Raw genomic sequence first — 144,179 nt, forward strand, 5'->3', positions numbered from 1 at the left:
TTTCGTGAGAAAAAAATTTACCTAGTTATGATACTGCTATATAAATATTAATAACGTGCTTAAAAAAATATAAAGGTATATCAAACCTCCCTTATATTATAAAAAAGAACATATAAAAACATTTTTTTCTTAAACACGGACTTCCATAACTAGAAAATATACAAAGTATATCTTTAGGCGTTTGCAAGAAACTTAAAAATTGTAATTTTTTTCTGGAATTATTTAAAATTATGATCATTTGATAAAGAAAAGTAATATTGATAAAACTATTTTTATATAGCATATAGGCCTAAATATTGTAATCAAGAAAATTTATGGGGTTCAAAAATGACATTTTTGCAATGAAATCTTGCGAAAATATGTATTGTATATGTTTACACAAAGAAGATATAAATAAATGATCTTAACGTAAAAAAAAATAAATTATTGCACGAAGGAAGTGTTTTTTGCCTAAAAATGCCTAGGTTACAAAAATACTTGAATAATTTTAAGTATTTACTATTTTTAGGACACATTTTAAATATATTTAAGTGTATGCAGTTATAAAAGTATACATACATATAGAAGTTTTGGAAGCTGGACATCATGATAATTTTTTCTTAAATCATACATTTTGTACAAATTCAGTCTTTTTTTATGCATTTTATCGATAGAAAAAAAATCTTTTTCTATTTTGAAAATTTTAATAACTGGTATTTCATTCTATTTGTGCTTGCGACGTATTGTAGCGCACTTTCATAAAAAAAAATTGAATGATAAATTTATAGGTTATACTTATTAAATTATGCGAACGCATTTCGAAATTATAAAAGTAATTTTATATAAAATGATACTGCCTCTTAGGCTTATGCATTTATACGGCATAATGAACGATTTATCATGATAAAAAAATATCGATATCCCTAATGGTTTTTTTGAATAAAATATATATAATTACCTATATAAATCAATGGAATCTAGAAACATGAAAATTGGCATACGCTTTAATCTAAATCACATTTTTAACGCGATGATGAAACGTTTACTGTGAAATTATCATATTTAATGACATTTTTTGTGTTTTTGGTTTTTTGCATTATTATAATGAATTTGAAGCCTTTTATGAACAAAATTGTATTATAAGCACAATTATATTAATATTTAATGGGTCTAAAAAATATTCATGATAAGTAATATATCCCTAGTCTGGGAAAATATTATAAATTCTGTCTATAAGAATTAAAGTCTAGTATAAATAATATCTGCAAAATTTGGTCAAAAAATTGTAAGTCGCTGTGTTTGTTTGTATTCATAGTGTAATATCTACAAATGTAATTGAAAAAAAAACTCATATTATTTTTATATTTAAAACGCTTTCTAAAGCCAGTAACTGTTTATTATGTATATGGTATCATCAAAAAATATAACCTCGATAAATACCTCAACGAGAGTTTAATGTATACGATAAATAAAAAAATATTATCGATTTAATATTTTCTTTTTACTTTGATAAAAATAAATGCTAAATCTCGTTATTATATGCTTTATGTATAAATTTTATACATAAACAATTAATATTTTATTACTTTATATACACAGCAAAGATTATTTTTGATTCTTATGGTAAAGACTCCATCAACACACAAATTTGTGCCGGACTATATTTTGCGTATACATCGTGTCTTTATTTTTCCGGTGACTATTTTTTAATTTGTTGGTGCATTATACAATGTATATAATCGCGATCATAATATACAATGCATAAATTTTCATAATTTTGTTTATAATTTTGTGATATTTTTTAGGCTGCAATTTAAATTCAAATTTACTGGTATAGCTAATCAAGAAGAAATATTTTTTTATAGTTATCCTTTATGTTTTCATTCAAAAATAAATAAAAAAATGATGCACGCCATTAAACAATAACTGTGAAAGCATAAAAGTTACGACAGATGTTAAAAAATTATAAAATAAATGACTCGTATATTTTCATCTTTTACCACCTTTATAGTTTTACTCTGCTATTTATTTGGAACTTAGTACTGATCAGAAATAATATTTCTATTTTCTTCAAGATCTATGTGTTTGCAGAGTTTACTCCGTATACAATTTAAACAATAATATCAGACATAAATATTTTTTCGTACGGGATTATTATTAAAATTTTTCTTTAAAATTTATCTATTTATACAGAGTATTTTCAGCAGTAGTACTTTTTATTTACAATGCTTCATGACTTTTTTTACAATTTCAAGAACATCTTTAGCTGAAAAATCTTTTTTTATACAAAGCCTTATTGCTGGAATCGGGTTTTCGATAACACCAACTCTTACTCCTTCCTTTTCAAGTGAGCGTTTGATCTTTCTTATGTTCACTATTTCAACTAATTGTTCTTCTAAAATAGATTCCGTCTCGCACATACACATTTTGCTTGCTATAACTATCATTGGTGAATCGCTATGTGACGTAATTATATAATTTTTAGATTCAAATTTTTCGATGAAAATAGTAGCTAACCGCGTTATATCTTCCATGTTTATGTCTATACTCAAATTACACATAGCATTTTTGGCCAAGTATCCAGGCATGGAGGCTGAAAAACAATAACTCGGTGCGGAAAGTCTTTGGTAGTCCGTTGTAAAAACCGTTCCTGCTGCAAATCCTCCGCTACCACTATATAAATGGAAAAGAGATCCGATAATTACATCAATTTCGTACACTGATGTTTTGAAATATTCAGATATCCCACCTCTTCCTAGCATTGGTATGCTTAATGATTCATCAACAATTAACCTTAGCTTATATTTGTTCTTCAATGAAATTAATTTCGGTAGGTCTATTATATCTCCTGTATTTTTGAATAGACCTTCAGTAATTATAAAATTTCTTTTGCCTTTTTCATAAAAACGATTTATTTTGGCTTCGAGATCTTCTAAATTTGTCCACGAAATAGATGATCCTTTTGTAATTCCCACAGCTCTAAGAATTGCTTCATTGCAAAATTGATTATAAAAAACAATATCATAATGCTTACAAAAACACGTGATTACAGAATTAATACATGTGAAGTTGTTGGAATACAATATAGAGCTTTCGACACCAATAACATCCGCAATCGTTCTTTCGAGTTCAAGATAAAGATCTAAAGTTCCATAAAACCCAGGTGGTCCAAAAGTTCCTATTCCATATTTTTTTATTACATCAACTATTTCATCTTTGTTTTTAAAACGTAGATCAAATAAATCATAATCTGCACACTCAAATTTAATAGTATATTTTCTTCTTTTTTCGGATTCATATGCTGATGTAAAGAAACAAGGCATGGTTTGCAAATTTTCGATTGGAAATTTTTCATCAACAATATCCTCTGGCCTGAAATCCTCAATGAGCTGATCTTTTGTTTTTTCGTCTAGAAAAATTTCGTACCGCCTTGATTTATATCCATATTTGAACAATATATATAATATTAGTGCTTCTGCTACGTATCTAGTTATGGGAATTAAGAGATCTTTGTTTTCTATAATTGTATATAGCATACTTCATTTTTTAGCAAAAAATGTTTTGTGTCAAAGATGTTCTAAGAACAATAAATCGTATTATTACATAAGTATAAAAATGAATACACAGAAACAAAAAGTGAAAATATTATAGAATTAATAAATATATAGTTTTCTTTGAAATCACAAAAAAATAATAAGAAATAGAAAAACAAATTATGAATTTTAATCATAAAGACCTATTTATTATCGTTAAATTTGTAATTTTTTTATATACACACTGCAAGAGATAAGCTTATCTGTATAGTTGTGATGTAACAGCATAAATTACACATGAAAATTGTCGAAAATAAGCCTTGAACAATAATCTTATGCCACAATCAAAACAGTATAGACTGAATAAATTTTATAAATCTCATTCAAGATTAAAAATGTAAATAAATTTATAATTCACACTGTAAATACAATCCCAAAATAATATCTCTTAATTGATAAAATGTCTATTGTTCAAGCTAGTGAAAAAAAAATACATTTTAAATATAACAAACATTGATTTTATTGGTTTAAAAATATGTTAAAGGATAGAAAAATATTGTGATTAATAATTAAAAATCAAAAACCGATATTATTTTTTATCATTTAACATAAAAAACACTTCTCGTATGTAAATCATTTATTAAAGATGTACATAATATGCGATATATTGATCATTTTATCTGCAAAACTATATTTTTTTGTGTTAGTTTTCTTGTTTTTTGTGTATATCTAAATTTAGATGGGAGTAAATATATATGTATCATGGTTTATGTTTTTGTGCATATTAAATGCATATTATAATAATTTTTTTCATTCTCTATGAAAATTTTAGACCAATTGTATCATTTATTCCCATAATTCGTCCATTTCAAACAATTTTTTTATATAAATTATCAGGAAAACGTATATGCTTGACTTGATTGTTTTCATCTAAAGCTATGACATTTGCTTCATAGAAAGGACTTTTCAGCAGATAGTTTATTAGATTCAAACATAATATCTAAATTATAATATAATCACAATAATCAAAATTCTAATGAACCTAAATAGCTCTTAATATCGTGAAAAATGTATTTTATTATGATTTTTTTATTTGACTAATAATAATCTAAAAAGAATCCTAAGAAACAAATAAATTATTTTAATATCGCTTCTAAAAAACTTACAAGCTTATATTTCATTTATAATTGCTAAATTTTTGCATAAGATAAGCAGACTTTCGTTTTATTTGCAAATTAAAGATTAAAATAATTTTATTGATTATAAAAATTCACAGTTTAACGTTGATTTAATTCTATCAAATGCAATATTAAGTAAATTAAAAAATAAACGGACAAGAATTAGAAGATGTTTAAAATTTACATTAGGTTATAGCTAGCAGTAATGATTAATTGTCTTAAAAAGATACACATAACATTACTTTATTATAAAAAATATATTATAACATGCAAAAAAACTGTATAAAAGTACCTTTTCGTGTTTATTGTAATATCGATTTATTAATAAAAAATTATTTTTTATAATCATAGAATTGTATATATAAGGATGATCTCTTTTAAAGGCTTATAAGTCGCAATGTATCATCATTGTATTATTGTCCCAAAAATAGATTTTAATTATGCATAGAAATAAAAAAAGCTCTTAAACATTTTGGATATCAATCATTATGAAATTTATGTTTTATATTTCTTGATTTATGTGATTATTTTATCAAAAGGATTTTTTCATTTAATAAAAAAAAAGAGATTTCATGCTATGAAAAACATACTGAACTACCTTGTTAGTTTATTTCTAGTTTTTTACTTGCAGCTTGCCTTTTTATATAATTTTTAGTCAGAAAAAGTGATGGCAAGACATGAAGAACATAATAGATAAACATTAAGACATAAACCGCGTAAGAAAAAAATGATTTTATATGGTTTTTTTGCTTCTCATGTATTTATACAATCTTGCAAAAAATATCAGATGTAGAAGGATGAATTTTTTTCAAGTGGGTGAGTTTCAATTGAGAAATAAATATACATTTCCAAATAATAAGGGTTTTTTTTATTTTACTATCAAATGTTCTAATAAATATTATGCTTAATAATCAGTAAACTTGATATTTGAATCTAGCAATCTTATGAATAAAAAGCCATATTAAAAAAATTAGATTGAATGTGTGAAAATAGTTGTTACATTGGATAATAATAAAAAATTAATTTGAACATTTTTTACATTGATTTTCATAAAGATTTAATATTTCCCCCTAAGTGAAAATTCGATGTTTCCACACCCTCCGAGATTAAAACCAAAAAAATTAATGGCATAAAATTAATGCTAAATTTATAAATGTCTATAAATTGACCGTAATTAGAGCTAAATATACAGCGACTGTATATAATATAAACAGATTTTGATCACAATATTAATATTTTGAATTATAAAATTTGATTAAAATATAGGTTCAATGTAGCGATATTAATCAATAGATGTCTATATATGAATATATATATCACTAGAATATATATTTAGAACCTAAAGATTTATTTTTAAAAAAGAAATACGCATGAGTTTATTACATAAATTAGGCGTGATAATGATTTATGCTGTGTTTAAAACCTCGTTACTCGATAAATGAAGTAACTCAGATCCGTTAAAATGCGATTCGAAGGTTATTGTTTTCTTATTATAACTAAGTACAAGAAAAATTTTATAAAAATTATTTATGTAAATTAGGATAAATGATTAGTTCTAATTCAATTTTACTTAATCTTAATTACACATAAGGTCTTGAAAAATACCTAGAAAATGGGACTAATATAATTGTATCGTAGAAATGCGTGGCACATTACCAATTTTTTCACAAAAAGCAACAACCATAGTATAATTGCGTGCTCGTAAGTTATGTCATATATAATTATGATTTACATAGATTACACTATTTATTAAAAATATTATATTATAATCATATAACTGTATGTCATAAAATCATCTTGGTATCTGGGCTAGCAATAATAATTAAACAGGCTTTTTTAATCTTAAAAACTAATTAAAGCGCAGATAGAATAAAAATATAAATAAGGAGATGTTCTTTCTTATATATTTGGTTTTTACAATAATAAACGTCATAATATACTATTACGCTATCTTTATTAGCTTAAAATGTTGAAATATTTTATTTTGTTAATAATTTAAGTGAATTTACTAAATTTTGAATAAAAAAAATCGTTTATTCACATTTATTTGTTTTTGTGTGATTTTTAGAAGAAATTTTTTTTTGCGGTCAAGATATAGAACAAAGGTAATATAACGTATCTTTTTTTCAAAAATATATCTTGGTTAGACTGTGTACACGTTATGAGATTATGTTAAAATGATTTAAACTCTCTATTTCAACGGTGAAGTCGTCTAAAATGTAACTGGCGTGCTCACTGCCTCTATTTAATGCAATTATGTGCGGCATGAAATATTACTAGTCAAAAGATAATGGGTTATTCAAGATTAGATTATATTTTATTTAAGCAATTATTTGTTAAAATATTTGAAGTTGAACTAGATGACTAGTTATAAATAATAAAATAGTATTGTACTAATTTTATATTTATTTTTTGTGTGTTATGGGGTTTTTATAGTTATTATGTGGATTTGTCAACTAATATAAATTATTTTAAGAATTTTCGAAATGAATTTAAGCATAGATCTTACATCCAAAAGGTATTTTTATCCAATATCAATGTAAAAACAGCCAGAAAGTCGTTCCTTTTATTTATAAATTTCTTTATTATAAATATCAAAAATTCCAAAAAAGTGTTCAAAAGAAAACAGAAACAAGATTTGCTTTACATTTAATAAATTTGTTCGACTTTGAACTTTTTACTTTCACTGTAGTAAATTCATAATATCTTAATTGACTTATAAATGACAAAAGCATGTTTTTGTTTTTAAGATGATAAAATTTTTGTTTTTTTCATTTAAAATATGCAAAGATGTACTAATTATGTATTTAAGCTAATATCATATTTTAATTTCATATAAAATTTGCGGTATTTTGACTGTAAAAAATTATGAGCATAAATTCTAATTTATCTATAACTTATTTTTTAATATATAATATATTAGTATTTATAGCTTTTTTTCTACTTTTATTCTATAAATAAGCCATTGTGAAAATTTTTTATTTATGATAAATCTTTTTTATACAATACTGAATCATATGATGGTCAAACATGGGATTTAAACATGAATATCCCAGGAAAGCATTTTTTTTTACATTTGCATGCAATAAAAAGGTTTTAATTTCTAGAAAATATTTTTTATGCGTTTCTATTATATTCATCTAAGACAAATTCTTGTGCATTTTATAGGAATTTTTAGGATTTTTGCGGCTGATTTGAATTCTATGCTTTTATTTATATTTAGATACTTTAGTATTTATATTTTAATAGGAATTATAAATATAAATTTGCAAGGCCACGGGTAATGGCCTTATTCCGAAATTTTAAGGCTGCTACAAATTTCGATAAAAACTGCTTAAACTATAATCGATCTAAACGAAATAGAAAGAATTTACAAAAATTATTTGTAAAAAATATTTTTAATGACAAAATCACGTAAATGCGATGCTTTTTCGTGTAGTTTATGAAATTTATCACAAATTGATCTTAAAATGTCATTATAAGAACCTATATATACTCTAAATAACATCCTATGTTTTCATCAAAAAGAAAAAATGATTTACTGTGCATTAACCCATGATGTTCGATATAAAATATATTTTGTCAATATTATTTTATGTGAAATAACAAAAACATTTTTTCAATCTATAGTCGTGCTTTGTCAAAAAAAAAGACTCTATCGAATAGATTGTACATTGCCATCAATAAAACGCATAAAGAAAGTAAATTTCATGGAATTGGTAGATCTTAATTAAAATAAAAGGCAAAACAAAACTATGTTTTATCTTAGCACCATTGTTTACATAGTTAAAGAATATTAATCCGATTTTTGTACTGGAAACATAGTTTGTGTTTTACCATAAAATGGCACAGCAAAAATAACTCAATACCATATTAAAATGCCAAATTTTCTAGGAAATTGCACAAAAAGTAACATAAACGACATTTAATGCGTTATTTATACTTAATGACTGATGTTTCGTGTGGTTAGTCTATTTGATAACTGCCCTATATTTTAATTAGGATGTAAAAACCATTTATTTATATATATGGTGCCATGAGCATTTCAATAAAAAAGCAAAATGAAATTACATATTCTAGATCAAATGTATAATGAATATTTTTATTTTTGCTGTTTTATTCGAATTTGAATATTGTAATTATAATAGTATCTCGTGTCGTGAACTTTAATCCTAATCTCTGTCTTATATATATTATCAAAAAACATAAGCCTTTTTTATATTTATTGTATATGCTAAATTGTTTCGAAGCAGGACTATCGATAGTGCTTTTGTCTGTGTGACTAATTTATGACAAAAATATGTATTAATTTTAAATATAAAATAATAGAAATATAAAACTCCAAAACATTCGCCAAAAATGTACTTGATATTATGAATAAAGGCTAATTTATCGTTTTATTTTTTCCTTCTTAAAATTAAAAAAGCAATCCTATATGGAATATTTAAAATCAAAAAATTAAATTTTTGTATTATCTTTTTTGAGATTAAAATAAAATATTCAAACTATAATATGGATTTTATATTTCTTTTATTTTATTCTTTTATAAATACTGACAAAAAATCCCATAATATCAATAAATAAAATATGGTAAACGAATCTTAGATTTTGAATCATACAAATATCAAAGATAATCTTAAACAGATTAAATCAAGTCCTATAATCTATTAAAAAATTCCTTTAACATATCAAACATCTATACTTCTGGCAATTGGGGGAAACCCCATACTTTTAAACGTCTAGAACATTTTAACAGCAGAATTTAAAGTTATTTTAGTTTACTTTGCAATGATTAAGAATTTCTTTATTTTTTGGTTTAAAATATAAAAACTTTTATGTGACATAACTTTTTTAAATAAAATTTAGTTGTAGATAACTCTTTACAAAGCAAAAAAAACTTAGACTTCTACATCACTAACTTCAAAAGAAATATTTTGAAAACCTTTATTTTTTTGTTTATTTTTTTTTATTTATTTACTAAGACATATTAATGCATCTTTTTGCAACAATTTTATGTTATTTATATTTCTCATGTTATAATTATTATCAGCTTAGGCTAAATCCATTTACTTTTTATCATTTCCGACTTCCGATTTTTGTGCAAGTTAATAAACAAAAAAAGCCCTATTCTTATTTTGTTGATAATTTAGTAATAATCTTTATTTATTTTAAGTTGGAAAATAAAAAAATATGTTTGATAAGACTATGAGGAACTAATAAGAATAACGAGTTTAGGTACAATTGAGTTGCTGGAAGTGTGTTCGCATTTGAATTATATAGCATGCTTCAAGAATACCGGATATTTATATAAAAAATATTGTATAATGCGCACGATTTTTTTTTATGTTTTTGGATTACATAACCCAAGACTGGTTTTTTTATTGTATCACATAATGTTCTAAGTTGTTCTTTAATCGTAAAATATACGTATTATTGTATAAAATGTTATTGTAAACTACTTTACCCCTACATTCTAAATTATTCATTGCCTTTTTAGTTTTAATTTGCCTTTTTCATTGTATAATTGATTTTTTTGTCAATTATACCAGTTTGCGAATAATGTAGCTTGTGAATTATCATGAAAATAATAGCGATTATATGATCTTAAAAGTAAAATTGAATCATAAAGAAACATTCATTTTTGTTTGTTTGCTGATTGAGAAATTTTATATAATTTTTAAAGTTATAATTATTTTCGCATAAAAAATCAATTATACATAAATACCAAAAGAATCAGCTAAAGAAACCTACAAAGAAGTTTTATTAAAATATTTCTTTGCACTCAAATGTGTGAATATTAATAAAATATCTTATTTTAATGCAATAAATCTAATACTATATTTTTGGAAAGCTAACTAAATATCTAAATAATAAACAAATTGAATGTTCTATATTTCCTCTATTTTATAGCTAGATAATTTGAACTGTATATTTCATATTTAATATTGGTTGTTAATAATGATGCTCTGTGCAAATTTCTGTTTATATAACATAATTATTTGTAGTTACTACATATGTAAATGCTATACTAGATCTATATCTTAAATAGATATCAAGTCTTATAAATTTCGGATTTAAAGAAATAATTCATAGACATTGAAAATTAAAGACGTTTACTTACTCAATAAACAATTATAAATCGTCTATATGAATTTTTCTTTTATGATTTTTATTATATGATTATAATCAATATTTCTAAAAGTTAGGTCATTGTTAATGAAGATAATTTAATTTTCATAGTAAATTATTTTTAAAAAACAAAATTACCAATAATGAGTAAAAAATTACCAAAACCGAGTAAATTATATAAGCATTTTATATAATATAAAATTTATCGGTTATTTTGAGCTATTAAACTATCGAAGGAAGGTATTTGTTAATCTTTCGAGAAAAAATAAATTTCAAGATTCATATCTTAAAAAGATTATCAATCACAAAAACTGTCGAAAAAATATATTTATTCAGAAATATATAAATTCTGTTATCATATTTGCCTCTTTTCTTAAGAATGCTGCCAACATTTCCCTTTTTTTTTTAATTCACGCAAATTCATTGATAAAGCCACATATTCATTATTTTAGATAGGCTATTTTAAATGACTGGATTTTGGAATTCGGGTATGATTTTTCTATTTTGTTGGGTTTTTTTTTCATTGTTCGTTTTAGAAATCATTAGTGTGATTTCAACCCGATAAATATCGAGAATTTTAATAAAGCGCCTGAACATAAATATAAAGCACATATTTTGAAATTTTCAGGATTTATTTATACATTGTATATTTTTTGTGTATAATACTTATTTTTTAGAATAGCTCTATCAAGCATTTTTGTTAATTTTATAATACATGTTTTTTAATACACTGAATTCTTGTGAAATAATTAAATAAAAATCTATATTTGTTTTTATCATCTTAACTCTGTATATATCTGTTTCATGAATCTTAAAAACCAGAGAATGGCGACCTATATTTGGTAGTTTAGTTTATTGTGGCTAATTTAACAATATAACTTTGATTTTCGTTCAACTATTTCTATATATGTTCATATCGGTCACTAGGTATCTGAAATGTGCAAAGCTTACCACCGTATAAATAATATTTTTACAATTTGTTGTTAGAATCTTAGGTAATTCAGATATGATATCACGTATGTTGCTTGATTTTTATTGGTTATTGTATCTAAAGTTTATGACACTCGACTTACATCTATTTGTCCCCGTTAAAAGCCATATTTATTTTTTTAATTTTATGTATTATATCTCAATTGATAAATCCTTCTTTTTTAGGTTAGAACTTTGCTTATGCTGATATTTTAGGTCGATCTTTGATCTTAAAACGGGATTTTCTTACTCAAAACATGAACAATATCAGAAGAAAAAATTTATAAAAATATTTTGTTTATTTTTTACCTTATTCACATCAATCGAACAATAAATATTCACTAAGCACGATATTTTAAGTTTTTAAATAAAAAAAGCTAAGAAATAAATATAAATTGTACATATTCCATGAATTTTGAACTTAAGGCTCGGAACTAAAAATAGTGGATCCAAAATAAAGACCGGTATTTTAGAAATATCTTGGAGATTTTTATAATAATGTGACTGTATAAAGAATTACATTTTGAATAATTCAAATTTCATACATAATATTGCAATACATTATCTGGTTAGTACTACAAGAAAAAGCTAAAATAATAAATAAAATGTATTTTTTATTATTATAAAAATGTGTTTATTTGTATATAATATGAAATACAATGTTTATTTATATTTTACATATCGAAATATGCAGTCAGAAATTACAGAATCAAATCTAGAAACAGCATTTAAAGAAAAATTTATTTGAAAATACACAAAAAAAAGCTAATAAATGTATGTAAAGTATCATGAAAAAAGAAATCAAAATGTTGATTGATCATAGTTATATTTTTTTTTGTAATTATCATTTTTAATTTATGAAAAAACTAAATATCTAAAAGACACCTTTTTTAAAAGAATCATTTTTTTTTATTTTTAGCGAATACAAAGCAAGTTTCAAGGTATCATAGAACACCTTCCTGTATGTATTTATAAATTATCTTCATATATTTCTAACGCTTGCTCTTTTTAAATCAAATAGAGTCGCATTCAGAAATCTATCAAGAAGCTTAAAGAAGACATAAATTTTATAAACAATATTTTTGACATTTTATATCCCGAAATGATTCTAAAGGTCGGAATTTAATCTATATGCTTTTTAAAATATCAGACCTAGATAAAATAACTTGTGGCACGATTTTCATTGATAAAATTGTGTTCATAAACAATACCATTCTTATATACATGTTGCAATAAAAAAACTTAATTTTTAACAAAAATTTTATTCAACACATTTAATGAAATCGAGCATTTTGAAAATAAAAAAAAAGTAGTAAAATATATTTACTAGATTTTGATTTTTGTAACCCATTAGGGATGAATTATACATAGAAGAATCTTGATCTGTATTTTTGACGTAAAAAACTTCGAAATACTAAGTTTAAAAAAAAAATCGAAAATCTGAAATATCATATACATGCTTTTGAAAGATAAAACCACTTATTTATAATTAAAAAATATATAAATTTAAGTATGCTGTAATTTAAGTGCAAATATTTTTTTAATAATTCAAAAATTTAAATAATAAGAGAAATCCGTTCCTAGTCTCTTGTATTTTTTAGTTTCAATCATAAATTATGCAAAAACTGATTTTTATTTTGTGTTGTAAAATTAGAAAAATATAAAGAATTTACAAATAAAACTTTAGTAGACCCCTTATTTGCGATGAATGACTTTTTTTCGTTTTTGTGGTCTATCGTGGATATTTATTTATTTTTTATTTAATATAAATTTACCTATTCAGTTCATAATTTTGAATACGGAATAATCCGAATAAATTGGTTAATGATCGACAATTTATCAGCCATAAATACTTTGTTAATTTTCTTTTCGCGTACAGATTAATATAATTTGATCTTATGAAAATTTGTCTCCTTTTACTGCTTTAAAACAAGTTATGACTGATTTTTTGTTCTTGGATGAATCACGTTGTTCAATAGATATTTTTACATTTCATAAACGAAAACATGATAAAAAAAATTGTCAAATTTTTTTAAATGAATTTTAAACTTTGTTCTTAAATTTTAAAAATTTTGCATAAAATAATTAATTATGAAATAAAACATCCATTGCATGCAACAATAATTTACAAATAAAGTAAATAAAGTCTAATTTGAAATATTTAACAAGTATATAAACATTTGTGAAATCATATTCCATGAAGAATCAATTTAATTTGAAAAAAGTCTTGATCGTAATATGTTCTTTGCTCGCTATACTACTGCTTTTTTGTATAGCAATATATAAATACAGAAATTTTTGCAGTTTTGCAATCAAAGAGAAGAACGAAAGTATTGAGCTTTATTTAATGGCTAAGGAGTTGGATGAAAGAATTAAAAAAATAGAAAAAATAACAGATGAGAATATAAAAAGTACAAAACTTAATAACCTCTTATTAATTCAAACCAAATTACCAGAATTGACCAACATGTATGCAATAGGTGATCTATTCGGTATGATATTGACACACCGAGCAGACTTCCTTATTTTATTAAGAGTTGAAACGACAGATAAGAGCATATTGTTCTTAAAAGAATTAATCAGTCATCTTGTACTTCTTGGAAAAAATAAGATATCTTTGATTGAATATGATGATTTTTTATACGAGAATTTGCTTCTTGAAGAGTTGTCATCGACTCTAAAGAACAAACATGAAAATCAATTCAAGATATCCAATATTGTATGTCATCATTTCATAAATTCTATAGTGGGATTACGATACTATGATGAATCTTCAGGTTTCATTGCAGATATTAACGATATAGTCCGGGAAATCAGCATCAAAAATGAGAAAGAGCAGAAGAAGAAGGATGATATTACGGGTTATATAGACAAAGCGAATAAGGCTGAATCAGAACTCGCTGATTTAAAGAATTCTAACAAGGCATACGAATTAGAAATAAATAATATGAAGCAATCGCAATCTATTGCCGAATCCAGCATCAAAGATCTCCAAGGGGCTTTAAAAAAGGCGCAAGAAGAGAAAGAGAAACTAGAATCCAGTAAAAATACTCAAGATGAAATTGATGCATTAATCAAAGAGAACGGAAATATCGATGTTGAGATAGCAAAAATGGAAACGGTTGTAAAAAAAGCCGAATTAGATCTAGCAACTTTGGCAGATGCAACAAAAAAAGCAGAGGATATTTTAGAAGCTTCAATTGTCAAAAAAAAACTCGCAGAGACAGATCTTACAAATATTACAGTCGATTATGATCAAAAAAAGATAGATCTAGAAAATAAAAAAATAGAAAATGCCATAACAGAAGCAGATTTTCAAGACGCAACTAATAGTCGATCGAACGTCATTAGGGATCCCCAGTCGACTCAAAATGCAAAAGATAATTCTGATTCAATTCTAAAGGCTATTAAACAATCTAAGGAGAAATCTGCAGCAGAACTTAAAATAGTAGAAGAGGAGTTTATAAAAGCAGAAGATGAACAAAAAAAGGCAATACAAATTCAAAAAAATTCAGAAAATGATTTTTTGGATTTTAAGAAAATTAAAGAAACAGAAGAAGCTAAAGAAAATGCCGGTAAAGAGGCCTTAAAAACCGCAGAAGATACGTTAAAAATGTTAAAAACCAAAAAAGAAGAAATGGAAGATAAACTAAAAAGTGCGAATGCAGTTATAGAGAACGTAAATAATGCACTTAAATTGGCCGAGGTTGAAAAGAATACCATGGAAAAGGAATTAAAAACTGCAAACGATGCAATGAAAGAATTAGAAGAGAGATTGAAAAAATCCACTCAAGACAATATAGAAGACAAAAGAATAGCACAGGAAGCACAAGCACAAATGGTTCGATTACAAGATGAAATGAAAGATTCCAATGGTACTCAAGAAGAGGAACTTGTAAAAGCACAAGAAAAAATAGGTCGATTAGAAAAAGAAATGATAGATTCCAAGGGAACTAAAGAAGAGGAACTAAAAATAGCACAAGAACAAATTGTTCGATTACAAGATGAAATGAAAGCTTCCAAGGGTATTCAAGAAGAGGAACTAAAAAAAGCACAAGAACAAATTGTTCGATTACAAGATGAAATGAAAGATTCCAAGGGTACTCAAGAAGAGGAATATATAAAGGCACAAGAACTGATAGGTCGATTAGAAAAAGAAATGACAGCTTCCAAGGGTATTCAAGAAGAGGAACTAAAAAAAGCACAAGAACAAATTGTTCGATTACAAGATGAAATGAAAGCTTCCAATGCAACTAAAGAAAAGGAAATAAAAAAAGCACAAGAGCAAATAGTTCGATTACAAGATGAAATGAAAGCTTCCAATTCAACTAAAGTAGATGAACCAAAAAAGGTACAAGAACAAAACCCCCGAATAGAAGAAAAAGCAAAAAGCCCATGGGATTGGTGGATCTGGGAATAAATAAAAGCATATAGTGTTCTTTTTCATTATGGTAGCATTATTAAATACGAAAGAGTTAATATGGCTTATATAATTTTGCAATAATATTATGTCATATGAATTTGAATTGCTTAGAGCATGACCACAAAAGCAAAAGAGAGGCTGTTAGAAATCAATATAAATCTTAAAATTCGAACAAATTTTACAGGTCAAGCAATCAATATATAAAAAGGCGATTGTTGACGCCGATATATAAGAAGAGGCAAAAAACTACGTAAGAGACGTCAGTAGTACAACTAAAACACATTATAAGGGGGATAATTTCACCTAAAGAGAAATCTCAAATCACTCAGGCTGGTGCAACTTTATGCGAAAATCCTTTATTAACTAAACAAAAAGAATTATAAATCTTTTTAGACTACAAAGATATACAGAAGCTGCCGCTGCATATATAAAAATCATAAGAGAAAAAAAAAATTTATCTAGAAAAGATTTTTTAGAAAGAAAGTAAACTAAACTATCAATAGGCAAAAAAACACTAAAAGGTAATATGGATAACGTTTAAGTCAAGTAAAAAAATTCAAATTTAAGGCAATCAATTTAAACACCAAAATAAAACGTAGGGTTGAAAATACAGCTACGGTTAGTGAAAAACAAAATAAAAGATAAAAGTAAAAAAAAACATTTTAATCATTAGAATTTCTTAAACTTGATATCAGATGGCATTGATTGTATTTACTATAACCTGTTTTAGTTTCACATTTTTACCGCGGAAAAATTTATTTTTGTAACATTGTATAGTGCATATGACATTAAATATTTTTGTCGGCATAATAACTTACAATTCTTAATTTTGACTATAAAATAAAATGAGCTAATATATAATCATTTTAAAAATATTGCCCTATTTCTTGTGATCGTTTTAAATTTAAAATTTTTGTACGATTTATAAACGACTTCAATGCATCTATTTCAATAAAAAAAATTTCAAGTGCTAGTAATTTAAACCTGACACTATTTTATTGTATTTTTCTAGGTTTTGATGCTTCATTTGGGGGTTTAATTTGGGACTTACATAAATAAAACAGTAATAATTTGTCACCATCAAAACAAAAGTTTAAAATATATTAAAAATGTTGAAATATATAAAAAGGGATGAAAACTTGTGGCAGAATATAATCATTACATATTTAATAATAATATTTATAAAATAGTTTTTTGATAAAAATCAAATGTATGAACAAGAATAAACTATATAAAGACATATTCGTTCAAGATCTTATGTTGAAAAAATTATAAATATATATAAAAGCATATATCGACTTTGTACGAGCGCTAAAATAAAAATCTATAGAAAAAATATAAATTTTTCGCTATTTTGTATATTTGAATTTTTCTTCTTCTTACTTTGAGTTACTCTTCTTCTATATTTTTATATATATTGTATCAAAGTAATAACAATTGTCATACCAAATACTCAATCCCGCACGGAATATTATGAAGTTTGAATGCTTAATCTGTTTTCTTGTTGTATAAGAAAATATACAAAACGGTATCAAAAGGTTTTTTTGGTTTTCTATTAAATAGAAAGTGAAGTTTCTATATTGAAATGACGCGTTTAGATATGAATTATAATTTTATACGATAGAGTTCATGACTTAAACATGAAAAATATTTCTACTCATATAAATACGTGTTTTAAGTACTAATTCTGACATGAAAACATTTTTATCGTGAAACACGTATTTTTACTGTTATACAACTGTAATGTATTTATGCTCAAGTATATATAAGAAATACATTTGAATTTTGATTGTATGAACATTATATCATTGGTTAATTCTATTAAAAAAATATGAAATTATATTTTAATCAGAAATCATAAAAGATTCTCTGTAGCAAATTTATAATAGAATGCAATTATCAGTGTGTCTAAATATTACATTAAAGTTCCAATTAAAAGACATCACCGATTAGAAATCATTATCTATAATATTTTCATAAAATTGAAATAAAATTTACATGGTTTCTGCAAATAGCAGTTGCAAATAAATACTCAATGCAAATATTACATTGAGAATTCTCTAATCGAAAAAAATGTCACTATATCAAACATGTAAACTAAATTATGTTTTTGATTGTTTTGTAAATTTTATTTTAGACTCTTTATTAAAGTTTACATATGCGAGATGAAAAAGGTTTTGAATATATAATTGTATTTTTTTATACATAGAATTTTTATAGTTTTGGTTTTCAAAGATTTTTTATTTTACGTTTTTGCACATAGTTGTAATTCTTATGTACAAATCATTAACTTTAATTTTAATAAAAAAATATTTCTTTTGCATTTCCGCATAAAGCATTAAAAAAATATAAAAGTAAATTAGACTTACTGCTTAAACACGATTGTGCAAATATTGTGCCCAAGTAATGACTAAATATATATACCCAACCGATTTTAAATTTTCTTTTATTGATTGATTCATCTAAAAAAAATTATAATATCTTTTTAGATTTATGCATAGATGTTGTTTTCTATAGTAGTTTATCTACTAAATATTTTTATCACATCTAACGAATAATTTACCTTATATTTGATGATCCATAATGCCACAATATAATTGCCATTTTCATATTGTATCTAAATTATGTAATTTTATCATATTATTTTCTGATCTAATAATTGTGTGTTTAAATTTTATTTTAAAGTGATGTTTAAAATAATAACCCTATTTAAAAAAATCATATTAATGAAATTATATTTACTCAAATTTTAAGATTAGTTTGACACTTTGATAGAAAATAAATATTAATCATACTTCTTTCAGTAAATTTAAAATAAATACACCAAATTTTTTACTTATATAAATCTAAACTAAAGTTCGAAGCTTAAGTTATTTGAAAAATGTGTAAACTCTAAAAACCATCATTCTGTCGAAATCTTTTTTAAAACAGTTGAATATAATTTTTCTATTATACACAAGAATATAAATGTGTAAAAACCAATTTTTTCGATAACTATTAAAAATTACAATTTTTGTCTATAGATTAGCATTAAAGGTAAAATGAAGCCGTATGTGTGATTAAAAATATCTGATTCATAATTATAAACCGTATAATCAATATTCATTAGAAATTTTTTCACATAGCATGTAAAAATATTTCACTTAAAGATTGCTTGCCTATTTAAGTATATAAATATAAACCGTATAATAAAATTATACTACACTCGTAGATTTACAGTAACTAAAACCGAGTTTAGTGAATTGTTAAAATGATAATATATGTGAAAAAATTGAGATTATATCATGTATAGCTTTAAATTTGTTTATAATGATTTCCAAATTCATCAAAAATAAATAAAAAAAATTTATATAATTTTTAAATTAAAAATAATCTTTTTGATGTATATTTTCTTTATAATTACAAAACTATAATAAAAATTCCGACTTTTTTCGAATTTCAAATTTCGATAGATTAAATTTTTAACGCTAAGTATATTTTTGTTATGGGTGAAGGAAGTGTAAAACACTATCTATATTACTACAAAAACTCTTCTTAATTTGGAATACAGGAATTTTTATACATAATTATTGTGTCAGACTTATTTATATATACTTATTTTATTTTTTTCTCCATAGTTCATAGTTCATTATTCAAAAAACAATAAAGTTCGATTTTTATTGTAGTACACCAGGAAAGTCAAACCATATACGCATATATTCCAGAGTTCATATTAATTCACATATAAAGCACAATGAACAAATGTATTTTTTTATGCTATAAAATAATAAATATACTAAGAAAGTTTACTATTATTGCAAAAAAAAAATTTGATAGCGAAAGCGTTACATTACCAGGATAAACAGTTTTTTATTTATAGATTTATAGATGGTTTTACAATTCTTTCGTAATAAAATAAGAAACTACCCCGAAATGTTTGATTTTTTTTCTTCTATTTTTACATTATTAGAAACATATAACTTTTAGTTATATAATTAACCTTTGTTTAAACTTTGCATCTTAAAATACCTTAAATGCCATTTATATACTCGTTTTTTTAGTTGGTATATTTTTTAAAACACTTTTATCCTATTATATCTTGTTTCACTTTTATTTAATTACCCATGCATCAAAATAAATATATGGGTTGTATCTACTTTTCACATATATTAAAATTAAAAAAGATATTCTATAATATAGAATTTCCTTTTTCTTAGTATTTTAAGATTGATTAATCAATAAATTTGGGTTTAAATATATTGTGCTGTTTTTATATTTACAATTTTCTTTTGAATTTTTTTAAGAGAGTTACAGTTCATGCGGTTTAGTTCATACGCTTTCTTAGATATATTTTGGCTGATTGATCCTAGATTGTGTTATTTTAATTTTGTTGTATTAAAATTTAGGGACTTTTCTACAGTTTTTCGTGTTTCACTATTAAAGCTGGTCCTTTGTATAATAAAATCTAAAAATTTATTTATTTCAGACATTTATAAGCTTTAATCAATTATTTATATTAAATATAAGGCTAATCTATATACTAATGAATTTCATTAAAAAACCATATTCCATAAGTGGAAGTTTTCGAATACCCTTCAAATATCGCAATCAATAAAATATATATCTTTGCACGGCTTTTTTATGCCTTCGTTATTCCTAGGTTGCGCATTTATCAAATAAAATTATACTAATGATAAATAGATTGTAATACGACTGCGTTTTTTTTATTTGTTTAGTTGCAGCGATAATATAAATTTAGTTAATGCTTTTTTCAGAGGAAATATCACATAAGATGATCAGTTAAATTTTACTGTTATTTTTTTCAAAATTCATGACGTCTATTATATATTTTTATAATACTACAGATCTACATAATCTTGATGCATAATTAACCTTTTTATATAATATTAATATAAAAAGTGTATAAACATGCATTATTTTATTTTTTGTATGCCCATATTGAATAATATGGATTATAAGAATGACATACGTAGATTATTTTACTTCAGGCTATCATACATAATTATAATGTGTTTAGTTTGACTTTTTTTGTAATATGTGTGATAGTTTAAATTTTTATTTGATCCAAATCAAGTTTTACCCCGTAGTAAAGAACTACTGATTTCTTGTAACACTCTTACATAGGGGAATATATTTCTTAAAAGATAAATTTATAAAAAAAACATTCTAGAATACTCTAACAATAGCTTTAAATATGTGCCAAACACTTGTATAATTATTTTTGATCAATATGTCTAACATCAAAGCCACGTAATTTTAATATCAATATTAAGTTAGACCTAGTGCCCGACATGACAGATTTCATAAAAATATTTTAATCTGTCTTTTCACAATTTTTTTCAAAGATTCCATTTGGTTCAAAAAAATGGTTATTATGTTTAATTAATTACTCGATCAAAAAATATTTCCTATGTATAGTGTAAATATACAATTTAGGTTTATATGCAATATAATTTCTAAGAATTATGTCTGTATCTCTGAAAAGATCTATCAGAGGGTTTATACATTAAAATTTAGGAGAAAGAAAAAATTCACATAACGCAGTGTACATTTATCTTTACCTATACAAAAACGTTTAAAGAGGTAAGTATCTATAATTTCTATATCATTTAATTTATAATTGGCTATTAAATGGTATAATGTCCCAATAAAAATCCAATATAGGCTTTGGTTCTGGTAGATCACTGCTTTTATAGTATACCGAATATAAAATTGTGCTCGCTAAAATATCTTCTGATATTATCTATGTTTAGATATAGATTTCGACACGAAATTATTTATATATATACATAGTGAAAAGTTTCCAAGATGGCATCGCAGAAAATTTATGTTTTATATTTAATTACAATAATCAAATTACAAAAAAAAAGCTAAAAAGTGCAATTTAGGTGTTTCTATGTTTTGTATCTGGCTTTTAAGAAGAAGATCTATAACAATATAAAAAAAAGGATAATGTATTGGATTCGATGAGTTTTATCTTTTATTTTATATAATTACAAAATATGTGTCTACCTCTGCCACCAAAAAGATTGCTATTTATATCTAAAACACGTATGAACATATTTACCAATATAAGTTAATATATATCATCACAATGTGTTCATATGCACAATATTTCAAAGTAAACATCTTATAATGAAATGAAAATGCATATTTGTATTATCTAACCGCTTTTAGTATAAAATCAGCAAAAAAAGCTCAAGCAAATCGACATTAAAGATATTTAAAAAAAAAGCGCAATCTAAAGAAAAAAAGCAATAGCACTTTTTTTGTAATATTTTTTAATAGAAGTAATTTATAACAGCTTACATTCTATATATTTAATTTTATCAAGTTTTACGATGATATTATTTACACCTCAACACTACGCTACAGTGTAATATCAAAATTGATTTTGTTTTAAAATTGTATCTGCGTTGTCTTTCTTATATATGAATTTTTATGCATTTGAAAAATTGATACTCAATTTTTTCTAATGGCAATCTAGTTGTTTTATATTTTTTTTGAACTCTTCCACTGTTTATAAAAGCGATAATATTTTGGATGTGCAATGAATGATAGGTATACAAATTCAATATAATCGATATGAACAATCAAAATTTATAACAAATTTATTTTTAAAAGTTATATGTAAAAATTCGATTTAAATAAAATTTTTCAAAATTATATATAAAAGAAACTTTGTCATATATATTTTTATGCTTCTAATATATAGATTAGAGTTTTCACACATAATATTATATTGTCTTTAAGGCTTAAAAATCTGTAATCTCACTAGCGTTTTGTCGAAAATCCGATTATGAGAGTTAATTTGTTTTAAGTTTTTTTTTGCTGCTTACAACTGTTTTGTTCTTATCGCCACGTTGTCAAAGTATTCAACAGCATTCTTAGATTCAATATTTTAAATGTCGACTGACAGAGTCTTATATCAAATTTGAAACTTATATTTATAAAATCATGTTTTCTCATTTCTGTTATGAATCACGCTTATATTTTCTTTATATTCTCTTAATTTTAGAATAACATTTTATATATTTATAATATTCTATCGTTTTTAATTCGTATCCTATAATCGTAGAACTTATCATGTATTTGCCATATGTTATATCGTCTTTGCATTACCCCCCAGATAACTTTGCCTCTTCTATACCGTATTTGCTAGCTTCTTATGTATATTATTGTAAAATATAGTCTTTCAGATTAAGCTGACTCTTCTTTCTACTTAAAAGAGCAGAATTAGAACTTAAGTGTTGTTAAACGGGTCAAATGCATTGTTTCTTACATACACACTAGCTACCCATATATTTTTCTCATTTGTATTTAGACTATAATTGATTTTTTTCTTATCAATAGTATCAGAATTTAAATCTTAATAAAACACAAATCTTAAAGAAATTTGCATAAACATCATAGAAGTGCCGTTTTAATATGATCTGCATTATTTTTTATCAAAAAGACCTTCGCCATCAAAAATTTTATATCTTATAATTTCGTCTGGTATTTTTGTTTTTTTATTTCGGAAGGTTATGTGAACATACAATTACGCAACCTAAATCGAAGCTCTTTTTAAATGTTTTTTTGTTCCAGGCTTTTTATCATTTATTTTTTGCTTTATAGGTCTCAAAGTCGGTACTTTGTTCTGATTTCATTTTACCTGGGTAAATTAAAATCATTTTTATGGATTTAGGCAAAAGGGTGCGGGTCTTTGTAAATGGCACTGTAGTATGTGGCCTAAGCCTCAAAAAAAACGCAGCATCATTTTGTATGAATTTACTCAAATTATAAATGCCCGCATTTAGGCGGTCTGTTGAAACTTAAATTTTAAACTTTACTAATACTTACAAGCTAGGAATAAAAAGGAGTCTGGAGGTATGGTGCAAAAAAATGACTCGTATATTACCTAAACTTACGCCGTTTGGCATGGATATCTAAGAGTGTATATTTTTTATTGGTAGGATATTTAACCTGCAACAAAAGGTGACAGTTTTGGTCCTCTTATATGATCATAAAGTCTTGTAAAACATGTTTCTTCTATAATAATCTATTGGCTACAGTAAATTCATAGTATCTAATTATAACTTATGCTAATAATCATAAAATGGCTTCCTAAAAAGATAATAATTGTAAAATATATATAAATTATAAATATAGTCCAGAACTCTTAGATTAAGCAGAAACTATGATAAAATAATTTTTCGAAATGCAGATTCCGAATGTTTTATTGTCTTTGAATGTTCACCTATCTAATTATATAACCAAAAACAATTTTTTAGTCTTACTAACTTATTTAAAAGCGTTTTTTTAGTCTTTTATGATATTAAATTGTTTTGTCATTAATAAAAATGTTTTAGTTCGCTTCACATAGAGTTCTTTATATCATTAGATGATTTTTTGTTTTGAAATTGTCAAAAGATATATTATAATAATTTTTATTTGCCTGCTATTTGCGCCTGCAATCTTAAAAAAAGTTATGCAGATAATATAAATTCATACACAAATGACAAATATGAATTTTTCTGGGTTTAGATACTTTTCAAAAAGCACTATTTTGCTTATAAAAATTTGCATATATCAAACAAGTGATGTATGCGAACATAAAAAACATATTTTTCACGCTAGTAAAATAAAATCAATTTTTTAAAAAAATCAGACTGTAATAAATGTTCTTGTTAAAATTTAGTACCGGAGCACTAAAATGGCAAATGATGCACTAATACGACTTAATACAACAAAAAATAATTCGGATGATCTATACAACAACACTCCGCGCATCCACTAAGATGTCAAGCTTTCAATTAATATAGATATCGACAAAAAAATAGAAAAAAGCTTACAAATGTGATACTATATTTGAGAAACGCATATAGTATGTTCTAAGCCTGGGATTGGAATAAAAAAATAGAAAAAAGATCTTAGTGTAACTTATTCCTGATCTTCTCAGAAAAAAGGCGATAGAATATCATTCGTCAAAGTATATAAAATTTGTAAAGGCCTAATCTGTCAAAAATCGTATGAAAAAAATATTGTGCCAACCTAAAATGTGATTTATTTTTAAAATGGTTTTGACTTTGCAGAGGTTTATTAATAATTTTTGTAGTGTCTGTATATTAGAAACCATCAGTTTAGAAGAGAAATATTTTTTTATCAGCATGCTAATATTTGAAAATTATTAAAGCAAATAAATGAAAAATAAATTACTTGATGTAATTACATAGATAAATCCTATGCTAAGGTGTTGCATATTATATTGATTACAATTTAAAAAAGCTATAAAAAGGTCAGAAAACAATTTTATATATATTTCAATTTAAATTGATATACAGAGGTTCTAAAAAAGATGTAATTTCTCTTAAATTAATGTAAACAAATTCTTACAGGTCGAATAAAAATAAAATAAGTGACGAAATAATGAGAATGGGTATAAACTTGGGCAGTAGAGATTAGAATTATAAAACTGAAAAATTAAATGCCATAATAAATCCGAATAATGGTAAAAATTGAACATAATATAAAAAGAAAAGATTTTTAATAAAAATAATATACGTTTATATTTTCATTTTAGAAATATATATAAGTCAAATTTAAACAAAATGTTATAATAAAGGTAATGAATATACAATTATAACGTTTATTATTATTATTAAAATACGGCATTGTAAATTATCAAGAATATAATATATTTTCAAACTTCTATTTTTATATAAACACAAGCTAAATTATCATAAAACAGGCATTTATACAGCATTTTATTGCGCTAAAAGATGCCAGTATATACGAATTCATTATTGATTGATAAAATAGAATGTGTCTGATTTGATTTTTATTTACCTCGACTAGAAGCTTTATGGTAACCCCTATAAATACTTTGTTTCTATTTTCCCTCTGTTTATCGCATGTAAGAGTAAATTAATTCACATTAGTTATTCTTTGATTTCAAGTTAGAATACATAAAACAGCAAATAAATAGCATAAAGGTTTTTTGAAACGACCGAAATAATTTTTACTGCTGTTACTGAATGCAAAATCGCATAATTTTTTTATATTACAAAGTATATATAAATGCAATAGTAGTTTTATAAAACAGATTTTGAATTAGATACTACGAATTTTGACCGTAGAACCTCGTTGCATGTTTATATTTGTATAAAATTATATTAGATTATAAGAAAGTAATCTTTTTATTATTGCACTAGGGAAAATAGCTAAAACTAAACACACAAGTTTCTTTTTTGCTCTAAGTTTTTTTTCTTTTGCGGATGATAAATAGCTCGTCTTAAAGAATCAAAAAAGAACGAATACATTAAAACAAATCTTTTAGAACTATTAAATGATTTTGTGTTCATAAAAAAGGAATTATAGAATTCTTAGAGATGGCTGTTCAATCATTCATCAAAAGTTGTATATATCTTGAGCACATTAGATACGCATTTTCATGATTGTGCAATTTGTTTTTTATTTTTCAATTTAATTTTTTTTTCGAATCTAAATATAATATAATAATTCTGAATTTATCATATCTATTTTACAACCAATTGAATCTTATAACACGTTTACATAAAATTTAAAATAACTAGAAAGTTACTGTTTTATATATCTATTTATATTATTTGTACTAGTACCTCACCTATTTCTACATGTTTATAATAGAGCAAACAAAATCCGAGACTTTGAAAATGAACTTTCCACTAATATAAAGATATATTCTGCATAAATTCGTCGGATTTCATAAAAATTTCCCCGTATATGCTATTAATAAATATGCGAGAAATCTGATTCCGTAAATCAAAAACTAACTTTTTTGCTTTGGTTTATAGCATCATCTAATAAAATATGTATGTCATACATGATTTTACACTAAAATACTCTACCTTAGAATATTTATTACGTACTTAAACTTTGTTAGATTAATTCCGATTCCGTATTTAATTGGAATCAACTCACAACTACACATGTATTTAATATCATGATTTTTGGATTTTATTTTACATGTATTTATGTTTTGATATATATTTTATCTATTTAGACATATTCAGTCTATTGGGAATATTGCACAAATATTTAGTGCATCTTTTGGTACCTTCCCTTGTTTATCTTCAATCACTACTCTAATTTCTCAAATGAGATAAATTCAAGGGTTTTTCGAAGTGTGAGAGCTTGCATGTATGCTTCTACTTTGTCCGGGATTTATAGCCTCTTAACAAATTGTTTATTAATTTTTTCAACAAATCATCCCAAGTCATTACATATATTATTATTAGTTTACATATGAAATATAACCAAGTTCATATGCCAAGATGCCATACTTCCTATATTTTTCATTCTCAACTTCAGTTAAGGTGTCGAAGCTAGTTTTATCTATTTCAATCAACGTAATAATTTTTCTTATTTATCGTATAGAAATAGCAGGTATATTTTACTTATTAAAATATGTGTTATGATTCTAATATCAACCTTTGTATGTATATTTTCGGCTTCGCAAATCTCTTGTACTGAGTGAGTTCTGATCTTTTCTATTTTCTCATAGTTTTATCGTCTTGATAGGAGGAAATGAAGACATCTATATATTTCGTTGTACCTTCAAGTTCAATCATCCCCGGACATTTTCTCGAATTTCGTTGCAAGGTGTTCGATTGTTTTCATGGATTCGTTAAAATATGGGCATTCATATCTCTCACCTAAAAACAATTCTGTCTTGAAAAAACAGGATTTTCCTTCTTCACATGGCTTAATGTTGCCGTATTTTATTCATCTTGACGATCTAACAATAATAACCATATCATTATTCTCGGCTCCAAAAGGTTTTTAATTTAATGATTTTATATTTATTTTACAACACATACTTTCTATCTGCTTTTTCTCTAGTGGTTCGGAATCGGTATCCTACAAAAAGTTTCAAACTGTATTATTTATGTGTCTTCTCTTTTATACAAAAACAACTTCACGATTAGAAATTACTGATTCATAATGCATCAAGTAAAGTTCTTTTGTGCAATATTTTTTTAAGGTATTTTTCTGTTATATTTATTTCTTTTTTGTGATTTACTATATCCTTTTAAAATAATATTAAATAAAATCAACTGTATAATTTAATTAAAATCACAAATATGGGGCATTAAATTTGTAACATACATATGAATAAAAGATCTGATGTTTTTCAAATTTATATTGTGCATCATTGTTAGCATATTCGACTGTTTCGCGCTATTTCTTGTGTATTATATACTGCTAGAGGACTTTCTCAACTTTTCCTTTTTTTTACATAAAAATAATATAAGAAATTTAATTACTTTTATCGAAATTTTCTTATTTACATATATATAAACTCTATATTCAAACAGTTTACCACATGTTTTTTTTTCGATAATTTGAGTAATTTTACACTCTTATTTCTTTATATCGTCAGATGCATATGTTCAACTTTTATTTCGACAAAATTAAAATATATCTGCATCTTATCATTTTATATTTTTGAAGATCATAAACCTCAATAATTTTGAAAGATAGAAGCTAAGAAAATATGATTTAATAAAAAATTAACTATCTTTAATTTATAAAGCAAGATATATATTATACCATATGTCAAAAAATGGTATCTTATAGTGGCGAAATGTCAAGATAAGTTCATAATAGATTTATAAATAGTATCTGAAAGCGTACGAACAAACAAATAATGGTATTGCGAAATACACTTGAATAATTAAGTCTTGAAAGGAGTAGATACACTGAGGAAGATTGTGTACATGTTGTGACTAAAAGAGACATTCAGCAATTTTTTTTTATGCAGAGAAATATAAAGTTTTGCTTGAACAAATTTGAATCGCTATATATTCAAAACATAAATGTTGAAATTGAAAAATTTTTATTTTTAGAGGGGGCAATTATAAATCTAGTATTTACGGTGGAAAGTAACTATTTGATGTTTAAAATGAATGGAACTAAGGTATAAAACCCGTAAAGATTAAAATTTTCATTATAAAACATCTAAAGTTTAATGATTATTTTGTATTGTTTAGAAAGTTTTTATAAAATGATTATAGGGCCAAAAAGCAAATATAGGCATAGAATTTTCAACTTAAAAACCTTCCAAGGTTTATTAACCTAAAATAAGTTTGGGCATAAATTTTAGATGATATATATGTTTTCACATCTGAATGAAGAATCGAAATTATATTTAATGGGATAATTTTAAATATAAATATCTTCTAATTTATATTCAGTTGTGGATTACAATTAGGGGTATTGTATATTCAAATAATAATAATAAATATGATTAAAGCCTACGAAAAGGTGATACGGGCATCTAAATTCTTACGATTTTAATCAATAACCCTTCAACCGAATTTTTAGTGCCAAAGTATACTATAGTTACAAACTCCTAGCAAAACACATCCTCTAGACATAAGTATATTATCTTATGGTATATTTTTGTGATTTTACATTTTTCCTATTTTTTAAACATGTAAAAGGTTTTTTATTAATATAAATTCCTTTTGCAAAATTAGTTAGCTCATCATGGATATGTGCTAACTTTCATACTCAGAATTTGACATCTTCCGTCGATTATTTAATTTCGAATCCTTTTTTGAAAGTGTCTTGCGCCGTGAGAAGCTTGCATATATGTCTCTATTACAACAGGAATTTAAAACACCTGTAAATATTTATGGTAATATCAAGTAAGCAAAAAAAAATGCCAATTTATTACATAAGAATTATTAATGGGTATACTATCATCCCAGTATGCCTAAAAAGATTTATATTTCAATTCTGTTAACAAAATTATTTAGTATATCAGATCAAAAATACAAAAAAAAACATCGGTAAATAATAAATCAACAAGAAATAATATGTATGAAATTTATTACTGTATTATTTTTATGTATTTTGCATGTTTATTTATTTTCACAAAATTTTAAAATAATTCGATATATTATATCGAAAACAAAAATAAAATTTGGCTAAAATACAAAAATATAATTAAAGAAATAATTTTATGGATTAAAAATTTTATATAATCTTTAGCAACTTTTGTTACCAGATTTTCAGAGACCATTAATTATTTACGATCTAAATTAAAATCTAATCATGATTTATTTTTAAAATCAAAATATTAAAGATGCCAATTTTTAATTAATATGTGGTTATATCAATTTATTTTGCTTTGCCGATCTAGTAAATCTATATTTGATAATGATCTTCTAAAAGAAACGAAAAGATAAAAAAAACGAATTATCTCGCTTTTTTATTATAAATAAGCTGAATTAAAAAGATGCTTTAATAACTATTTACATTGATAAGATTTGCTGTTGTGTTTTTTTTAAATAATAATTTAAAAACCGGTCATAGAATTCAGAAAAACTCACAAACTGTTAAGTCGCGAAAAAAAGATAGGATAAAGATGAAAATATAGCAGAGAATACAATAGAAAGTATCGATGAGGTTTACTTCAAGGATTGTATTATAATGTATGTTTGTGTACTATAAAAGCCAAATTAAAAATGTACCGTCTAAGAATATAATAATTACCCTTTAATTTATTTTATAGAAAAAATATATTTTTATCAATTATATCTATTTAGAAGTGGTCAGCCCATTGGAAACTTTGCACAACTCCTTGATGTATCTTTTGGCACACTCCCTGATATATCTTTATCAAATGCTCTTGTTCCCTCAAATGAGATGAGTTCAGTAAATTTCGAAGAATGAGCATTCATGTATGCTTCTACTTCGTCAAGGACTTATAAATCGATAAATTACAGCTTAAAAATGTTATTTTATACAAGCTCTTTATAGAATAAAAATGCAAGAAAAATGACATTTTGTTTTCTTACTATGAAAAACAATACTTATTTGTCCTTGATAAATATGCATAGAATATAAAACTTCTAATAGGAATCACCAGATTAGAAAGAATACAAGTCTGATGCTTTATTTAATTTATTTTCGTATAAAGGTCTGCTTTCTATTTTTTTTTATAATATAATTTGGTTAGTAAAATTATTAAATTGTAACAACGCGTCATTATATCTAAAAATTTTGGCACAATTGGAACATTTAATCTTATAAAGAATGCCAGTCTTAAAAAAATATACGTTTTATAATTTAAAAATGCATGGAAAATTTAGATCGCGCTCACGGCCAGTTGTAACATATATATAGAAAATCTGAGCTTTTGTAATTAATCGTTTGATTTTGATGCGCCATACGATAATATATTACTTTTGCTGTTAGAGAAATGTTTAATGCGTATTTTTTACCAGAAACGTCTTTTTATTTTTAAAGACAGTTTATTTCCTCATATGAACTTCAGTATCTAATATGGAATTTATGTAAAATATATATAATGTTTTTATTGTCGAAGTCATGAACGATCTACCTCCATCATTTATCGAAGCCACAAGAAAAATACCTGGGCAATCGCAACCCACATTTAAATTGTCTTAACATCAATCCTAGCAGTAGTGTATCAATAGTTTCAAACTTCCCTATTGCAGAACCCGTAGTTAATCCACCATCGTTATTCACATTTGATCAACGCACACACTGCTTTGTGGTTACAGCTCAAAAGAGATGCTCAACAGTTTATGTGTTTTTTGTACTCACGGGCATTTTTATTGGACTCTTCTACCTTTTCACTGTATTTTCTTTTGTTGTTTACTATAAGAAAAATTGTTATTATATGCTTTTTGTGGGTCGAAATAAAGCATTTTCATTCTGTTATTATATTTTAACAATCTTAATTGGATGTCTATTGTCTTCTCTCATGATTTTCTGGTCTCTTAGAATGTACGCTCGTTTGAAAATCCATTTAAACATCTTTGTGGGCCTTTTTTGGATATTTTGCGCTTATGGCTACACATCTCTAGTTAAAATATGCGTTGATTTTAAATTCGAAAATCACTAACTGATTTATGTTAAATAAATGACATTTTGATGCTTACTTATATAGTGCAAAAAATCATTGCTCTTTTATCTTCTAAAAAAATATTTCATATCGATATACTTAGTTTGTCATCGAAAACAAAATTTAGATTTGTAAATTTTGCAAAAAAAACCTGGTTCGGTGTATAATTGTTTAAAAAAACAAGGCTGGATTTATATTTTTTCAAATCCTTAATACTCTATTGTAAAACTTCTTCCTCATATTTTATACCAGCTTGAACTTAAATCGAACTTTATTTTTTCAATATTGGAATTTTAAGGCCTTTTTTTCATTTATAATAAAATAAAACATAATGAATAGCCCCGACTTATTTGCAAATCATAACAATAGATAAATCATGATTTTAACCAGTAAAAAATTTGTATATCTACAACTTGTGAATACAGTCAATGGTTTTTCTTTTGATATAATCACTTCCATGCTGGTAATTTTTATAATTTTTATAACTATATAAATATTAAACATCGTAAGATACATAACTCAATTTATAAGAACTAGTTTTTCCAGTTTATGTATATTTTTTTGTATAAACTTTTGATGCGGAAATCGACTTTCTATCAAAAATAATTTTAGTTCATCTAAATCATGAATCGGCTATATATAGCGGTTTTTTTGCTTTCATTTCTATTTAATATAGCAAAAATATCTATTTTAGAAAAATAATCATAATTTTGTTCTTCTTACTCATATTATCGATAATTGCTGTCGTATTTAAATATAGTATCCACCCGCGAGATCACGGACCAATCTATTAAACAGTATCTAAATGACAATCATGACTTAAATTATTCAAATGTATAACAAATCGGTTCTATATTCAAAATAGCTCGCAAAATATTAAATAGTATTTTAATTTTATAAACACATAAACATTCACTCTTTATAATTAAATTCAACATGGTAAATGTTCAGAAATTTTTAAATTAAATATTGAGTATATTTAACATGATCTATAACTTGTGCAGAAATAAAGATTTAGTTTGTCAATATAAGAATAAAATACGTATAACTCGTATAGGAATATATTCAGTTATACTAAATGATCTTCAATAGGGTATGTGTTCAAAGTGTACAATTATCGTTCTAGTATCCTTTTTGCATAATTAATTTGCAATTGTAGACCAATAAAATAATCCGTATATAAATTTTTTCACATATACCACAATGAAAAATATAGCCATTTCTACCAGTTTCATTTATAAATCAGTAAAGAAATTACTCCACAATTTAATTTTTAAGTACCTTTTTTCGGTTGAACTGAAACGATTTTTTCTGTTATAGTTGCTAAAAATTTAAAAAATGAAAAGGTTGTGTTATGATTCCATATCAGATGTCTTGCTTTTTTATTTAAGAATCCGCATTCGATAAATTAACGAAAATATAGCCAGTAATAAAAATTTAATCTTCTGCTATATAATAAATTTTGCATGTAAATTCTAAAATAAATATGTTTAAATACATTTCAATGTACATAAGCACAAAATACATAATATATAATGTACAAAAAATAAAAAGTTATATAAGATAAGAATCTAGTTAATAGTATAAATATTTCCATTAATGCATTCTTGCTGTTTGTGTTAATTATACAATAAGGGTATACGTAATTTGTTTTCTTGCTTCAAAATTAGATATTTTTATTCAAGTATAAGTTTATGCTGTAAAGTTAGCTTTCTATGTGTATATGGTTATTCGATGTCGTATTTTTGACTTTTAACTTTTACAAAAGTAAATGCGGTTTTAAGCTAATAAATTCATTTAGAGGTTTTTGTGTAAAAAAAAAAATATATCATATCTGTTTTATATGATATTAAAAAATATGTCTACTTATATACATGCTATGCGAGTTTAATTGCGGTAAAAAACATTATAAAACAAAAAAGACCAAGAACATACGCGGAAAATAAAAAAAAATCATCTTTTAGCTTATTAAGTTCATACTTTTTATTCATATTTCTTTTTTCGTATTTTTTTTAATTTTTTACTATTTAATCAATTGGTTTTATACTTTATCTTAAAAACATATTTTTTTAGAAACTAATACCGCCTCTCAATATAATCATAATTTTAAAACCCAAAAATAAGTAATATTGCTTATAAAACAGTTGTTAGAAGTATTCTAGGCATAAAGAAAGAATGACAGACTGGAGGAGAAATCGTAAAGGGATAATGAAATGGCTTGGTAAACGAATCAAGTTATGCTTTAAGATGTTAACGTATATTAAAGTGCAGAAAAAACGTAAACTTTGTATAAATACGTCCATTTCCTATTAATCATATGATTGAAAAATTAAATTATTGGCTTTAAATTAAAAGAATATAAAAAAATGGATTTTATATGACTATTTGGATTTGAATATTTAGAACATGCGCTGTTATGCATAACATGCAATTAATTTTCCAGAACTACAAATATATTACTTATGTTAGAAAACTTTTTTAAATCTTTCGGAATTTTAGATGCTTGTTTGAGTGTACAATTATCTTTCGAGGCGAGTTTTTAAATAAATTATAAGTAATATAGTAATCCGAGCATATGAGAATTTCTTTTAGAAATATTTGCACTAGATGCATTTTCAGTTCAAATTCGCGCTTACTTCAAAAACATTTGATCTCAATTAAACAGCGATAATATGTATCCCAAACATTAAAAAAGGTAAGTACATATTTATTAAATTGAAAGAAGTGGCTTTGAATCAACTTTTTCTCATACTATGAATATTTTCTATTAGAATAGTTAATTTTTTTACGAAATTTACGCATTGGGGTTCCTCTTATCCGTTAAAACGTGTAAAATAAAAATCACCCTACTTCTTTTTAAGAGCCAATTTAGGTACACATTTGTATTATAGACTTATATGTCAGAATCCATGCATTTAAAACAGCAGGAATAGAATATAATGCATTTCGGTTTTTTATATAGTGGAACTCATGTTGAAAAGATCTGTAAGTTATTTTATAATATATAAAAATTAGCGAATCAATAAAATTTGGTTTTTACCAAAAAAAAATGAGATACAGCTATTTCTTTTGTAATTCGGTATAAATGTGGGCATATTACACGGCTGGATCAACAATATGCACCATTTTATAAAATTGGTATTTCGCGATGCCCTTAGTAAGATTATACACCAATGTCAGTAATTAAATTCATTTGATACACAATAGATTTTTTTTTATTTTAAAAGAAGCCGGAATTTCTAGATTAATTTATTTACTAAATAAGAGAAATAACAACGGAAACTAATTTGTTTTCTGAATTTTTAAAATATCAAAAATTCTAAATCGTTATGTTTATTAGTGTTCATCAAATATTATTCAATACCCTTTATAAATCATACAAAGCTATTTTAAAAATGGTAATTTATGTCCACCCGTGTTTTTTCTATAAAAAAAATAGTGATTAATAAATAAATTCAAATAAAATGGGTCAAAAAAGGTGAAATCAATTGCTTAAATTTATTTTTTGTGCATTACAACAGTAAATGTCGAAAAAAAATGTTTTTTCTTCTTTCGGTCATGTGTTTATTTTAGAATTTCTTATTCAGTTTATATTTAAAAATTAGTATTAATTAGTTTTAATCATGTATGCTTGAAAATTTTGTTTTTTCTTGATGCATGCATTTGTGTTATATATATTAATCGCTCTTTATACTATATTTTAGAATAAAATTAACTGAAAATATTTTTTATATATGGATTAGTTTCTTTAAATGAATTTCATCTATTAAGACGTAGTCAGCCTTTAAGGGACTGATGTACAATTTCTTAATAAATCTTTTGACATCTTACCTCTTCAATCTTCATCTACTGCTCTTCTTATCTAAAACGAGATGATTTCAGTGTCTTAAAATTTACGGAAAATTTTTAATTGTTCAAAAAATTTAGTGCATGGTAAATTATACAATGGAATTTTATCATGTAAAGCGCAAATTAAAAATCCTTATATATGAATGCACTATAATGTATAGGTAAAGTATTTAAAGAAATTTTATGCCTAAAAATAAGAAAATTTATTCATTTTATTCTTTGAATTGTGTAAAAAATTGATATAATTTACTTTTTTGATAATTTTTTTTATGGTTTTTATTACTTAGAGTTTATTTATTTTCATCGTGCATATATATTGCTATATTTTATGTAAATAGTGATATAAGACTATTTTATAGGTAAATATTTATATCTTATATTAGAATAGCTAAGATATTAAAAACAAAATAAATATAAAAAAAACGTATTGCTTGATTTTACAATATGTAATCGCACATTTATTGTTATTCTAAAGCCGCGATGGAAATTATTCATAAAGTTTTAGGCATGGAAAAGAAATTAATGTGTTTAAAAAGCCCAGATACATATGTTAAAATAGGAAAAAGCCCAATACTGGAGAACATATCACAATAGATTATAATCAATCATATAAAATTGAATATATTGGTTTCGAATACATTACGTATATAAGAGTATATAAGGCATATAATAGTATACCGTTAACTCGGTTAAAAAATTAATTACCAAAATAAAATTTTCAAGTATAAATTTTTATACTTAAAAAAATCTATCGAAAAAGCCTAAAATTATTTATAACTCAGATTTTATTGCAATGAAAGGCCAAAATTATGTTTAAATATAATGTTAGAATAAGAAAAATAACAAGATCAAGCCATAATTCTATGATTTCGATCATTATATTAAAAATTAAAACTCATTGCGCTGATTGTCTCAAAATATAATACCAAATTACGTGCTTGCTACTTTGTAAATATAATTACGTGTGCATGAGGCTAACTGGAAAAGATTTTACTGCGCCTTTGGGTAACTAGTTCAGGAAATCATACGCATTCTATCAATTTTTTTTGTTAATATATTTGAATAGGTTAATCGTGTAGAGTTACAACAAAACCACATTTAATTGTATTTTACAATCTCATGGTAGGTTAAAAATATCCATAGGTTTTTTACCATGTTTTTAACAGTTTCATGTCATTCATCTATAGTTTTATATTTGAATACTGCCATCATATGTCGATAAAAAATGCCTTCAATCATTTATTATAAAATTATACTTCAGATACTCTAAAACTAACCCACAAACAAAGCTGAATTGCAAGTTAAATTTACAAAAAAAAACTGCATTTTAAAACTTAATTTTAATATTTCATTTATCTTTTAAATATAAAGGATTTTAGCATGTAAACATATTTGTTAATATACCGAGGGCTAATGTATAGGAAGCAAACAAGATTACAATTAAATTTCGTGAGAAAAAAATGTACCTAGTTATGATAATGCTATATAAATATTAATATTGTGCTTAAAAAAATATAAAGGTATATTAAACCCCCTCATATTATAAAAAAGAACATATAAAAACATTTTTTTCTTGAACACGGACTTCCAAAATTAGGAAATATACGAAGTATATCTTTAGGCGTTTGCAAGAAACTTAAAAATTGTAATTTTTTTCTGGAATTATTTAAAATTATGATCATTTGATAAAGAAAAGTAATATTGATAAAACTATTTTTATGTAGCATAGAGGCCTAAATATTGTTATCAAAAAGATTCATGGGGTTCAAAAATGACATTTTTGCAATGACATCTTGCTTCAATATGCATTATATGTTTTTACACAAAGAAGATATAAATAAATGATCTTAAAGTAAAAAAAAATAAATTATTGCACGAAGGAAGTGTTTTTTACCTAAAAATGCGTAGGTTTCAAAAATAGCTTGAATAATATATAGTATTTACTATTTTTAGGACACATATTAAATATATTTAAGTGTATACAGTTTTAAAAGGGTACATACATATAGAAGTTATGTGAAGCTAGACATCATGATACTTTTTTCTTAAATCATAAATTTTTGTAAAATCCAGTCTTTTTTTTATGCATTTTATCGATAGAAAAAAAATAAAATCTTTCTCTTTTTTGAAAATTTAAATAACTGGTATTTCATTCTATTTGTGCTTGCGACGTATTGTAGCGCACGTTCATATAAAAAACCTTGAATGATTAATTTATAGGTTATTATTATTTAATTATGCGAACGCATTTTTAATTTATTGAAGTAATTTTATTGAAAAAAAATATAGCCTCTTAGGCTTATGCATGTATATGGCATAATGAACGATTTATCATCATAAAAAATAATATCGATATCCCTCTCGGTTTTTACAATAAAATATATATAATTACCTATATAAATCAATGGAACCTAGAAACATGAAAATTGGCATACGCTTTAATCTAAATCACATTTTTAACGCGATAATGAAACCTTTTACTGTGAAATTATCACATTTAATGTCATTATATTGTGTTTTTGGTTTTTTGCATCATTATAATGAATTTGAAGCCTTTTATGAACAAAATTGTATTATAAGCACAATTATATTAATATTTAATGGGTCTAAAAAATATTCATGATAAGTAATATATCCCTAGTCTGGGAAAATATTATTAATTCTGTCTGAAAGAATTAAAGTCTAGTATAAATAATAAATGCAAAACTTGGTCAAAAAACCGTAAGTCGCTGTGTTTGTTTGTATTCATAGTGTAATATCTACAAATGTAATTGAAAAAAAAACTCATATTATTTTTATATTTAAAACGTTTTCTAAAGCCAGTAACTGTTTATTATGTATATGGTATCATCAAAAAATATAACCTCGATTAATACATCAATGAGAGTTTAATGTATACAATAAATAGGAAAATATTATCGATTTAAATTTTATTTTTTACTTTATTAAAAATTCATGCTTAATCTCGTTTTATATGCTTTATGTAGAGATCTTATATATAAACAATTAATATTTTATTTTTTATTACTTTATAGCTCAGTAAAGGTTTTTTATCAATTCTTATGCCAAAGACTGCATCGACACGACAAATTTTTTTAGCCGTACTATATTTTGCGTTTATATTGTGTCTGCATTTTTCCTGGTGACTATTTTTTAATTTGTTAGTGCATTATACAATATTTATAATTTACGGTCTAAATGAGAATGCATGAATATTTGTGAAATTAGTTTATTTTTTTATTGAGTTTTTAAAAGTTAGATATAAATAAGTATAAATTTGATATAGCTAATCAAGAAGAAATACTTTTTTATGGTTAATCGTTTACATTTTCACATGAAAATCAATAAAAAATAGATGCACGCCATTTAACAATAACTGTGAAAGCATTAAAGTTACAACAGATGTTAAAAAATTATAAAATAAATGACATCTTAATTTTTATCTTTTACCACCTTTATAGTTTTACTCTGCTATTTATTTGTAACTTAGTACTGATCTGAAATAATGTTCTTTTTTCCTTCAAGGTCTCATTTTTTTGCAAAGTTTACTCCGTATAAAATTTAAACAATAATATCAGACATAAATATTTTTTCGTACGGGATTATTATCAAAATTTTTCTTTAAAATTTATCTATTTATATAAAGTATATTCAGCAGTAGTACTTTTTATTTACAATGCTTCATGACTTTTTTTACAATTTCAAGAACATCTTTAGCTGAAAATTCTTTTTTTATACAAAGCCTTATTGCTGGAATGGGATTTTCGATAACACCGACTCTTATTCCTTCCTTTTCAAGTGAGCGTTTGATCTTTCTTATGTTCACTATTTCAACTAATTGTTCTTCTAAAATAGAATTCGTCTCGCACATACACATTTTGCTTGCTATAACTATCATTGGTGAATCGCTATGTGACGTAATTATATAATTTTTAGATTCAAATTTTTCGATAAAAATAGTAGCTAACCGCGTTATATCTCTTATGTTTATATCCATACTCAAATTACACATAGCATTTTTAGCCAAGTATCCAGGCATGGAGGCTGAAAAACAATAACTCGGTGCGGAAAGTCTTTGGTAGTCCGTTGTAAAAACTGTTCCTGCTGCAAATCCTCCGCTACCACTATATAAATGGGCAAGAGATCCGATAATTACATCAATTTCGTAAACTGATGTTTTGAAATATTCGGATATCCCTCCTCTTCCTAGCATTGGTATGCTTAATGATTCATCAACAATTAACCTTAGCTTATATTTGTTCTTCAGTGAAATTAATTTCGGTAGGTCTATTATATCTCCTGTATTTTTGAATAGACCTTCAGTAATTAAAAAATTTCTTTTGCCTTTTTCATAAAAGCGATTTATCTTGGCTTCGAGATCTTCTAAATTTGTCCACGAAATAGATGATCCTTTTGTAATTCCAACAGCTCTAAGAATTGCTTCATTACAAAATTGATTATAAAAAACAATATCATAATGCTTACAAAAACACGTGATTACAGAATTAATACATGTGAAGTTGTTGGAATACAATATAGAGCTTTCGACACCAATAACATCCGCAATCGTTCTTTCGAGTTCAAGATGAAGATCTAAAGTTCCATAAAACCCAGGTGGTCCACAAGTTCCTATTCCATATTTTTTTATTACATCAACTATTTCATCTTTGTTTTTAAAACGTAGATCAAATAAATCATAATCTGCGCACTCAAATTTAATAGTATATCTTCTTCTTTTTTCGGATTCGTATGCAGATGTAAAGAAACAAGGCATGGTTTGCAAATTTTCGATTGGAAATTTTTCATCCACAATATCCTCTGGCCTGAAATCCTCAATGAGCTGATCTTTTGTTTTTTCGTCAAGAAAAATTTCGTACCGCCTCGATTTATATCCATATTTGAACAATATATATAATATTAGTGCTTCTGCTATGTATCTAGTTATGGGAATTAAGAGATCTTTGTTTTCTATAATTGTATATAGCATACTTCATTTTTTAGCAAAAAATGTTTTGTGTCAAAGATGTTCTAAGAACAATCAATCAAATTATTACATAATTATAAAAATGAATACACAGAAACAAAAAGTGAAAATATTATAGAATTGATAAATATATAGTTTTCTTTGAAATCACAAAAAAATAACAAGAAATAGAAAAACAAATCATGAATTTTAATCATAAAAACCTATTTATTATCGTTAAATTTGTAATTTGTTTATATACAAACTGCAAGAGATAAGCTTATCTGTATAGTTGTGATGTAACAGCATAAATTACACATGAAAATTGTCGAAAATAAGCCTTGAACAATAATCTTATGCCACAATGAAAACAGTATAGACAGAATAAATTTCATTCATCTCATTCAAAATATAAAATGTAAATAAATTTAAAATTTAAACTTTAAATATATCTCCAAAATTATATCTCTTAATTGATAAAATGTCTATTGTTCAAGCTAGTGAAAAAAAATACATTTTAAATATAACAAACATTGATTTTATTGGTTTAAAATATGTTAAAGGATAGAAAAATATTGTGATTAATAATTAAAAATCAAAAACCGATATTATTTTTTATCATTTAACATAAAAAAACACTTCTCGTATGTATATCATCTATTAAAGATGTCATAATATGCGATATATTCATCATATGTTGATCATTTTATCTGCAAAACTATATTTTTTTGTATAAGTTTTCTTGTTTTTTGTGTATATCTAAATTTAGATGGTTTAAATAATATCCGTATCATGGTTTTTGTTTTTGTGCATAATAAATGCATATTAAAATTATTTTTTTCATGCTCTATGAAAATTTTAGACTAATTGTATCATTTATTCCCATAATTCGTCTATTTCAAACAATTTTTTTATATAAATTATCAGGAAATATATATGCTTGACTTGTTGTTTTCATCTAAAAGTATGACATTTGCCTCATAGAAAAGACTTTGCAGCAGATGGTTTATTAGATTCAAACATAATATCTAAATTATAATATAATCAAAATAAGTAAAATTCCAACGAAGCTTAAATAGCTCTTAATATCGTGAAAAATGTATTTTATTATGATTTTTTTATTTGACTAATAATAATCTAAAAAGAATCCTAAGAAACATATAAATTATTTATATATCGCTTCTAAAAAACTTACAAGCTTATTTTCATTTATAATTGCTAAATTTTTGCATAAGATAAGCAGAATTTCGTTTTATTTGCAAATTAAAGATTAAAATAATTTTATTGATTATAAAAATTGACAGTTTAACGTTGATTTAATTCTATTAAATGCAATATTAAGTAAATTAAAAAATAAACGGACAAAAATTAGAATATGTTTACAATTTACATTAGGTTATAGCTAGCAGTAATGATTAATTGTCTTAAAAAGATACACATAACATTACTTTATTATAAAAAATATATTATAACATGCAAAAAAACTGTATTAAAGTACCTTTTCGTGTTTATTGTAATATCGATTTATTAATAAAAAATCATTTTTTATAATCATAGAATTGTATATATAAGGATTATCTCTTTTAAACGCTTATAAGTCACAATGTATCATCATTGTATTATTGTCCCAAAAATAGATTTTAATATGCATAGAAATAAAAATAGATCTTAAACATTTTGGATATCAATCATTATGAAATTTATGTTTTATATTTCTTGATTTATGTGATTATTTTATCAAAAAGATTTTTTCATTTAATAAAAAAAAGAGATCTCATGCTATGAAAAACATACTGAACTGGGTTGTTAGTTTATTCTATAGTTTTTTACTTGCAGCTTGCCTTTTTTAATAATTTTTAATCAGAAAAAGTGATGGAAAAACATGAAGAACTTAAATGATAAACATTATAACATAAACCGCAGCAGAAAAAAATGATTATATAAAGTCTTTTTGCTTCACATGTTATTATACAATCTTGAAAAAAATGTCAGATGTAAGTGGAAGAATTTTTGATTGGTGGTGTAAGTTTCAATTAAAAAATAAATTGACACTTCCAAATAATAAGGGTTTTTTTTATTTTACTATCAAATGTTCTAATAAATATTATGCTTAATAATCAGTAAACTTGATATTTCAACCTAGCAATCTTATGAATAAAAAGAAATAAAAAAGAAAATAAGATTGAATGTGTATAAATAGCTGTTACATTGGATAATAATAAAAAATTAATTTGAACATTTTTTACATTGATTTTCATAAAGATAAAATATTTCCCCCTAAGTGAAAATTCGATGTTTCCCCCACCCTCCGAGATTAAAACCAAAAAAAATTAATGGCATATAATCAGTGCTAAATTTATAAATGTCTATAAATTGACCGTAATTAGAGCTAAATATACAGCGACTGTATATAATATAAACAGATTTTGATCACAATATTAATATTTTGAATTATAAAATTTGGTTAAAATATAGGTTCAATGTAGCAATCTTTATCAATGAATGTGTATATATGAATATATAAATCACTAGAATATATATTTAGAACCTAAAGATTTATTTTTAAAAAAGAAAAACGCATGAGTTTGTTACATAAATTAGGCGTGATAATGATTTATGCTTTGTTTAAAACCTCGTTACTTGATAAATGAAGTAACTCAGATCCGTTAAAATACGATTCGAAGGATATTGATTTCTTATTATAGAAAAGTACAAGAAAAATTTTATAAAAATTATTTATGTAAATTAGGATAAATGATCCGTTCTAATTCAATTATACTTAATCTTAATTACACATAAGGTCTTGAAAAATACCTAGAAAATGGGACAAATATAATTGTATCGTAGAAATGCGTGAGCACATTACCAATTTTTTGACAAAAAGCAACAACCATAGTATAATTGCGTGCTCGTAAATTATGTCATATATAATTATGATTTACATAGAATACACTATTTATTAAAAATATTATATTATAATCATATAACTGTATGTCATAAAATCATCTTGGTATCTGGGCTAGCAATAATAATTAAACAGGCTTTTTTAATCTTTAAAACTAATTAAAGCGCAGATAGAGTAAAAATTTAAAGCTGAAAATATAAATAAGGAGATGTGCTTTCTTATATATTCGGTTTTTATAATAATAAACGTCATAATATACTATTAAGCTATTTTTATTAGCTTAAAATTTTGAAATATTTTATTTTATTAAAAAATTAAAGTGAATTTACTAGATTTAAAATAAAAAAATCGTTTATCCACATTTATTTGTTTTTGTGTGATTTTTAGAAGAAATTTTTTTTTGCGGTCAAGATATAGAACAAAGGTAATATAACGTATCTTTTTTTCAAAAATATATCTTGGTTAGACTGTGTACACGTTATGAGATTATGTTAAAATGATTTAAACTCTCTATTTCAACGATGAAGTCGTCAAAAATGTAACTGGCGTGCTCACTGCCTCTATTTAATGCAATTATGTGCGGCATGAAATATTACTAGTCAAAAGATAATGGGTTATTCAAGATTAGATTATATTTTATTTAAGCAATTATTTGGTAGAATATTTAAAGTTGAACTAGATGACTAATTATAAATAATCAAATTATATTGTACTGATTTTATATTTATTTTTTGTGTGTTATGGGGTTTTTATAGTTATTTAGTGTATTTTTCCACCAATATTAATTATTTTAAGAATTTTCGAAAAGAAGTTAAGCATATATCTCACCCCAAAAGGTAGTTTTATCCAATATCAATGTAAAAACAGCCAGAAAGTCGTTCCTTTTATTTATAAATTTCTTTATTATAAATATCAAAAACTCCAAAAAAGTGTTCAAAAGAATACAGAAACAAGATTTGCTTTACATTTAATAAATTTGTTCGACTTAGAACTTTTTACTTTCACTGTAGTAAATTAATAATATCTTAATTGAATTAAAAATGACAAAAGCATGTTTTTGTTTTTAAGATGATAAAGGTTTCGTTTTTTTTCATTTTAAATATGCAGAGATGTACTAATTATAAATTTAAGCTAGTATCATATTTTAATTTCATATAAAATTTGCGGTATTTTGACTTCAAAAATTATGAGCATAAATTCTAATTTATCTATAACTTATTTTTTAATATATAATATATTAGTATTTATAGCTTTTTTTCTACTTTAATTCTATAAATATGCAATGGTGAAAATTTATTGTAGTTGATAAATCTTTTTTATACAATACTGAATCATACGATGGTCAAAACATTTGATTTAAATATGAATATCTTAGGAAAGCATATTTTTTTTTACATTTGCATGCAATAAAAAGGTTTTAATTTCTAGAAAATATTTTTTATGCGTTTCTATTATATTTATCTAAGACGAATATTTGTTAAAATATTGATTTAATAATTTTAAATGATTTATTTACAGTAAAGAATAAATCTTTGGCAAACTAAAATTCTTGTGCATTTTATAGGAATTTTTAGGATTTTTGCGGCTGATTTGAATTCTATGCTTTTATTTATTTTTAGATACTTTAGTATTTATATTTTAATAGGAATATTAAATATAAATTTGCAAGGCCACGGGTAATGGCATTATTCCGAAAATTTAAGGCTGCTACAAATTTCGATAAAAACTGCTTGCAATATAATCGATCTCAACGAAATAGAAAGAATGTACATAAGATATTTGTAAAAAATATATTTAATGACAAAATCACGTAAATGCGATGCTTTTTTATGTAGTTTATGAAATTTATCACAAATTGATCTTAAAATGTCATATAAGAACCGATATATACTCTAAATAACATCCTGTGTTTTCATCAAAAAGAAAAAATGATTTACTGCGCATTAACCCATGATGTTTGATATAAAATATATTTTGTCAATATTATTAAATGTGAAATATGAAATTACAAAAACATTTTTTTAATCTATAGTCGTGCTTTGTCAAAAAAAAAAGACTCTATTGAATAGATTGTACACTGCCATCAATAAAACACATAAAGAAAGTAAATTTCATGGAATTGGTAGATCTTAATTAAAATAAAAAGCAAAACAAAACTATGTTTTATCTTAGCACCATTGTTTACATAGTTAAAGAATATTAAATCTGATTTTTGTGCTGGAAAAATAGTTTGTGTTTTAACATAAAATGGCACAGCAAAAATAACTCGATACCATATTAAAATGCTAAATTTTTTAGGAAATTGCACAAAAAGATTTATAAACGACATTTAATGCGTTATCTATATTTAATGACTAATATTTCGTGTGGTTAGTCTATTTGATAACTGCCCCTATATTTTAATTATGATGTAAAAACCATGTATTTATATATATGCTGCTATGAGCATTTCAATACAAAAGTAAAATGAAATTACATATTCTAGATCAAATGTATAATTACTATTTATATTTTTGCTGTTTTATTCTAATTTGAATATTGTAATTATAATAGTATCTCGTGTCGGGAACTTTAATCCTAATCTGTGTCTTATATATATTATCAAAAAACATAAGTCTTTTTTATATTTATTGTACATGCATAATTGTTTCGAAGCAGGACTATCATAGTGCTTTTGTCTGTGTGACTAGTTTATGACAAAAATATGTATTAATTTTAAATTAAACTAATAGGAATATAAAACTCCAAAACATTCGCCAAAAATGTACTTGATATTATGAATAAAGGCTAATTTATCAAATTATTTTTCACCTTAAAATTAAAAAGGCAATCCTATATGGAATATTTAAAATCAAAAAATTAAATTTTTGTTTGTATCTTTTTGAGATTAAAATAAAATATTCAAACTATAATATGGATTTTATATTTCTTTATTTCATCCTTTTATAAATATAGACAAAAAATCCCATAATATCAATAAATTAAATATGGTAAACGAATCTTAGATTTTGAATCATACATATATCAAACATAATCTTAAACAGATATAATCAAGGCTTGAAATCTATTAAAAAATTCCTTTGACATGACAAACATCTATACTTCTGGCAATTGGGAGAAAACCCATACTTATAAACGTCTAGAAAATTTTAACAGCTGAATTTGAAGGTATTTTAGTATAATGTGCAACGATTAAGAATTTCTTTATTTTTTTTGGTTTAAAATATACAAAATTTTATGTGACATAACTTTTTTAAATAAAATTTAGTTGTAGATAACTCTTTACAAAGCAAAAAAAAACTTAGACTTCTACATCACTAACTTCAAAAGAAATATTTTGAAAACCTTTATTTTTTTGTTTATTTTTTTTTATTCATATACTAAGACATATTAATGCATCTTTTTGCAAAAATTTTATGTTTTTTTTATTTCTAGTGCTATAATTATTATTAGCTTAGGCTAAATCAATTACTTTTTATCATTTCCGACTTCCGATTTTTGTGCAAGTTAATAAACAAAATAAGCCCTATTCTTTTTTTGTTGATAATTTAGTAATAATCGTTATTTATTTTAAGTTGGGAAATACAAAAATATATTTGATTAAGAGTATGAGGAACTAATAAGAATAACAAGTTCAGGCACAATTGAGTTGCTTGAAGTGTGTTTGCATTTGAAATATATAGCATGCTTCAAGAATACCAGATATTTATATAAAAAAATATTGTATAATGTGCACTAGTTTTTTGTCAGTGTTTAGATTAAATAACCCATAACTAGTTTTTTTATTTAATCAAATAATCTTCTAAGTTGTTCTATTATCGTTAAATACACGTATAATTGAATTAAATATTATTTTAAACTACTTTACCTTTACCCCTACATTCTAATATATTCAAAGCCTTTTTTGTTTTAATTTTCCTTTTTCATTGTATAATTGATTTTTTTCTCAATTATACTAGTTTGCGAATAGTATAGCTTATGATTTATTCATGAAAATAAAAGCGATTATATGATCTTAAAGTATAATTGAATCATCAAGATACATTCATTTTTTTTTGCTAATTGTGAAATTTTATAGAATTTTTATAGTTATTATTATTTTCATATAAAAAATTCAACTATACATAAAAAACAAATGAATTAATAAGCATATATGGCCTGCAAAGAAGTTTAATAAAAATAGTTCTTTGCACTCAAATGTGTATATTATTAATAAAAAAACCTTATTTTAATACAATAAATCTAATACTATATTTTTGGAAAGCTAACTAAATATTAATAAATAAACAAATTGAATGTTCTACATTTCCTCTATTTTATAGTTAGATAATTTGAACCTTATATTTCATATTTAATATTGGTTGTTAATAATGATTCCCTTTGATAATTTCTGTCTATAAAACTCACTTATTGTAGTTACTACATATGTTAATGCTATATTAGATCCATATCTTTATAGATAGTAAGTCTTTGAAGTTTCGGATTTAAAGAAATAATTCATAGGCATTGAAAATTAAAGATATTTATTTACTAAATAACCAATTATAAATAGTCTATATGAATTTTTCTTGTATGATTTTTATTATATGATTTTAAATATTTTATATAAGTTAGGTCATTGTTAATAAAGATAATTTAATTTTCATGGTAAATTATTTTTAAAAAACAAAATTACCAATAATGAGTAAAAAATTACCAAAACCGGGTAAATTATATAAGCATTTTATATAATATAAAATTTATCGGTTATTTTAGACTATTAAACTATCAAAGGAAGGTATTTGTTAATCTTTCGAGAAAAAATAAATTTCAAGATTCATATCTTAAGAAGATTATCTATCACAAAAACTGTCGAAAAAATATATTTATTCAGAAATATATGCATTCTGTTATCATATTTGCCTCTTTTCTTAAGAATGCTGCCAATATTTCCCTTTTTTTTTAATTCACGCAAATTCATTGATAAAGCCACATATTCCTTATTTAAAATAGGCTATTTTAAATGACTGTATTTTAGAATTTGGCTATGATTTTTCTATTTTGTTGGGTTTTTTTTCATTCTTCGTTTTAGAAGTCATTATTGTGATTTCAACCCGATAAATATCGAGAATTTATATAAAGCGCCTGAACATAAATATAAAGCACATATACTTTAAATTTTCAGTATTTATTTGTACATTGTATATTTTTTTTGTATAATACTTATTTTTTAGAATAGCTCTATCAAGCATTTTTGTTCATTTTAAAATACATTTTTTTTAATACACTGAAATCTCGTAATTTAATATAATAAAAATATATATTTGTTATTATCATCTTAACTCTGTATATATCAGTTTCATGAATCTTAAAATCCAGAGAATGGCGGCCTATATTTCGTAGTTTAGTTTATTGTGGCTAATTTAACAATAAAACCTTGATTTTCGTTGAACTATTTCTATATATGTTCATATCGGTCACTAGGTATCTGAAATTTGCAAAGCTTACCACCATATAAATAATATTTTTACAATTTGTTGTTAGAATCTTAGGTAATTCAGATATGATATCACGTATGTTGCTTGATTTTTATTGGTTATTGTATCTTAAGTCTATAACACTCGACTTATATCTATTTTTCCCCGATAAAAGCCATATTTATTTTTTTAATTGTCTGTGTTATATCTCAATTGATAGGTCCTTCTATTTTAGGTTAGAACTTTGCTTATGCTGATATTTTAGGTCGATCTTTGATCTTAAAACGGGATTTTCTTACTCAAAACATGAACAATATCAGAAGAAAAAATTTATAAAAATATTTTGTTTATTTTTTACCTTATTCACATCAATCGAACAATAAATATTCACTAAGCACGATATTTTAAGTTTTTAAATAAAAAAAGCTAAGAAATAAATATAAATTGTACATATTCCACGAATTTTGCAACTTAAGGCTCGGAAATTTAAATAGTAGATCAAAAAAAAGACAAGTGTTTTACAAAACTTATTAGGGGATTTTTTTAATAATGTGACTGCATAAAGAATTACATTTTGAATAATTCAAATTTCATACTAAATATTGGGATACATTATCTGGTTATTACTACAAGAAAAAGATTAAAATAATAAATAAAATGTATTTATTATCATTATAAAAATGTGTTTATTCGTATATAATATGAACTACAATGTTTATTTATATTTTGTATATCGAAATATGTAGTCAGAAATTACAGAATCAAATCTAGAAACAGCATTTAAAGAAAAATTTATTTGAAAATACACAAAAAAAAAGCAGATAAATGTATGTAAATTTTGTGAATTACCAATAAAAAAAAGAAACCCCAATTCTGATTGATAATATTTTATTGGATAGATAATAAATTTTCTTATTTATTGAAAAAAAATAACCATCATAAACCTCTTTTTTTAAAAAATCGGACTTTATATTTTTTTTAGCGAATACAAAAAAAGTTTCGATGGGTGGCTTATAACACCTTCCTAAATATATTTATAAATTATCTTCATACTTTTCTAACGCTTGCTCTTTTTAAATTGATAGAGTCGCATTTAGAAATCTATCACGAAGCTTAAAGAAGACATAAATTTTATAAACAACATTTTTGACATCTTATATCACGAAATGATGTTAAAAGTCGGAATTTAATCTATATGCTTTTTAATATATCAGATCTAGATAAAATAACTTGTGGCACGATTTTCATTGATAGAATTGTGTTCATAAACAATACCATTCTTATATACATGTTGTAATAAAAAAACTTATTTTAAACAAAAATTATATTCAACACATTTAATGAAATCGAGCATTTTGAAAATAAAAAAAAAGTAGTAAAATATATTTATTAGATTTTGATTTTTGTAACCTATTAGGGATGAATTATACATAAAAGAACCTTGATATGTATTTTTGAAGTAAAAAACTTCGAAATACTAAGTTTAAAAAACATATCGAAAATCAGAAATATCGTAATACATGCTTTTGAAAGATAAAACCACTTATTTACAATTAAAAAATATATAAATTTAAGTACAAATAATTTTTTAAAAATTCAAAAATTTTAATAATAAGAGAAAGCAGTTCCTAGTCTCTTGTATTTTTTAGTTTTAATCATAAATTATGCAAAAACTGATTTTTATTTCGTGTTGTAAAATTAGAAAAATATAAAGAATGTGTAAATAAAACTTATAAGACCCCTTATTTGCGATGAAAGACTTTTTTTCGTTCTTGTGTCTACTGTGGATATTTAATTTTTTTACTATTTAATATAAATTTAATTTTCGGTTCATAATTTTGAATACTGAATAATCCGAATAATTTTGGTTAATGATCGACAATTTATCAGCCATAAATACTTTGTTAATTTTCTTTTCGCGTACAGATTTATATAATTTGATCTTATGAAAATTTGTCTCCTTTTACTGCTTTAAAACAAGTTATGACTGATTTTTTGTAATGGATGAATCATGTTGTTCAATAGATATTTTTACATTTTATAAACGAAAAGATGAATAGAAAAATTGTAAAGTTTTTTAAATGAATTTTTAACTTTGTTCTTAAATTTTAAAATTTTTGGATAAAATAATTAATTATGAAATAAAACATCCATTGGATGCAACAATAATTTACAAATAAAGTAAATAAAGTCTAATTTGGAATATTTAACAAGTATATAAACATTTGTGAAATCATATTCCATGAAGAATCAATTTAATTTGAAAAAAGTCTTGATCGTAATATGTTCTTTGCTCGCTATACTACTGCTTTTCTGTATAGCAATATATAAATACAGAAATTTTTGCAGTTTTGCAATCAAAGAGAAGAACGAAAGTATTGAGCTTCATTTAATGACTAAGGAGTTGGATGAAAGAATTAAAAAAATGCAAAAAATAACAGATGAGAATATAAAAAGTACAGAACTTAAAAACCTCTTATTAATTCAAACCAAATTACCAGAATTGACCAACATGTATGCAATAGGTGATCTATTCCGTATGATTATGACACACCGAGCAGACTTCCTTATTTTATTAAAAGTTGAGACGACAGATAAGAGCATATTGTTCTTAAAAGAATTAATCAGTCATCTTGTACTTCTTGGAAAAAATAAGATATCTTTGATTGAATATGATGATTTTTTATACGAGAATTTGCTTCTTGAAGAGTTGTCATCGACTCTAAAGAACAAACATGAAAATCAATTCAAGATATCCAATATAGTATGTCATCATTTCATAAATGCTATAGTGGGATTACGATACTATGATGAATCTTCAGCTTTCATTGCAGATATTAACGATATAGTCCGGGAAATCAGCATTAAAAATGACAAAGAGCAGAAGAAGAAGGATGATATTACGGGTTATATAGACAAAGCGAATAAGGCTGAATCAGAACTCGCTGATATAAAGAATTCTAACAAGGCATACGAATTAGAAATAAATAATATGAAGAAATCGCAATCTATCGCCGAATCCAGCATCAAAGATCTCCAAGGGGCTTTAAAAAAGGCGCAAGAAGAGAAAGAGAAACTAGAATCCAGTAAAAATACTCAAGATGAAATTGATGCGTTAATTAAAGAGAACGGAAATATCGACGTTGAGATAGCCAAAATGGAAAAAGTTGTAAAACAAGCCGAATTAGATCTAGCAACTTTGGCTGATGCAACAAAAAAAGCAGAGGATGATTTAGAAGCTTCAATTGTCAGAAAGAAACTTGCAGAGACAGATCTTACAAATATTACAGTCGAATATGATCAAAAAAAGATAGATCTAGAAAATAAAAAAACAGAATATGCCATAACAGTAGCAGATTTTCAAGACGCAACTAATAGTCGATCGAACGTCCATAGGGATCCCCATTCGACTCAAGATGCAAAAGATAATTCTGATTCAATTCTAAAGGCTTCTAAAGAATCTAAGGAGAAATCTGCAGCAGAACTCAAAATAGCAGAAGAGGAGCTTAAAAAAGCAGAAGATGACCATAAAAAAACGACAAAAATTCAACATAATTCAGAAATGAAGTTTTTGGATTTTAAGAAAATTAAAGAAACAGAAGAAGCTAAAGAAAACGCCGGTAAAGAGGCCTTTAAAACCGCAGAAAATGCCTTAAAAATGTTAAAAACCAAAAAAGAAGAAATAGAAGATAAACTAAAAAGTGCGAATGCAGTTATAGAGAACGTAAATAATGCACTTAAATTGACCGAGGAAGAAAAGAATACCATGGAAAAGGAATTAAAAACTGCAAACGATGCAATGAAAGAATTAGAAGAGAGATTGAAAAAATCCACTCAAGACAATATAGAAGACAAAAGAATAGCACAGGAAGCACAAGAACAAATTATTCGATTACAAGATGAAATGAAAGCTTCCAAGGGTGCTCAAGAAGAGGAACTAAGAAAAGCACAAGAACAAATTGTTCGATTACAAGATGAAATGAAAGCTTCCAAGGGTGCTCAAGAAGAGGAACTAAGAAAAGCACAAGAACAAGCAAAAATATTACAAGATGAGCTGATAGCTTTCAAGGGGGCTCAAGAAATTGAACTTAAAACGGCGCAAGAAGAAACAAAACGTTTAAAAGATGATATGAAAGCTTTCAGGGGAACTAAAGAAGATGAACTCAAAAAGGCACAAGAAAAAGCAAAAATATTACAAGATGAATTGATAGCTTCCAAGGGTACTCAAGAATCGGGACTTAAAAAAGCTCAGGAGGATTTACAAGAAGCTAATTTTAAAATTAAGGCCCTCGAAGATGCCAACGATGATCTTAAGGTAGAAATAACAGAAGCTGAGGCACATATTAAACAAAAAAACACGAAGAATGAAGAAATGCAATCAGACTTGAATTTTGTTGGAAAAATGCGAGAAGAAGCTGAAGAAAACATAACCAAATTACAAAATGAAATTTCTGATCTATCGAATGAATTAGCGGAACTGAAAAAAAAACAAGCAACAGAGAATCCCTCTGCTAGGTCATGATTTTTGGCTTTACAGAGAGCGTAAGTACAGATTCATGTTGATGAAATAAAAGTTTACAATTTAAAATAATTTTTTTTTGCTCAAATTAGTTATATATCATTAAAAAATCTTCAGATTTACGAAATTTTAATGTTTCGTTATCTATATATATGTAAATACTAAAAGGGGATATAATGGCTGAGCAGTATAAATACTAGACTTAAAATATAAAATTCAAATGATTTAATCCTCTACACCCCCATGAACATTTTATGAATCTCAAGAGAGGTAACAAATGCATCTCAAGTGCCAAAATTACAGCAAACGCAGATCGCTGATTCACTGGTGAATATAAGCGTTTTGCTTAAACATACACTTATTATGGTGCTAAAACAATATGATAGATTCTAGAATGCAACATCAAGCGATTCAAACCATCAATATTAAAAGATTTACCAGAATCGGCATACCGAAGTATGCTTTAAGAGTAATGAGAAAAATTTTCTATTTATAAAAATATGTTCTTTGTAAAATCACATGAGAAATTAGAAAACTTTTTTTAAAAAATTTTAAAAGTTGGAATATTATATTTTTTCTAAAGTTTTCTTTCCTTCTTGTATATATTCATTTAGTTCTAATACGAATAGTATTTTTTTTGATTATTTGACAATCAGCTACACATCGTATATGACATTTAAAAAACGCGAAAATATATCGTTTAAAGAATCCAATTTGTAACAATCCAATCAACTTTTAGTTAGCCATGGTATATGATCATAGAAAGTTGTCGTTTTTTTATTTATTCTTTAATTTTTGAAGTTCACATAGAACTTATGTTTTAGAGTATTATTTTTGGAAAATTAATCTCATAAATTTTTGTATTTATTAATTAAAATTATGTTCAAGACATATCTAAAAATGTTAAAATTTTAGAAAAAAATTTAACTACGTGCAATAAAACTAATAGTATATAAAAAAAACGTAAATCAAAAATTCTTGACGTAATAAAAAAAAATAGGTGTGGCTGCAAATATGACATCATATAAAGATAAATTATAATAAAATTTTCGATTAGATAAAAATAAATTAAATATGAAATGACGATTACAATATACTTAATATATGTAAAAATTGCAAAAAATCATCAACACAAATGAAAGTAGAGTTTTTTGTCATTTTTCTGCATGGAGTATATAATTTTCGCCTCATTTTCGGCAGATTTTTTATTATAATATCACAAAGTTAACTTTAAATACTCAAATAATTGATTTAGTCGCATTTAAAAGATTTTAGATTATTATAAAATGTTCTGTTATTCAGTATTTCATATGGATATGATAACATTGCATCTATTCAAAGAGTTGTTAAAAAAACCTTTTTTTTATTAATAATGATTAAACTTAATTTAGAATAATGTGTTCAGAGATCGCTATCAATTTTAATTTTAAAAAAAATTCACTATAAGCTTATAATTCATCAAAATCGATATTTTGTATCTCATATAATAATATATTAAAATCATTTTTATAAGTTTTACGGCATGTTCTATTCTCATTTTTGGTTTTTATTAAATTTTATAGATTTAATTTATGTGGCTGAATCGGATTTATGCAGTTATAACAAAAAATTATATTGTCAAAAATAGTTTATACTCCATTTTAGAACAATATTTTTCATATAAATATTTTATTTTACTAATTACTATTAGTAATGCATCTAATTTATTTAATTATATTTTATATTGTTGTATTTGGTTTTTGCACCTTTTCTGATTAATAATAAAAAAATTAGCACAATCGTATTTTTAAGAGACGAAAGATGTCGATCTGTAACAATCAAATAATATTTATACTTTCGATTGTGTTTTTAATCATGTAAATCTTGCTTTATTTCTAAACTTAGTCAAGATAAATCAAATTTGTGTATAATATCTTCTATTGTGTCAATTAATCTATAGTACATGTTTTCATTGATTTTCGACTAATATATTTATATTTTTTAATAACTATAGCATCTTTTGACCATAACTATACCTCTAGATACAAATATAAGCATATTGTTATTTAAAAAAAAATAGTTATATCGTGTTTATTGATCAATAAAAACGTAAAATGTTAAGGCTGATTTCATATTTTTTCCGTAAAAAAAGAAGCGATTGGTATATTATTCTCGATCTTGCCACATTATACTAAAAAGATCCAATTATTTAATCCATCAATACTGTAAATGATATTTTATGCTAGAACATCTTGTAAATAAAATTCTTGAGACAGTTACAATATAATTTTGCATTCTTTAATGTGGTTTTTAATATATCCGAGTATGTGTATCTAATATAATAATATCCTAAAATGCAAAATATGTAATTTTTGTTGTTGGCATTCTTTAAAAATATTTTACACACAAAAAAAATGTGGTAATTGCAAAAAATAGTTATGGTCATCAATAAATGATTTTTAGATTTACAAAAATATTTATTCAGAAAATATAGTTTCTTCTTTGATCTCAGATATATCATTTGTTTTGTTATTCTAAAATTAATCTAGTAAAAAGCGTTATGATTCTATAGTAGTAGATAAAGTTTTAGCTATAGATTTTACGGAATAATGTTAATTTTTTTTATTCCTTATTACTTCCAGAAATTGCATTGAAAACCTTGTGTCAAATGAATAGAAGTTAAAATCAAAATATGTGAAAAATATAATTTTATAATAGATGTTTAGCTTTTTATGGTCTATAAAGCAAAAAATAAAACATAGAACTTTAAAAAAATTTAGAAAAAATATATCCATAAAAACTATTATATGCTATATAGTGTAAAATGAAGATAATTTGATCATTTTAACAATATAAGTAATTAAAACCCCATTTATGTATAAATATTGATTTTAATACTTTCGCGCATCTCTTTATTCTTAATAAAAAATTAGAAATGAATAAGACTGTGTGGTTATATACAACTTTGTCTGGATGGATTTATCAAGTTGATCATATTTAAATAGACTTCATCGCAATAAATAAACGATATTTTTTGTTTTTTTATTGCTTTTTTTTAACATTTATATTAAATTTTCACCAAAATAGTTTATTGCTGGCATGTGATTTCTTTTAGTAATAGAAAATGATGAGGCTGGAAATTAAATGTAATAAGTCCAATACATTTATGTGAATAAGCTATATAGTACATTTATATTTGTTTAAAATTATCTATTTATATTCGAAATATATTAAAACTAGTATTTAATGCCTTTTAAATAAAATGATAATCTATTCGCCGGGCATTCGTTTTTTTCTAGAAAAATATTTGCTTATTAATTATAATTTTAATAATATGCTTAAATTCAATCGAGCTATATTTAAATCCAAAAATAAATAAGTTGTGGTGGAAAGGGGTAATTATCAATCCTTGCTTACAAAAAAAAATTGTATATTTTGGATCAACATTTTAAAAAAACCAATATAAATTTGTGAAATTGTTTATACACACTTTAGTTCTATACTTATACACTATTTTTTATATAGTAAACAACGAGAGCAGATTTTTTAAGTATTAAAGTGGGAATATCACACATATTATAATTGCTTTTATCAAATATAAGCTCACAATATAAAATACAATTCATATTTGCTGTAAATTTGTTATATTAAACTTTTCTAAATATAAAAGAGAAGAATCATGCACATTTTGATAATTTTATAGCCTGAAATGGAAATGAATTTTTTTTAATATATAGTTATAGTAAAAGTCTTTTTTATTCTTTCTTAAGTAGGTAAAATATATATTGAGGTCTTTTGTCTCTTTTCCTCTATTTTTAAATAATTTCATTGTAGAAACATGCCTAACTTTTTTATTTTCTAATATTTTAAAGTATCCTAAACGAAGAATCGATTTTCTACTGTTAAATGTGGGTTTTTTTGTGCTTTTTATGATCAATTGCACCTTGATGTGCTTTTATTTAATTACTTATTGGCTATAAGAGATGTATCTATTTGCTATATTGAACAAAAATAGGCTGAGATTTTCGATTTCCAATTTTTTAATCGTTTTGTACTTTTAACAAGCTTTAGTTAGAAACCGAAGTTGGTATTTTTTTGTCTTAATGTTTGAATGTGTCTTTATTGAATTTTTAAAATTTTGTTTTGATTGGATTTGATTTATTTTACGAGAGAAAATAATTCGTGGTTACATCTTAGACATACGTGTCATAAAATTAGATCTAAAATTTTTCCAATATTTATGAACCCATAAAATTGTTTTTAATTTATTAAATTATTGCAAAAAAAGAACCTTTCTATTATTTAAAAAATTATTGCATTAGTTATGGTATAAATTAACGGTCTTGATTGCGTTCATGGGGTTAACGCTGCAAGGTAAACTAACCATCATAGCAATGTTTACTTATATTTGTGTTCATCAATCGAGTCAAGATGTTTCAGAACCACAATCTGGTGTATATTAAAAACCTTTAGCTTTTTTTACTATAGTTGGGCCTACCAGTGTAAGCAGTTTCCCTTAATAGTTAGTTATCATAATTACTTGTTAGATAATTTAAAAATACCCTTGCGGTAGATAATTCGAACGATCAATCATTTAAATTGATGCAATATTTCTAAAATTTACACTACTTGACTAAATCAATTTAACTTTTAACGATACATCAGCACTATGCTTCATTTTAAATACACGTAATCAAATTTAGGGTTATATTAAAGAGATAGGAATGTTATCGGAAGTGGAAGCACAAACAAAAGGATTGAGGAAGACAGTTGAAATAATAATTCTTAGGAGAAGAAGATACATCGAGGAAGATTTTAAAGATGATGAGGAAGAAAGAAGAATCAGCCACATCTTATCTATAGAGCAATCAAAAGTTTTGCTTGAACAACATTAAAAAGCTAAAAATCAAATATTCCATAACTAATTATCATAGATATATAAAATTTCATTTTGAAATGTATATAATAGGTTGAATGTATTTTCAAATAAAAATTCCTGGTTAAAAAACAACAAATGCACCTTTTTATTATAATTTATATAATAGGTTGAATATAATAGGTTGATGTATTTTCAAATAAAAAATCCTGGTTAAAAATATACAAATGCTTTTTTTATTATAGTGTATATAATAGGTTGAATGTATTTTCAAAAAAATTTCCAGGAAAAAATAAACAAGAAGCCTTTTTATTAAAAGATGCATTTGTTTACTTAAATATTTTTTTTAACAATTTCGTTTAAAAAATACATACATAAATATAATATTATTTTGTAAAAATGATGGATATGCCAAATTTATCGTGCTCATGATGATATCGAATAGCAAATAGATAATGTCAACAATGATGAATATTAATTTTTTTTGATAAAACATAGATTGAATTTCAGTGTCTATGATATTATATTAAAAGGCATGTGCAATTAAAACTTAGTCATATTTATTTATTACAGGCATCTCATCTAATCTAGGAAATAGAAATTTTCATCGATTTCCTTATCTTTGAAGGCTTTACCATCTAAAAGTCCACTAACAATTTGACCCAAATCACGTTCATCAGAAGTACTTTCTGCAAAGTTAGCTTCTTTGTACCCTTCAACAGCTTTTTTTATCATTGACCCTTTGTCAGTGTATTTGACAGCATTCCAAAAACTGGTATTTTCAACGTTCAACCACGCGAGTCTTATACCAATTTCATTATCTGGATTCTTAAATTCGTGTTTTTCCTTTCCAAAGGACTCTTCATCGAATTCTTCGTCAAAGACCGCATACTTGCTTTTGAATTCATCACTTATTAATTCGAAATTAACATTTTCAATATCAATTCTTATTCTAACCTTTCGATTAGCACCTTTGACATGATAATAAATCACCGTGGTATTATTGACTTCGTTATATCGTCTTCTCATTACCCCATTAACCATTTTTTCTTCTTTCATACTTTTTTTGCGTGTTTCTTTCATACTATTACGGTAAGTATCGACTGCCCTCTGAATAAGACCCTTCTTTCCATATAAAAGAATAGGATTGAGACTTACGAATTGCCAAGCAAGTCGATTGCATTCTGTTTCATACGCCCACCGGTTTCCCTTATAATTTTCTTTTTCACAATTAGCCCGAGGATAAATACAATTGTCAGACTTGAATTTTTCACTTAATTTGTTAATATCAACAGTATCTAAATCAAATCTAACACAAAACTCAAAATCATCAAGAACATTTGTATTCCCCATCGTAGAAAGTGCCGTCTCGGATATTTTTGTGTTGTATTTGAAACAAAGACGCTCTTCACCATCAACTAATCGGATATACGGCTGTGTAGCTGGAAAATTGACAATTTTACGATTGGAAAGTTTCTTGTCTTTTTCCTTTTCCTCTTTCTTACGTCGACGTTCTCTTTTCCTTTTTGACGGTTTCTGTGTCTCGCTATTGTTATTTGAGTCATTTTCGTTTTGTAGGTCATAAAAATCTGAGCTATGTTCAAATGTCATTTTAGAAGGGTTATTCAAATTTATTTATATATAAATTATGGGTGAGAAATTATTCGAAATATATATTCGAGGGGCAGGGGTCAAAAATCTTTTTGGGATAATTATATTTATTGTGCATAATTCGGATTTTATTTATCCATTCAGGGAAGGTCCCAATTTGACTATTTTATTCTTTTAACAAAGTTTTTTTTATGTAATTATTATACAGGGAAATTAGCTGTAATAATAAGATGTTTTGTATCACTTATCATTATAGATGTGTTATCATTGGATGATTGGGAGCAAAATGTGTAATAGGCCAATATGTTTTTTATATCAAATTCTACGGAAATGTGATATTAAGGAGAAAGGATAAAGTTTTCTACAAGTACCAATTATATTTAATGCACTTGAAATTGTTCTAGATTTTGATATTTTTAAAGGGGCTGTGGATACAACGGGATTATAAAATATCTTAAGCTGGAGATGACATTAGAACAAAAAGGGAAGATCTCAAAATTTTAAATATTCAATTAATTATATGCAATTGAGATGCTCCTGACATAAAAAAAATTATTTGAATTTATGATATATTAAATTTTTAATGAAGAGAAAAATTTTTCTGCATGGGAATTTTTACTTACATTAAATAAAATATTTGCTTTTTAAATCCTAAAACACCCCTTATGCGTATTTTCTGGGGTATGAAATAAAATATATGGTAAGATTGTATTTACATATATACTGTAATTTCATATAGTAGGAAAGTTTTATTATAATACTCATTGTCAATATTTCTATAATTAAATAGACTAAATAGAGCAAAGATAAACGAACGTAAACCTAAAAATTACAATTCATATATCTAAATAAATTCTTTAAATCTTTAAAAAATTTAATTTTACAATAAATAGGTGTCGCACAAGAGAATAATCAATTGATAAAATTTTTAAATGAATATAAAAAACTTAATTTACAATAAATCTGTGCCTCATAACTGAATTAACCAATTGATTATAATTATTTTATGAATACAAAAAAAATTAATTTACAATAAATCTGTGCCTCAAAACTGAATAAATAATTGATAGCAATATATATTATAAATATGCTCGTTCATTTTATTTATATTGATAAAAGTAAATCAAAATTTGTTCTGGATCGGTTTTATTGCATTACATTTTAAAATTTTGCAATGCAGAACCTTAGTTGGCTCTGTGACCTCGAAATAAGCATATTTACTATAATTAACATATTATATACCCTCTTCTATACATCTTGCGTTTTTATAACATACCAATTCAAATGTATTGCCTAAACCCCCTCTATACATTTTTATTTTCAGGTCTCATTATTTCTTTGTCTTGCTCAAACCTTTTATACTTCTTAAAGTACATTTTCTTTTCAATTTTACTATATACATAATCATCTTTCTATACTTATAATCCACGGGCTTTATTCAAACCTTTGATACTTCTTAAAATACTATTTCTTCACAATTTTACTATATACATAATCATCTTTCTATACTTATAATCCACGGGCCTTATTCAATCCTTTGATACTTCGTAAAGTACATTCTCTTCACAATTTTACTATATACATAATCATCTTTCTATACATATAATCCACGGGCCTTATTCAATCCTTTGATACTTCTCAAAATACTATTTCTTCACAACTTTATTATATACATCATCATCTTCATTTTAAGAAATTTCTCTTTACATTTTTTTTCGAGACTTTCTACCTAAGAGTATTCTCCAGCACCTAAATACTTCTTTTAATGACACCCTCTTCATAGCGACCTACATAACTATATTTATATTAATTTTATGCCTTATTCATTCGGGTGTCTACTACATTTCTATCGTTTGTGTTCTTACCACCGCGAATCTGACATTCATAAATCTTTTGATATAGATTTAATGTTTTTTTTTACTATAAAATATTAAAATATGCCTTTTTTTATCATAATACATTTTTACCATAAAAAGTTCACGAAGAAACTTTTTAGTCTTGAAATATAGAAGTAGTTCGCAAATAAAACTTGATAAAAAATAGGAACAATCCAAAGAAAGATAAAATTTTTTGTGAATAATCTTATATAAAACTCATAAATCGTATTCCTTAAGTGCACATTATATTTATAGAAGTACAAAAATAACAGAAACACCTTTATATAGCCATTATAAATTGCAAAAAAAAAGAAGGTTTTTCAGCTTGAAGTCAAACAAAAAAATTTCAGCTCACAGGAACCAATGCAAGATAATATATTGACTTTAGAAGATTTATTATCGTATTAACACCAAAAAACCTTCAAAACAATACAATTAAAAAAAACTCTTCAATTATCTTTAATATGATAATATATGAATTTGAGAAATTCGCAATAATGTATACGAGGATTGTATATACTGTTTTTAAATTTCATTAGGTTCAATTTGTTCTAAAATTCATGTGTCTGGTCAAAGTACGAAATCCATAAACTAGTTGGATTTTATATCCTTTCTGAATATCTATTTTACCACTTACGTATTTTTTCGAATCAATAGTTATTCCTGATTTATTTTCCTACTAATTTTAAGCTAAATAACTTTATATAGTGCATTTTACGGGATTAATGTCTTGAAAACTATTCATCGCAAAAGTTAGTATTTTTATAAATTATCTAAAATTTTATCCTTAAAATTTAATATTTTTTGAAATTTTAAAAAAAAACTTGGAGCTGACTGTTATTTTTTAGAAAACTTAGATTTTACTTAAAATGAACTGACATTTTGCTTGTCATAAGTCCTAATTAATCATGAAGTGTTTTTCCCGAAACTGTAAAATTTTGACGAAAAAAGTCGAAACCCATATAATGCTTACTAATTTTTTAAAAAAAAAGTGGAATATACAAATTATAGGTAAATGATGAATTGAACATCATTGATTTATTTTAAATAAATAAGAAAACTTTATATAAAAAAACTGTTGCATAAAATTGAAATATTCACCCGCTTTTTTTACAATAATAATAGAAAAATATTAACTTTTATTAAAAAAATCGAAAAATTTCGTTTCGTTTCGCCTTTTTTAAATAAATACACATAAAAAATTTTACCCTTCTATAATATCTTAAGAGAAATGAAAATGCTCAATGACCTGAAAAACATTATTTTTTTTATAAATTATCAATATAAATTCAGTTTTAATACACAATGGTTTCGCATAAAAATATTCAAGAATAGGATATTTTTAATATACTGGTGGTTGTTGATGGTGTAAATATTCCACTTTCGTTCTAAATTTTATATATAAGGTTCCAATCCTCCTCACACAAGATTTTGTAAATCTTTAATCAGTAATATATGCCGGCTAGCTGCAAGGGATACAGCAAACACTGTTAGGCTGACACACAGTAAATAAAAGTTTTAGGCCTTAAAAATACATATATTTATGGCACAGAAACAAGTAATCAAAGCCATATTGGTATAATGTGGATGTTTTTTCATAGCCGTAACCCAATTAAAGTGGTTAAATTAAAACCGTTTGTTTGTTTTGGAGTTAAAGAAATATATAATTACAACTTTAAAAAAATTTCTCATGTGTGATGCTTTTCTCTGTGATCTATTAATTTAAAGGCATTATGTCCCAAATTGGTTTTTTCTTTTAATATGGAATCGTTTTTATCTAATAGTTGGCTTTTAAAGAGTACAGAAGGAATTAAAACACCATCTTTAATTATTATAAGATATACATACTACATTTATTGACTATAAATTTTATTATTAGGGTCACTCTGCTGAAATCTATCTTTTTTACGCTTGAAGGTATGATTTGCTTTTACACCGACGTTTTTTTTTCATAATTTTTTAATCCCCTGGAGCCAAAAATAAGCAAAACTATTAATAATACTGTCTATATAATTTAAAAATATAGAATGAAGGATAAGGTTTTTGTTTTTTATAAATGCATTAGATAAAAAATTTTATGAAATTATACATTATACTAAAAATCTTTTTGAAAATATAGTATCCGTTATGCAGTATCACAGTAAATAAAATTTAAGCAAAAATTTACAGAAAACCTATTTTCATTCTTCAATTTATATAAATTAAATAGTTTAATTTTAAATCTTTCCGCATTTCTAGAAGTTATAACATAGTATTATTGGCTTAATTTTTTCCCCCTTATTTTTCTGTTTACAATATAAATATTTGCATATTCTTGGAATAAAGAAAAGATATCATTTTTATTTTATAAATAAAGTTACACCTTATTTTTATTTTTTTAATATACTTTTATTGTCATTTTTCTCAGTCTTTCCGATATTTTGGTTTTGAAACAGTTTTAAATTTAATTATAAAATATATAATTCAATATCAAACACAAAAATATGAATCGAATACAAAACAAAAAACAAATAGAAGGAAAAAAATTAGTAATCACTAGAAAAAGGCCAGCCAATACATCAATCATTTCTATGGACAGTAAATACAAATGTCGCAGCGAAATCATAGCCACTAAGTCACGAAAAAAGGAAAGGGCAAATGTTTCAAACAAAAAATTGCAAAGAAATTTTGTGGTGTTTTCAATTATAGTTGGGGTTTGTTCAAATATATTTTTTTTAAAGCACAAAAATCTCTTTGATTTGATTTTTGAGGGGTTTTATTATAAAATTTATCTCTTGTTCAATAAATTAGTAGAAGCTGTAGCAGAAGAGATTGAAAAGGTGGAAAGAATTTTATTTTATGAAATCCATAAGTACACAAAACTCTTTTACATTTGGGGCTTTCATTAAATTATCGTATTAAAATGGGTTTATATCATTTAGTGCTTTATAAAATACATTATTTTATTTTGAAATATTCTCTTTTTGATTATTTTTATTACAACTACAAACTTCATTATATTTATGCTTATATAATTTGTTTTTAGCCTCCAATTCAATAATACGTTCTCTTAATCCCCTATTCGTTTCTAATAAAATTACATACTTTTCCATGCAAGAATTTCCTATTTTGCTACAGCTTTCTGATACATTGTTTATCAAGAAATCTATTCTTTCTATAAAATATTCTTCCATTTCATCTGATTTTTGTTTGATAATATCAGGAAAGCGGGCTGCGATGTTTGAAATGGATTTTAAATCTTCTTTGTAATTTATTATATGCGGTGTAATATTTTGAAGAGAACTTAACATGATACTTACATCATCTTCCATTTCCTTTATTTTTTTGTATATTCTCTTTTTATGATCATGCATTACGGAATTGAAGGGCCCTAAATTATATTTGAATTCTGAACTTCATGGTTCCATATATGTGTGGTATTCATGCTTAAGGAATTAAATATAGGCCATATTTCTATTATTGAAATAAATTAGATATTTAAATTGTTATAGCTCTTGATTATAATGGAAAGAAACTATTTCTCTCGAAAATCTTAGCATATTTTTAATACTACCGTTTCATACATTTTAATCAACAAATAACGTTGCCTTTCATGAGAAATGTTTGTGTTCATCTCTATGAATAAATAAATTTGGAATCAATTAAATATTAACATCAAAAAATAAACAATCTACAATAATCATTTTATTGGTGTAATTTAACCATGAATAACAAACATGTTTGGTTTATTTAATCATAACGCCTTTTAGCACTTCTGTTTGTGTCATACACATATAAGATACATCTGTTTGTATAAAAAGTAAAAGATCACTTCCTACACTTAATGCAAAATGCTTTCATCTCTCATTTACGCTCATAAAATACTTATGTAGATTCTAATCACCATATTTATTAAAATCTAGACCCGCTGTAATCTGATTCATACAGGGGCTATTAGTTCGATTTTTTATTTATTTGTTAAGTTTATTCTTTTTGTAAATTCCATCTACTGTGATGTAGACAGCCCATTAGTAATATTGCACGATTTCTTAATGCATCTTTTGACACTTTCCCCCGATCTATCTTCGTCAACCGCTCCTATTCATATAAATGATATGTGTTCAAGTGTTCTTCGAAGCGTGAGAGCTTGCATGGATGCTTCTACTTCATCGAGGATTTTTAAGGGCTTAACATATATTTTATGGAATTTTGGGACTGCCCCATCCCAAGTAATTATATGTAGTGTTATTTTTGTTTTATATTCGTATATTAAACTAAGTTCATTCGCCAAGATGTTATACTTCCTATATTTCTCATGCTCACTTCAGTTAATTTGTAAAAACTAGTTATACCTATTTCGATCAACCTAATGATATTTCTCTTTTATCGTACAGATATAATAGGTCTATTTTGTTTGATTAGTTTTTTTTTAATTCTGTTATCGACCTTTATTTCCGAATGTTTGTTTTAGCTGATCTCATGAAATAAGTGGGTTCTGATTTCTTTGGTTCCTTAAGGTTGTTGCATTTTGATAAGAGGAAATTAAGACATCTTGTGATTTCATTATGCATTTGCGTGTAAAAATGCTCTAAAAATTTCTAAAATCACGTTTTCAGATGATATATTGTTTTTACGGCTTCGTTATAATTTGAACACGTTATCCACTCACATAAAAACGCATTTCTGTCATATAATAAAACAGAATTTCCCTTCTTCACTTGGTTTCTTATTCCCATCTTTTAACCACATTGAAGATCCAATGACAACAACCATATCATGATCTTTTGCTTCGTAAAGTTTTTGGTGTAATGGTTTTTAAGGGCCTATTAGAATATATTTAGAGAGACGACACAACTTTTCGTGCGACTTCAAATATTCTTAACAAAATTTGTGCGCTGTGAGGCAATAGCCTACACACAATTAACCAATTATATGGCATAGTCATGGTGATGTCTAGAAAAAAATTTGTGACGGTATCAATAAAAAACAAATAAGGTGGTAATAAAATAAATCGGAATAATTGTCGCTAAGGTATAATTATTCGATGAGATTGAACTTTAAAGCGGTTATTATGTCGTAAACCACTTGAAAAATAACATATAAACGCTGAATTAAAACACTTAATATTTTTTGGTCATAAGTTTTTTACTTTTAAACTTCTATATATATTAGCCACTATCATTTGAGTAGATGAATACATAATTTTACAATTTTACATTTAATCTGCTGAAATATATTATAGCCAAGGTTCATATGTCTAAAACCATATTATTTTTGATGGTGTGATTGATTCTATGATAATTTCATAAATTATTTATGCATATTTAGTGGGTTTAATTATTAAACGATATTTCCTAAGAGTCTCTATAATAGCACATAGTTTAATTGAGTCTGGATGTGTTGTTAAAAGTTTTTTAGTTCATAATATGTGTTTAAGCATTTAAATGTCTCAAAAGTTCTTATAAACACCTTGAAAAAATATATATAAAGGCCTGTTGATTATACACCATGATTTATTAACAAGTTCAAAGATGCTTGAAAATTCACATACGATTCTAGTAAATTATTAAGCTTATGTTTCTGTAACATAAGACATTGGTACAACATTATGTGAGATTTAGCTCTAAAAAATGGTGTTGAGCAGTGCAATTTTTTAAGCCATCATGAGTAACAATAAAATATTAATATTAAATTTAAATCATTTATTGCCTTTTTTTAGTCAATTAAATTAAAAAAATCATTCTCAACGATGAATAATCATTTGATCAAGTATTTGAGAGCTTATTGTGGTTTTAAGAAAAAAAATTTCGTTTGGGTGATATGTACCGACGATGCATCGTTTATTTAATTCTGGGCATTCAGATAAACATCCGAATACCCGCTTTTCCCTATATTCTTAAAGGTTTTAATCAACGGTTCGGATTGCTTTCAATTATCTTACATGCGTGCCATGAGTATTAGTCATTAAGACCGAATGATAACTTTGGTTTTAAGCAATTTTATATGTCCTAAATCAATATTTAAGACTTAGTTAAAAGGTGTCTATTTTTTTATTGTTAGTCTTTTAGTGTTTATTGAGTTCACTTAAAATACTTTTATAGGTATTATAGGTAATTAAATACCATTAAAATATATATTACATTTTGAATTTTTTGAATTTAAGCTATCCAGATTTATAAAATATTTTTGTGAAAAAAAACTTAATGAATTATAGAGAATTGAAATGAGAATGTACCCTTATCTTGGACATAATAGATCGAATAGATTCTGTAAAATCACACATGGCGATGAAATATCAATAACTAGAAATTATTATATATTTAGAAGCGCTATCACAACAAATTCAAAATTTCAGAACTTTAAAGAAAGTTATTTGAATAAAAAACTAAATAAGATTTTAAAAAAATTTTAAAATAAATTTGAAGTTTGTTGCGAGTTTTAAAGGCAGAAAATGTCACATATGACTCCTTTTTTTATTTTTTTTTTATAAATTTTATAGCTTTAGTAAAAATAAAAATAGCACATTCTGCTTCCCTTGGTGCAATATCTGATAATAATTGATCTGATAAATTCATATTAAATCTAAAATGTTGATGGTTTGTAATATAAATGTTTCTAATCGGTCGAAAATTCGCTGTTAAATTAAGCAGAATTTATTACAGAAAATTTACATTATTATAGAAAAATTAATTATGATCATTTGTCGGTATCTATTTACTAAATACATATGTTTCTGATCTTATCTAATTCATAATGCATATTACTTTTGATCTTATAGAAAAATCTGCGTTTTTAATTTTTAGATCGAAGCTTCAAAGAAGAAAAAAATTTAGCTCTTACTCACAATTTAAATGATGCATAAAAAAATTATTGGATTCAAACTTTATATGAATAAATTTCGTATTTTTTAAAAAGATATTCCGCAATACAATATATTTTAAAAAAAATACTTGGATATTGAGATGTGAAATTTTGCTACAATTTATCTATTTCTAAATTTTTAAAAAAAGAAAATGCCTCACAGTTATCTATAATTATAAAAAAACGAATTTAAATATAATAAACTGGTATTACCATCCTTTTATAAGATGTAATATACCAACACCTCGAAATATGCATATTTTAATATTTTTTATAATCTAACCATGTAAATATAAAAAGTTTAGTGAATCAGCGCAGAAACATATTTAATCGAAAAATAACAATTTAATTTTATAATAAATTATGGTTTTTAGTGAAAACAAGGTAGTAGATAAGGTATATTATATATATGGCGAATCGATCTCCATCATTTCAAATGTGACCAAGTGTCTCTAATAATCTAAGCTTCAAATTATTTAAAAAAAATCAATGAAAATGCTAATTTCCAATATTATTAAAATATTTAAATACATAAAAACAATGCATCCTAATTATTTTGATAATATGACTGCAATTGAAGATTTTTTTGTTTCGATACAAGAAGTAGGTACATCGTTAATTCACAACATAATATAATTTGCCCTTCATTTTTATCAAAGTATTTAGCAACTTTTATTTGCTTTTCTTTATAATTTTGAAAAAATAAACAATCAATTGAATCCCAAATATTGCAATTATTTATCTACATTATATATTTTTTAATTTTGACTAGGTACTTCTTGAAATTTGTTTTCACACTTTATATCATACCATCATGCTGACATTTGCATATGTTGATAAAACTTTTGCGTATTTTTTAACAAATTAATTATAAGCACTGGTGATACATAAAAACTAAAATGAATAAAAGGTTTTTTATAGCAACCAGATACTATTTAAGTCAATCGCCATATCAAAGAAATAAAATCTTACCAGTAATACACATTATCCGGTGTCTTGGCTCGAAAGTCGCAAACCTATGCGTATAAATATCGGTATATCTTTTTTATTTTAAATGGCATTCTTTATGTAATTAGAAAGCTATATTTCCCAAAAATATGAAAATAAAAACATTTTCTATTTAGGCATTATTCCGCGGCCTCTAAATTATGCCCTAATACTTGTTGTTAAAAGAAAAATAATTATATTTTGTGAGAAGTGATTATATAAATAAGACTAAGCATGTTAAACCCGTTTTTAAATTATCCAGTATTGTAAAAGATCGATAACGGAACATCTAAAAATGGAATCATTGTTTCTTCCGTGGAATACAGAAATACCCATGATTATTTTACAATCATTTTTTTTGAAATCACTGATTATAGATTTTTAGTTATTTTAATAAGATTGCTGTTTTAATACATACAACTAAGTTCTATATATATCAGCCCATTTTATTAGCGAAGGATCCAATAAATATAAAAATTGATTTTTTTTATAAATAAATCAATAAATTAAATCATATTTTTTTATTAATCCAACACTTGGCCATAAAAACCAAAAATACATTATAATCAATTTTGGCTTTAAAAAAAGAAAATATTTTTTTTTATTAGAAGTATATGCTTAGGCTAAGGAGATCAGCTACGATTTTTTTAAGCAAAAAAAAAGCTTAAGAAACATTTATCGGTGGAAAAGGCGTTTTGTGCAAAAATATAATCTCAACGTAGAGATTATTTTCTAAAATTTTAATTCTGGGAATAAAAATACAGATTTCATGAAAATAGTTGTTGGGAAAAAAAGCAAATAAATTCAAGCCCTTTATTATAAACACAAAAACAATTTATTTTGTAAATTTAAAATTCTATTTATCTTTACGCACACGATCATAGAAGTTCTTTGTCTATTATAGATTTTGATTCATGAAGATACCTATATTCATTTTTATTGTTGGTAGTTTCTATATATAAGTCATTAAAAATTTATCTTTGAAATATTATCATTGAAATTCTAAGAAAATTATATATTTTGAGTTTTTAATTTGTTTTTGTTTTTAAAACAAATTATATTTTATAAAATAGTACCCGCATGTAATGTAACGATAATTATGCAGAAAATACAAATATATTTAAACATTATATATATAAGGATGATTTTTTAATTATTATAAGCCGCTCTTACCAAAACTTAAAGTGAAAGTCGTTTAAATATAAAAAGATAAAGGTATTGTAAAAAAATATATTTTATTTTTATTGTTTATATGTAATACAAAATTTATTTTTTCATATGTATTTCAATAAATTCAGATTATAATTGTGAGTTGTGCATTATTTTTTGTATTATTACATTGTCGTCTGACGGGTAGTATATTTATATATTATATACGAATAAAATTTTATCTCATAATTTTTAATTGGGTATATTAGTTGAAATTTCATACACGTTTTAGGGGTTTTATAAGGATTATGATTTATAGAAAAAATTAAAAAAGACTAAAAATTGATCATATTACAACTTAGAAGTAGATTTAATAAGTTTAAGGATTATTCGAACATGGCATAACTTAATATATATTTAAAGCGTAAAGTAATAAAAAAATTTTTTTAAGCAAAAATTATGCGTATTTCATATCTTAGTTAATATATTTAATATGGGAAGTCGCTATAGATTCATAATCTGACGTATCCTGCAGGAAATCTTATTATTTACCATTTTTTTGTTAAGAATTATTAAAATTAAATTGAAATTCCTTTTTTTGATGAAATTTATAATTTGAGAATCAAGAAAACACGAGGACAATCAAAATAGAGGTTTTCAAATGCAATTTGATCAATTTAATATCTCAAATTTTTAAAACGCCGAAATATATTACTAGTGTTTGTTTAGATAACTACAATATGTAATAATGGATATTATAAACGTAAATTCAAGATTAATATTAATTTAGGCATATATGAACAAAAATATTATAAAAACTTAGTTCTTTGCGAAAATTCCTCTAACTTTAGAAAACATGGTTTGTCACTAAATAACATAAAATTTATGCTTTAGATGTCTTTTTATATTTATAGGACAAATATTACGCCGCGTAATTTTCTAAGACAGATTATTTTTTGGGTAGAGTTAGCATGAAAGGCTTCAGGGGATAGAGAGTATTAAATATGTGGTAATATTGGTAATAGTAACCATCAAAACCTTTAATTTCGGTTTTATACGAAAATTAAATAAAACATATGTTTTACTTTAAGTGATATAATATATAAAATGAAAACAAGAATGCAATAAGAAAAATTATTTAGTTTGATTATTTCTTTGAATACGCAAATAATACCTCATATTTTAGTTAAATACATTAGCCGGATCTGTAAGAGTCCCATAAGGATTATATATTGTATGAATAAAAATTTTAATATGCTCGTGTTCGTCTTTTATCTATAAGCTGATCTTTTTATGCAAATATATCAGATATATTTGCATAAATATTAAGAATTAATCACAACAAAGTTTGATAAAAACGCAACCTAAGTCATAAGCTAAAATCACCTTTTAAAAACAAAGAAAATGATATTTTTGAGAAATATTATACGCGTTTTATGTAAAAAAAATTATTTTGAGTAATTTTGATTGTTTCTAGATGTATTTAAAACAAATTTATAATTTGAAACAAAATAATTTATATTTTTGTGAACTTTATAGTACAAGATAAACATGCGGAAATTTAAACGATAAATTATATTCTATATAAAAATCACAATAAATTAGCGAGAATGGCAATAGAATTACAATACATATCGAAATACTATGTAAAAAAATGGCTATGATGTGCAATTTATACAATACAGAAAAAAATTGTTCCATAAAATCCATAAACTATGTACACCGCGTTCTTCTAGAATCAGTGCCGTTCTAAACAAATAGAGTTAATTAAGAGCACTCTATATAACTAGTTCCGATATTCAACATTTACGAAAATTTATAATAACACGGTATATATTAAAAAAATAGCGAATAAAAACATTTATTTAGCACAAAAACCTTAAATATAGAAATCTTAGTCTTAAATTAAAATTCTAAAGCAAATATATTAAACTAAGGTTTTATTTGATTAATCTCTAAATATTCGCTCTTCGTGTCGTATTAATGTACATTTATTTAGCTCTTAAAAAAACCCGCATATATTAAAATTTCTCTAAATTACCGTATAAGGTGTGAAAAATGTTATGATATTGTTTAAAAAATATACACGGATTATTACATCACCCAAGTTCGTTAAAATCCATCATGGGGATTATAAATTTTCTAAAATGGTATGTATTTCAAATAAATTTTTCGGATGATAATACACAAATAAACTCCGAACGATTTTATGCATTTAAAACACTATAATAAACATTTAAGATATAATCAAAATTATGAAGATATATATCTAGATCTCCAGCTCTATGAATAAAACTATATGAATCTCTTGTTAGCAGATATTATATGTATCATGGGTGTATATAATTTAAAAATGAATTTGGAGTCAAATAATATTGCCTGTTAATTTGTATACTAAATAAATTTATTTATATACAGAAGATCGTGCCCTAAAACAATTTTGAATGTAATTACACATAGGCTTGCAATTAAGTTGTATAGTGATGATTTATCGACATTTTGTGTATAAAAATACAAATCAATAATACCCTTTAAAAACTGCTTCCTAAACATTTTAGGTGGCTTTTCAACAAAAATATCTCGTGTCTTTTACAAAATATTACTTTCTCGAACGATATTTATTTTTAAAGAACCTATAAACTGGCTTTTTATTCGATCTTGATATATTTTAATAATAAAAATCTTTCAAAAACCTTTTAAAAAAGCCCATCTACGCTTAAAATCTTTCGAAAATGTTATATGTATAACGATTATATAATAATGAAAAATCACTTAATTTAACACAAATATAATTCTTTCCCGCCCCACAATATAAGATAAATTCCGAGCCGTGTTAACAAATAATTCGAAACAAATTGATATTATTTGGTTTTTTGACTTTTAAAAAATTTAATTTACAAATAATTCTAAAAAAAGAAAATATATAGCGAGAATATTGCTAAATATACTATTTGAATCAAACAAAATGCATAAAAAATCATAATTCAACTAAAATACACTAAAGAATGATTTAATCATGAATAAACTTTCGAATTCACAATACTTCTCTAGAATAAATCAATAAAAATTACTAAAAACTCGCAGTAATGCGCTTATTTTAGGTCATCCTGGTATATAAGTCGCGCGCGACAACAACGTAGAAAAAAGGTTTTACAATCATTTCTATTTTATTTAGAGGTTTTGTGTATCATTAAAATGACTTATATAATATAAACCCTGTGTGTTAAGAAAATAATATATGCTACACTTATAAAGTTAGCTTACATAAAAGAACATTAATCTTAAACATAGATTTCAAAAAATCTATGTTGTTTTTTATATCACAATTTGAACGTCAATTTTTTTATTTTGTTTGTGCTGAAAAAGCACGTAAAAGGATGAAATTTATTGAAAAAAATGACTTAAACTATAATTTAACCCAGAAAAAAACAATACCCTTGATATTTTATTGCATATAGAATTGCGAATGTTTATTGCTTGTATTTTTTATAAAATTGCTTGCTTAGCCCTAAATTCGAAACTATTCTGGATTTTAATAGCGACGACGGAACAACCATATATTCAGAAAACACCTTTAAGGCCTACTGATACGGCCAGAATATCATTATTTAACATAATCTAAATATTTTTTACGGTAAATAACTATCGGAAATAATAGCGAAGGAGTCGCTCTAAATCAAATATGTACCTAATCCAAGACTGTATATATTTTTTAACAAAATAGAGAAAAAAACTTAGATACTAATGAATATTTTCGAATAATATATATTTGATTTTTAAATTTGAGCCATAATTTAGATTATAAAAGTATATGTAGTAGGTGTGTTTTATGGATAAAACTGATATAATTACCGCATCAAACTTAATTGGCATTATAACAACAATTTTTCATAATTAATTCCTAAAGTGCTAATAAATCAGATGAAAATAGATTATCAGTACGGCGAATGAATTAGAAGCAATCAAAAGGTTCGTATGTATATTAAATTTGATAAAAAAATATCGCACAAAAATACACCGGATTCAAGCATTCAGCATCTATTTTCATAAATAGTCACTGGGAATTCATATTTAAAGTGGAACTCAGCCAACATAAATGTCGTAATTTACGATAAAATTCCATGATTATATAGTGAAAGAAACTTTAATATTTTATAAGATTCTTCAAAACAAAGTTTTATAAAATATGTTTAGAATCCCAAGCTATGGGCCATTTTAATAGTGTCGAAAAGGTATAATCTCGGAATTACAATTGTTAAATTACAAAAATAGAAAAATGTGTAATCTATATAAATTAAAAAAATCACGTCATGGATTTATACATGTAACCTCGACAAATAATTTATTTTAACATATATTTTAATCATTTGAAAAAACCTTTTTTTATAAATAAATTCTAAAATTAATTAACTCGCTTCATCCTTATCCATCAAGTATTAAATTTACGTACTATTTATGATATAAATTATGAGAAATTCGTTAAAAATACCAGTCAGCTTACTTATAAATTAGTAATTTCTAATTAATATGAGGGTACTGATTTTATAAAACCAGTAAGTGAAATGTCTTGTATAATGCTCAATATTTACTAGTTGTATATCTATATAGAGTTTTTATAGGTTCTATTAAAACGTAATTTTAGTTTTAACGCGCTTTTTAATTTAAAGTAGATTTTTATACTAATTATCGGCTATATTTGTCTCGAATAATATTGTAAGCGTATATACACTTTTATTTTGTGTAATATATATTCTAGACTTCTATTATTTGTAATTTTATTGTGAAGACTGTCTATTTTCAGTGTTTTTTTATTATGATTTTACTATTTTTGATTGATTTTTATTGAATAAAATCTAAATATAAACGTAATACCATGAATCAAATAACTTTTTTATATTTTTGGATGACTTACCCCTGTTTTGTGATTCATATTTTACCTCTAATCTAATAACCCTATTTATATATCTTCAGTGCATGTTTATAGAAATACAGATGAAGACTTATCCATTTTATTGAATTTAACCGTTGGATTTGCAAAAATACAAAAATTTGACGCCAGAGATTGTTTTGATGACATATTTTAATGACAGAAACAAATTTCTAAGACGCTTATTCTATTCAGAGGATTTCGCAAATCTAGACTGTATCAATAAGAAAAAATATATATTTAACAAAGAAATGATTCTTCGGAATATTCAAAGAAGCGTGTTTAACATATTTTTTGAAATTTAAAGAGTTTTTTTTTGGCTATTTAAAATTTTACTCTTGAAAAATAGCATTTGTTTCTGTCCGTGACATTTTAATTTATCTGATATTTGCAAATTGAATATTTTAAGTGCTAAAGCTGGTGTAATTTTTTGTTTTTTTTAAATTATTAGCATGTTTGCGACAATTTTTATTGCTTGTATTATTTAAAAAAGTAGTATTGTTATTAAGTAAATCGCTTAATATGAAATATAGACTGTGGTTAGTCAATATAATCTGAAGATTTTTTTTTCTCTAAAATGTGTTTTTAATGCTTTTTTTTGAATCAAGCAGCAACTGTCATTTTTAACTGTCTTTGAATATAAATCTTGTTAAAGTTTTAGCTTTTTTCTCTTGGCTTTAATTTGATTGAAATTGTTTTAGTGTTGTTAAAAGCATCATAGATTTTTGTAGCTGACGTTTACAACATATTAAACCCACAGCTATCATCAATTTTTATGGTAAAAATCTAATAAGTATTCTATATCGAGATCTACAAATTATATATTTTTCAAACATTTTTTTTTATTTTCATCTTTCTATTTTATTAAATGTGTTTCTTTTAATTTGTTTATCCGACTTCCTGTAGCATGCAATATTTCTCTTTATAAAGTCCACCTATGAAACAACACTATCCCGGCTTAAAAAATATGTATGTTTCTTTTCTTAAATAAATCTAAATATATTGATTTTTAATCGATTGTTATGGAAAATAATTTTTTTCCATTTAGAAGGCGCTTGTAATATAATTCTCTCAAATCATTCATATAATTCTTGTTCTTGAGATAGAAATAAGCGAAGTGCAATCGATTATTTTATATCTTCTAAATACGTCTAGCTCAATTATATAACTATACAATAGGTATATTAGCAATTTTTAAATCTGAATATTCTTATTTCACTAGATGCAACCTCAATAATAACAAAATCTTATATTTTAGAGCCATATGTTCCTATTTACTAATATTCAAGTCTGAAAATAAATATAAAATTCTCTCGTTCAGTTATTTGAAACTTTAGTCATCATATATAATGAAAACTATAATATCGCAATCCAAAATGATTATACTAATACAATATGAATTTAAAAGACATAAAAACATCATTCTAAACTTAAATTGAAATCTTTTAAGCAAATAAATAGTGGCCCATATCTCTATTCTAAAAAAATAGAATAGGTTTTGAGTTAAAGCCTGTTTATTTTATATTTACGCCGTATTCTGCCGATTTTCTTAAATTACGTAAATTTTTTTTATATCCAATCACATATTATTTCCTGCAGTATTATTCCCCTATTTATAGAAGATCAATTTCCTTGGTTTATTATATATATATCATAGTATGTTTATTTATATTTTCGGATAAAACTGTATTTTTTTAGATAAGCTTAGAAACACCAATATGTGTATTTTTTAATTCTTAAATCAACCGAATGTGCCTCTTTTTACCCGTATATATTAAAAAAGAAGTGTTTTTACATTTTTTTAAATATATTACAGGCAAAATATTGTAATCGTGAATACTAAAAAGAATGTAAACTTTTGCAGCAAATGTGTTACAGGGGAATTTTTAATTTTATTATGGGGTATTTTTTTCCTTTGTAATCTTTTTCATTGTAAAACAGAATAGTATAGATCATATGAAAACATCTAAAAAGATGCGGGTGTAAAATTAGAAATCATTAGTTGAAATTAATTCTGGGATTTTTTGAATTATAAGCATTCAATTTACGTATTTCTTAATTTTATAATTCAATAAGTTCTGTGTACATATACTGTTATTGCATACTTAAAACAATATTTTTGTATAATCATATAATTATAGAATCTTATATATGTATATTAAATTCACCATGCTAATGTTTATATATTATTTCTTTTTTAATTATATTATAGCATATTCAGTATTTTTTTTTATTTGATACGGAAAAAATAAGCGGTTTAAATCTGAACATGTCAACCGCGTCACCACTATATGAAAAAAACCCATCATGATAATAGTAGCTTTTATTTCTTGCAATTGTGTTCGAAAATTGTGTCAAGTTGTTTAACCACCACAAGTAAGTGTAAGTTCAAATCCTAAAACACCTTTTATGGTAGGTTTTTCTTCCAGAATTCGCTTTAAACTATGCATCCAGGTGGCTTTGCTACCTGTTTTATAATTTAAAAATTCTCTTGCGTGTAGGGGATGCGAATATTGAATATTCAATTTAAAAATTCTTAGTTGAGTATTTACAGATTCAACTATTGCACTCTTTTTTAATTCTCAGATATTCAGCGAACACAATTATATCCAAGTTCTAATTGATCATAAAATTATTTATAATATTGAAAAAGGAAAAATTAAATATTTTTTGAAATGATATCAAAATAAGTTAAAAATGGGACTACATTTCTTGTCGAGTATAATATAACAGTCACAGAAGCGATAAAATCCATAAAATACAAATTTTGTTCAGTAAATCAATTAAGAAAAGGTGTTTTAAGGGGGAAGTGTGGGTTGCGAGACTGTAAGAAAAACATTGAAATATTATACATACCAAGTCTCATAAATGCTATAAAAAGTTGTTATAACACTTAATATGAGTAAAATATCCTTTTTTAAGAAAAAAATCGCGAATAGTAGTGAAACGAGGAAATCATAGAGAAATTATAGGAAAAATGTAAAGTAAAACCTTAAGGAAATATAACTAATGTTCATGTAAAGATGTAAACTCCGTATAATATTAATGACAGGTGGGCAGATCGTATAAAATACTTTTCGATGTTATTACGATCTTGCACAGCGAATAGGTAGAATAAGTATGATTAAGCGACTCTAGGAAAAAGATATAAGTCCGATTTTTTATTGTTTAAAATAGATTCTTAAAAACAACGCAAAGATTATTTTATAAAAATTTTCGTATTAGTTCCTTAATTTACAATGCGAAGTGGAAAGAATAATACGATTGAAAAATTTTGCGTTTTTTCACAAAACTTTTTCTATTGATTTACGTATCAGATACAGGTGTTTTTGAAAAAGAATGAGAGAAACGGGGTGGGGGTTAAAGTCAACTATATTGCAAAAAAATTGAAAAATGAAACACATTGGTATCATTTAACTCTTTATATAATGATAAGATACATAAATATTTATGTTTTTGACTATTTTAAAAAATTCGTTCATTTATTTTTTATAATTTGTTTTTTATTCCTAATAATTCTTCACTGTTATCGTAATATCGCAAAAAGCAAAGAAGAATTGATAAATTTTAAAATGTTGTAGAATGCTTACCACCAGGGTGACAAGCTCCGATGTTATTCACGTTGTAAACGCCAATAAAAATAATTCATTCACCGTAATATCGGGTTATATGGACTTAATCGGCTTTTAGAGATAATAATTATATATTAGTTTTGTCTTTTATAAATAAATATATGTTTATTAAACCAATATATGTGCATTTTATCCTTCTGAAAGTAACGTTTAAAATTAAACGTATTTCACATCTTATATAAAATCTTATGATAATATTTGTAAATATATTTTATATATATCTTTTTATTATTATTATTATGCTTCAATGGATAAAAACACAAAAATAATCTATGAACAAAAAAAAATTCTCATTGTCTAATGGAATTGTTTTAGATGTTTAATATTTTTTTACACACAAAATTTATATTAATGCTTTTTTTATTTCAAAATTATTAATTTTTATTTTTACATTGTCTCTAATGCTTCCCCAAAACCATAAAAAGGCTTCTTTTAAATGATTTATACCAGCAATGAGATATCTAGTTATCATTATAAATTTAAAACAGGTTTATGTGTCATATGATACTAAATTAAAGAATATGTTTGATAAAAAAAATGTGGTATCATTATGATATTAGGAATGTCAAAAATACCAAGAAAAGGTTAATTATAACAGGGCAAAAAAATTTAAAATATAATTAAAAAAAGCAAAAATTTATAGTTTGTATAAATGAATCTCAATGCAACTAGCTCTACGGTTAAAACAACGAAGGAATGAAAATATAAAAATCCACTAGAAAAATATCTTATGTTCTCATTAAAAGCTTTGGATATGATTGGTGTTTTTGTATTTTTTTACATGTTTTAATATAGAAAAAATTCACTATTTTGCTCTAAACACATGTGCTCTAATCTCGAGTGTGTCAATAATGTAATATCACTGATATATCCAGTAAATTAGAAAAAAAAATTATGAAGAATAAATTTTAACATCATGTTTATAACTATTTTTGCATAACCTTTATTTGTCATATATTTTTTTTGTGGATTTTAATGCCATGTTTACTTTATAAATTTAAATATGATTTTTATGTATACATACAATCGATATTATAATTTTTTTTGCTAACTCATTTACTCATTTGTTTTATTAATTTTATTGTATTGATCTCTCTGCTTTTTCTGTGTTCTATGACCCTCTAGATTGCATTTAATCAGCGGAATATATTTTTTAAATGATAAAAACGAAAACATAGCACATAAAAAGCCTGATGTATTATAGTCGCTTATAAAGAGCAAATAAAATAGAAACATATCATGGATTAAATTATTATTTTTAACCAGTTGACCTACAAAAACGAAGAAATTTATAAAAATTATGCATGAATTGGATGTTGTTAGCAAGTATATTGTTTTTAATGTCGCGTATTAATTTAGGATTTTAATTGAATTTGTTAGACAAAATTTTATTTCTAATATTTCAATGTCTCCGAACAAATATTTTTACACTGATCCTTTGAGTATAAATTCCGAATATTTTTAAAATCGCTTAGTATTTTGATATTCATAGAGAATATATCCAGATTGAATTTAATTTCACTGATATTTATTTTCTTTTCATCATTATAGTCATTAAAATAAGTTTTTTGAAGAACATAGGCAGAATTCTTCTTTTCAAATAGAAATGAAAGAAATATGTTTTGGTCTGTGATACAATTTTTCCATCTAAAATTAAATTCTAAATTTTTTTCATCACTTATTTCTTTACCGTAGAAATAAAATTGATTGAGCGAAGTACAAACAGAAAACGAAGCACTGTGATCATCATATGACCTAATATATGGTAGAAATGTATTTTCTTCTTCTATTATAACAGGATATTTTATAAAATCAAAACTAAAAATCTTTGATCTTGAACGTTGCAAAGTTAATTTTTTTTTAAAATGTTCCATAAAGTTATTTTGATTGCTGATATGTGCCTTGAAATATAGTTTTACCATTAAATTGTCTTTTTTTATATTTGAAATATATGATTCGTGTCTTTTTTGCTCCTCTATTCTGCACGTATATGTAAAATAGTCTAATTTTTCTTTATAATAATAAAATATTAATGGCTTAAGAGGTTGTCTGTTTTTCTAATTTTTTTCAAGCAGATTTTTCATTATTGGAACTAAAAGAGAGATGTCCATATCATTCAAAATTTCAGAAGTAAAAAAGCGCATATCTGTATAAAATTTATCTTGATATTCGCTTTTTATCTGCATATCTCTATGTCGTATTAAATCGGCTGTAACTGATTTATCTTTATTATAATAAGTAGCTTTATCATTAATAAGAAACTTTAAAGTGGAATTGCAATGATTACTTGTATTTTCTTTGTATTTCTTGTGTGTCTCAGCAGCAGGATTTTTTGAAAATACATTAAAGTCAGATAATATATTTACCAACATTTTCCTAGCCCCATGTATTTTATTCTCTGATGGGTTTATTCCTTGTGTCAACTTTAATTTAATAAGAGCGGAAGAAATTGTTCTGTTTTTTTGCCTTTTTATGAAGTCACATAGCAAAACCAAGTCGCTTTGATTTGAGATTCTATTTTCATCCGAACTACTACCTTGTATTACTAATAATTTAAAGTCTTCATACAGAAAATCCCATTTCAGTTGTTCTTGTTCTACAGATTTCAATCCGTTGTATATCCCAACATTTATTTCATGTATATTATAGCTGCTGCATACAAATTGGATGAAAATTACAAAAAATAGAGTTTTGCTTAACATGTATTTAATGATTTGATTGCTATTAATAGTTTTATTTAAATATGATGTTTGCGGAAATCAAATAAATATATCATAAATTGTTTTTTTAGATTGAGAATAACTATATTTTTACCCAAATAGGTCTTTCGTTAAAAAATTAGTCATTTAAATTCTTATTTGAATTAAATTGATTTTTTTAAACAGGAGTAATTATAAAGAATTATGGTAAATATGGATAGAAAAAACGGTCTAATGTGTAAAAAACTTTCCTAAGTATAAATTACAAATTTTGAGCCTCATAAAGGAATAAAACATACTTTTATATTCAACGGCTATGGATATTTTTATAGTTTTGAATCCCTAGTAGATGAAATTTTATGGATTATTTTAGAACAGAAATAATTTATTATATTTTTAACGCTTTACACAAACATGATCAATCAAAAATGGATTAAAAATAAATATGCATTTTCTTTTACTAAATTTAGAATTTCAAAATTTAAAAAAATTGCACGTCAGCATTTTCCTACAATAAACTTACCATAAATGCTAAAAATTTAGTTAAAAACTACACCGAAACAATTCTTCTATCAACATTGCAAGCCTTAAGTTTATAAAATGGTTTTTTAGATATTTGCATTCATACATTATAAATTTATAATTATAGTTCCATTAATTTCAAAAATGTATTAGTCGTCCATATCTTGAACAAAAAAAATACATCACATACGCTTATGAATTCTTTTTTCTTTCTATTACATAAACTAAGAAGACTTAAAAAAACATACGTATAAGATTATTAAAACCGTAATCAAGATTTATGGAACTTTCCAATACTGTATTTACTTATAATAAATCAATGTTTACTTCAAGAAAAACTTGAATTGATTTTTTTTTATAGATTATGTCATTATTTAGTCACAAGATTCGTCTAATATATGTACAAATAATAATATATAAGTATTTTTTAATTATGTTTTAAGATTTCGCTACATTTATTTTAAAAATTAATAATCAGCATTTTTGTTTTTACATTATCAAAGAATACATGGCTTGAACATTTCTATATTCTATGTGATATGTCTAAAATTATGGAATATGCATAAATATAATGGTTTCTTAAAAAGGTATTATGAACTTTTTTATGTTAAATTTTTAATTAAGAAATCACTATTAATATTGCCAAAAAAGATTTCTGTAATTTAATAAAAATTCTTCAAATTTTTAGATCAAAAAAACCCCACCTAATATGAATATTCTAAAAATAGAAATATATGTATTACATTAAATTAGTATTTCCGTTTTTGCAAGATTTAAAAATAAAGACATATTTTTTTTTAGTATAAACAGATATTTCGGCATTCTAAAACTCGTAATTTCATTTTAATAGATAAAATAACAAATCCAAAGTTTTTCTTACTATATAAATTGACTGGTAAGCATTACAATTATATAGCTGGACTAAATTCCTTACATAATATTATATTGAAAAATATCTTCGGCTATGCTTTTTGAATGGCGCTATTGCTTCTTCGGATAGCGCTTTTTGTTATTTATCTTAAAATATTTACATTTTTGTTGCTTTTTTATGTGATACAAGCAACCTCATACTAATCTAACAATTTAAAAATTACAACCGATTTATAAATAAAGATATTGAATCAAAAATCGCTAAAAAAAATTACCCTTTCTTGCTCATTTCTTCTATTTTATTTTACCAATCGCATACGTGTCCACAAAACATAAATATCTTGTCTTATTATATATTATGCGTGTCATTTTTCTTATTCCATCTAATCTGTTTCAACAGTTTATTTATTCAATATTTATATATCTATATTTGGGGAAGTATTTTTTTGTTTAAGTGACAATTTTACCAATTAATGAATTGGACTCCTATTTTTTTATATAAAATAAAAATAAAAAATACCATTCAATTTACCCATTAATTACTGTTAGAAATGAATAATCTGCCCGATTTCGAAATTTCGGCATTCTTATGTACCTGTAGTTAGTTTTTCGAAATATAAATTTGAATAAATTCTTATTATTAAAATAATTAATAAATAACTATTACGGGAAGTTAGTATTATGTAATATGGTTAACTAACCAATTTACTGCATTCTAAATACATTGAAATAATTATGGAATGTTTCTAAAGTTTATAAAGAATTACTAGATCATTCGGTGGAAGCGAACATTCTTTTATAGCTCCGGACTGATAGTAATATATTATTTTACCACGTGAATTTAGTCCAAGTTGATTGATGTGTTTAAAATCATTTATGGTTGTATTTTGATTTTTCTGGCTATCAAAGACTTTTAATATAAATTTACAAATTTAAAGATTTTGCTTAATGTACTAAAGATTCCTTTAAGCGACTAGCTGCCTTTAAAATTTACTTTTTAGTGTCAAGCTTCTGGGTGAAATAAATATTATATTTTTCAATATTATTAAAGCATTTATCACGTTCTAAAAAATTATAAAGGCGAACGGTAGCAATAAAAATCAATAATATTTGTGAAGAAGGGTATGATTTTTAAAGTGGTAATATCTCTGACTATTTGTTTAATTGATCCATTTTGTATATAAGGTGGTTTGGCGATAAAAAAAAAGTTATACACATTTTTTTTAATTTATGGCATTTACCTTTTTACAACCAAAATATAAAATTATTATTATTCGACATACTATTGTCATATATGTGGCTATCGAATGTATTGCTTAAAATTTTCTGTGGTTTAGAGAAAGAGGAAACGCGTTAATTAAATTGAATTTAAGTTTTTTGCATTTTAGGGGACTAAATAAATTTTTTATCTTGCATCATACTATCGTGATTCCTCTATAGGTTTATTTTTTAATATAAAAGCATAACATTATCTAATACATCTTTTGAATTCGTGCCTCGAGTTATCTTAAATATTTATTAAATGCATCTAATAAGAATAGATAATTTCACTTTCTTAATTCGGATCTTTGATCCATAAATCCAATAATATCTTTATAAAAAGAAGTGATTGTTGGCTGTAAGAATAAAAAAATTGCAATGGTATTTTTTATGCTATCTTGTTAGAACTCATAGGCTATAAAAAAGTTGAATTTAACCTATTGTAAGTAATTAAAATTTATATAAAATCATCAGTTTTTTTAACCAATATTTCTTCATAAATATTACACACAACACGTACATTCCATGTTTTATTTGAAATGTTGGTATTTAGTTTTTAAAAATGTTTTTTTTATAATAGTTTTTTTAAATATAAAGTCTTATAAATATGATCTAATTTGCTGTTATTATTAAAAAAATATATATACATAAATTGTTTATACAAAATACACGAACATTCTATAATAAGATGAATTCCTATATACTAGACCAATGCATATTTTTTGCTCATATGAAACAGGGAATGCCCATAAGCATTCATATTTGATTGATTACTATAATTTAAAATTTTGAAAAATGATATAAAGAGAAAATTGTAAAAGAAACGGCATCTATAAATTTATGTTTTTGCGTGCTGCATAATCAGAACTTGTTCATTAAAAATTAAAAATTGCTTGATAAAATAGCACATAATATATTTCCATAATTTTATCAATTACAATATGCACCAGTCAATCGATCTAGAATATTATAAAAAAATTTGAAATGGTGGATCCCTTGTAATGGCCTCAATTTTAAAAAAATCATGGAAAGATTCAAAGAAAAAGCAAAGCGTCTGTCCATTGAAATGGAAAGAACAGAAAGACAAAAGTATTAAAGAGAAAGAGAATAGAAAGGTCGAGAGATCGAAAATCGATATTTTGAAAGCAAAGAAACGTGAATATAATTCTTCAATGAAAAAAAAGAGAATGGAGAAAGCTAGTAAGGGAGAATAGATAGAAAAATATATGTCAGTATTCAAAAATTTAATTATTTGTCGAATGAAAATTAACTTTTTGCATCCCATTTGAACTTCCTTTCCATTAAAAATAAATTATAATTTTTTATCGTTAAAATATATTCTTGTTGTGACAAAATCAGTATATAAGATTATATATGGTATCTACATATTTTTCTTTTCTTATATAAAACTTTATAGCAAATTTCTAAATCCGTTTAAGATAGAAGCTAACCTATCCAGAAATAATTACATGATTTGTATGCAAATCCACGTATAACTAAAATTAAAACCACATAAATTTAAAAATATTTAAACCAATTATAAAGTAAATAACTTTAAATTACACTAGATCTTAATTTATAACTTTCTCATTATAGTTTTTAAAGATAAAAAAAAATATCAAAATTTAAATGAAAAAAGTAAGAACATTTGATTTTTTTAATGATTATTACTACAAAATACTCTTCTAAGATAGAGCTGGTAAATATGGAGAAGCCAATAAATGATAATACCACAAGAAAATCCGAATTTATTCTAAAAAGCGGATTCTTAAAAAGTTTAAGAATGGAATGATAGATTAATATTCCAGTCTATTGTTTAAAGCGATAAATTTTTTTAATTATTATCGTATTTGAACGTTATAAATTATTCTGTTATTTAAGTAAAATATAAACAAAAAAATTTACGATTAAAAAATTATATAAAATACCGGCAAATAAACTGAACTGCATGTCCTGCATAAAGCCTGTAAATAGAATGTTATGGATATTAAGTTAACATTTATTATATATGAAATTACAACTTCTAACTAAAACAATCTTTTCCTTTTTATTTATTAATCTTTGATTAAGCAATAAATGATCCAGAAAATGTGATTAATATTTTATTGCTCACTTTTATTTGTAAAAGGTTTATTGAAACTTGTAATCTGGCTTCTAGCTTATGAATAATTTTATACAAATTTTAGAATGTTATTATTTCATGTAATAACCCACAATGCACAAGATCTTAACTTTTAAAAGAGAAAAGTTCGTGTTGTGACATACAATACAAAAACTAAAATATTAAAGATGAGGTAATATAACATTACGTAATTTCTAAGATCTTGTAAAAAAGATTCGAAACTAATTTTGGTAAAATAAAAGCTTCATTACGCAAAATAAATGTTTTTTAAATGTATTATCATGTTAAATGAACGGAATTTGGGTAAACATTTTTGTCAAAATTCCGTTGTAAATAGCGAAAAAAATGCACTGAATAAGATACCTAGATGGAGAAATATAACCCACCAAAAATGTTATTACAAGATCTAATCATTTTTATATCCTTTAAATATGATTTAAAATATCTAAAGATACTCTTAAAAGTTTAAAGCCGAATCATCATCTTATAAATATTCAATCTTATAATAAGTCTAGAAATAATCAAACAGTTTTTTTGCTCTTTTTTTTTCTTTATATTTTTTAAAATTTCGGTAACATACACATAATATTATCTAATATGGCATTCTCTGCAATAATCTTATTATAAAATGCATTATAGTAGTATACAAGATTCACCAAACGGATTTACTGATTACATATTTCACACAATATATTTACAACCTCAAAGACTTTTTCATTCAGAAGAAACCCCTTGTTATTTTTTTATGATTTCAAACTTCGATCAAAATAACACATAATTAAAATCAGATGATGAAATAAAGAATGCAATTCCTAAATGTATAGAACTAGGGTTCAGCAACAAAGGTGCACGGAATAGTGAGTTTGCAACTTAATTCGGTAGAAAATATGCATTTGTGGGTATAAATAGAGTCCTTTTCAATTTTTTTAATTAATTTATAAAATATTTATTAGGATGTGATTTTTAAAACAATCAATGACTGTGTTATCTCGCCAATAAATAAAAACATATATGTTCTAAAACGCGATTTCAAAGACTTTTCGAGAATCTATAAACATAAAAATTTAGTTCTAGTAGAAGATTCATCAAATATAAAATCATCAACAATAATATGCTTAACATGAAAATAAATTATCTAAAATGAATTGGAATAGAACGATGCTATTAAAAAAAACAAAACATACTTTAATTCTTAAAAAAATATTCAAAGCTAAATTCAATTTATCAAGTAGAAGTGAGAACACAATAAAATATCACCAAAACACAAAATACCAAAGACCCAATACTACTATCTAAATTAATGAAAAATTGATCAATCAACTCAACAACAAAATTTATGTGTTAAATAAAAAAAAACTTTTTGGCATAAAAAGCAATTTATTATTGACCAGGGCTCAATCAAAAAGCTTGAAATTTGGTTTGATATAGCATAAAAGATTATGCAGAATAAAACAATGTAATTTTGATCAAGAGCAAATTTTCAACGTAAATGATGAATTTTTGTAATGGCATTCATTTAAGTAGTCACGAGAAAGAAATCTGGATTATTCTTGCATACGAGGCATAATGAAGTGATTAGAATATATAAATATATTCTTAAATCCTTGAAAGGTGCCCATGAGAGTCAAATAAATTCGAAAATATTTGGCATAAAAAATCATATAATCCGAACATACTGTGATTAAAACAGATGCACGATTATAAAAAACATTCTTATTTCTTTTGTCCTACCAGATATGCTTATGTGCGATAAAAACACCAGCTTATACCTATTTTAATCCTTATTAAAATATAGATGAATCGCCTAATATTATAAAAAAACAAAAAAATTAATTTTAATTTAGAATTATCATATGATTATTTTCTATTCTAGAACCTATGATATACTATACGCCTTAAATCCATATGATTTGATTGCAAAATATCATAAGTAATATATTAAAAGTTGTGGAATGTAAAGCAAGTGATAAGATTTACAATTAAAATGGAATCATTATAGAGAATTATACTATAAACCTTTTAAAGTGGAAGATTCATAATGAATTTCGTGTAGAGGATGTGATTGAGGGATGCATTTAAGGGTTATGGAAGTGTCTTAATTTTTGAGCTATAACATAAGAAGATGTATAAGTAATTTTTTAAAGCAAATATGTTTGAAAGAAGCATTTTAAGCCGTAGTAACTATGATTAAATACGTCTTTTAAGTATAAGATGACTAAGTAATGTTACAAATAGGCATTAATTGAAAGAACTTTAGATTATCATACACTATTAAGCTAGCTCAAGTTTTACTGGGTATAAAAAGATTAAAGATTAATTATATAAAACATATCTAACAATAAATTTAAGTACAGTAATAGATGAAGAACGAAAATGCCTATATATCACGACTTATACGATTTATTTCTAATTATGAATTTTCTTTTTATCTAGTATTTTTCATGCAAATTTTATATATGTTTTTGTTTATTCTCCTAAAATCACGAAGGTAAAAAATATGCCAAATTTTCTTTATCTGCTAAAAAACTAGAACAGAATCCAGGTAAACATGTAGATTTTTTTAGTCACTTATTAAATTTTTTTAAAAAAACAAGAGATAGTAAAATCTTAATAAATAAAAATAGATGAAGATCACCAGTCGATTAGTTTATATGCTCAATATTTCTAGGTCTAATAAAAATAAAAAACAGGTCAAGGACGTATTCCATATAATTTAAAGATAAAAACTTCAAAATAAAGATTATAAATTAGGGCTATGGATATCTTATGAAATATTAAATCAGTGTATACCATAAATAGAGGAAAAAGTAATTATATTATTTTCTGAGGAATATCTCAGAACTTTACAAAGAGATTACTTATTTGCATATACGCAAATATTCACCAATTACAGGCACATTTAAATTAAATTTTTTGAAAATAATTCTTTCTCTAGTTTGTTTCGAAATATTTGAAATTACTTTTTTTGTAAAAAAAATTATAATTTTATATATAAATCTATTAAGTGCGTTTTTTGTTCTTTTATAACTAAAAAGAGCTGCATTGCCCTTTGCACACGTATATTTAGTTGTATTGTTATGCCACATGATCGATTTTTAGATTACTTGTTTTATTAATCGGTTTTAAAACTTCATGCGACTCAAAAAGTGGCTTTAAAATATAGACATAATTAATTTCTTATTATTAAGGATACGTCACTATTATAAATCTTTAAATCTTATAAGATATTTGGTTTGATTTTATGAGAATTAATTTTATTTCTTTTTTTAATATTTTGAAGTATGTTTGTGCAAGAAATTGGCTGGTTCTGCAATGAAATATCTGAAAGACGTCAGATTTTTATATCTTGTCGTCTAAAAAAGAATTATTAAGTTCTAAATAATATAGCCATATAATTTTATAAAGTCTAAAGAAATTTGTACAATTGCATATCTATAAATAATTTACATATTTTAAATGTATAATCATAGAATTTACGTATGCGGTTTTCTTGGTATATAATGCATATAAACTATAAAAATAGCTTTTGCGTCATAATTTATGTACAGAATACAAAATTTGTAGAGTTTTAGTGGTTTATACATTGTTGTGTAGCATATTTTTGCGCGAACGTAATATCTTCCTTTAAAAATAAAAAGAAGAATGCCTAAAGATTCTGTATTTTGGCATAAATATACAAGATTTACATAAAAAATACTTTATATAGTTGATATAATATTATTTAGAAAAGGGGTTTTATGATGCTAATTATAAAAATTCTTTAAAATTTGGTATAAATATGGTTTTTTCTTGGTTTCAATAAAATAAAATCTAGCTGCGGATATAGCCGAAAAAATATATTTTTTATTTTGCGTTTAAAAATTTGCTTTTTTTGTAAATTTTAATGCAAGGTGCAATACTTACAAAGAGTTACGAATAAATATTTTTTTTTAAAAATGAAGAATTCGTTTCCGTATTTTCTATTTTACTAAAATTTATCTTTTAATATTGTAATAGATACAATATGAGCACATTTTTTATTTTTATGACACTGTTGGTTACAAACAATGACAAACTTTGACACTTTGAAAATGTAAATACAGAGTGGTTTTAAATACAAAGAAAATAATTAAAAAAGGGGAAAATGCTCATATTATTTTGATGCTATATTAGAAAAAGAATTTCAAAATTAAAAAAAAATGCCGAAACATGCGAAATAAGTTACATTTCTTCTGATATAATATTTATTGACTTAAAATAATTTTTTAAGAACTTCTATCAGCTTAATTTTTGACTCTGGTTTTACAGACTTCGCTATATTATTTTTTATCTTGTTTATTAAGTAACCCTTAAAAAATAAAAATCGATTATAGTCGTGGATATTGAACAGAAATAGATTCAATATTTTTGTGAATGGATATAAACAATTGCTGAAAAATCTATACAATCAAATAATCAACTTTCATGAAATAAAATAAATTGAGTTTTATTGATTTACATTAATAACATAAAAAAATAAATTCGTTATAAAATGAATGATTTATTGATCTAAAGATTAAAATGGCTTAAAGTATAACATAATATCTTATTTTTTTATGCTGAGATGCATTAATCTAATTATAGAGGCAAAACATATACACTATCAGCTGCAAAGAAACATAGTTAGACCAAAAAAACCCCAAGAAATAAATTTACAAATAAATAATAAATTATTTATACACCGTAAGTATCTATTTTCGTTGTAAAAATATGATAGAAAAAATTATCTTACACATGAAAACGATTTTTAATTAAATAAGGCCAAGAAGGTGATATGATTAAAAAATTGGTTGGTCAATGCAGATGTTGTGTATACTATCTGTCTATTTATTTATGTATTTTCGAAAATAGCTATAAGACATGATTTTTATGTGAAAATTATTTAAATTTTATTTTCGAAATTATTTATGAAAAGGTTTTTATCGTTTTTCTATAATGTCATGGAATAAGTTTTATTTATCTTTTTTTCATATTTTGCGACATGGTAAAAAAAGGAAACACAAGGTCATGAAGGGTACCTACAAGATCTCTTTGTCACTAACCAAATTATGGACCACATTCATACTATGTGATTGTGGGAAGATTAACAAATAGATTACATAATAGAGGAGCGGTATCGAAAAAAACAATACAAAAAAAATTTGGTTTCGAGAAATGTCACTCGTTATGTTTGAAGAGAAAATATAAAAATACATGTATAAATCAATTCATAATTAAAATGATCTTCAGCAAAAAAAATTTACAATATTTATTTATTGTTGAAATAATTTTAATTACTTTCAATCTGCACTAATTTAGTTATAATATTCAAAATCTATGTATTTATCTATTTAAAAATTTGTTTACTAATTATATTTTATTCTTAGATTTTTATTTTCAATATTATTTTATTTATCCTATATACTTTTTCAAATATTTCTAATCTTATCTGGTGTATTTGTACCTAATGTCTGGTTATATTAAATATTTAAATTCTATATTGTATTATATATGTTATGGCCCAGGAAAAAAGGACATCTTATTATTTATTTAGCTTTTTTTTATATTTACGATTTAATTTAAATCAAATCAGGAAAAAAAATAATGCACACATAGAATTATTTTAAATTTAAATATGCCTTTGTCATATAGAACCCGAAATTTTAGAATCAGTTTTTATCTGTTATAGTCTTTTTTTTATTTCAAATCTGTTTTTTAATTTAGTAAAATAGCTATGAATTATAAAAACAATGTTTTCATTTTCTTTCCGATTTTAGCACACAGAACAGCAGAAATATGAAAACCTCTTGGTTTTGCCGTTATACTATAAAAAATATATTGAAAGGGAATATTTACAGTATATTATTCGAAACAACTTCAAACATCAATATAAAACCAAAATCATAATTCTTAAAAAAAAATTTACCACTATGCAGCTCAGATTTTTGAGTGATTTCATACTTTCTTTTTAGACCATAAAATATATTCGCTTTTTTAATGTGCATGTTACGCCTTTCGAGTTAAAATTATATATTAACAAGTAACACTTCCAACTATTTAAATGCTTAAAATATAGTATCAAACTCATTTACTTATGTCATTTAATACATTATTCTGGCTGGAATATTATAAAAAATTTATGTTTAAAAATAGGATTTTATATCAATTAGTATATAAAGTCTGTTTAATATATTCAACCCCTAAATATATTTTTTAGGTATGTTATTGTAGTAAAAATGCACAGAAATTCTTTCCTTTATATTTGTCTTGTCAAATTTGTGAAAAAAATCGCCAAATTTACTAGGTCAATAAGTATTTATCATGATTCAAAGAAAGCATCAAATTTCACATTTTAAAAATGAAACAGAACGTTATAAGACGATTAGAATAAAGGATTCGTTAGATATGCACTCTATAGATGCAAAATAAGCATTTTAAAGTCTTCAATAGTTTTATAAGAAGATTTTTGTTTAAATAACCCATAATTTTTATCACACCGAGCTCTATAATGCTCAAAGTATAATATAACAATTAAAAATTTCTTTAATACAAAAAATCTATAAAGAAAGTAATAAAATATTTTGAGACGCAAAACTAATCTTATATTTATTTATTTTTCAACCCACATTAAGTTCTTCCATTTAAATGATTTTAAAGCCGTTGCACAAATGTATTTGCTAAAAGATACCATTAATATATTATTATGTTTGTAAAAATGCCCCAATTATATTTAATTCATAATTTGGAAAATATTATTTTGCTTTATTTCTTTTTAGCGGATGTAAATTATTTATACATGGGTTAATTTAGTTTCTGATAACCTAAATATTTTCGAGATAACCTTTAGTTTTTTTTTGCAGCATACTTATATGATACTTTTATCTATTCCACATACATATACTACCTATTATCTTCTTTTGAAGCTTACCAATCTAAAAATCTAGACTATTTTATTGTTTGCGCATGTATAATGCTTTATTTAATATTTTCAACTCGATATATAAAACTTATGGCTTTTTTTGATAACATAATTCAGTTATATGACGTATGTAATTAGTATTTAAAATTAAGGTTAGTTCATTTGCGAACGAATCATAGTCGTCAGTTTCTGTTTTTTGATATTAGTCATATTATAGATGCCCAACCTATATATTATTCGAAAAAAAATAGTATTATCTAATTTGATCCAATAATCTTTAATATTTTTATAATTCGAAAACGATTATTTAAATACTTTTGAACCTCTAAATATTTATTAATAAATTAAATCGCACTTATTTGTGATTTAAGGTATCTAACACACACATTATATCTTAGAAAAAAACTTTACATAAATAAATTAGTGAAGTAAAAAGGATAAGTATTTATATTTATCTATTTTCAGGCACTTTCACCAGTTTTTTTAAATATTTTATAAACTGTTTTTAAAAAATCTGAGTTTGAATTTTATAAGGTTTATAATTATTTAATTGTTTCTAAGATGCCTAAGGCCTAAAAAATTTAAGTTTTTTACGTCCTATAATGGCATATTTTTGCCAATACCTTTATTTTTTGACCCCATATTTTAATGACGAAAAACGCGAAAAAGTATTTGCCGCATGAAAAAATTCCACGATAAAATTAATGTGATGCTTGCTAAATTCGTTTGCCTTTTTAGATTAAAATAGTGCACAAAATATCTTTGAAATTAGTAAATGTACTTCTCTGATTGTAGAAAGAAAGACAATGTCTTTCGCGGCGTGAAATCAAAAAAATAATGCCTAAAAATCAAAGGAACAATATTTATTAATCAATTTAATATGTATATGGCTTTCATATCACAAAATAAATAGTATAACAATGTTTTTCAAGCACTGTTCTTGCACTGTGACATAATCTCAATAAGAAATAATTATTAAATCTTACGGCACAGTATAAAAGATGATCGTGTGGGATTTATAGTTGAAGTTGACGAATCATAAATTTGGGAAAAGTATAAACCACAGAGGACGCTGTGTGTAGGGGGTTTGGGTATTTGGTATATTTGAACGTACCGAAGCTAGTCGCTTTCGGTTATTTGTGGCAAAAAAGCGTAGTTCTAAAGCACTTTGAAGTCTATCAAACGTTATATTTTACCTGGAAGCATTTATTGTTTTGAGATGGGTGGCGGTGTTATTCTAGAATAATAGAACTTGGTTATGCACATTCCGTAGTAAACCACAGTTAAAACCTTTTTAACATAAGTGGGACATGTATGAAAACACTCGAGGGGAATTTTACGTTATAAAGGCTGATTTAAGATAGAGATATCGAACAAATAAATGGTAGTTATTTTTTGGCTATCAACATGGTTTTAAGAAATAATAATGTAAACACTTTTGAGTTTTTGAATAAAAATATAAGTTTGACAAAGTTTCAACTCGTTTTTTTAATGTTATATGTGATCTTTATATCAAATACAGATAAGTTTTAAAAGTTGCGTTTTATTAAATTATTTCATACATTTTTTGACCAAAATAATTTGGGTTCGAAAAATAAAAGTATTACTGAAAGTGTGTCATTTTAAACTTACCAGCTCCAAAAATAAATTGTATTCTTTAGATAATGAATTGGGTGTAAAATTTTAAATATTATGAACTCTACAAATAAATTAAGAATGAGTTTTGTTTCGATTCATAGCATATTATTTTCTTTCTCAACCTAGTAGACAGATATTACTTTTACTGTAAATAAAGGAAATGGCGTAATACTTGGTGCAGTTGTTTTGTAATATAAATGTATATTAATTTTTTAATTTTAAATAAAAATAATTTTAGATTCAATTTATCAATTACGTATTTTTAGAGAGCTGAAACAGTGTAAATGTGATTATTTTCATTAAAAAAATACAAATTATGTATTTCCAAGTAATTCGGAAAAATTATGTTTTTTTAGATCAAATGGATATATTTAATAACAACATCTTCCAGAAAAATTATAAATTTTAATGAGTCTGGTGTTTAAATTTTCAATTAGTAACTATTGAGGTTGTATCTGAAACTAATATCTCCGATTGGGGATCTATTTTATTTAAATTATTTGATGAACATGTTTATTCGGCTATATAAACATTCCTTGGGTTTATGATATTTTTATATATTTTATTTATTTATGGGTGAATTTTCTTTTTATCAATTTTATCTATTGAGACGTGGTCAGCCCATTGGGAATCTTGCACAACTCCCTGATGCATCTTTTGATACCTTCACCTGATCTATCTTCATCAACTGCTCTCTTCTCTCAAATGAGATGAGTTCAAGTGTCTTGCGGAGTGTGAGAGCTTGCATATATGCTTCTACTTCGTCTGGGGTTTTTAACTCACTAACAATATTTTTATATATTATAAATTTTATAAACAGAGTAAATTCCTATAACAATGTTCAAAGATACATAAATTATGCATATTTATGGGTTTACCTTGAATTTTATCTATTTATTGTTTAAGAAAACCTTCTTGATGATCTTCAAAACAGATTTGGAACACGCTTCTTCCCACCTCCGAATCTTTATGATCTTACCCAATATTTCTTATTCTTTACGGCTTATTAAAAACAGTGCTCAAAATGATTAAATATTCTGAAGAGAAAAATTAATCAACATCTAATAATCTGATCATGTCAATCGGGTCACCTCTACGAAAATATATCCGTCATAGCAATAATGGCTTTGATTACTTTTACTTATGTTCGGGATGGTGTCGAATTGTTTTAGCCGCAAAAAATCGAGTTTATGTCTAATGTAGAATAACTCCTTTACTTTGTGATGGAATAGTAGTGTTATGTATTCTTATCACTGGGGGTCATAAATTACATGCATGTTAATTTAACAATTTCTGTTTGTGTGGGGGATTGAAACCTTCAATTCTTTAAATTAGAGATTATAAACCGAATATTGTGCCACTCGACGAATACTGCCATGCTTTGCCAAAAATTCGTGATAAATAGTATATTTTTGAATTAAGTGGCGTCTTCGACTGGAATGCACACGATCACGGATATTTTAATTATAATTGAATTTTAAAGTTCAATTTCTTTTTTTATCGTATTGCAGTACAAATAATTATATCTGGTTCTATTTCATTTAATTTTCATGTGTAATAGATTTATAGAGAAATAAAAATAGATATATTTATAAGAGCTTCGATTATGACAATATTTCAATTTGAAATATAATAGAAGTGATATTTGAATCATTAACAACGAAAAAAATAGAAGAAAACATATTGCTCTAAATATGTGAAGCATCATTTATTACTAGAGATATGTAATAAAAGATCTTGGTTATACAAATTCCAGATCTTTGAATATTAACTAAAATACTGTTTTTACTATTATTAACATTAATTTAATGTTTTTACAATTTATTATTTTATTTTAATTTAGGGAATATAATTTGATCTATGGTCTGGCTTTATTTTTAATTTGAAATCCGAATGGAATGTACTTTATAATATAAATAAAAATAAATAAATAAATAGATAGATAGATAATAGATAGCAGATTTATTATGATAATCGAACCATTAAAAACAGATTTAATTTAGGTGATGTACAAATTTTTATGATTTAGCTTTTTTTTAAAATAAAAATATCTTTCGTAACTTAAAGTATTTATAAAGAGACCATATTTTATATTTTATACACGATAAGCATTGAATGGTTATAATTCCAATTATGCTACAATTTTTGATGGTAAATTAAATTTTAATTTATTGCTTTTATTAAAAAAGCTGCCACTCTGATTATTTATAATTTCCTCTTACCCAATAAAATCATACATTTAGTGGCATCCCAATTCCCACACTGTTAATTGGGTGCTTAATTATTTTTACATTTCAGATTCAAAGATATGTTAACTTTATGTTTTAATTATTTTAAAATATGACGAATACACAGCTAATTTTAATTCGTGTAATTTTATTGATGCGATAGAAACCAACTTAAAATCCAACTTCCATTCTTATCGTTTATATATCTGTTAGCACCAATATTGTTCTATCAATGGAGTACATTTTTCTCCCAAAACCATTCTTTATACAAATTATTGTGCTTTAATAGATTTTACACAAATACAGAAATACTTATCTATAGCCTTTAGCCATATATCTCGTTTTTAGAACTATTGATACATTAGAAACCATTTTTTCCATTATTTTTTCGGTCAAAATTAAATGAGTACCCTAATGGCTACAGTAGTTTATTGCTTTGTTTTTTAATAGAAAAAATACATTTACTAGATTATTAAAAAAACATTTATTCGGTATTATTATCTAAATATATATTTATCGGTCCCCCATTGACTGATTTATATATCTTTTTCAGTTTACCAACAAAAATTCTATCTTTAATATCGAAATGTTGATGTATTCTTTTCCTTTCTGACGAATTATAAACAACCGCTTTATTTTAGTTCCTAAATCAATATTTTACCAAATACAATCATTTATACGTTTTTTTTTCGCACAAAAAAACCGAAAAAGATTCTTTAAAGTATCTTTCCAAGTCTTGCCTATTGCAAAATATCATAATAATTATTCATCAACTATCAATTACATTGATTCGCACTTTTATCTACAATATAAACATTAATATAGTAAGTTCAGCTATCCAAAGTATCCCTACCGCTGCAAAACATATTATTAACTATTCATCACTATCATTTATATCAATTCACATTTTTATTTACAATCCAAAAATTAATAGAGTAAGTTCGCCTTTTCAAAGTATCTCTATCATTGTAAAACATATTATTAACTATTCATCATTCATCATCAATTCACATCTTTATTTACAATCCAGACATACATATAGTAAGTTCTGTTCTTTGAGTATCTTTACTGCTGAAAAACATGCTAAAAAGGTTTATATAGCTATCATTTACAATCTAAACATTAATATGGTAAGTTCGGTTTTTTAAAGTATCTCTACTATTTCAAATTATATTATTAACTATTCATCAGCTATCATTTACATCTTTATTTACAATCTAAACATTAATATAGAAAGATAGACATTAATATAAATCATATATCTACAATCATACATATAAATCATTATTTGGCTGTATCACATATTTCTAAACATTATAGATAATGGAAGATCTCGAATCAAACATTCCATTAATCAATCATTGGTTTAAAACCAACTCCGATTACCATAAAAAAAAGGAAATTATCATCCCTTTTACATATAAATAACAAAGCAAAAAAAGATAGAAAGAAGGGGAGTTATCAATCAATATAGTAGCAAAGAATAAATACCATAAATATAGAAACAAACACGAGTATGCTTAATTTCGAAATTACCGACGGTCTGCTTACAATAAACTACAAAATATCAGAAACATGCACTGCTAGCGATATTAAAAAATATGTTGAAAAGGAAATAGGAAGAAAAGAGTTTCAGCTTCTTCTCGATGGAGAAAAACTTCATGATACCCAGGAAATAAAAGTTTGTGGTGAAAAGGTATCGCCAACAAAGAAGATTAGTCTTAAAATTGTATATGACTGTGAAACTTCTACAGCACAAAAAATCGGGGATTCTTTGGTAAAAGATCATAGAGACAGATCTTCATTTGCATTAGAAAGCAAAATAAAACTTAATTGTAATTTTAATTCCTGCAATATTAAAATTAAAATAAAGACGGAATGTAAGTTTTGCGATAAAATGTTTTGTGGAAAACATAGGATTCCAGAAGAACACAGTTGTGAAAAAATAAAGGAGTGTAAAATAGAAGCTCGTGATAAAAATGGACGGAAATTGATAAACGAAAGATGCAATCGAAATAAAATATAGTATATAAGTCCGAAAATTTACATTGCTATATTAGTTTGCTTTGTTTCTTAAAATCGCTTTTTCAACTGTAATTTTATTATCGTCTATTTTTATTAATTTTTGATATTTCCTTTAATCCATGAATAATTAAATTACATTTGGGAGGATTTTATTTTTTTGGATTTTTATTTGTTCACTCCATTCTTTGATGAATAAAGTAATTTTAAATAAAATTTTCGTGGTTATTTTTAATATTTTTTTAATTGTAATACTTCAAGAAGCGATCTTAAAACTAACCTTTTATTTCATTGAAAAATAATATGGGCAGAATAAAATTTGTTGCAAATAATTAGACATAATATTTGATAAAAATTACCAGAAAAAAATAAATTAATCACTCAAAAACTAACCATGAAAAATTTTAATTATAACAAAAAACATATTTTTTAAATTAAAAAATCTAAACTTACATTGCACCAAATTATTTTTTTTAAGATTTATTTACATTACCCTATTCTAAAAAAATGCAACACACAATCCAGATATAATTCATTTCTCGTTCAAAGTTACCAATTAAAAAAAATTCGACCAGAATTTCGATTTTCATCTATAAAAAAATAATCTACATCTACAAAATATATTTAATTATTAAGTGTAATCCTTTTTTTTATGGGTTAATTTTCTTTTTATCAATTTTATCTATTGAGAAGTAGTCAGCCCATTAGTAATATTGTACAACATCTTGATGCATCTTTTGACACCTTCCCCTGATCTATCTGCATCAACTGCTCTTCTATTCTCAAATGTGATGAGTCAAGTGTCTTGCGTGTAATCCATAAATTATTAAATAAACATAAGGCGGAATCTATTCGAAATAGACAACTCTAAATTGTATTAAGATATAAACTCTTGTTTAAAACATATAAAAAAAAAGTAATCACCAAAAACAATTTGATTATATTTTTTCGTTGTGATTCGCTTGAGAAATGTTGAAATTTCGTTAAACTGCTTTAGCCTAATTTTCACTGCTAAAATAATGCTAGAAATAAATATTTAAATCAAAATTAGAACCAACTCTTAATACATTCTGTTTAATATTTTTTTTTATTTTATATTGATACTATCATGTGTATTTTTTTTACATTAATATTTTCTTTATTTTATCTTTGCTTATAAATTGAAAGGCTTGAAACCCTACACCCAGAATCAATTGAAAACCAATGATAATAATAAAAAACAAATTCCTATTTCACATGTTTAACCATACATTAGGTTATTTTGATAATGTGTATCATTATTACAAATTTCTTTGACTCTTTTGCGTCAATTGAAGATCACTTAAATCGTAATTAAATTCTTCTAATAAATCATTTGTTTCCTAAAAAGATTATTTTATTTTGGCTTAATTTTTGAGTTGACTTTTATATTTTCCCAACAATATTTTAAGTTATACAATTCTTTTAGCAAACTTTATCAATACTTTTTAATGCACCATATTCTGCTATATCCTCATCGATAACCATCATAAAAAAAAATATATTCGCGAAATTTTAACCCAATATTCCTAATATTTAGATAAAGGCTGTTGAATATAAATACTTATATTTGTATTTACCGATGCTTTTTTCACCACTATATGTCGTAACATAATATGAAGACGCAACCAATGTAATCAAAGGTTCCCAAAGATCTTTGAGTATCAAACATAATCGAGTCATATATTCAACTATAGACTTGGACAAAATAATTAAACTAATAGGCCTTTAAAAGGGGTTTATTTGAAGAAGATGTTTGAGAATCGAAAGAAAGACAAAGAGTATATCTATGATGTGCCCATGGGAAAGTAATCATGCTAAGCTTGATAAAAAAATATAAAATTAGAATGCCAAAATTAAACCCTATGAAAAGTTGTATAAATTTACAAATATGGCTAGTATAATTATATAAGCAAAAACTTATATTATTTGAATATAGAACTTAACCATAAATTAAACCAAAAGCGTAATTATTTTACATAAATACAAAAAGATCTCATGCATATTCATCAGTATAAATCTATTATTGTTAAAGAAATATATTTAAATTTTTAAAAAACTTATATAATATTGCACACAAGTCTTTTATAGCTAAATTCATATTAGGCAAAAATTATTGGCTGTTTATAATGTAAAAAATCAGCACAAATACACAAAATTAATCTATTAAAATTTTTTATTTATTTTTAAAACATGGTAAAAGATGTAATTAATATTGTATATATATTGGTAAAATATTTATCGAGATTTACATTTGAGTTCTTATATTCTAAAAATCATGAATAAAGACAATTTTGCATTGAAATAAATTATTTTTTATTTTTATTTCCCGTAAAAGAACTACATTTAATACGCATCTGTTCACAATATTTATTGAAATTATGTAATGTATCACGAAATACCTACAGATTTTACTTTACAAAAATTTATTGAAAAATTTGTTATTTTGTGCATGGACTGTACATAATTTAATACCTCGAAAGTCCTTTAATGCAATAAATATAATATAATTATTTTTAAAGAACAGTATAATGTATTTTACGAAAATATTAATTTTTAACAGGATTGCAAATTAATTTAAATCTTTTAAATATAATAAAAATCATATATTTCACAAAATAAATACTGTAGAAAAAAACTTCAATTAATATGTCTTTAAAGGGAATCATTTATTGCGATGAAAGTGAATATATGTTGCTGAAGATGATATCAAGCAATTCTGTTCTGTAAGACAATCAAATGCTTCGCTTAAACAAATTTAAATAGTCAAATATCAAATTAACTATTAAATAAATGTTTCGTGAAATAAAAATACTATATGTCATAGCTTGAAATGACGTGGTTACAAAATGCCATAAGTTGTATATTAAGAAGTTCGGAATACGAACAGAATCTCACACAATAACAATAAGATTGAGAAATACACTTGAACCAATAAGCATAGAAAGAATATAAAGGGTTGATGAAGATTTGCAAAGAAATATAAGCTAAATCATTCTAATGTATATCCAGAAGTTTTGCTTGAATAAGTCTAAAAGCTAAAAATTAAATTAGACCATAAATCTTTAAAAAATGATGTACATTTGTTTAAACATGATAAGAACGAAATTTTTGTTTATGATAAAAATAAAAAGTGTATCACATTTATAGAAATAGGAATAGCAAGTATCAGTAATCTAAATATTGTGAAGGCCAAAGAAACTATGGGAAATTAATCTATCTGCCAATAAACATTCTTCTTAAATATTTAAATTCAGAACACCATATCATGCGTCATAACATGGAATAATGTGGTCACAAAATACCACAATTTATTATCAAGGAGTTAGGAATGCCAACTGAAGCGGAATCTTAAGCACAAACAATAGGATCGAGGAATACACTTGAACTAATAAGTCTTGAGAGAATAAGATTCTAAAAATGACGAGGCTGAAAGAAGTATCAGCCAAATATGTTCCATAGAGCAATCTAAAGTTTTATTCATTTAAAAAGCTAAAAATCAAATTATGCCGTAAATGATTTAATTATTCTTTTTTTAAATCAATATTTATTTACTTTTGGATTGATTTGATTTTTATATGTTTAAATGATGCAAATCTCCTATATGGGTTATATGATAAAACCACTCTTTATAATATTTCATCACAACTTTCTCTATACATCTTCATCTATCATGACTTATTAATCCAATATATTCCATAACCCTATTATCTATCTATTTATATATCTAAACTCTTTCCAATATCGAATTCTTTATATAAAGATTTTGTTCGATGTCTTTTAAATTCATTTTTTTATTAAATACATGCTAAAAACAAAGTTCAAGATAAAAATTGATGTTTTTTTAATTCACTTCGCAAGACACTTGAACTCATCTCATTTAAGAGAAGAAGAGCAGTTTGTGAAGATAGATCAGTGAAGGTGTCAAAAGATGCATCAAGGAGTTGTGCAATATTCCAAATGGGCAGACCACGTCTAAATAGATATAATTGATAAAAAGAAACTTATACTATAAATAAAAAATCGTTTTTTTATGTTACTTTTGCCCATAGCCAAAAAAGAATAGATAAAAATATAAATAACCATGCATATGAAAATATTAATTAATGGATTTAAATCCCCATTAAATCCAAAATATCTAAATGGTAAAAATTACGTGATTATTTTTAAAAAATTATGTTATATTCAAAAATCTATTTTGTTTGTTCACCTACCATATAAAACATCAAATGACCAATGCATCAAAGAGAAAGTGATATAAATTGGATTTTTCCTGTTTATATTTTATCAAAGATTAATCAATCACAGTTCTAAGTAAAAATACAAAAAATAATCTATGATAGCTAAGGATAAAAAAACAGAAATAAATATCAATGAAAACATTAATTCCCAAATAAAACATTTCAACTATACTTTACTTAAATTTTTGCGAATCGTACTTTAAAAAAATTATTGACATATAAGAAACCATTCGATACCATAAACTTGTCAATTTTATATATATGATAAAGTTTTTATCATTGGTGATTAACACAATCCATGATAATTTATCAATTAGATCGGATCTTATGCTTTCTTTATATCTTGTTGTATTAATCGATATAGATTATTTGATTGTATCTATTTTACAGAGTCGAAAATGCAATTCAGCTTAATAAAAGAATATATTTTGAGATTACACCTTGGGATATAAAAAAACGCTGAATAAATAGGTCTCGAAAGAAGGAGGGATATTGAAGAAGACTTTGGAGAGGAGAAGATAGCCGAAGTATAAATACACTGTGCACAGAAAATCAAGCAAGAATTTGTCTGTGAACAAAAACTTAAATTACAACTATAAATTTAGCCCATAAATAGAAAATATATAAATTGAGATCCCAAGTCGATGGGCTATATTAAGATGAAACCTGGGTTTAAGATTTCTTGTAAAGTATTATAAGTTTTGAAATTAGAAAAGATGATACACTGATGATTATTCAAATGTAATTTTAGTATGACCCTATAGGAATCTGTTTCACTAGTTTTCGAATATAAATGTGACAATAAACTTGTGAATATACAAAAATATAAGTAATAATTGTAAAAAGCATATCGCACAGTAATTAAATTAAAAAAATTAGATTTTTGTTTTGTACAGGGATAATCAAATTTAAATACAAAGCAATGAATGCTGAATTTTTTTGTTTTCATCATAAAAATGACCTGTTTGGCTCAAAATATCAAAAATAGTAAGCTTGGTTATGAAAATACAGGATTCATACGATATAATTGAGAAAAACGCTTGAGCTAATAAATATTTAATAGAGGAGAGGCATTGAAGAAGAAGTAAGATAAGAAGATATTGCCAAGATTATAGATATGATGTGTCTTGCGAATCAATCACTGTATGCTTGAAGAGAAAATCACAATTACAAAACCAAAATTAACCCATAAATAAAAAGAATATTCATATGTATATATCTTATAAAAAGGAAAAAATGTTGTTTTTAATTTACACGCTAAAAATACATATACTGGGATTTTTATTTGAAACATTTAACTAGATATTGTATAATCCATTAGAATAGCTCAATTTTTATATACATTTATTCATTAATTATGCATAAATCACCTTAATTAAATTAAGTACCTATCAATATACTCCTGCTAATCGGAAGATTAGAGGGTGTACATTTAATCACCTAAATCGAGGCACTGTTTTAGCATAACATCCATCATAATAATAAGGGCTTTGATTACTTGCACTAATAATCTCGAATCGGATGAAGCTGTTTTAGCCCCAAATTGCTGGTGTACGGTTACACCCGAGAGTTTCTTTCAGTCGTGGATCGACCTAACGTGTTTGTTGCATATCTTGCGGCATACGTATTTAATTACCACTTTAGTATTTAACAATGGTCCTGGGTGAAAATATCCGAATATTCATGTATTAAAATTATAAATTTCATGTCGAATGGTGTACCATTCAACCAAGCCACATATCCCTGCGTAATATTTTATTATTCACTTGCATAAATACTTCCTATGCATTAAATTTTTACACATATCTTCCATATTTATTAAAAATTTAATTTTATTTTAGACACAATATGATAAATTTCGTTTCCTTTTTATTTAATTGGCTATCTAAATTGTTAAAAAAACCTCCAAGGAGTATTTATAATTTCTTACTTTATCTTACTAGCTCAATTGAACACAATTCTGCAATCATTTAACAGCCTTAAATCAATAGTAAATAACTTTTTATTTTTTTTATTCACATTATACCTTAAAATTTAAACGCCGCCAAATATAAACTACGATTAAGAAAATGATAATATTGAAACGGGAAAAAAAATCTGCATCAAAATTTTTTGAAATATTCTGCTTGGTTTAAAAATTAGGCAAGTTTATTTTGAACATGTGAAAGGGGTATCGAATTAAAACAAGCATTAAAATAATAATTAAATGCAAGAAAACATATAGTCATTTTGCTTGCATAAATACAGCATTTTCAAAGACCAATTTAAATTTTTAGCAATGAATATTCAAATAAAATTACATTAGAAATAGATTTCTATGAATCCGAAAAATTGGTGATTTATAGAAATAAAAATCCAAAAATATCATAAATGTAGGTAAAATCAAAGCCTATGCAATTAAACAAAATAAAATCGTAAAATTGAAATCGGAAGCGGTAATAAGCTTAACATATATATTATTTTCCTGTATTAAAACGAAAAAAAACATAAGAAATTAGTTGAAGCAACAAAAGTATACACATGCAATTTTTTATTTTTAATAGCATAAATTTTATTAATATCAAAAAAAAATTGAACTTTGATTGTGTGATAAAACCAGTAAATTTTAATTAAATGATTCAGACATTTTAAAAAAAATAATTGTGCCATAAATTTCTTACATTTATATTAAATTAGAAGCATTTTATGCATGAGACTATTTTAAAGAAGGCATAGCAATAACAGTAGGAAACGATTAGAGATTTTCAGGGATTTTGGGACATACTTGTCCGCCCCACAATAAGATTAATAAATCTAGAATTCCTTGCATGTGATTTTCAAGTAAGTTTGAGTCTGAACTGGGAGGAATTGTGGCTATAGATCAAACGAAAAGAAATCCGTAGATTGGTTAAAAATCCTCATTTCGTTGGGTGTTATGATGGTTCATTTTTATTTAATCTTATAAAAAAATACATCTGTTAGGGGGCATTGATATATAATAAACAATGTTCTAGACCGATGATATTAAAAAAAATGTTTATTTTATAGATTAAATTTTATTATAACTTCGGGTATCTGAGGAACTGTAGCTGTTATTTATAAAATAAACTTTATAATATGTTTGAAGTTCTACTAAATTATTACCGTAATTTAAATTTTCTAAACCATGTTTTTTTATAGTATCTATTTTAATTTAAATATAAAAAGATTTTTAAACCGTGTTTTTAGATCTACTCAAGGGTTAAACTGCCATGTCTGTTTTGAATTTTTTTTAAATTCCAAACTAATTAAAACAAAAAAAAATGTTCACGCGAAACGGGATATATTACAAAAAGAATTATAAAATTTATCACAAAAACTTATTGGTATCTATCACATCGAACGCAATTTCATATTTATAATATGGGTGAGAAGCTACTTAATTTATATTGTAAAATAATAATTTGATTGGTAACAATTTGGATATTTTAAATATTTACATGTGATATATTTTTATTTTAATTTAAAGAACCTATTATAGTACTATAAGCTCACCATATAATGGTTTAGTGCAATTTTGTTGTTGATTATAATACATCCAAATACTTTAGATGGCTCTGAAGATTATATAAAAAAGGAAAAATTATGATGTACTTTAATATAATTTTAAACATTATATTTGTATTTTTCTTTGTTTTTTATCATAACCACACGCAGATACAAAAAAATAGTAGCTCTCATCTAAAGTTGTCACTTAAGCCTCGGTGCTATCAAAATAAGACAGCGTCAAAAAACGCACTTGTAGTGCTTAAACCACATATGTACTTTTATATTGTACTCTATGATATCTTTCGGTTTCAATAATCGAGAACTCTATTTCTTGTGTGATGTTACTAAAAAATATTTTTCATAATAACTTATTTATAAAATCAATTTGCCTATATATCAAAATAAAATTAGAGATTGTGATATGAAGGATTCTAATGTGTGTTCAGTGTATTTTTTTTGTAAGATCTGTATTACTGGTATTTTTGTTTAGATATTCATTATCACAATAAATATGCCTGTTTTATCGATAATCATTTGTTTTTCATTTATATATGTATTTACATAAGCACACTTTCGATCATGATCATATTTTCAGCTTCATGTAAATTTATATTGATCAATCGTCAATTTTTTTTTAAAATTTTTAAAAAAAATAAAATAAGCATGTTTTTATTTTTGTATTTATACGAAAAACCATTATTGCATATTATAAATTCTTCTAGATTATTCTAGCTAAACAATGTGCTGTAAAAAAAAATTTATCATCGTGTCAAGTATTTTAAATAGTTATAATTATGTCTTTAATTAGGTTAAAATATTTTTCAGATACTGTATTTAGTTAGATCTTAGATAGTTGATTATCTGTTTATAAAATCTAACACCGCCTACAAATAACGGTATTTTTATTGTTTTGAGTTATGTTGTAATTTTGATCCAGAAATAATACATTTATTGCATAAATATAAACAAGTTGTGTTATTGTGTCAAGTCAATACTATTTAATTCCAGATAATATGGAGAGTATTTTTTTTATTCCCAATTTTTAAACCGAAATAGTCTTTTTTCAATTAATAATTTAGATAAATATACAATATGTGCTCTAACTATAAATTACTTATAATGTTTACAATTTAATAAAAATAAATAAATTTTATGTATTAAGTATTAAATTTACCTATATAATTAATTCATAGAATGCATAGTTGACTTTTTCTACCTGTATTTACATTCGAATTTTTTTTTTGTGTATAATTGAAGACTTTGAAAAAAAATATTTTAGAATCGATACGTAAATTTACAAAAAATCCACCACGTAATATAAATTGGTTGCTAAATTAGTAATGAAATCTAGAATGAATCTATATTTTTACAGAAAAAATATTCGAATTAAGTAAAATGGTCAAGAAAACGAATTTATGGTATTTTCTGATCCAACATATGATATTTTTGATCGGTATCAATTTTTATATTATATATTTAATTATAAGTGTAGGTTATAATTAATTATTTGATCTTTTTACCAAAAGAACGCGATTTTCAATTTTTTAGAGGAATTGTATGGAAAGCTTAGATTAAAATCTTAAGTTGAAGCTCTAAAAATGATAAGATAAATTACTACAACTAAAACGCATATTTCATAGTGAAAATTTTTTTATTCCCATAATTTTTCAAGGCCTTATTTTTAACTTTATTTGAATGTTTAAGCGTGAGTAAATTCGATATTTCTGGTTTTATCTAACGAACTGTGATTATTTTTTACCAAATCTAAATAAACGGGAATATCCTCAACCAAAAATTCAAGATACCCGATATTATTTGTATTATATAGTATATGATCGTTGTTGTAGATTTTATTTGTACATCATCGATATATTCAGTTTAAGAATAATTTTCATTTTTCAGGTTTCAGACCATTCCGAAAAAAATTCTCATGATTTTAGGGGATTTATATTGTTTAAACACGATATTACACCTTTATTTTACATGTAATAATGAATTTATTTACTTCTTATATTTTTTTTTATAATTAGACTTAATGATAACTTCGAATTGTGGCTCTACAAGATACAATTATATATTAATTATATTGTGCTATTAAATAGGCTCTAAACCTATGTATTTTCAATGATATCATATTTTTTTTAAAGATATTATAGATTCAATTTGAATGTCTATCTTAATTAAAGATATTAATTTACAAGTGCACTTTTTAATAATTTGAATGCCCTGAAAAACGGAAAATACATCACATCCCCTCAAAAATTAGGTTCGATCGAATTGAAATTTTTGCTCCTTTATCAATGCAATTCTTTTATATAACTTCAGTTTAAATATTTAAATCTTCATAAATATAAAAAAATTCCGTAAAGTTTAATAAAGAAGTAAATCGAGTTTAATTTAATTTTTTTTAAAATAAAATAATCTAGTAACAAGTTAATGCCAAAAAAAACAGAAAACTTATTTTTGACAATATTTCAATATTTTTTTTTTCGGACAGGATTTTATTACTAGTTTTACAGAACTAATTTGTTTTGTCAGCAGTATCAGTTTGCTGTACATATTTCGCTACTTTCAACGCCGTTTCTTCACCCGATGTATTTTGATGGAAATCATAAGTTTGCTTTAATGAGCTATACAAAATAAAAATCGAAATAATATAAAATAAATTATCTAATTCCATCAGATACTTTTGTTTTTTATATTTTAATCTTCTTTGCGAAACCTTGTGTCAAAACCCAGATTAAATTATATTCAATAAAAAACTTAAGATAGACGATCAAAGTTTTCCATCAAATTCATTTTTTCCATCTTTGGGGAAAATATAAAACTTGTAATTAAAAAATAATTAAAATAATACATTATAAAATAAAAAATAATGAAAAATATCTTATAAAAATTCTATTGAATTTTTGATGGTGGACAAATAATTATGTCGATTATTGAAAGTGAAAAAATATTCTTAAAAAGCACAATCCCCTTTAGTTATTGTGACTTTTCATCTTTTAGCCTCGAACTTTTATTGGTGGTTAAACGATTCAATAACAGTAGTATTAATTCTTATAAGACTATTTGAAACGTGTATTTGTGGCATAAGTACACTGTATATAATTAATTAGCACACTTAAAAGTTGCCTAAATTCTTACTAATGTCTCGAGAAGTGAAAATATTTTTAGCTTAAAATTTTTATGTTTCATCGATTAATTTTTATTTTTGCTAATGCTCGATCGATGGTCAAAATCACGAAGTTGAACCAGTCTTATTTTTCAACTTTTATTCGTCAAAAATATTATGTGATCATATTATGTTTGCTATTCGAGAGAGATGTTTAACCTAAAATCTTAAATTATATTATTGGGATCTAAATACTTTATAATTTTGTACGAATTTTTAATATTGCACAAATTAATTTTTGGATGGATATTATACTTGATCCAAATTTTTACATAAATTTAATATTATATTTAGACATATTCAAAAGACGGGAATATAAAACCAACAGAGGAAGGTAAATTCTGTTGTACTCAAGACAGAAATGTATTCTTCGGTAAGATAATAAAGTGTCCACACTCTAAAGAAGTCATGAAAATAATTGATCATCTGGCAACGAGTTTTAAGTTATTTATGGACATGATTATACGCGAAAGCACATAGAAATCTTAAGGCGTCTTCAGTTCCTTTTATCAAGGCGCTACAACTTCAAGAAAACCAAAAATGACAAACCCACTCAGTACAATAAACCTGCGAAAATAATGGAAAATACTAGAATTTAAACGGATATACGTATATAACAAAATAGACCGGATATGTTCCTATATGATAAAAAATAAAATATTATTACTTCGAATGAAATGGTTTTAACTAGCCTTGACAGCTTAAATGAAATTGAGAATGAGAAATATAGAAAGTATGAAATTGGTCACGTATACAAATGTTTAACAAAAAAAAAGACATATATAATGACTTGGGATGAGGGGTAAAGAAATTCTATAAAAAATATGTAAAATTTATAAAACCCAGTTGAAGTAGAAGCATAAATGCAAGTTCTCACTATTGCAAGACACTTGAACACATATAATGTGACATAAGAAGAGCAGTTTACGAAGATAGATCAGAGGAAGGGGTTAGAAGATGAATCAAGGAGTTGTACAATATTCTTAATGAGCTGTCAACATTTCAGTAGAGGTAATTTATAAAAGCAAAGAAACTTAACCCAAAAAAAAATTAATAAAAATAATCTAGTTATGAAATGGCCTACAATGGTGCATATAATAAATTAAATTAGTTATTAGCTTCCATTAATTTGGAATGTATAATCTAAAAAAATCTCAAAGCAAAATTAAGAAAAAAATTAATTAATTCAGTAATTTTAGCTTTACCACGTAAAAAACTATTATCTGGCCCTCGATATTAAAAAAAAAACGATATACTAATTTAAAAAACCCATTTGGATTTTTATACATGATAAAGTTCGCAAAAATCGATGATTTTAAGTTTAACAGCCTAGTTTAGTTTGTAAGAATTTCTTCTATATATTTACGTTCATTTTAAGAACGTTAAAAGGTTGCATTCACTCGTGGATACTCATATGTGGTCATTTTGTTGCATGTTATATATTTTTAGATGACATCATAATATATCGAATACAACACATAAATATACAGATTACTATTAAAAAATGATAAAAATAATTAAAATAGTCATATAAAACCACTTCTTTCTTATACTTAAAATGTAAAAAAACTATTATTTAAATCATGTGCATAGCAATATAAAAACACAAAATAGATTTACATATTTATATGTATAAACATTAGTCAACGAGCGAAAATTTTAAATCTGTTTTAAATTTTATTGTTATGATGCAATAAATTAGTGACTTCGATATAAAGAAGCATAAAAAAATAAATTAAAAACACAATTATATGTCTTAAAAGCCCGTTATTTCGTAAAAAAACAAATTTAAGTAATTAAAAATAAATCTAATTCAAGGATAAACATTAATCTACATGAATGAATCACGATAAAGTATTTTAAAAAAAGATTTATCATTACAAGGAAGATTTTATATAATTTACATTAAAATTTTTTTTCATATGTTCTATTTTCTAGTCTGGTCTTGAGAAATGATCATAAAAACACAAAATCCTATGATGAATGTTGATTAGAAAAAAAAACTATAGAGGTCTGCGCTTTATAAAATCATTGAAAATAGACACAAATTTTGACTAAAAAACAAGAAAACACAATTAAACAATTAAAAAAAAGTCTTGTATAGGAAGTAAACATAATTCGAATATTTGGCCCTGAAATTTTGACAATATATTGGAGAAGTATAAAAATTAAATAACAAGGGGATTCGAACTTTTCAATTTCAATATACATTTAATTAATTATATGTAAAATGAACTACAAATAAAATCAAATATGAATAATATAGCATTGTTGCTCGAGAATATATAATTTAAGCATTTATAATACGAAAACTCGTGTTTTTATATCTTTATATACCATGTTAAATCAAATCAAAAATACAGTACTTTGCATTACAAATAAATACGAAGGATATTTTAAGTTTAAATATTAAATATTTATATAAATTAGTAAAAATACATTTGGCAAATAAAAAACATATGCTATACCTATATTTCCCGATATATAGTGTGAATTATCAATTAAAATGATTCCTGATTTTTGTCTTTTCGCGATCTTAGATAAGTACCGAATTAAAAGATAATTTTTACCAGTATATTGTTTATATAGTCTGTAAGGTCATTACTGGACCGATTGGATTTCATTAAAAATCTTTTACAGAAAATAAGATAATCTTTGTTAGCAATTATTATTTGTTATATATTCCTATATTTTTTAAAATACAATTTTGCCTATCTTTTCATTTTCTCCTAAATATAATTTTTTTTTGATAAATTTTTGGGCTAAAAAAAAATAAAAATTACAAAAGATTATATTTTTGTATTTATTATGTAAATCTGTTTTTAAAATACTTCTGGTGGTCTATTAGCAGAATTTACTAGCTTAATATGCCTTGCAACTCTCAAGGCAGTTTCTTCACCTGTAATTTTGTGATTCAAGTTGGATGTGTGGCTCGAATAGCCGTACAAAATAAAAATAAATATTACAAGATACAAAATATTATAATCCATCGATTCTAGGTTTAATTTTATATTTTAATATTTTTCGAAACTTTGTATCGAAAGATTGATTATAATCAAAAAATTAATAGGGCTGTTAAAATCAATGTCGTGATTAAATTTAAGGCTGGTTTAAAAGTAATATATTGGTTTAGCTGTTTACAAAAAGGGTACTTTAGACAAATCATACTGCATTTGATAAATAATATTAACGAACTTTCTTCATTGTGATAAAAAAATGATTAAATTGTATTTGCAAATTTTGTAAGTATTTAAGACATATTATAGTTCAAAATCAGTATATTACTCAATATTTTTGATAAATTACGGCTTATTTTATTCACGCCAGCAGCGAAAACTTCTTATAAGGACTTTATAAATAGAATGGGATATTTATATTATGATGCTCATTTACTTATTCTATAGTTTCAGATATTTTTAACTTTTTTAAGTGATAGATGAAATCAAGAATATAAATTTCTTAGGTATACTTTTTTTATTCCACACTTAGACGATTATAAAACACTTTAAATCTGTTTAAATAGAAGGAAAAAATTATTATTTAAGAATTATTGTCAAAATTGCCGTAAATACATAAAAATATTTTTTTATATTGAAGCCTAATATACTATTGAAAGGCGAGGAATTTTTATTATTATACCTTTCACCAAATGTTAAAATCTCAAAACATATATGATAACGCTAAATAAAAAAAACTAGGGATATATTTTTGCCTAAATTTCTTATAATTGATTCCGTTAAAATAAAAAATTACATTTATAGGATAAAATTCATATTCCTACTATAAATAGTCATTTTATGCATTATTTTAAATTGAAGGTTTGTATTCTTAGCCGAAAACTAAATCAATTTAATCTGTTAAAAAATCATAGATAAAAAAAAGGTTTTAGATATGGTCCACCATCATATTCGACTGAAATGCAAATATTAATACAATAAGGCCTAAAAAACGTAATTATATATTTCAAAGATCCAAGAAGAAGAAAATCTTGTTATGTCTACATTATTTACTTATTTTTCACAATCGAATTAATAGTTATAAAAGATATCTAAATTTTAAAACTTAAAGATCACCATTACCCGGTAAATATAGATGATTAATTCTAATTTTGCTAATAAAGCGCTGAAATTTGTATTTTTTCTGATTGTTTACACTCACAAAAATAATTACATGTTTTTAATCTCTGGTTTTTATACCTATTAAAGAAATATGTTGTTTGAAATTTTAAAAAATAAATTATTTCATCCATATGTTGATTTTATAAGATTAAATTTTAAAGTTAATTATTTAATCATAATATTTATGAAAATAGCATATACTCTACATAATATTAGTAGGCGTGTCTATTAATCTTTAAAAGGAATCTATTGCCATAAGAAAAAGATGTTATTGTCTGAATGCATTAAATAAACTCTTTAGTTTTGACATTTAATCGAATAAAAACTACCGGAACTATTTGCAGAATCGATGTAAATTTAATTTGTGTTATTTAGACTTTCCCCCACAATTTCCGAGGTGATCTCCTCTAGATTCACTAAACAGCGGTGAGTCTTGTAAAATACGATATATAAATACATAAATAAGTTAAAACTTTCATTGAGTAAAATTTGTAGATAATATAAATTCTATAATTTTTTTTGGAGCAAAAAAAAATTCTAAGAACATGGGGTAGTAGTGATCGTATTTTTTTATAAGGTTTTGCATCTATTATTGAATTATAGAAATATGAAATTCTCACTGTGTGCATAAATTTTAGTCAGAAACAAAATATGCTTTTATAATAACGACCATAGTTACCAAGGATATTTCTAATAATAAAAACCGTACATTATATGGTATATGATGTTTATTCGAAAAAAATTGTATTTTTAATAAATCTTTTAACATATAGTGTAAATATACTGGGAAATAATTATTTTTAGAAACAGAAATCATTAGATCTAAAATACAGGCTAGGTTTAATGTTATATGAAAAAAAATACAGCAACACGATAAAATATAATTTTTAGAATTCAATCGGTTAATATTACCCATCAAAATTTTAAAATAAATAACAAAAAAATGCTAGAATATTTGATTGATGGAATAAAATTTTAAAGAAAAATCAAATTTTGGTAGGTGCTTTTATTGACATTTCACATGAAATTACTACACAAAGAATTCATTTTTCTAACTATAGTTTTTATTAGTGTCACTTCGTTTGATATTTCAAATGGCTTCCAAATCAATTATAAGCATTTTTTTTTAAATTTGATCATATGGAATTAAATCGCAGTTATACTAAAAATTTGAGACCTATCAATCCTTTATAAAATACTATAAAACGATTTTTTCTTCAAAAAAATAAATAATGCATAAACAAATAAAGAAAACTTTAAATATTGGCATAATATATATATGCGATGTGAATCTAATTTTATTTTGAAATTATTAAAACAAGGTAAGCTTTAAAAATAATAACGAAAAATGGGATAGTTTGTTCGGATTAGCTGTAGGTTAATTTTTTAATAATATTTACATCTAGACTTTTATTAATTATTTTTTTAGTTAAAAGATGTGATTAATTCTCTTAAGCTATTATTTTGTGATCAAAGATCATTTTTTGATAAGGGCTTCATTACATACTTCTCTCATAAGTAAATAGCAATTTATTTCTCATAACTAGATATATCCATTTCAATATAAAAAAACATGGATCGAAATTGTAAATTGTTACTAAATATGACATCTTTTTGATCTCCGGAGGTGTTAATAGAAGATTGGTTATGAAATTCACCTTTAGTACGAAACAATATTTATGCTTTTTTTAAATGAAAATAATCAAAATGACCACAATGATCTCAATTTAAAGGATTTTGAAATAATTACAAATTATAATTTAATTTTTTTCAAATTATCACTAATTACTTAAATGTGATTTATTATTAACAAATACGCACAATTTTATAAGAACCACTTAAATTTATTGGTTAAATTATTAATCGGTAAAGAATACTGCTCTAAATTCAATAAGCTTTGTAGATATATGCAGAACATTGTGGTAATAATAAATTTATATTTTACAACTAACTTATTTAACACAAAAAAAAAGAAGTCTACGTTTATTATAAAAGAAAAACACTCTTAGTTTGCTTTATTAAAAATTACGATTGGCATAAAAAAGCATCGATTTTATTTGTACTTATTAATTAACTATTTTTATTTAAATCAAAAATATCGAGATGATCAAGTCTTCTATGCACAAAGATCATTTATTTTCATGATCAAGTATTTACTCAAATATATTAAATATATATTATCAAATTCTCGTCGCAAATATTTAAAAAACCAGCCTTATACTTGTAATTTTTTTATCATTTGAATAGCTATTTTTTTTCAAAATCATTGAGGGATCATCATACAAGGCAAAAGTCTTCCCTGAAGCATTATAAAAAATCTATTTGAATTTTTTATTATTATTTTATAATTGCTGTAGTATTTATTTTCCTTCTGCTCCTTTTTAAATTTATATATTATTCCAGCATCTCCCAATATTTACAAAATATAATTGGTTCAAGAGTTTATAGCTATATTGTTATTTAGCTGATATATTTTAATTTTTGTCGACAAAATAACAAGTATTTATCAAATATATGAATCGATTTGATATTTCTATTTTAATAAAAGCAAAATTATATAAAGAAGTAAAAATCATAAAACATTATTTTCAATCAAAAATAATTCACAATTTTTTCTAGAATAGTTTTTTTTTGACATATTAGGTATATGTGAAAGGCGGGTTTTTTTGAGCTAAAAGACTATGTTAAAATTAAGTAAATGAAAGCCTATTTATGGCAGAATCATATTTAAAAACATAAATATTTGAAAGAGTACGAAACGAACTTAAATTGATCCATAGCAAAATTGGGCGCATAATTTATTTAATGAAAGTAGTTTCGCTAAGACTTATATCACTATATTTCAAAAATATCATAATTATAAAAATTTATATATTTAGTCTATTTCGTAAACCGGCCTCAATTTTTACACGCATTTAATAAAATTTTAATTTTTGCATTGAAAATACTACTAAACTTTTCCATTTGTTGCTTGATGATATTTCTTATCCTTTTCGTAGATAAAAATCTGTCTATAAGTTTCATTTTAAAAAAATTCTTTTTGAAGGAAAGTGATAATTCACGCATCTAAAAAAATATTCCTTTTATATTTTTTCTACACTAATAAAGCCAAAATTCTTTATTATGAAACTTCAAAATCGTTAAATTAAAATATTTTTCGAAAGCCTTTTTGACCGACAAGATTAATTTTATAAAAAACCAAATTTCTGCTGTATAAAAAACCACTTTTAAAAGCCCAAGGTATCATAAATATTGCAATGAGTGAATCAAATAATAACATCGGGACCAATTATAGACTGAAAAAACAAGAAATTCCGCAGTATACTTGTCATAAGGAAATAGAGACAACCACAAAAAACATCAAACTTTCAGGAAATGATTCATATTTTTTGACAGATAGAGATAATACTGTGAAAATTAGGCAAGAGTCAGTCAATGTTAATTATAGTATGATCATAAATGAATTCAAAGAAAATTCTGAAAATGATCCAAACAATATCGAGGACATAAGAATCAAGTATTACGCACGATTTCCATTTCGTTTTTTAGAATGTTTATATTTTTCCTATGTTTTTTTCATGGGGCTTTATCCTCTTTCTTTTTTAAAGTTCGGTGCAATTTCTTTGCCCTTAGACTTTTACATCTATTATTTTAAGAACTATGTTTTTGATTTTACGCTTACCCTGACTGTATTTTTTTTGACAGTACATAAATCCAGAAACCTTTCTGAAATATACAAAGGTATATTCTACTTTATTTCTTTTCTTATATTGGGACTTTTCCATTATTTTTTTAGATCCTATGAAGTTGATTATATTTTATATTATGATGAAAGATTTTTACAATAAATTTGATTTGAAAACCACATTTGTATTCATAAAAGAGTAAAGATAAATATTTATATTATTTAGACTATATATTAAAACCTACAAAAATGTTTATTTCTGAGTTAATGTAAGTAGAAAATTCTTATTTTCACTGCGAATATATATTTTTTTTCAAAATTATGCATCTATAGATTGTAATAAACAAAACGAATCATTGGTTTAGCTTTACATTACTATATATTTTTAAGCTATTAAAACAAACAAAGATATATATATTTACCAGAAAATATAATTTAAAATATAACCAAGAAAATACGTAGACACTCAGTGCATGAAATAAGGGAAAACGAATTTGGTGAAATATAAGTAGATAGAAGAATAAAAACAGACATCAAGTTATCGAACGACAGACCTGGTATTTTTGTAAATGATAAAAAGAAGAACTAAATCTCTCTGATAAAAATGAGTGTGGAAACTTTGACTGTATAAACATAGTAAAAAACGAAAAATTATTTAAATATGACCTGCTAGAATTCGAGCTGCCATTAATAGACGAGTGCAAGACAAAAATTATCCAAAATTTTTAACAGAGGACGATGTGGTGACTCGATATCATAAAAAGTACCTGAACGAACTAGATGTTACAAATCTGATCGAGGCATATATACAAACCTTGGGATTGAGAGCCCCCTTAAATTAATAGGTCTCAAGAAGAAGAGAGGTATTGAATAGACTTTGGAGAAGAGAAGATAACCGAAAGTATAAATACGATGTGCGCGCAGCGAATCAATAAATTTGTGCTCAGCAGAAAAACTGTAATTATAAAAATACATTTAACACATAAATAAAATAATAGTAAATATATATGTAAAAAATGCCAGATTATTAATAATCAAGCAACATCATCTTCTCAAAAGTTTTATTAATTTCAAATTCTATCCTCTAAAATCTTGGCGACATGATCCGATTCTATTGGAATGTATAATTTCTCAAAATATATTATATTAGGCTTTTTATAAATAATATTTTGTGCAAGAAGCCTACGAAAAGTGATTAAAAGGAAATAATTTACATTTAACAGAATGACACAATTTATAAAATCCACCCAAAAATTCGTTAGAAAATTGTATATATCTAATCGTTTACAGGCGCAGGATGCATCAATAATAACAAGAAACTTCTTCTAATACTTTCTTTTGCACTAAAATTTTAATTTTATATTAAAATACCGAAGGACCATCTAAAACATGATATTAACCATTATAGCTAATATTATAAGCTATAAAATCGTGAAGAATGGTTTTTAATCAGATATGTTCAACTTTAAAATACATTTATCACCATTGTTTAATTTTTATACTAAAAAATACGAAAGTATTGATGTATTCACTAACCGTGAATTATACGATTGAAGTTGATAGAATTTTTTAAAATGGCCGAGCATAAGTTTTTTATATCATTACTTTTCTATTACAAACATATAGAGTGTATATTAATGCGCCTTTCTTTTGGTTTGAGGTAACAATAATATGAAAAATGAATGCAAAGAAGAACAAAAAAATTAACCATATTCTAAATTTAATATTTTTAGAGTCTGATAGTTTACAATTTTCGGAAATTGAAGGGTATTCTCAACTTCTGATCCAATTATAAAATGCTTTTCTAGGTGTATAAATTTGTGTTTATTTCAGTCAACTAAACGTGCAAAAAAATATAGGGGGGATTTCTTAGAGTTCTCATTAAATATACAAATTTTTAAAATTAGTTTATTTAGATCAAATCAAAAAGCATCCCGATTATTAACCAATTAGTTTTGAAAATAATGCAAATACATGCAATAAGAATTTAAACTTTTCTAGACGTCAAATATTTCCTTATTTATAGTAAATTATTGACCTCATTCTTATACTAGTAACTAAATTTGCTACTTCTAACAAATTTAAGGTTTAAAATATGCGTTAGATATAGTTGAAATCTGAAAAAACCGCAAGTCTTTTTCTTTGTTGAACCATATTATTTATAATGAAAAATTGTTTTTACGAGAGTAACTTGATATTTCATCGTTATAAGAGTGTTCTATTAGTGTCATGATGGATATTTAAATAGCTTTTTTGACATTTATTGAACAAATATTATTGGTGGTGTGTTAGATTACTTATACGATGATTTCATTAAAATACATTTGTTGCTTATAAAAATATTCATAACTATTTTTTAATGATGTTTTGCGCAATTTTTTCAAATTTCATTATACTAAAGATTCAGTAAAATTGAAACTAATTTTTCTTAGTTGCATATTATCATTATGAATTCAAAAAAACGTAGCTATTTAATATACCAAAACGGTTATTATGTAATAATGTCACCATGTATAGGTGTTTTTTATATTCTTTTCGTTTTTGCGACGTTAATATATTGAGAAATATTTTATTGTGGTATGGAAATAATAATAGGGTGATATAAATTATATTTTATTTTTTTAATAGTTATGCAAGCGCTATATTTGCTATATAATATTTAAATATCCAATTTACTGATTTTACATGGCTAAAATGATTTGTTTGTTCGTAAAACACTTTATTTTCTTTTCTTCGCCCATTGATTTTTTACGATATTCATTTACATGCCAAAAAAAATTGCTTTTAATATATAAATGAATAATAATTAAATTATATAAAACAAATTACCTTGATTGGCATGGTTTTTCATCTCAGAGGAATGTATTTTGTTTATTAATAGAGTTTGTGGTTTAACACTTGTTAGAATATTAAAAACAAAGAAAATACATTTTTTTTCTTGATAATATTTCGAGAACCATTTTATGTATTGATTAATATGGTATATTTTTCGACACTTCATAAATAAACATGAAACTTATTTTGTGTTATCTCTAAAATATCTTTTTAAGTATATTTAAAAAAAAGATTTACACTGTCAGAACCTTTTTAAACAGGAAATAGTGACATGAAAAGATTTTAGTTGCCAATTATGAATCCAACCAAATTTAAAATAAATTTGTGCCTTGAAATACATTTTTATATAATATAAAAAAACCCTTATGCATAGCTATAAATAAAAACATAATTATTTATTGTTATTTTGATGTTTTTCTCATAACTTATACATTTAACGCGTGCATTTGATGTTTTCTTTTGATGGTTGTTAATTCATACTATTGTATAATTATACAATTTTGACATTCACTGGGAAATAACAACTCGCTTATAGAAAAAACCATAATATTTCTCTATATTCTACTTTAATCCAACTGTATATAATTGTAATGAGATTTCTTTGGCATAAAATTTATATTTATATCGCCCTAGTAAAGAATTTTCAAAATGCACTCAAAAGGTTTATAATCCGGGTTTATTTTTAAAAATTCATGGCTGATTACAGATGAAAGGCATTCAAAAGATCTTATCTTGTTAAAAAAGTAAAAATAAATTGGAAATAAAGCATTTTCTGGCAAATGTGAAAAAATCATTTGGATTACTCTATTTCATTGATTTTAACTCTTTAAGTCAAATTCAGGTCTAAAACTTCATTCAAAAAAAATAAAGAAAATTGTTTAAATATATATTTCGATTAAAAAAAATTATATACGCATAGTGAAATATAATAATGGATACAAAATAAAATCTATTTATAATTAATTTCAATTTTTATTTTTTTAAGTATTTGTATTTAATTATTGCATTTATATGTATCAATGGGTTTTTAATTCCATGAAAAGCTGGTCTGTTTATAACAACAGAGCATTCGCACATAAGCGATATTTAATTTCTATAAATACTAAAACCGGATTCAAAATAGATTATGAATAATTTTCATAATGAGTAATCTTGCTTTTAAAATATTTGAAACGGAATAATGCATTTTTGTATATTCTTCGATTCAAAATATTTTATGCTTAAACTAAAACACCTAAAATCATCCAGATATTTTTATTTTAAAAATTAAGAGGCCTAAAATAATTTCAAAATAACATGATATCTATTTATTTAAAAACTAAACGTCGTATATCTTTTTAAAGGTAAATGATAAAAAAATGATTTATTGGGATTCCAAATATTCCTGATTAATATGGTAAGTGTATTATCATTCTTACAGTTCCAAATGAATAAATTCAAATGTATTGATTTCCAATTTTAGAATATATGTCTCATATAATTTACTTTTAATCACAGGAAAGAAAAACAGAATCTTTAAGAAACATAAAATAGATTCCACTGTTTTAATTATGTGATCTAATAATTTATTATTAACTTCAATAAAGGTATTAAAACAATTATCCAATAAATACACACATTCAAAAATTAATACGAAATAATAAAATTGATATAATCTATTTTATTACCACAAAAAGATCATTTTCATTTATTGGGTGATCGTAATTTATTAAGGAAAAGCAAAGACAAATTATCATTAGGAATTCTTTTATAGAAGAATTAATTAATCGAAAGATATAAAGTCTAAAATTAATGCTAAAATATGCCTTTAATATTTTTTTTTATGGTTTATAATTGTTCTGAAGAAACAATAAAGATAAGAGAAATGTACCAGGCGCTTAAACAAGCATCCATGGAAGTGGATTTTTTGCCAGATTCATTATATGAAGAACATGAAACTTTCAAATTACTTTCGGTACAAAATTTATTTTCCGAAAATATTAAAGATGGCTCAAAAGAAATAGAGTTTATTTGTAATTTTCTTGAAAAGAAAGATGTCCATAAAATCGATACAATGTTTGTAAAAATAGGAATTAATAAAGCGTTGGGGTCAGATGTAAGTATAATTAATAATGGAATCGGAATATTTACTGAACTGTTATGTAACTTTAGTAATATCAGTAAAAAGGCTGAATTAACTTCGCTGAGCCAGAAATACAATCAACCTAAGGATTATGATGAAAAGGATAGACGAGCTTATATAATGCAAACAGAATATAATTCTTATAATGAGATCATGTCAAAGGCTATGATCAAGGGATTCAAAGTTTTCTGTAAAGATGACTTTAATGAATACATCTCAAATATTTTTTTGGTTTCAAGTTGTAGTATTAACATTTTAGACATTGTGTATATTGCACATCTTCTTTCATTGAAGCTTGAAATACAAACTAGGGATCAAAAAAGCATAAAGCCTCTATTTTTATATTTTAACAAAGAGAATATCTGTTATTGTGAAGAAGTTTCAAAGAACATGGTTGAAAATGCCACTTGGAAAGAATTATATCTAAGTGTGAATGATAATTTAAAGAAAATATACAAATCAAAATCAAAAAACGTAGAAATAACGTATTATTTCAAGAGGTTGATATGTAGAAACTGGAATTTACCCTCTACATATGATACACCCACTAACTATCAATTAGAATCAACAAGACTATATAAGATCAATTTAAAAAACCATGTGTTTCTCAAAGAAGTCGTTAATACACATTTTTTAGCTCTTATTTTATGTAATCACCAAGATTTATCGTTCACAAACTGCAACCCATTGATTATTTGCAAACTGGAATGCGCTCCTAATGGTATAATAAATGAAAAACATATGTATTTCGAGGTAAAAAATATGCTAACTAACCAAAATATTTTTTATGTATTTGTGTTTAAAAATAAGCAACCAAACGGCTCTGAAATTTTAGATGACTTCGTATTTGAAAAATTGATATACGGTGACGACCCTAATGCAAAGCTCATTCTACCAGTATTTTGTAAAAATTTGCAATATTTTTGTAGGTTTAAAAACAGATTTCGAATTTATAATGATAAAGAATTTGACCAATTTGCATGTAAAAAAATTACAGACCTCGAAGATCCGTTTGTAACCTTATGCGCAAATTGACGCATTTTAATTTATTTTAATAAAAATTAATTTGTTAAGTGCTTTTCTTGAGAAAGTTTTAATTTTGGAACTAGTTAATGAAAATTATTAAAAAATTATAAAAAATTAGTATAAAATTTATATTTATTAAAAAATACAAAGGCCTAAGAATTTATAAATATTAAATTTCATCTAACATCCATTATAAAACCCCGTGTAACTGAGCTCGTATGATCATTTAATACATATGCCATATAATTAGTCCGAAAATAAAATTTGACAAAATTGAAGACAAAAAAATCATCATGATCAAAACAGATCAAGAATATTCGAGCCGTGTCGGTATGAGCTTTCAAAAACACAAGTAATTATCCCAATGGACATGTTTAATCTATTTATAAAAATAAATAGTCCTTAAATTTGGAATTAAAAGATCTTTTGAGATAAAATTGAATAATTTTAAAGATTTTTTCAAGATAAAATAGATAAATTAAAGTTATTTTCAATATATAATTGAAAATTAAGTTTTTCAAATAAGTATTTTTTATTAGAATATTTCTGAAATATTATAAATTCATTGGCTTGAAGTAAACATCTCACTGCATTTTTTATTTATTTTTAATGAGTCTCAATATAAAACTGCGATGTTATATTGTTAATGCTAGCATGTGTATTAGTTACATCACAAACCCTTGAATAACTTTTAGTCATTCTGTCAAGCATAATGATTAAATGATGGAAATAATAAAAAATCATCCCCGAAAAATGTCCAATTTTATAAATTAATTAGAAATCAAAAATTAAAATCTATCAGATTTCTTATTATAGAAATGACTTTTTTTCGCATAAATATAAGTTATTTATTTTTTGTATACTCACAAGTTTACCGAAGGCTACAATATTTTTGATGGTTATGACTTTAGATGTATGAATTACATCTGTAATAAATATCAAACTACCATATCCATCAGAAAATATAATGATTAATCAAATTGAAAATTAACTTCAAGAAATTTTTAAAATTTGTGTTCTCTATTCCAAAAGCCCTTCCCAAAGAACTATGTGCGAAGTTATCGGCGTGAATCAAAGATCGGCCAGCAGATTAATAAGACAGGTTAAGAAACCAAAAAAAACATAATGGCAACAATTCAGAAAAAATTAACATGCCTTTATGTATTATTCTAGCTGATGAATAGTGCTTAGCTACAAGTTAAGTGCTATTCAGGAAAGGGATAAATAGATCAGAACTGGGCATCGACTATTTTAGACCATATAAACACCAAGCAAAGTAAATTCTACTGTTGTTACAGATAGGAATAACGAACTCCAAAAAATTTCATTAAGAGAGTGATTTCAGAGGGTGAAGTAATGTTTACGGATGAATAAAAAGGCTATAATGATATTTCATTAAATATATATGAACACCTTAGGATCATGTAAGCATAATGTTGTTGATTATGATTCAATAGTACATACTCAAAATGCTGAGTCATACAACAATAAGCTGAATCTTAGAATTTAGAAAGATAAAGGTGTAAGAAAGAACCTTGGAGACGAACGTGTTAATGTTTTATGATCATAATATAGGTAAAATGTATGAAGCTCTACTTGATGGAATTAAATTTAACAAATTACGTTTTTTCGTTTATATTCATATTTTTATCAATATCATACTATACTAAAATAACTCTAACAAAATATTTTAAAATGTAAAACAAGAAAAGTACCATATGTGATGACTTGGGATGTGGGGTTCACCAAAATATCATAAAAATACTGGTAAACAGTTAAAAATCCCGGACGAAGTAGAAGCATACATGCAAGCTCTCACACTCCACAAGACACTTGAACTCATCTCATTTGAGAGAAGAAGAGCAGTTGATGAAGATATTTCAGGGGAAGGTGTCAAAAGATGCATCAAAGGGTTGTGCAATATTCCCAACACGCTGACCACGTCTAAATAGATAAAATCGATAAAAAGAAAATTAACCCATAAATAAATATCTCAACAAAATATTCTATAATTTTTTGCATTAACTTAATATAAAATTCTAATCGAATTTACCCTATTTATTTATGTTTTACATCATTAATTCTAGAAAGTACGCTTTCTATTAATAGGAACCATTGCTTAACTGCTGCTTCTCTTTGTGGGACTCCCCCAGCACTTCTTGTCACCCGTAATCGCCATGCAATGTGCCTTTCTCATAGACGGCAGTCAAAATGTGGAGGGAATATGATTCTGTCTACTGATCATCGCTAAGGTATACAAGCTATAACCACACTCTACACTTACATATATCCCTGCTGAACGGTAAAGGATCCTTTTCCATATTGGAGGTACAGTTCAACAGCTTACACAGGAACCTTCTATTTCTCATGGCTTGTCAATGATTTATGGTTTATCTTTTATTTATCACTGGCCTCCTCCTTGGGTATTTTTCTTTAGAGTAAATTCGTTTGGAAATTAGTGGGGTGGGCGGAAGTGGAACCCGCGACTCCTCATAGGGGTCCGACTTGCAAACCACTCAACAACGCCACCCCTGAATTTAATTATATATATTTATTTTTACTAATTAATCGACCATAGGATTTATCTATCAAACGATGGATATGGAGGATTATCGATTAATCAAAACATTCCTTCTAATTATAAAGAGATAAAATTTACACGAATTGCTTGTGTTTGCATGTATATCAAACAATATATAGAGAAATTTGAGAAAAAAAAGTAAAGGAAAAGGTTGCTAGTGAGCGTTTAAAAGAATAGAGAACATATTCAGAATGATGAAATAATATGTTTAGAATATGGTATATAATAAAAACAATAAAATTGTAGCACAGCGATTATATTTTTAGTTAAATATTGAAAATTTGGTAGTAAAAAATCAAAATACACTTCTTTGGTACCAAAGACTAACTCTTACGCCAATCGCAAAATAAATCTTCATGGAAAAAGCCTTAATTCACAATTTTTAGTTTGTTATATAGATGCCTGTGTAAATTTTGTATCCAAGCTGTCAATAGATGCCTTGATCTAAGTATTTATAGCTAAAGGTGGGCTAAGAATTCTATGCCGCGCGATTTCTACAATGAATCTCTATATTAAAATCCTTAATTCAATTCAGAAAGGCTTTTAAAGCGTTTTCTCCATACAAATTATAATGCTATATAATTTTTGAATGTATAAGAGCTTTAAACTCTGTTTAAATCAATTATAAAATCATCGGAATTACGACAAAAATTATTGTAAAATTCCTTGTTTGAAACGCGATTTACGATTGAAAATGCGTTATACGTTCGAAAAAAAATTCTTATATGTGTCGTAAAGGTTTTATATGAAGTAATTCAAGCATTTTAAAAAAGAAAATTAGAATAGAAATACGTGCTTTGTGAGAACAAATAAAAAATTATGTGGACAAAGAGGGAGCTATTAATCAATGAATACGTGAATTATGTATGATTGGAGTTTTATATAGAGAGAAAAGGCAAGTTACACTTGTTAATATGCACATACTTTGTCAAAATACAATTATTTTCATATTTACAGAGTAGATGAAAAATATTTTATCTCCATATATGAAGAGACCTCGTGCTATAACATGCTCTTTTCAGGTTAGCATATGATAAATCTGCTATAAGTATGATTTTGTAAAGATGCTGATGATTTTCATACAAAACTATAAAATTCAAACGTATGATGACATAACTTAACTGTATATTACCAAAGGAGTCGAAGCAAAACAGGACCTAATGTTTTTTGTTAATTTTAAATTTTATTGTAGTAACAGGTTGAATTAAATAAATAGAAAAATGGTAAGATTGACTGAGGATTAAATAATTTTTTATAATTTTTAATTTATTTTGTTGTCTATTCGTCAAATATCAGAAACCTTTCTGCTATAAAAAAATAAATACACCCAGGGTAATAATATTCTTTTCTCAGAACCAAAATTAAAAGGTACTCATAGATATTTGCTAAAGCCAGTCTTGTTTTATTCTAAAATACATGATTGATTCAATTTACATTTTTATAAAAATAAGCATAAAATAATTTATTTTGACGCGAATAAAAGTATTTGTGATAAAAAAACCCGAGCTGGTATATATTAAAATTTAGTTTTCTAAATAAAAGAAATTAAAATAAGGCAAATATTTACAAATTAATTTTAGAATAAAATGATTCGGATCGGATAATAAAATCTCCTGGGGTAGGCTAAATGGTGACTTTTTTTTGTGATTTAAAAAAAAAATGTTTTTTATAAAAAATCGATCTAAATCTAGAAAAAAATGTGTGTTTACAATATAATGGGGGAATAAAATAGAAGAAAAAAAAAAGATTCATTAAGTAAGGTATAAACAAAAATAATCTAGTGTTCAAAAAATCAAATTTAAATCAATAATATATAAAATAAAGTAATTAAAAGGGGATAATATAGCGCATAATAGTAAAAAAAAGAGAAAAAAATAATAATTCTTTCAGCTGATGAAAAAACAGAAAAAAGGTAAACAATTGACATAAAAGAGTCAAAGATAAATAAATCTTACAGCAACAACCATAAATAGGTAAAATATTATTTTTAACTTACTTAAGATCGTATATTAAGATGTTGTAAATATCAAAAATGTAAAGACTTACGATAAAATAATAATGTTAAGGAATGCACCTTAATTTATCAGTATTTAGCCTAGAGTTGTATTGACAATGTTGGTAAAAATATAATTGTGGAAAGAAGTACAATGAAGTTAAACGAGTAAATTATAATACAAATTTATTACAAAAGATAGATAGAGGAATTTTTTAAGGTTTATGTGATACAAAGTAATAAAAACATGCATACTACATAAAAAATTCTAGTTTTGCTTGTTTGAAAGTAGTTCAAATATTAAGATCATCTTACTATAAAAAATATACTTAATTGTCTAGAACTAAAATACATAAGTTATTATATTACGTGACCATTCATTTTTAGTTTTATAGAAAATAAACCTAATTAACGAATGTTAATGGATTTATTGGATAATTAAATATGTTATGGAGTACTCATCAATTTTAAATGTATATAAATTTTTCAAGTTCACAAAATTTTAATTAGATATAAATATTTTATTGCATTTAACAGATAATACCAGAATCACTTGTAAGAACATATATCTCACACGATACTTATAAATTATATCTTTTTTCATATAACACAATAGAACATGCATCTTATTCCGGATAAGCTCCTCCGATGGAGTTTGTAAATACTCGGATTTATAATATTTTAAATGTTTCGAGTGATTGACTGTTTTATGCCCTGGAAACACATTTTTAACATTTCGACTTTTTTTTAAACTATAAGAAAAGAGAATTCACACCATAGGCATATTTACCGTATTTATCAGCCAATGCTGTTTTACTTCGGTAATGAAAAACAGCTACCCTCAGTTTTTTTCACAAAAACTTCTAATCATGTCAAAGATCAAAATTCATAGATTCAATGACCTTTAAAATATCTTTCTTTCCAAATAAAATCATATATATTTCTATTATTTAGAAGACTAAATCAATCATCTCAGGCTTCGCATATTATCTTTTAATTAAAATCTGTCATACCTTCTCTATATGTGTCAAACCTTTTGCATACCCCTCGTAAACATATGAGCATAAAATTAAATAACCCCTTTTAAATAAATAGCACTAGTATTAGGAGAAAATATACCTTATTCTATATGAACATATAAAATCCAATCCTTGATCTTGCTAAATATCCAAGACCATATGATGATTCAAATATTTTGTTTCTAATTATTTATGATTTTTGATACAAATATTATTTATAATTCTTTGGTTTTTCGTTGTAAAAATCTTCAATGATCGATTTAAGTTCACTCGTCTTCAGTTTTTTTAGTGTATTGGTTAAGGCAAGAACAAATCATTTTTGTCACGTCCGGATAAAATTGGATCGCCCCGTGATTCGAATAAATATATTTTTTATAGAAAAAAAGCTACATTTTATTGCTAAATCCAATCAAAATGGTTTTTGTTATTCCTGAAATTTGGCATATTTTTTTTTGTCATCTTTTAGAGTTACCATTAAGAAGCATCATCCCTTTCTGATTGAAAATAATTCTTATATAAATATTTTTTTGTATGAAATAAATAGACTTTCTTTTCATATTTATAAATGAATGCTGATTTTCTTAAGATAAAACAAGTGAGATGCATGTCTATGATTTATTTTTTCATTGAATTTTTTTTATTTTACTATGTCATAACCTAAAAAAAGTGTTTTTCTATTTATATATCCTAAAATCTTATAGAATTATCGTCTATAAATAGAAAATAACATTTTATCCTACAAGTATTGATTCGGGCATATAAATTTTTAACTTTATTTTGAAATTGATAAATCATATATTTAATCAAATTTTTAGTCACGTTTATTCATTACCGATAAATTCAAAATCTGAATATTAAAAAAAATAAAATTTGAGATTGTTTTATTAGCTTAGGTTTATTTTGTGAATATAAAATTTTATATCTTTTTATGAATAAATTTAATCTTTAACATTTTAAACAAAATCTTTTTAAATATACAGAAATATTGTATAAAGTATAAAATAAAACCTATCTTTGTCCATTTTTTGAGATATTCTAAATTTATGCACCAATGTTTGATGGGATTTTAATAGCTAAAGAATTAAAATTTTTATAGATAGAAGAATTTTGCTTATTATAAGCAAAAAAGGTTTTTTCAAGTACCATCCAAGGTAAATATTCTTACCAGTGCTGAATAATATAAAATGAAAAATATAACCATAAATAATATCGAAAATCCAGGGCGAGATAGTGCGAAGCACAAACCGTAATATTTTTGAATTTTATGCAGATGAATCGCCCATTTATCTTTTTTTTTTTGAATATGGAATTTTAAACCCTATACATAAACTAAATTATTTTAATATTATTTAAACGGAAATAGATGAAGCTTTTTAGATATAGGTTTGGATAACTTAAAACTAAAATATTAAGGCATATTTGAGGGTGTATGCACTAGCGTTTATATATTTTATAATTTTGTAATGATACAACAAAAAAAATTTTATCTAAATTTTTCAAAAATTAACAACCCATACTAATTTGAATGCGTTTATATTTCGGACTAGAAATTTTGAATTGCGACTAAATGTTCATAATTTTTTGTGTTTCAAGATTATAAATAAAATAATCAGAAAATTATACTTTTCCTATTATGGAAGAGATCATTTTCATATAACATGATCATATTTTAAAAATTATTTCTTAAAATCACTTTACTTAAATCAATTAGTTAATAGTTCAAACTAGTACCTAATCATACACACAAACAAAAGATTGAGAAAATATCTTGAACTAATAAAATAAATATTGAGATAAGGTGATGCATTGAAGAAGATTGTAAACCTGATGAGGGCGAAAGAAATATTGGCCCGAATCTGTTCTATAAAACAATCTAAATTTTTGCATGTACAACTACAAAGATAAATATAATTAACCATGAATATATATTTTATTCACAATTAAACGCAAAAACCGAGATATTATGGTTACAAAATGCCATACGTTATATATTAAGAGTTGGGAATGCCAGCAGAAGCAGAAAAATACGCACAAACAATATAATTGAGGAATAACCTTGAACTAGAAAGTCTGGAAGGAAAAAAACTTGGGAAATATTGTCAAGATGATGAGATGGAAAGAAGTACGAGTCATTTATGTTCTAAAGTGCTTTCAGAGTTTAGGTTAGATAAGACAAAAGAACTCAGTATCAAATTAACCCGTAACTACATACATCGCATATTAATAAAGGTACAATTTTTCTTTTAGCTTTTAATATTGCTCGCGCAAAAATTTAGATTGGTCTATCGTACATATTCGCTGTATACTCCTTTCTCGCACCATATCCTTACAATGTTTCTCAATGTATACCCATAAATAAATATTAGATTTATTTATAGGGCTGAAGTTTCAGTAAAAATTTATGTTTTTGCTCTCAAGTATAATTTGCTTGATTTACCGACGGCAAGGCGTATTTAAACCTTTTGCTATCTTTTCCTCTCCTTGTTTTCTTCAATACTTCTCCTCTTCTGGGTAATTAATTCACATGTCTTTTTAAATCCCAATGTTTGTATATATGCCTCGATCTAGTTTATGCCTTTGAGTTCCTTTTGGATCAATTTATGATATTGTGCCACCACCTCGTCTTAAGCTATAAAATATGTAATAATTTTTTTCTTGCACTTGTTTAATTGCAAAACAGATGCTTACATATAGATCATTTCAATTTCTCGTTCATAACTGTGTTTGTATCATCGATACTAATCACTAAAATTTAAATCAGAATGATAAAGTTCTTCTTTTCATCATATTCAAAATAATCCGGTCTATCCCGATTTATACAGTGATTTTTTTTAAAAAACTAAATTTAGCCGAAATCATTTCCATATTTCTGTTTTAAACTAATTGTGGTTTAAAAATTACGCATCGACGGAATTTTCGAGCCGCAATATGATGTTGGTATTTGAAAGATAAATCCTAAAAAAAAATTCCTCAAAAATTGCATTTTCGAGAATCTTATGATTTACTTATTATTATGTCTAATTGATCCTATATATTTGAGCATATGCATCAAAAATTCAATTCCGAATTTCATTACCGGATAATGTTTGAATGATTGGCCTAATTTTTAGATCACTGTTAACAAACATACAAGTCTCTATATTATAGTGTTTCACATTAAATTTTTTTTTGAGTCTAAAGTTATGACAAGAAAAATTAAAAACTCATGATGAACATAATCTAAATGATCATTTTTCAAATAAGAATGATCCAATAGATTTTTTTATTTGAAAAATCGTAGTATTGAAATCACCAATCAATTTTAAGATTTCAAAAAGATCACATATTATGTTTTTCATGATTACAATTTATTCTTAAAAATGTTGTTTATATAGTTTGATTTAATTATTTTAAAAAATAATTTTCGAAAAACAGACTATCGAAGGCTAATACTGAAATATGCATTTAAGTTTTTTTATTGTGATTTATATTTGCTTTGGAAGAGGATATAAAATGGAAAAAATATACGATGAGATTGAGCAAGCATCGAAAATGGTAAATTATATACCCGATAAAATTTATAAAGATCATATGGGTTTCAAATTACTTTCAATACGTAACCCGCTTTCTGATAACAATAAAGATGGTTCAAAAGAAGCACAGTTTATTTGTAATTTTCTTAAAACGAAAGACATGGATAAAATACATACCATTTCATTGAAAATTGGGATTTTCAGGTCGGATGACATGAGGCTGGATATCATTAAAAACGAAATACTAATGTTCACAGAAGTATTATACGATTTTAGAAATACTATTGCAAATAATGAATATTACTCAAAAAGTATCAAATACAAGAAACCTAAGCATCGTGATACAAAAGAAAAGAATAACCGAGCATACATGATACAAACCGAATATAATTCTTATGATCAAATTACGACAAAAAAAATGATTGAGGGATTCCAGGTTTTCTGCAAAGATGACCCTGATGAATACATCTCAAATATTTTTTTGGCTTCAAGTTGTTTAATAAATATTTTAGACATTGTGTATATTTCGCGTCTTCTCAAACTGATGCTTGAAATTCAAATATGGGATTCAAATAGGATAAAGCCATTTTTTTTATGTTTTAACAAAGAGGATTTCTGTTATTATGAAGAAGTTCCAAAGAACATAGTTGAAAAAAGCACTTGGGAAAAATTATACAGAAGCGTAAACGACAATTTAAAGAACATATACAAATAAAAATCAAAAGACGTTGAAGTAATGTATTACTTTAAGATATTGGTATTTGAAGACTGGAATTTACCATATACATGTGATATATCAACTAAAGACCCACACAAGTCGATTGAATTATATAAAATCAATTTAAAAAACTATGTGTTTCGCATAGAAGCCGTAAATACACATGCTTTAGCATTCAGTCTATACAATCACACTGATTTATCGTTCTCAAACAGCAATCCCGTGATTGTTTGTAAAATAGACCACGTTCCTGCTGAAAATAGAATTATTTTAGTATTAAAAAATATGCTGACAGATCAAGAAATTTTTAATGAATTTATATTTCAAGATGGGAATTATAACAAATCTGAGAATTCAAAAAGTTTTGTTTTTGAAAAAATTGTAAATGCTGATAACACAGTTAAAATGCTATTCCCTTCAGAATTTTGTGAAAATTTGCGGTATTTCTGTAGATTTAAAAACAGATTTCGGGTTTATACTACTAAAGAACTTGAAGGTTTCTCCTATATAAAAATTGAAGACTGTGATAATATGTTTGAAGCGATTTAATACCTACAAGATTTATTAATAAAAAGTCAGTTGAGTAGAATTTAGATCCTATGTATTTTTAATTTAATTTTTGAACTAATTAATAATTTTCGATAGTTCATTGAATATCGTAAGATTTGCTAGGAATTTGTAAATATTTGAAATTTATCACTTATCCATCATGAAAATTTGTGTAGTTTAGAACGTTCGAATTTCGTAACACCCACGCAAAATAATATAATCGATCAGAAATGTTAAAATAAAAAATAAGAGTTCAACTATCTAAATTGTTTTTTTAATAATAAGGAAAACATTAATATGGTTTTTTTAACCAGTTGATTTAATATTAATACATTAAAGGCGCTATGTAAACGACAAATAACTAATTACCTAGATAGAAAATATAATAAATGATTTCCAGGTATTCGATCCCCTTTTAACTATCTGCATCAATGTAAAAAATCAGTTGTGAGCAGAAAATATATGAGAACACATATAAAATTTTTCAATTCATAATCTTTCATAACACATTATTCCTTTAATTATTTATTAATAATTTTGTTTTACATCGTATATTCAACACATTAGTACAATTTAAATTTATAAACTAAGGCACATAATCTGTTACACATTAATTTGGCTTTTTTTATAAAATATGGAATGCGAACAAGATTTATAATTTTCATCTGTTTTCAGTTTTAATAAATACATTGGGCTATATTTATCTTTTGCCATATTTCAATAACTATTCAACGGTTGCGTTACACATATATGAAAATATAAATCATGCAATTGCACTTATATATAAATATAATCTGCATCATTTTGGATATTAAAATATATTAATAGTCCATCAAAAATATTTTAAACTATGTCATTATGCTTATTAATTTCAAACCTTGTGTTGATAATCGTATTATAAGAAAAATGTATTTATGTGTTTAAATTAAATGTATTTATAGCGAATATGCCCGCAAAAAATTAAGAATACTATATGAAGCCAATTTATCCTTTTTATTGATTTTTTATTAAATATAATTTTTTTTCTTGTATAATTTTATTGGGGTTTTTATTCGATCTTCTATATAAATTTGTAAAAAAATGGAATTTTGAGGCTTCATGTATTTGTAAGACAAATTTAATATTAAATTAAAGAATTATGATGAAGATTATTGAAATGCTAGAGATTAAAGTAAGCTTTTTTTATCAAGTCTAATTATCAAGCAAAGAATTTTGAGAAATAGTAATAATTGTGCCTTTAAAGAGACAAATAAATAACCCACAGGCCATATAAATTTATACTTATTACTATTCCGCACCTTTAAATTTATAAAGATATCATTTTTATTCAACAAGGTATTACTATTTTATATTTAAAAATGTTTTTTTCTGAATTGATTATAGTCAGGGGTTGTTTTATAAATATAAAAAGCTCATATTTAAAAATTAAGTTCGTTTTGATCTGGAAAAAACCATTTTATTTGTTTTAAAAATAATAATATCTACTTATTTAGCATAGATACTATATAAATTTAGAAATTACGTTTGAATGCTGTGATTATAATTTAAATTTATAAGCAGAATATTTAACCGTATGTATCTACTGAAAATAACAATAGCCTAATCTATAGTATCAGGGAATAAATTTTCTAAAATAAGAGATTCTCATGTGCTAGAATTCCTGGAAACATGGAGTCAATGTAATTTATATTAATATTTCTTTCATTGCTTATGTGTAAAACCAAATATGAACAAAATAAGTACATCACGCTTTTTATATTTATATAATCATATAAAATTATAAATTACTCCAAAAAAACATAAAAGTTCGTAAGCGGAAACATACAATTTATGATAAAAACAATTTTATTGAATCCAATGGTATTTAGCGTGCCTAAAAATAGCCAATCCCAAAATAAAACTTATAAAATTGACAAAAATACATATGTGTATTTGAATACAATAGATTTATTTGTAATGTTTCAATTGTATTTTCATATTCAAACTTGAGTATATCTTCTTGAAATTTTTTACAAGAGAATACTCAAAACCCTTTTTTTATTTCACACAAGTAATAGATCTTTACTAATGATTATGAAATGCATGTCGTCTATGTATTAATGCAATAACAAAAACATCATAAAAATCATAGTTCATGTTATTGAAAAATAATGAACACAATAGAAACTTAAAAAAATCGTGGATACCTTTTAAAATTTTTATATAGCAATCAAATTATGTGGTATTTATAAAAAAATATATTTCCATAATATTTAAAATGCAAAATAGGCATGAATGTGATTCAAATAGTCTGTTTGAAAAAATTTTAAAGGTTAAAAGTAGATCATGAGACACATAGATGCGTGTTGATTATATATTGTGCAATTAATTTTTTAATATTAATAATATATTTACATAAAAAGTTTTGAAACATATTATGGTTTTCAAATTATATTTATTTAAACTTAAAATTGTGTGTAAATTTTTCTTATGCTTCTATTTTTTTGGTAATTAATTATTTATTTAATTAAATATATATTATATAATTAACTCTTCAAAATAGGCATACTAAAATTCATATGGAAAGTTTTTATATTATTCTTGATGAAATATTAAAAAAAGACATATTTTTATACAAATGCTTTATTTTTATTTTCGAGTAGTGTTTAGCAATCCAAAAAATTTAACACTCGGATTTATTTCCTCATTATTAAAAGAGAATTCTAAAATAATAGATTCAGTGCCAGAAGAATTACATAAGTCTCATAGCCAATTCAAATTGCTTTCTATTCAAAATGTATTCGATATAAGTCGAAAAGAATTTACGTACGAAAAGCAATTACTAAAAGAGATTTTAAAAATTGAGGATGCTGAAAGAATTGATTTGATTTTTATAAAAGCAGAACTATCTCATATTACGGAACTTAAGTTATCGAGGATAAAAAATGCCAAAAAGATTTTAAAAGAAGTGTTCCAAGATTATAATGTTTTTTCAGAAAACAGGCATTTAAAATCACAACGAAGAATTTATGATACACCCGAGATTGACGTTCTTGATAGACTATATCACACTCTTTTTATATCACAGGTCGACTTCTATCGTTCAGGTTTGACCCATAAAGATAAAATACCAGCACTCTGTCGAGAATTCTTAGATAATCGGACAGACGAATCCACTATTAATGTATTTATTTGCATAACGTGCGATATTAATGACTTCGATATGATCATATTGATTGAAATTATCATAGAAATTTTCAAGAAACAACTTATAAAGAGAGAAATAATTGGAAATTTATTTTGTTATTACCATAAGAATGATTTTTGTTATTATGGAGAAGAAAGATGGAAAATTTTAAATAAAAAATTACAAAACATTATAGAATTTGCATACAAAGACATAAACAAGCGCTTCAAAATGTTTTATTATAAACGCTCATCAAATCTAGTAACTGATATCAAAAAAAAAGCCGAGGGGTGTAGCCTTTATTCTTATGATCTCTATAATCATTTCTACACAATTATAAAATTAAAATCAGCACCCTGTAGTTGGAAATTCCTAAACTCCAGGAGTTCATTCGTGAATTTCAATCCTTTACTAGTATGTGAATTCTATAGTGTTCCTACGAGATTGGGGGAAGAAAGGATTTTTTATCTGGACTTAAGAAATATTTTGACAGGACAAAATATTCAGTTAAGATTTACATTTGTAAAAGTAGTATCTCAAGAAAACAGAATAAAGATCGAATATATTTTTGAGAAGATACTGGTTGGTATTTTAGCAAATACTTCAATCGATTGGAAATTTATTGGTGATAATATTAATTTTTTCTGCGATTATAAAAATAGAAATCGTATTTATAATGAAGAAGAGATTAAAAACATAGCAACGAAAACCTTTAGTAGAATAAAAGAAGTTTTTATCTGAAAAGTAGAAATTTTAAATGTTTATTTTCTTAATAAAATATAAGCTCTTAATTTTATAAGATTTCACATCATTAGAAAAGATAAAAAAATAGTATTTCTCTGTTTTCTGTAATTTATAAGCAGATGTCGTAAAAATATTTTTAATTCAATGCCATATCATTGACAGGGCTTTTTTTTAATTTTATTAGGCCATTCAAACAATCTAAAAATAGTTTAAATTTAGATGGGAAAGTAAAAAGAAAATTAGCATATGAATTAATATTTAAAAGTTGAATTATAAATACGATGGGGGGAATAAGCCATGTCTTTGTATATATAATTTAACCCTGGATTTTGTTACTATAAATAAAAAAAGATTGTAGCATAAATTATGAATGCGAAATATTTGGGAAGTGAAAATGATAACAATTTTATTCCTATGATATAGTTCAAATTTTTTATTACATTGATAATCAATTTCAGTCTAAATACTCTAAAAAATGAAAAATGCATATTATGAAGATGAATATGGTAGGTCACTTATAATATTGTATTTTATATTTATCGTGCTAAACTTTAAATCTTAAGAATGTTTGATAAATCAAAAGATTTCTTTAACTTAAAATTTACAGATTTCTATTTTAAACAAGATTTAAAAGCTTATTTAATTCAATAATATAATTATAGAATTTTTATTAACGTGAATTTATCCCCTGTAAATTATTTCATAGATTTAATAATTTTCATTAAATACTATATGAACTTTTTTGTTACATAAAAAGAATGTATCTAAATCAATCTGCTGATTTTATAGATAGAATAAATTGAACATGGTTTTCAATCGGTAAATATTAAATTAAAAATTAATTGCACGCTAATTCAAACAATATAGATTGAGCATTCTATATACACCTTTTATATTATTACTAATGATTAGCCTTAAAAAACATAAGAATATTTTTAATTTAGAAGCTTTTATCTTTAGGTATTGTACAATATGTCCACAACTATCATTCGCGATATTTTTCCTGTGTTATTTTTACTGTCAAAAAGAATAAAAATAAATATATATTAGAATTACATAGCTTTTTCAAACAAAACAATAAAAATCGGCATACTGTGATGTGTTATATCAGAAAAATGTTTCTAAATCAATTCGAAAATATTCCAAACATGATTTATATTTATAATTCTCATGGTATTGATAACTCTAAAAACATAATTATATACCTACAAATTTGATAATACTGACGGAATTTGGCTAACTTTAGTGATATTTAGCATTTTTTATGCATTTTTATAATAAGAATCTTAAATTTTATAATTCAATAGAGGGCATTAAAATGAAAGAAAAAAGATTAGATATTTTGAATTAGAAAAAAATTGAGAGGTCTCAACCACATCATTTGTTTTTTGTGATGATTATTGTATTTATTTATCATCACAAACCATATGTGGATAAATATTCCTATCATAGCAAAAAAACAATTGAATTTCAAAAGAATAATTTTAATAAGATGTTAGGCTTTTTCCTCGTTTAAAAAACACCAAGGTTTATAACAAAGTCTATAATTTTTATAATAAAAATCTAAATCAAGAACAGCGAATCGTTTTTTTTATGTTGAACTTTTGGTCAAACGATATAGATAATCTAAAAAACCATTAAAAAATAAATAAAAATTGTATATATAAGAAAAAATGTAGCTTTAAATTTCAGATAAGCTGAAAAAATTATCATAAGGGTCAACTCAATTAAGAAGAATCTCTCTATTTTAAAAAATAAAAATGCTTTTATTGTAGTATAAATAAATAAAAAGCGAATGTTGCATTTTGTGGTTATTTAAAAATATTAGGGTGCTATAAAGATCAGACATATTTCCAATTGGTTCATTTATGTGCGATTTGTTTGAAAGTTTTTTTCGCAAATACATAATAAAAGCATAAATATAAGATTTCAAAGTTATCAAAAAAGGTTTTAATTATATAAGTTTTTTCTAATTTTCTTTCACAGATCACTCAGCTTGCAATATATGAATCTAATTTGAATCATAAACAGGTGTTATTTTTGGCGTTTTTACTTTATTTTGTAGTTTTAAATTAAAGATTAGAAAGCATTAGAACATATATTGCATAGATATCTTGTAAAAATTTATTAGTTTATGTACATACTAAACACATAGGTTAAAATTTGATAAGAAGGGAATTATTGCTCAAATTATAAGACAACGCAATCCATAAAAAATCAGAAAATCCAGCACTAAATTAAATTTATATGATAATAGATAAAACATGTCAATTAGTATCCAATTCATCTACATAATTATACATCGGATGCAATTTATAGCATTTTAAAAATATGACTCTATGTAATTGAATCTTAATTAATGTTAAATAAACAAGCAACAACAATAATCATCGACTGAATTCTTTTCAATGTGAATCATTGTAATTAGAGCCATCCGACTTTATAGATATAAAACAGAAAGAAAATAGCAAATGCACAAATATATAAATTTTCTATTTTAAATGATAACCAGCAAATCCGCCATTATAATCTAAAAATTTATCAAACTAGATTAAAAATTCATAATTTAGGTAATGACTCCAATTTTGCTTGAATATGTAATAAAAACATAAATTTCACAGATTAGAAACAAAAACATGCCATTTTTAAAATTTGCCGAACATAATGAATCGTTTTTTAGGATACATTAAAAATTAGATATTGAAAAAAATATAAAAATTAAGAACATATAAATCTGTTCACAATAAATAAATCAATATGAAATTCAGGGCGTTTATAAATATAAAATTCCGATACTTCTGCTGCAATAATATTATTAAATTGCGTTATTCGCTCTATTCCAAATATTTTTTTTTAATTTAGCATACTACTACCATCAAGCTAAATTCGAAGGCTTAGAAATTGGAGGAAAAAATTCAAGTGACATTTTACGCTTAAATAAATATCTTTAAAAATTCACATTGGTCTATGAGCTCTGTATCATAGGATTCTTCTAGACAATTATACAGGAAAATATTTATTGTTTTATAAACATGAGTTGAAAATTTTTTATTATGGGCCCATTATTATCCTCGATATCCTTTTATTGTTTTTTTTTATTATGATAAAATCGGTTTTAATTGATAGTTCTCTATTTTATACACCTATGTATCTTTTACTTTTAAAAATTCTATATGTCGAAATTTTTTGATATTCAAATCTTTGGTCATATTGATAGGAGAAGATATTAAAAGATCGAATACTAAACTGTTAATACAATCAGATACATAATCAAATTAGATAGATAATCTATAATTAGCATCTGATTGATTCTTTTATGAAATAATAACAATAGATTGAAGACAATTATTTGCATTTCACTTTAAATTATTCACCCTAAACAATTGTATTTTTATTTTCATTTTCATATATTAGGCTAGAAAACAATGCTTCAAGATACGATTACCCAAGTGAATTTTATAAAAGTAGCTATATTATTGCATTTTAAATTAGGTTTGTAGTTTTAATTGATCTCTTAGTCTTTATCAGAGCATTATCTATTTATTAAAAGTAATGTTGAGAGTGAATCAAAATATTTTTTTTTTATAAAAAGACAGAAATTAGCGCTTCTTTATTCATATATTTACTTGCTCTCATGTTAAAACATGTTTCAAGAAACAATAAAAAAAAATTAAGTTCCTTTCTTTAATTATGTCCTATGTTAAAATGCTGGATTATTTTTTTCTACAAAAAAATACATTACACTTTGCTGTTTTTAGGTTGCCCTTCCTTTAAATTTTAATTTCCCATGCACAGTTTTTAAATATTTTGTAGATTATATTAAAAATATTAATCTATGAATAGCAGAAGATATTAACGGTATTTACCACGCCAATCGGATCATCGCTACGCGGAAAATCACCATAATATCAATAATAGATATATTTACTTCATTTGCGTTCCGGATTCGAGATAAGTTGTTCAGAGTGACAAAAAATTGTATGCCTAAGCCGAAATCTTAATATACGTAGGAGGTCCTAAAAGCGTTTTGCTGTATGACTTGCATCCAAGTGGCGTTAATTACCTGTTTGTCAGATTCTTAGTGCCCTTGTGTGAGAAGGATTCTAAACAATAATCATTTAAATTCAAGAATCTAGGTCGAATTTTTCCTAATCATCAATAAAAACAATTTTAGAAATAACTTACACAGCAAAAATCGAAAAATTCGGCTTAGTTTTTATTCTTAAAAAAAAATTTCATTATTATATACATGGTAACAATACATACAATATTTTAGACGCTTATATTTGTCTAACTCACCCTATAATACACGATGTTTTATGAATTTTTAAGCGAATTTTCCAATGGTCAATTTTTGTACCAAAATAATGATTATTAATTGCACATTAAAGGTGTAAATCCCGGATGAAGTAGAAGCATACATGCAAGCTCCCACACTCTGCAAGACACTTGAACACATCTCATTTGAGAGAAGAAGAGAGTTGATGAAGATAGATCAGAGGAAGGTGTCAAAAGATGCATGAAGGAGTTGTGCAAATTCCCAACACGCAGACTACGTCTAAATAGATAAAATCGATAAAAATAAAATTAACCCATAAATAAATATCTAACAAATCAATTGCACATAAAGTAATTTCAATAATACATTATTGTTTTCTGTTTATGTCGACATTCAAATTTTTGTATAATAGATAAATCATGTAGTTTTTAATTTTAAGTAAATTTTCGGTGTTGCAAAATTTAATTTACCAATTTATTTGCATGCATAATACATATTGGCATGAAATTGTTATAAAAACCCTTCGTAATTCTTTGTCTTTAACTTAAAAATAATATTATATGTAAATGCAAGATAAGAGACTAAATTAATTATAAATTTTTGATTTAAAGGTAAGTCTACTCTTTCACTATTTATATATATTCTCGCAAAACCTTCAATTTTTATCAAATACGGTTGAATGATGCTTCGTATGACATAATGAGCTTTGCACAATTCCTCTAAATATTTTCACTCTCAAGACTAACTAATTTATACGTTTTGATAAACACATTACAAGATAAATATTTATTGCTTAATCTCAATTTTAGCTATTTAATTTTGTTAACTAAAACTTTTGCGTGTGGCATGAAAAATATATTTACTTATTAATTGTTTTAGTCTCATTATATTTACGATATTAGCTAATAAACCTCTTTATTTAAGTCCGATTAGTT

The sequence above is a fragment of the Rhyacophila brunnea genome, unplaced genomic scaffold, assembly GCF_057557595.1.
Source record: "Rhyacophila brunnea isolate RB1 unplaced genomic scaffold, BYU_Rbru_1.0 scaffold_73, whole genome shotgun sequence".
Classification (NCBI taxonomy): domain Eukaryota; kingdom Metazoa; phylum Arthropoda; class Insecta; order Trichoptera; family Rhyacophilidae; genus Rhyacophila; species Rhyacophila brunnea.